The sequence below is a fragment of the Grampus griseus genome, assembly GCF_964374135.1.
Source record: "Grampus griseus genome assembly, chromosome: 9".
Classification (NCBI taxonomy): domain Eukaryota; kingdom Metazoa; phylum Chordata; class Mammalia; order Artiodactyla; family Delphinidae; genus Grampus; species Grampus griseus.
In genome coordinates, this window is record NC_139003.1 from 71,800,672 (window position 1) to 71,944,850 (window position 144,179).

Below are 144,179 nucleotides of genomic sequence, written 5' to 3' on the forward strand. Positions count from 1 at the left end.
CAACGGAGAACATAAAGGGACATGGGAGGCAGAGTTTGGGATCTGTCAGAGTCATCTGGAGAAATAGCTGCCTCCAGGGAAGTAGGTGGCTCTGGAGAGGCTGGTGGCTCCAGAGAAGCAGGGGAGGCTTGGTTTCCCTGCTGAGAGTTAGGGAAGGTTAAAAGGGGGTCATCTAAAATGTCAGGAGTGTTTTCTGATTCCCCAGGCTTTTGATTACAGGAGCTGCACAGAGCAGGATTTTGGTAAAGGACTGTGAAGGCTTGAATATAGGGAACCGCAGTCCCTTTTCCCATCCTGCGACTGTAAAGATCCAATTGCAAGAGGGTATTTAATTTAGAGACCCATTTTCAGGCCATCTTTCTCCATTCCCCAACTTATATATAAAGGCCAGGCGGTGTTACAGTAGAGTTTAAGTTTTTCCCTTTTCAGCCCCTCAATTTAAAAATTTTTCCAATATTTAAGGGTACACTCCAGAAGTGTTTCTTTTGGCTTAGAAGGGGATCCTCCCATGTTGAGTAACCTGCAACGGAGAAAGCACTCCTAGAAATGAAGTTCGGCCTTCCGGAGACATTTACCAGGAGGCTTTTGTCGGAAGGGGGTCGGAGTGTCCTCCGTATTCCCTTCTTACCTAATGGGATTTTGAGCATCCTCTACTTTCCCATCACCTAACCAGATGACTGTGATCGGACCAGTCCTTTGTGCAAGGGGTCCCCAGGTGGGACCCCTTTATGCCAGTGCGTTGGCAGGACTCTCCTTGAGGGGGATCTGTTGTCTATAAAGCTTATGTCCTATAATAAGTTTCCCTGTACTGGGGTGTATTCCTCAAGATTGAGCATCTTTAAAGCCTAGGATATGGGCTGCTTGGAAGTAACCAGCCCAATAGGTAGTCTGGAACAATATATAAGCTGCCAAGGCCTGGAGTGAAGGGGGTCCTAGAAGCGCAAAAAGGAACTCCTGGAGGAATTGGTGTTGGGCACAAAGGAAAATGCCACGGGTTCAGGACCTGAGGGCCTAGAGGTGGGAGTATTTCCATGGGGGATTTTTGGACATAGAGTGAGGTGAGAGACTAGACAGTAGAAGAACCCAAAACCCTTTCCCCCCATCTGTTTAGCGGCTATGATAAAACTGAGGAGAGCCTAATGATTCCATCTGACACAGGCAACAGCAAGTCTGAACATTTCCCATGTAACTTAACATGCCCAGTGAACCCAATTAGTTTAGGATCTCTCTTCGGGATGCTCCAGGGGCCCTCTGAAGCATCGCAAAGTTAGCTGGAGGTCAAAAGAATTTTAATCAGAATTTGATATTTGGGAAGTCTGTCAGAAATTTCAGAAAGTTTTAAAACACCTGATCAGATAGGATAATAGGTTGCTGTGAAACCATACTTATTCCTCAAGCTAAAGTGAAAAAAAGATTTCAAAAGTAAATACAGGTCACTTAAAGGCACAGAAACTCACACAATCTGTTATCAAAAGCAGCATGCCAGGAAAACTTTGTTTTCTCTTATGAGAGAGAGAAATCAAATCCAGTCTTTCATCAGCCTACTATTGATAAAATCCACTTACCTAATTAAATTTAATCTGACCTTAGAAAGTCCTGACCACATACAAAACTCTTTTCCCAGTGTTCCTTTTCCACAGACCTTCTGCAACTTTCTGTAGCCATATTATTTTGCCCCAGATTCTTTTCACATTCATAAACAACCAGCTTTAGGGCAAAATTTCCCTTTTTTCTTTAACAAAATATATTTCCATTTCTCATACCTTCTTTTCTGAAAACACACATCCTACTTTCCTTATGCAGCCATGAACTATCTTCTACATTAGTATTCTCTGATTGGAATATACTGTAACCTCTAGAAACATGTGCCTTCCCAAAGCACAATCTGTTTCATTAATGTGGAGCAAGTCATGTGTCTAATAAACCCAAACATCTTTAGTTTCCCTCTCCTAAGAAGACAAAAGTAAGTACACTTAGTCCTGTTTAGCAAGTAATGTTCCAATATTTTATTTGAAATGGCCTAGATACTCAATGGATTCCGCTCATTTGACTTAATTTAGTTTCAAGTCACCAAAATCTGGAGAGAGTATTTTAGATGGCCATTTCCAAAACATAATTATTCCTATAGTGTTTACCAAAAAGCTTTTATCTCAGTTATATTTACTTAAAAATTTAAACATATCAGGTGTTTTTCCCTGTTGACAGATTTTATAACAGAAACAATATGCATTTATTGACTTCCAGTAACCCTAGGTATAATAAAAGTATTATACTTAATGTTGATGACTGTAAAGACAGGTCTGTATTGGTTAAACCCACAAGCTCAAGTTAGCTCTAATACCAGATATTAATTAAATATTGAGTATTTCCCAGATCACATGAACCTGAAATGTATTCTGCCAAATTTCCTTTTATATTTCTGAGAATGTATATAAGTGCTCAGTTTCCTTTAAGCAAATTAAAGACAGCTCATTTACAAGTTAATTTTTACTTAAAGACAGAACTAGAGATCTCATAGTTTTCCCACTTGAATTTAACAAGGCCTCTTTTGGGGCTTCCCTGATGGCGCAGTGGTTGAGAGTCCGCCTGCTGATGCAGGGGACGTGGGTTTGTGCCCCGGTCCGGGAAGATCCCACATGCCACGGAGTGGCTGGGCCCGTGAGCCGTGGCCACTGAGCCTGCACATCCGGAGCCTGTGCTCCACAACGGGAGAGGCCACAACAGTGAGAGGCCCGCGTACCGCAAAAAAAAAAAAAAAAAAAAAAAGGTCCTCTTTTTTTTCCTCAGTCTGGAGAACTACAGATGGATCATGTAGTTTCTGAGAGCACAGGCAGAATAGTTACATTGCAAAGGCGGACGAGGGCATTGTAAGCCCTATGTTGGGTGCCATAAATCTATTACCAACCAGGGTTCTTGGCCTTCCTTAATCAATAGAAATTGATAAGAGGCCAGACAAGAAGTTCAGGCAAGGCTTTACTGGGGCCCCTGCTGCAGCGGGGGTGGGCATGAAAATAAGCAATAGGTTCCCTTGCTGGCTCCCTGGGGGGTGGGGGAGGGCGCAAGCTGGTTCCGTATATGGGGTGAGGCTAGGGGTGTGTCCAGGGGTTGGGCTGGAGGGGTGACTTAGGTGGTCTGCCCACCCCTTTGATGGTGTTGTGTGTAGAGGACATGTGCAGTACCCTGCTTTTGCTCCCAACACCCTGTTTTTGCTCTTGGCTCTTCAGAAGTGGCAGTGGGTTTTTTGGGGGTTTTTTGGTCTTTTTTTATCTTGTCCATAATTTGCCACAGCTGCACATACACGTAGCTGTTTTTAGTCCCTTATAGTTTCTTTGTATTTTGTTGCTTGATGAGACTTTTGTCCAGGTGCGAGCACTGTAGCAAAGGGTCCCAGGTCCCAGCCTGTCTCACTATCATACTTAATATTTTAAAGGCCTGGTTAAACAATGCAACACGCTTACTTAATTAACTTAAATTCAGTCCTTACAATAAGCAGACCCTAACAATAGTAAAGGCTCTTTGGTTGCAGGAAACAGAACCCCCTCAAAAGAGTTCAGATTAAAAGGATGTTTATCATAAAGAGAATATTCTCATGGAAAGCCAACAGCAGTAAATATAGCCAGGCCTTACCTGAAGTAGAAATTTGGCTGGCAGCCAGTCTCTTAAACGCTATCCTTTTGGGGACATACTATCTTCTTCTCACAGAAACCCAGCTCTCTTTGCAAGGTCCTAATTTTTGCTTGTCAGTAATTTTAGCTTGCACCAGAATCTAGCTGGTTATTTTCCTGACCTTATCCTCTACTCTCCATGAATTTACAACTCCAATCTCCATATAATATGTTGATTCAGTCTCTGTTTCTCTATCCAAAGTTCTTTAGAAAGAGAACATGATTATTTCAGCTTGGATCACTGTTCATCCATTGTTGATGAAATTAACAAGGCTAGAAAACTAGCTGTATGATACAAAGGCTGCCCTTATTGGGGTTAAAGAGGGTGTACATGGAAAGAGAGGAACTTCATTTCCAGTTATACCTGGAAGTGTATTTCTCGCAACACTTACTTGTGATAACAGTATTAAATTACATACTCACTTCTTTAGGCTATTAAGTCATATGGGTACATTGCAATACTCTCTATCAGACTAGGTATTTTTACATATTTTTAGGTATTATATATGTCCAAACATATGAAGAAAGCATACCTGAATCAATAATCTAAACTTAGTGAAAGATAAAATAGCCAAAATTTGACATCTGGAAGCTACTGCATCATTTGTTACACAGGAGTAATGCTATTTGATCTAATTAAGATAAACAAATTGAAAACCCATGAATATATTTTTTTTAATTTGAAATCAAAACATATAAGGTATATTTCATGTAACAAGTTAAAATATTTTTTTCCAATTTCAGGTTTTTAGTTATCTTTGATATAATGGATATTAGACTAATTATTAAGCAAACACTATTAATTCCTTCAAAGTAGTTTCTTTAAATTATTGGCCAAGGTAAAATGATGTCATAAATACAAAGACTTAAAATGAAAAATTATCTTTCTCTGAACTCATCACATCTCATTCTCTGCCTTGTTCACTTTGTGATAGCCACACAGGCATCCTCGATTTGGAAATCTTTCAGAAATCTGAAACTCAAGACACTTATCCCATCTTTGGGCCTCTTCACTGACTATGCCCTAACTCTGAAATTCTCTACCTCCAGAATCCATCTCCATCAGTATTTGCTCTAATTTCACCTTCTAATGAGGCCTGTATTCACTATGCTATTTAAAATTGTCATTGTAATCCTCACCACACTGACATGTCTTTCTGCCTTATTTTTCTCCATAGTATTTATCATTATCTGAAATAACTACCTATTTACCTGTCAATGGAGGACAACTAAAATATGCCCTCCAATGACAGGTGATTTTGTCTGTTTTGTTCTCTGATATAATTCCAGTGCCTAAATCAGAGTCTATCACATAGTAGGCATACACTAAATATTGGTTGCATGGACGAATGGCTCAGAGGAAAATAACAAAAAAGCAAAAATGATCAGAATATAACAAAGCAAATGGCCTTTTCAGGTGAGAATATATTCACATTCACCCTCATCAAATAACTTGGGGCCCCCAGAGACTACGAAGTCTAGGCCTTGAGGTGCAACATCATGTGGTAAATAGGATATGCAGACTGAAATTAACAAAATAAAAATTATTTTAAATAATATATATTTACATGATAAGTTAAATGTAAAACTCTTCAGTTTTATTGGGATTATAAATATAATTCTAAGAAAAATTGACAGAAACTCCTCTGTTGTGGTTTGTAGAACCATACTGATCTCTATTGGAGATTAGAGCTGTCACTTTTATGATTTGAACTTTTTTGGTCTATAAACTCTATTTGGAAAAAACTTGAAGTCTACTTTAGAATGTAGGTGGAGGAGTCTTACTTATTACTCCAGTCTTCTTTCTTCTCTTTAAATCATAAGTGATGTTCTTATAGCCAGTGGAATAGATTGAGAAAGAAATATATGCATAGAAAATACATTTAAAAAATTTGTCTTGCTACATTAAAAAAAAAAAAAAGGAGTCCAAAAATAAAGTTGGTCGTAGTCTTTCTTTCTTGTCTTTTCTCTTTTTTTTTTTTGAGCTTTAGTCATATCTAGTCCACGTCTGCCTCTGAAGTGTTCTTTGGACATTTTGGCGAGCAAGGAGAAGTTTTCATCATTTGCTTTTTAAATGTGTTGGCAGTACAGGTTTTCCACATTTTGAAATAAATCAAACTTGTAGAGACAGTTAACAAAGGAACACAGATCTAGGCTGTTGTGCACATATTATTTCTCTCTCCCTGTCACATGTGGATTCGTAAAATATACAGTCTCCAACATTTGGCTGGATGAAAACAATACCTCTCTTGGCTTTTCTTTAATCTGCTGATACACACACAAAGGCACTTTGGCAGCCCTCTTTATGTTTTCATTTTTTTTCCTTGCACAGAGCAATAAAAAGTGTGCCAGCATCGCAAACCACAGCCTCCAGGGCAATGAAGGCAGATTCAAACAGTTGAATGGGAGGATGAACAAACTGTTCTGCCCCAGAACTGGCTCTAACTAATGAGTGATTTTAAAAATAAATAGCTTCGGGGCTTCCCTGGTGGCGCAGTGGTTGACAGTCCGCCTGCCGATGCAGGGGATGCAGGTTTGTGCCCCGGTCTGGGAAGATCCCACATGCCGCGGAGCGGCTGGGCCCGTGAGCCATGGCCGTTGAGCCTGCGCGTCCGGAGCCTGTGCTCCGCAACGGGAGAGGCCACAACAGTAAGAGGCCCAAGTACCGCAAAAACAAAACAAACAAAAAATAATAAATAGCTTCTTTCCCATTTTAAAAGTTTTATTATTTTTGAAAGGAAATGGATGAGCCGTGTATTTTATATAATAAAATACAAACTTCCAGTACTATAGCTTAATAGATTTATAAATGCCTCTCTCAATCCTCCCACCACTATGACCCCTTGTGATGACACAGGCATATTACCTCTGGGTTATAAAAACAGAGCATACCTCTTCTCATAGCTGTATGTTCCCAACTTGACTGATTCAGTTAGCAAGAGCCTGAGCCTGCAATTTTCTGGTAGACTCAGATGCTAATAACATATGGATTAGAATGATTCTCCATGACTCTATAATGTTGCTACTTCTATCTCATGTCTTTTTCACTGAGAAGAAGATGCAGTTCTGTTAAGAACTTCATGGGGAAAGAAAAAGAAAAAAAATTTCACCATTTCAAAATGCTTATTAAGATGAAAATGTTTATTGGATACCATGTGGGGAAGTCACCCTTTGGAGTATCTGCCAGATAATAATGATCCCCCTTTTGGGAGGGCTTGTTCTTAAAAGCCCTCATAAATCCCTACAAATTCTCACAAGTCTGGGAGCCAGGCAACCATGTTAGTACTACCAGGAGTAGTAGGACATCATCCCTAAAGTGGGCCAGATTCCTTCTTTTAGGAATTTGCCATTGGGACTGACAGCCAAGGAATCACTCTCCATATGGTTGGGACTGCAAAATGTAGGGATTGCCTATGAAAGATCAAGAGAAACTCTTGGTACTTTCCAGTAACTTCATCTAATCTTTCTTGAAGTCTTGTGGCATTCTTATCCTGGAATTTCAGTGGCACCCCTGAATTATTATAGCAGCTCTCGTTCATTCCCACTTTTCTTGAAGCTTATGTAAATTCTAGTAGTTTTCATTTGCTCGGGAAAAAAAATAATTATAAATTATAATATAGGATTATGAGGAGAGCAGTCAACATATTGTTTGTGAAATTCTTGTTTGCTCCAACAGAGCCTGTCAAGGTGGACAATGCTAATTTAATGGGACAAGACAGTGTGGCTCTAAAAAACAAAGCACAACAAAAAAGTTGTTATTATGGGCATGTAGCTCTAGAGAGTAAAGCCTGGAATATATGATATTAAAGTAGACTTTATAAGTGCTCTTCTTTCCTGAGGGTGGATTACTCAGACCCTTTTCTGCATTCAAAGTAGAATAGAACAAAGATTCTGCTCAGTGGATCTCCTGAACTAAAGTACACTTGGTTCCATGGCTGTCCACTGTATTTCCATAATAATCCAGCCTTAAAGTGGCTAGAGATTACAAAGAGAGAAATTAGAGTGTAATTTTTTCATTCATTCAACAAATATGTATTGGATTCCTACCAGGTGACCAGCAAAATACTAGTACTCAGAATTCAGAGGCAGTCTGAGACAACCATGTTTTTGCTCTCTTGGAGGGAAACAGGTAACGTTCCTGCTCTCATGGAAAAGGAGAGAGAAAGGAGAGGGAGGGGACTTCCTGGTTTATAGACTACATAAATCCAAGAAGACAGTTATGGCTTCAGATTGACTCGTTGTAGGAACTGAAAGAACATTATCACTTCTCTCCATCTCTCTGGCTCTGTGTTTTCCTGATTCTCAATAGGCTTATTCCACGTGACAGTCAAAATAGTCACCATCACCTTTAGATCCTACTAACAGCTAGTGATCTAGTTAGGTCTTCCAAGAAAAAGACACCTAAATATAATTGAATATGCAAGGATTTTGTTAGGAAAAATGCCTGTGAGAGAAAATGAGGAGGGAACTGGGGAAGACAGGGTAAGCTGTCAGGCCACAGTGTAACTCTGAGCCAAAAGGAAAGAGAGAGGGACGGATGGTTAGGCAGAAGGGTTCTAGGTTGCTGTGTAATCTAAAGAGGGTTCAGGGAAGGGCCACCGGGTTGTTTTCAAGTCAAAGTTGGTTGTAGGAGAAGTCAGTGTCTCCAGGGAATGAGCCTGCCTTCATATGCACGTCACAAGCTACCTTTGGCTGAGAGCAGCAGTAGAGAGCACAGCCTTGATGCATGTGTGATGGATTTGGATTTCACAGTGAAGCAGTAAGGGCACATAGCTAATTAAGCTTCCTGTTCAGGAGGTCTGTAAGGTATATTTCCATGGAGGTTGAATGATCCCGGAGATAAGAACACAACCTTCTCTCCTACAGGATCAAAATTAGTACTCCCAAATCTCCCCTGCTGTTTGCATAATCACATCATTATTTCAGAGCCCATGATTCATGGGATGGGGTCAGATGGGGCCCCAGTACTGGGTCCCATGATTTCACAACCCTCTGTGAATCCATGTAGAGGTGAGGTGGTTTCTAAAAAGGTGGAAAATGCTAATTTAATGGGACTGCTAGAAAAATTGGCATATATCCACTAGTATGTGTGAGTGCATATATGTATATAAGTGTGTGTAATGCACCAAGATGTTAGCATTTTGACATGCATTAGTTTTAAAGTAAGACAAAAATACATTAAGAGTAAGCACTTTGTTTTCGAAAGATAAATCCATTAAATAAAAAGAATCAGTGATTAGTTTCATATTAAAGTTGAAACCGTGGATTCTATTATTGAGTATATAATATATATTTGCATAAATTGTATCAATCTGTAATGATATATAGTATACATTAAATTAGAAGATAATAATTGACCTTATCTTTTGGGATGAGCTGGTAGCAGAAGACAGTTTTCCACAAGTCTCTTGCATTTCTGCACATCTTCTGAACAAGTGGCACTCACAGCTTTTGCTCCAGACTAGCTTTTCAAGGATGTTTAAATAGCTAAAGCCTTAGAAAATAAAAAGTGTCTCCCTCAACAGCAAAGGCCAGGTTTGTTTATCGTCCAGTGTAATAAAGATAACGTCTCCCACTGCAGCAAAAGTTGGGCAGGTTTGCTTGCAACCCTTATAAATGACTAGTCACTAAGCATAGCATTTCTTAGCTGTGACACAAGCTTTCTTCACATACAGCATCCAAATAGGGCCCTCAGCACTGTCCCCAGGGGACTTGCTGGGCAAGGGGAACTGACACGAACAAGAAGCTCATGCAGCTTTTTAAAAAAATTTTATTCTTGTTATTGAAGTATAGTTGATTTACAATGTTGTGTCAATTTCTGCTGTACAGCAAAGTGATTCAGTTACACATATATGCATATTTCTTTTTTATATATCCTTTTCTATTATGGTGTATCATAGGATACTGAATATAGTTCTCTGTGCTGTACAGTAGGACCTTGTCATTTATCCATTCCATTTATAATATTATGCTTCTTGATGTGCCATGAGTAATAAAATCCCTGTGTCTCTGACGTCTTATGTCAGCATCCATGAGACTGTGGCAGACTAACTTGTTAGCTTGCAAATAGGTTAAAATCTCAGACTCTTTATAGTTCTTAATAGATGCAAGTAAGTAGATGAGATTTCAAGTACATAAACTATTTACAAAGACAGCATTATCAGTGTCATTCAGGACGTTATAACTGAAAGGAACCTATAGATCATCTAGCTCCCAATTCAGTGTTCCTATTTTACAGGTAAAGGACCACACCCTAGGGAAGTAAGTGAAATTGTTCAAAGTAACAAATAGATAAGAATCAGGAACTGATTCAGGTTCAAGTTTGCTTTACTCAACCCTCATGAGGTTAAAACACTGTCATTTAATATGCAAAGGTTATTTAAAAGCAATGAATAAAAAGTGGGTATAAATATCTTAGAACATGAGGTATTGAAATATTTTTATATAATCATTCATTTTGGAGGATTAGTATTCTTTCAGGCTTCCTTGCACATATGCATGAATACTCACACAAAATATGTTTTTTGATATAAGAATCTTCCTTAATTGGTGATCTGGGCTACAGACAACCAAATCTGAAAGACATTAGACTGTAACATAATATGGTGGGACGAAGGATTAGCAGGGACTTCTTTCATGTATTAGACACATGGTATTTAAATTTCTTTCCTTTCCTGATCATAATCTCATAAATTTGTAGATCATTATATTTACTAATATTCTAATTTTAAATTCTAAATTATGGTCCTTTTTAATGGATGTATTACCTTGTATCTCTCTTTACTAAGGCAAGCATTGGCATTTCATTTGTCCTGGTTTCTCCTTGAGTCAACAAGTACCAGAGCATTTTCTAATTATGTCCAATAAATGTGGAACTAATTACTTAAAACTGCTGAGACTGCAGCTTATTTGCTATTGAAATCCTGGTTGCACATATATATATTTGCTGATTTTGCTTCTATTCTTAATTACTGCATTTTGTAATTTACTAAATTTTTGCCTTACAGAAACTTGCAAATAAGTTCAGGGCAAGTTACCAAATTAACATAAGTAGGAACAAGTTTATCAGTCTAATGTCTGAGGAAAGGCAACTGGGCTTTAAGATGATCCAGTGTACTAAGTATTTATTTGAAAGAAGTAGACAAAACAATACCAAGAAGTTATTTACTGTTGCCAAGGCAAAGGTCTGAGAGATAAAACAGTTTAGACCAAATATCTGAGCTTTTTTTTTTTTTAGTGTTTATTTTATTTAAAAACATTTTAGAGATGAAATTCACATAACTAAATTCATCACTTAAAAAATAAGTTTTTTTGTATGTTCAGATTTTGTGTAACCATGACCTGGTCTAAAACATTTCTATCACCCCAAAAAAGAAATTTTGCACCCATTAGCTATCAGTTCCAATTCCTTCCTCTTCCCACTCCCTGGCAACCACTAAGTTGCTTTTCTGTCTCTATGGATTTGCCTATTGGGAACATTTTGTGTAAATGGAACCATACAACATGTAGTCTTTTGTGTCTGGCTTCTTTCTCTTAGCATGTTTTTAAGGTTCATCCATGTTGTAGCATGAATCAGTACATCATTCCTTTCCATGGCTGAGTAATATTTCATTGTATGCATACACAACTCATCAGTCCATAGACGTTTGGGTGGTCTCCACTTTTTGGCTATTGTGAACATTGCTATTAGCATTCACGTACATTTTTTGTATGGACATATGTTTTCACTTTTCTTGGGTATGTATTCAATATCTAAGAGTGGAATTGCTGGGACTTATGGTAACTATGTTTAACTTTTTGAGGAGCTCTGGCTATACCATTTTACATTCCCATCGGTAAAATTTCTCCACATTCTCACCAACACTTACTTTTGCTAAAAAAAATTTTAACTGAAGTATAGTAGATTTACAGTGTTGGGTTAGCTTCTGGTGTACAGCAAAGTGATTCAGATATATATATATATATATATATATATATATATATATATATATATGTATTCAGATAGATATATTCTTTTACATATTCTTTCCCATTATAGTTTAAGATATTGAATGTAGTTCCCTGTGCTATACAGTAGGACCTTGTTTATTTAATATAGTAGTTTGTATCTGCTAATCCCAAACTCCTAATTTATCCCTCCCCTCCTTCCCCTTTGGTAACCATGTTTGTTTTCTATGTCTATAAGTCTGTTTCTGCTTTGTAAATAATTTCATTTGTATTGTATTTTAGATTCCACATATAAGTGATATCTTATATGTGTTTTCCTCTGTCTGACTTACTTCACTTATGATAATCTCTAAGTCCTTCCATGTTGATGCAAATGGCATTATTGCATTCTTTTTATTGCTGAGTAGTATCCCATTATGTATATGTACCACATCCTCTTTATCCATTCATCTATCGATGGATACTTAGGTTGCTTCCATGCCTTGGCTATTGTAAATAGTGCTGCAGTGAACACTGGGGTGCATGTATCTTTTTGAATTATGGTTTTCTCCAGATATATGCCCAAGAATGGGATTGCTGGATCATATGGCAGTTCTAGTTTTAGTTTTTTATGGAACCTCCATACTGTTCTCCATAGTGGCTGTATCAATTTACATTCCCACCAACAGTGTAGGAGGGTTCCCTTCTCTCCACACCCTCTCCAGCATTTATTATTTGTAGACTTTTTAACGATGGCCATTCTGACTTTTGTGAGGTGATAGTTCACTGTGGTTTTCATTTGCATTTCTCTAATAGTGATGTTGAGCATCTTTTCATGGGCCTGTTGGTCATCTGTATGTCTTCTTTGGAGAAATGTCTTTTAGGTCTTCTGCCCCATTTTTTGATTGCGTTGTTTGTTTTAGTGATTAAATTTATTTATTTATTTACAGCTGCATTGGGTCTTTGTTGCTGCTCACTGGCTTTCTCTAGTTACGGCAGCTGCATTGGGTCTTTGTTGCTGCTCCCGGGCTTTCTCTAGTTACGGCCTGTGGGCTTCTCATTGCAGTGGTTTCTCTTGTTGCAGAGCACAGGCTCTAGGCACTAGAGCTTCGGTAGGCTTCAGGCTTTGGTAGTTGCAGCACATGGGCTCAGCAGTTATGGACCCTAGAGCATGTGGGCTTCAGTAGTTGCGGCATGTGTGCTCAGTAGTTGTGGTGCGTGGGCTTCAGTAGTTGTGGCGCACGGGCTTAGCTGCTCCGCGGCATGTAGGATCTTCCTGGACCAGGATCGAACCTGTGTCCCCTGCATTGGCAGGCAGATTCTTAACCATTGTGCCACCAGGGAAGTCCCTGTTTGGGTTTTTTTTATGTTGGGCTGTATGAGCTCTTTGTATAGATTGGAAATTAGTCCCTTGTCAGTCACATCATTTGCAAATATTTCCTCCCAGTCTGTCAGTTGTCTTTTCATTTTCTTTATGTTTTCCTTTGCTGTGCAAAAAGCTTATAGGTTTGATTAGGTCCCATTTGTTTATTTTTGCTTTTATTTCTATTGCCTTCAGATACTGACCTAAGAAAACATTGCTACAATTTATGTCAGAGAATGTTTTGCCAATGTTGTCATCTAGTGTCAAGTCTTATATTTGAGTCTTTAAACCATTTTGACTTTATTTTTGTGTAGGAGTGAGGGAGTATTTTAACTTCATTGATTGACATACAGCTGTCCAGCTTTCCCAAACACTGATTGCTGAAGAGACAATCTTCTCCATTATATATTCTTGCCCACTTTGTCTTAGATTAGGTGACCATAGGTGTGTGATTTTATTTCTGGGCTCTCTAATCTTTCCATTGATCCATATGTCTGTTTCTGTGCCAATATCATGCTCTTTTGATTACTGTAGCTTTGTAGTATGTCTGAAGTTTGGAGGGTTATGCATCCAGCTTTGTTCTTTTTCCTCAGGATTGCTTTGGCAATCCTGAGTCTTTTATGGGTCCATACAAATTTTAGGGTTATTCCAGTTTTGTGAAAAATGTCATGGGTAATTTGATAAGGATCACATTAAGTTTGTAGATTGCTTTGGGTAGCGTGGCTGTTTTAACAACATTAATTCTTCCAATCCAAGAGCATGAGATATTCTTGCCATTTCTTTAAATGACCTAAAATTTTCTTTATCAGTGTTTTATAGTTCTGAGCATATATAATATGTCTTTCACCTCCTTGGTCAGGTTTGTTCTAAAGTTTTTTATTTTCTTGATGCAATTTTAAGAGACATTTAAAAAAAAATTTTCCCTTTCTGACATTTCATCATTAGTGTAAAAAAAAAAGGCAACAGATTTCTGTATGTTATTCTTGTATCCTGCTACTTTGCTGAATTTATCAGTTCTAGTAGTTTTTGTGTGGAGTGTAGAATTTTCTACATAGTGTATCATTTCATCTGCATATAATGACAATTTTACCTCTTCCCTTCCTATTTGGATACCTTTCATTTCTTTTCCTTGTCTGATTGCTATAGCTAGGACTTCCAATACTATGCTGAAAAGTGGTGAGACTGGGCATCCTTGTCTTGTTCCAGATTTTAGTGGGATGGCTTTCAGCTTTTCACTGTGTGTATTACGCTGGCTGTGGGTTTGTCATAAATAGGTTTTATGATGTTGAGATATGTTCCCTCTCTACCCACTTTGATAAGCTTTTAACACGAATGGATGTTGAATTTTATCGAACGCTTTTCTTACATCTATTGATATCATCACATGGTTTTTATCTTTTCTTTTGTTGATGTTTTCTTTTGTATCACATTGACTTGTGTATGTTGAACCATTCCTTATGACCCTGGGATGAATCCAACTTGACTGTCGTTTATGATTTTTTTTTTTTTTTTTTTTGCGGTACGCAAGCCTCTCACCGTTGTGGCCTCTCCCTTTGCGGAGCACAGGCTCTGGATGCGCAGGCCCAGCGGCCACGACTCATGTGCCCAGCCGCTCCGTGGCATGTGGGATCTTCCCGTATCAGGGCATGAACCCATATCCCCTGCATTGGCAGGTGGACACTCAACCACTGCACCACCAGGGAAGCCCTCTAGTGTCCTTTCTTTATCTTTCTTTGTAGCCTTTGTTTTAAAGTCTATTTTGTCTGATATGATTGTTGCTACCACTGCTTTCATTTCCATTTGCATGAAGTATCTTTTTCCATCCCCTCTCTTTCAGTTTGTGTGTGTCCTTTGCCCTAATGTGGGTCTCTTGTAGGCAGCATATTGTATGCTCTTCTTTTATCATCTAATCTGCCACTCTGTCTTTTGCTTGGAGCATTTACTCTATTGACATTTAAGGTAGTTATTTATAGACATGAATTTATTGCCATTTTAAACCTAGTTTTCCAGTTCATTTTGTATTTCTTCTTTCTTCCTTTTTGTTTTTCCTTTTGTGGTTTGATGGCTTTTTTTAATATTATGCCTGAGTTCTCTCCTTTTTGGTTTTTGTGAATCTACTGTATGTTTTTGATCTGTGGTTACCCAGCTTTTCTTGTATGCTAACCCATTAATGTATCTACTTGCTTTAGACTTGTAATCATATAGGATCAAACATATTCTAAAAAATACCCCCAAAAACTACATTGTCTTACTCCCCTTCCCCATATTTTACGATTTTTCTGTCCTCTTTACATTTTTGTTTATCCTTTTGCTATACATTGTATTTTCACTTTCACAAATTTTGATTTTTAAAAAAATCTATGTACTGTCTTAAGTAATTTACAATTGTGATTTCTTTCCTGTAGATTTTTGCTTCTTTTCTATTTAGAGAAGACCTTTCAATGTTTCTTTCAGGATAAGTTTAGTATTGCTTTATTTTTTAAAATTTGCTTGTCTGAGAAATTCTTTATCTCTATTTTAAATTATAATCTTGCTGAGTAGAGTATCCTAGATGGCAGGTTTTTCCTTTTCAGGACTTTGAATGTATCTTGAGACTCCCTTCTGACTTGCAATGTTTCTGTAGAGAAACTAGCTGATAGCCTTAAGGTGGTTCCCTTTTAACTAGCTCTTTTTCTCTTGCTGCCTTTAGAATCTTAACTTTTGCCATTTTAATTATATGTCTTGGTGTAGGTCTGTTTGGGTTCATCTTGTTTGAGACCCTCTGTGCTTCCTGTACCTGGGTATCTCTTTAACTGTGAGAAGTTTTCAGCTAATTTCTTCAAATACATTTTCCTTTCCCGTTTCTCTTCCTTCTCCTTCTGGCATGCCAATTATGTGTAGATTGGCCGACTTTATATTATCCCATAGACCTCATATATTGCTTTCATTTTTTTTTATTTGTCTGCTGTTCTGATTGATTTCCATTATTATATCTTTTAGATCACGTATTAATTCTTCTGCATTATTTAGTTTGCTATTAATTGCCTTTAGCTCAGCTTTCATCTTGGCAAATGAGTTTTCTAATTTTAATGGGCTCCTCTTTACAGTTTCTAGTTCTAGTGCATTTCTATTGATAGCCTTTAATTTCTTCAGTATTTTTATTACCTCCTTTTTAAATTCACGATCTGGTAGACTGGAGAGGTCTGTTTCATTATTATTTCTTTCAGGGGCTTTCTCTTGTTCTTTTATTGGGACTGGCTCCTCTGCTTCTTCATTTTACTTATATTTCTCTGTGAATTTAGGAGAAACTTACCTACTGTGAAGGGTTGTTTTTATGTGGGAGCATCCCTGTGTAGCCTGTATGAGTCTAATATTTTTGGAGGGCTGTTTTCAGTATGGATGCCTGCCACATTTTTCCTCAGTATGTGCTGGCCGTTATCCCCTTGATTGATAGAGGGTGTGATTGGTGGTGTGGTGACCAGAGCCCTGAAAACGTTTCAAACTTCTGTTTATTCCCAGTGATTAATGATTAATAGGAACTGAAGAGAGGATAAGGGGTCTAGTCTAGGCTAGAGGATTTTAATGAGCAAATTCCAAGATAAAAAGGAAAAACCTAGATTAATGTAGCATGTGAGAAGTGTTTTGAAGTATATATGGAAGATACCATCATCAGAGGTTTCTGTATCAGATAAAAGCAACTGTCATTGTCACTTTATTCTAGGCAAGGCAAATGACCAGCTCTGCCTTTTCAAAGCTACTGACATTGTGAAAAACCATGAATAAATCTAGTTTCAAGTTCAGCATACGCTTTTCTTCAAAGATGCAAATTATTTTAAAATACAACATTGATTAACAGAAGCAGCAACTGAAGCAAAATACAATAAATATGTGGGAATTTATTTTGCTAAGCCACAAAGTATTTTTCCATGAATAGCATCAATTTAACAGCTTCCTTAGTATTTACCAGAAGGGATTTAGAATTGTTTCACTAAACATTAATTTTTCACATTAAGTCAGACATTATAATTATGTATTTAAATTTAAAGGAAGTATTTATACGACATTTTCTGGGTATGGTACTACATTAAACTCTCGAGAATATGGTATAGCTTGTTTTAAACCTTTTTCAAATCATCCTTCCTTTAAACCAGTGCTGTCCAAAACAAAGATAATGTGGGCCCCTCAGATGCAATTTTTAATCTTTAAAAAAAAAAAATGAAAAAAGCTGATTTAATTGTAACATTTTATTTACCCCACTGTACCAAAATATTATAATCTACCAATATACAAAATTGAGATATTTTACATGTTCTGTACATCTTCAACATCTGATGTGTATTTTATACTGATACCTCATCTCTATTTGGACTAGCTACATTTTGAGGGCTAAATACCCACGTGAACCTAATGATAAGGAAAGATACTGGCCTGCACATTTCCACTGTCTGGCACATGTGCTTGTAGACAAACATTGTGAATGACTGCCACTCTCCAAATTCTATATTCTATCATTACAGATTGCATCTACTACTTTGGGAACCCATACATTAACAAACATTAAACAATGTAAGACCAGTACTACTATGTCTGATACTAGATAAATGGCAATGAAAATGGCTGCCATGATCACAACTAACAGTGAGTAGACAATCTTCTTTTTCTCTGCAGCACTTACCACAATTAGTAATTTTCTGCATTTCTTACTTATATTGTGTATGTGCATCTGTTTTTCCTACGACATTCCATGAGGGAAGGAATTATTTCTACCTTGTTTGCCATTATACCCCTGGACCTCAGTAGAATGTGTTTTACACACAGATCATCAAATACCTGTTACCTGAACGAACACAACCTTGCACTGATTATCAGGCTCAACCAGCTTGTCATTTCATTCTTCACTGTTTGTTTTCCAATAGTTAAGACATATTCCACATTTTCTCAGTGAAAGCAGTGAATAGCTGTTTTCTCTTCATAATAATTTCTAGTAGCTTAACTCAAATATTAAAAGTAGGGAAGTTCCCCACTAGTCAGAATCACATTTTTCCTGTCTTCAGCACACTCTCCTCCTCTCCAACACACAACAAAAGCAGAATGGTTGAGGCACAAATGAACAAGTGTCAGAAAACAGCCTCTCCATCAACCTCTTAGACTGAGAGAGAAAGGAAAACAACATGCATGCACCTAGAAGAAAAGAATAGTGAATATTGTTTCCTACCACACAGTCAGTAGTGGCAAGGTTCTTAAGAGCTCTGGAAACTTCAGAAACTCCTTTGGCAAACCATTCTAAGTTAAACAGTAGAAATACTGTAGTAGCCATGATAAAAGAAATCCTAAAACTGGTAATTTAAACAAAGCAAAATAGCATGTCATGTAATATCATGACTAAATGTGAAACCTGTAACAACAAAAAAAATTCTAAAGCCCAAGCTCAAATCTCATTCTGTATGATATGAAATAACAGTATTTTAAAAGTCCTTTTGCAGACTGTAGAAATCATTTTATTTAGAATGTATACACTGGAAGAATGAAGGAGTTGAGATTGAGGGCAGCTCTTACCTTTCTATTCTGTCTATAGTAAAATAGCACTTTAATAACACTGGCATTTCCCAAATTTATCTGTTTTGTAATTTTAGCACCAAAAACTCAACTCCTCATCAAATGTTCCCTGTTTTGCAAAGTACTGGAATACAAAACATTTCATAGTTCAAACTTTAGTCATCTGTTTTGTGTAAATCAATTTTTAAAAAACCAAATCATATTTAAAATGCACTAAAGAAAATTACTTTTCCCTTTTCTTTTTTGGTGCATGTTCCAAAAGTGGTGCAAATTCAGCCTCCTCACTGTGCTTGCTTTTCTTTTTTTTCTTTTTATGGTCACTTTGGTAACCACTGGAGTCACTGCCTTGGAAAACAGGGTCCTGGTGCTTTTTCTTCTTCTTTGGCTCTTCCTTCCAGAGGCCATTCACATTGTTATTAATCTGCAGATCTGCCTCTTCCTTCATGGTAACATCTGCAAAATCTGCTAGCTCTGTGATACCACTTTCCACTTCATATGGCTCTGGGTCTTTCTTCTTTTTCTTTTTCTTCTTTTGAGGTTTTTCAGTAGCTTCCTCAGTGCCAGTTTCTGTTACTTCTTCAGAAACTGCAGAGCACTTGGTTTGTAAACTATAAATTAGTTTAAAAAAATTATAGAACATTAAGCAAAAATGAAAGAACAAAATAAGATCAAGAATATTCCCCACATGCTAAGATTTTTCTAAATAATGACAGTAGTACAAGATACCATACCTAGGACACAAATTTCAAATATTCTATCCTGTTATCTCCCAGCACAGTGACATGTCTTGGAAATGTTAAATTTTTTGTTTCCCAAGTACTTTTCCTAGACTGTTTCATATATAAAAATGACAAACTTTTGTCAAAAACATGCCTTCTAAATTTTAGCTTGGTTCAGAAAACCAAACTGAACACTAAACATCACCATACCCAGCCTTACCAGCCAAACCAGTGACATTTGATAGGAAAAAAAAAAAAAAAAAAAGAAAAAAACTTCTCCTATCTATCAAAGTATTGGAGTTCCCCATCTACTACCTCAATCCTTGTTTCAAGTAATAGTTCATTGTTCTTCTTAACCTATGCTGAAGCAGTATGACTTCAAAGTTGTGAATATTTTATAAAAACAAGGATCAATGAAGTAGCCCTCTCTCTATAGAACTGCTGTCCCATAGAGTAGCACTAGCCACCTATTTAAATTTAAGAAATTTCAATAAGATAACTTAAAAAATTCACTTCCTCAGTCACACTAGTCACATTTCAGATGCTCAAGAGTGAGGCTTGAGCAACAAGCTATATTGCACAAATATAGCACATTTCTATCATCACAGAAAGTTCTTTTGGACAGCTGCTCTAGAACTTTAACCCATACTCTTGTTACTTATCAAGGCCTTATCAAGGCCGAATCTAGAAAAAGTTGCTAACACAGGATGCGAAGAGCTCCCCCCCCACCCCATTAAACTTGGCTCCCATGAACCCAGGCTCAGGATCAAAGTAATTCTTACAAGAATTCCAAACAAGAAAAATACAGAAATTAAATGATCTACCTGGTATAATGACAATAATAAAAGCATTATTTTTGTTTCAACTGTGTAAAAACAAAAGGGTAATAGTTATGCAATATGATTAAGCTTCTAGTAGTCTCAAGTTCAGGGATCAACTTTTAAAAAGATTACCAACAAACTAGACAATAAAAAATTGAATTAATAAAATACAGACCAGTTAGATGCAGAGCTTCAGAATATTCAGTGCACTGTCAGAGCACTTATGATTCATATTTACATTGACTTTATGGTTTGAAAGTACAAATATTCCAGTAAAAAAAATTAACTTTTTAAAAGCAGGATTTATGTTTCCTAAATTCAGAATTTAATAGAAACGATTAAGTATCAAAATGATAATAATGTGATTAGGAACTGACCTAGTGATATTCAGTTTTCCCCGAATGCAGAATACTCCAGCAGCATCTGAGTCTAAACGAAATACTTCAAATTCTAGTTCATCACCCATGTTTATCTCCAGAGTCTGCCACTGCTCGGCTGGCATCTGCTCAGGTTTAGGAATGGAGGCATTGAAGCACCCATGTACTAAACAGCCAATGTGGCTGGAAGACACTTTATTAACTGTACCCTGGGAAGAAGGAAAAAATATTACATCAAGAAGAGAGCCAAAGAGTTAAAGGTGAAACAAACTTTACAGTCTTCAAAGTGATCTTCAAATAGAAAATGTCAAAATAATGGTATAATTCAATATCGAAAAAGTCGATCCTCATTTAAAACTTACCACATATTACACTAAAATACCACTTTAGGAACACTGTAGAGTTTTTAGAAAGCTCACCTTGAGCATGGCTATTTTAACTAAACCATAACATTACTAGAAGCTTTAAAACTAAATAATAATAAAATAACAATACTATATGATTTTAAGGTTAAAATGAAAATTTCCAAGAAACTTAGTTTTCTGTTCCCCTAGTTATGAACATATATAAAGTATATGAATGAAAACCCGAAGCATTTTTTTAAAAATCACATATTTTGAATGATAAAACTGTAAGAAATATTAACACATATACAGTGTTGTTTAATGGCAGTACCTCCTTCCACATGTGACAGAATAAAACTTACTTGTCTCCTTATAAGGAGTCTGGAGTCCAGAATGGTACCTTCTGGATGGTCTGAAGGATCTGTGCTACATCTATACATTAGAATATTATTCAGCAATAAAAAGAAGCTACCAAGCCAAGAAAAAGACATGGAGGAACCTTAAACACATTTGTATGTGAAAGAAGCCAATCTGAAAAGGTTACATACTCTGTGATTCCACTATATGACATTCCGGAAAAGGCAAAACTATGGAGACAGTGTAAAAAAAAAAAAAAAGTAGTTGCCATGGTTTCCGAGGGAGGGAGCAATGAATAGGTAGAGCACAGAGGATTTTTAGAGTGACCAGTTATTCCATAGGATACTGTAATGTTCGATACGTGTCATTATACCTTTGTCAAAACTCAAAGAATGTACAAAACAAAGAGTGAACTCTACTGTAAACTACAGACTTAATAATGTATCAATATTGGCTCAACAATTGTAACAAATGTACCACATCTGTATGTATGTCAATAATGACTGAAATTGTATGTTTATGTGAGGTTTTTTGGGGGGGAGGGGTGTGGAAGGAGGTATGTGAGGTATATGAGAATGCTATACTTTACATTCTATTTTTCTAAAACTGTTACAAAGTTTTCAATTAAAAAATACTCAATGAGCAAAGAAAAGTTTTCAATGTACGGGTTGAGAACACTGAATATGGGCAAGAGAATGGAGCTCAAGGACCTATGAAGTCCTACACACAAGAAAACAAGATTGATCACAGACCTACACAGAAAAGCTAAAACTACAAAAATTCTAGAATCTTATAGAAGAATATCCTTGCAACTGAGGGGTAGCCAAGTTTCTTAGATAGGCTTTAGAAAGTATAATATGATAAATTAGACTGCATCAAAATTAAAAGCTTCTGCTTGTCAAATGGTACCATTAAAAGTTAATAAATAAGACACAGACTGGGAAAGAATACTCACAATACAGTTACCTGAAAAGGATGTGTACCAAAACTATGAAAAGAATACAAAACCCCAGTTAAAAAGGGATAAAGTACTTGAACAGGCCCTTCTTACCGAAACATATGAAAAAGAGCTCATGAGGGAAATACAAATTAAAACCGTAAGGAAAAACTACCATATGCCCACCAGTAAAATCAAAAGACAACACCAATTGTCGGCAAGAATGCAGAGCAACTGGAAGTACTGAAGGGGATATGAGTTCTCCATAAAGTTAAACACACGTTTACCCTGACCTAGCAATACTGCTTCAAGTTTCTACTTAGGAGAAATGAAAATACATGTTTACAATAGCTCTGTTCATAACAGGTCCAGACTGGAAACAACTCAAATGTCCATCAATGAGGATGGATAATCAAATTGATAATCAAAGTACATATATACTCATATAACTGAATACCATGAACGATTAGAAGACAAAATCCACCAATATACCCGACAGCATGGACATTACTCAAAAACATGACCAAAAGAGGCCAGACTGTGAGTGTATAACGAAAAATTCCGCTAATAAGGAATTACAGAACAAGTGAAACTGATTTATGATAATGAAATCAGAATAGTGTTTGTATCTAGGATAAAGGGGATTGACCAGGACAGGGCATGAGAGTCACTTCTAAGGAGAGAAAATGGTATATGCACTTGTCAGAATTCACTGAGCTGCACAGGATGATCTATTGCATTTTACTGTATGTAAATTAAACCCGACACATTATATTGTATGTAAACTATATCTCATATTATTAAATGGGAAAAAAATGGTCACATGTATTTGAGGACTGGATCTTATTGTAGGGGACAGAGTAAAAGGGATAATTTAACTTCATTTCACTTTCTGTACAATTAGAATGTTATTTCCATGCACATATTTACATTTATGATAATTTACAAAAAGCAGATGACAGTTTAATTTGGGAATTTTAAAGTACAAATCTACCACCAACTTTAATAGTATGGAGGTTATAGGATCCCAGTTTGGAGGGCAAGGGTACTATTTCTAGCAGTTCAAATGACATTGAAAAACATTTTTAAATTAGAAAGGCCTTGTAATTTTGTTATAGTGAAATCTGACCTACATTTTAATTAACAGTATCAAGGGCTAGTTAAGAGTTCTCATGGACTAAACAATTCCTATAGACATTTAGTTAAAGGAAAAAATACATATATAAGTACATATGAACACAGAGAACTGCTGGTGGGAAAGGAGCAAGTGATGTGGATAAATGTACACATTTTAGTAGATTTCACATCAACTTCTGCATTTTCACCTTCTCTTAAAAAACAAAAAACTGAAAGACCTTCCCCACAGGGCCTTCATTTCCACAGCACAGTATGGATGCCCTGACCCCTATCATTCATTTGCATTACCTGCCTGGTCCCACAGCTATTTGGATTTGCAACTCCAGTTCTAATTTTAACCCTTTAAAATCATTCTGATGGTATACAGAGAATAAATTGGATGGGGCATATACTCTGTACATGCACGTCAGTTTTAGTATCATGGAGTTTAAAAACTTGCCTAGACTGCCACTGAACAGAAAAAAGAATGAAAATAAATGACATTGTTTAAGACACCTCTAGGACAATATCAAGTGCAGTAAGATTCACATGATAGGGGACACAGAAGGTTAAGAGAGAAAGGGCCTGAGAAAATATCTGAAGAGATAATAGCTGAAAACTTCCCTAACCTGGGAAAGGAAAGAGGCACTCAAGTCCAGGAAATGCAGAGTCCCACACAGGATGAACTCAAAGAACATGCCAAGACACACTGAAAAGCAATAGATAACCTACAAGGTAACTCCCATAAGGTTACCTGCTAATATTTCAGCAGAAATTCCATAAGCCAGAAGAGAGTAGCAAGATTATTTAAAGTGATGAAAGGGAAAAATCTACAACCAAGAATAAATACCCAGCAAGGGTCTCATAAGATTTGATGGAGAAATTAAAACCTTCACAGAAAAGCAACAGCTAAAAGAATCAAGCACCACAACACGAGATTTACACAATAAATGTTAAAGGAACTTCTCTAGGCAAAAAAGAAAATGCCACAACTAGAAACAAGGAAATTACAAAATGCAAAAACTCACCAGTAAAAGCAAATATAGTAAAGGTAGGAAATCACCCACATGCAAAGCTAGTAGGAAGGGGAAAACATTAAAGTGGTAAAAATCACCTACATCCACAATAAGCAATTAAGGGAAACAAAACAATTAGATGTAAAATATGGTATCAAAAATAGTAATCATGAGGGGAGAAGAGTACAAATGTAGAGCACTTAAAATGCATTTGAAATTAAGAGGTTAACACCTTAAAAACAATCACATATATATACATATGTGTTTTATATCTATATATGTATGTTATATACATATATGTGTTTTTTATATATATATATAGAGAGAGAGAGAGACTGCTCTACAAAAACCTCATGGTAACCACAAACCAAAAATCTATAATAGATATACACAAACAAAAGACAAAAGGAATCCAAACATAACACTAAAGCTAATCACCCACTCACAGGAGAATAAAATTAAAAAAGGGGAAAAAAAGAAAGACCTACAAAAACAAGTCTAAAACAATTTTTAAAAACGGCTGTAACAACATACATATTGGTAATTACCTTAAATGTAAATGGACTAAATGCTCCAACCAAAGGTCACAGACTGGCTGGAGGAGATCAAGATGGCAGAGGAGTATGATATGCAGCTCACCTTCTCCCACAAAAATATTAAAAATACATCTACTAGTGGAACGATTCACAGAGAACATCTACTAAATGCCAAGAAGACCTCAGACTTCCGATCACAAGAAAACCTCCCCACAGCCACGCAGGATAAAAGGAAAATGAAAAAGAAGGAATCGCAATGGGTCCTGCACCCCAAAGAAGGAGCTGTGAAGGAGGAAAGGTTCCCACACCCTGGGAAGTCTCTTCACCAACAAGGAGATCAGAATGTATGGAGGGATAGCTTCATAGCCCAAGAGGAGAGAGCAGCAACTGGTGTGTGGAAGGCAAAATGGAGAATAACATGCACAGAAGACCGGCACTGCCACACTGCATTCCCCAGCCTGAGACACTCCTCTGTTGGTGTGGGAGGGGGCTGGGTGCTGAAGCTCAGGCTTCAGAGGTCAGACCCAGGGAAAGGACTAGGCCCACCACGAGTTTCTTTCCCCTGTGAGTGCTCTCAGACAACAGGACACCGCTATAGGAGCTCCAGGGGTGTGCTGAGTCACTGCCACCACAGCAGGCTCCTGAGGCTGGCATGGACTGCTGCTAAAAGACCCACAAGCAGGCGCCAGGCCCTGCCCTGTCCCAGTCCAGGAGTGCATGGAGAGCAGCACCCATACGAGACCCTTCAAGCGGGCGTGAAGCTCTACCCCTGCTGTCCCGGGAGTGCACAGATAGCACCAGCCCATACGAGACTCATGAACAGGCATCAAGTACAGCCCCCAGTGTCCCAGGAGGGTGTGGAGAGTAGTCGCCCATAGAACACCCATGAGCAGGTGCTAGGCCCTGCCCCTGCTGTCCCAGGAGGGCATGACAACAGCCATCCATACGAGACCCACGACCAGGCAACACGCCCTGCCCCCGGTGTCCCAGGAGTGGAGCGCGGGCACCCACACAAGACCTTTCACCAGGCGCCATGTGCTGCCCCTACTGTCCAGGGAGCATGTAAGGAAGGCTGTACCTACACACCCCATATCAAGGGGATAATGGCAAGCACACACTGAGGAAAGAGACAGCAAGCATCCAAACTAAAAGCAGCCTCTCAATTCCAGAAAACATGGCAGAGTAGAAGGACTTGAGCTAACCTCCTCTTGCAGAAACACCAAAATCACAACTGCTGAACAATCATTGATAAAGAAGACTGGAACCCACCGAGAGATATTTTTACATTCAAAGACAAAAAAGAAAGTGAGACGGCAGGAGGGGCATTTTCGCAACATAATCAAATCCCATACCCACCAGATGGGCAACCCACAAACTGGAAAATTAATTATATTGCAGAGGTTCTCCCACAAGAGTGAGCCCCATGTCAGGCTCCCCAGCCAGAGGGTCTGGCATCAGGAGAAGGAATCCCTAAAAGCACTTGGAAGCACTTGGCTTTCAAAGCCAGCGGGGCTTGAGTGTAGGAGCTCCACAGGACTGGGGGAAACACAGACTCCACTCATGGAGGGTGCACACAAGGCTTCACATACACTGGGACCCAGCATAATGCAGTAACTCCATAGGAGCCGGGGCCGGACTACCTATGGGTCTTGGAGGATTTCTGGGGGGGGAGGTGGGGGTCAGCTGTGGCTCATGGCAGGGGCAAGAACACTGGTGGGCAGAGGCCCCAGAGAATACTGATCAGTGTGAGCTCCCCTAAAGGTTGCCATTTTGACATCAAGACCTGGCCCTACCCAACAGCCTGCAGGCTCCAGTGATGAAAAGCCTCAGGCCAAACAACCAGCAGGATAGGAAAACAGCCCCACCCATCAGCAGACAAGGTACTTAAAGCCACACTGAGCTCACAGCCACCTATAAACACACCCCTTGACATGGCCCTGCCCACCAGAGGGACAAGACCCAGCTCCACCCACCAGGGGGCAAGCACCGGTACCTTCCACCAAGAAGCCCGCACAAGCCTCAGGACCAGCGTCACCAACAAGAGGGCAGACACCTGAAGCAAGAGGAGCTACGATCCTCCAGCCAGCAGAAAGGAGACCACAAACGCAGAAAGTTAGACAAAATGAGATGGCAAAGAAATATGTTCCAGATGAAGGAACAAGATAAAAACCTACAAAAACTAAATGAAGTGGAGATAGGCAACTTACCTGAAAAATAATTTAAAGTAATGAGAATAAAGATAATCTAAGATCTTGGGGGAAAAATTGGCAGCACAGACCAAGAAGTTGCATGAGGTGTTTTTAAAGAACAAACAGATGAACAATACAATAACTGGAATGAAAAATACAGTAAAAGAATTAATAGCAGAATAACTGAGGCAGAAGAACAAATAAGTTAGCTCAAAGACAGAATGGTGGAAATCACTGCCATGGAACAGACTAAAGAAAAAAGAATGAAAAGAAACGAGGACAGTCTCAGAGACCTCTGAGGCAACATTAAATGCACCACCATTCGCATTATATGGGTCCCAGAAGGAGAAGAGAGAGAAAGGGCCTGAGAAAATATCTGAAGAGATTATAGCTGAAAACTTCTCTAACGTGAGGAAGGAAACACTCACTCAAGTCCAGGAAGCACAGAGTCCCATACAAGATAAACCCAAGGAGGAACACACCAAAACCAGACTGACAAAAATTAAAGAAAAAATATTAAAACAAGGGAAAAGTAACAAATAACATATAAGGGAACCCCCATAAGTTTATCAGCTGATTTTTCAACAGAAACTCTGCAGACCAGAAGGGAGAGGCACAATACATTTAAACTAACGAAAAGGAAAAGTTTAAAACAAGGAATACTCTACCCAGCAAGGCTCTTGTTCACATTTGACAGAGAAATCAAGTACTATAGACAAGCAAAAACTAAGAGATTTCAGTACCACCAAACCAGCGTTACAACAAATCCTGAAGGAACTTCTCTAGGTGGAAAAGAAAAGGCCACAACTAGAATCAAGAAAATTACGAATGGGGAAGCTCACCAGTAAAGGCAAACATAAAGTAAAGGCAGGAAATCGTCCACACACAAATCAGCAATCGTGAGAAGAGGAAAGTACAAATGCAGGATATTGGAACTGCTTTTGAAATTAAAAGATCAGCAACTTCAAACAATCTTGTACATATACAGACTTCTATATCAAAACCTCCTGGGAACCACAAACCAATAATCTATAATAGATACATAAAAAAGGCAATCCAAACACGTCATTAAAGATAGACATCAAATCACCAGAGTAGAGAACAAAAGAGGAAGGGAAGAAAAAAGACCTTAAAAAACAAATCCAAAACAATTAACAAAATGGCAATAAAAACATTCATATCGATAATTCCCTTAAATGTAAATAAACACTCCCGACAAAAGACACAGATTTGCTCAATGGATACAAAAACAAGACCCGTATATATGCTGTCTACAAGAGATCCACTTCACATCTAGGGACACATACAGACTGAATGTGAGGGGATGGAGAAAGGTATTCCACGCAAATGGAAATCAAAATAAAGCTGGAGTAGCAATACTTATATCAAACAAAATAGACTTTAAAATAAAGAATGTTACAAGAGACAAAGAAACTACATAATGATCAAGGGAACAATCAAAGAAGATATAACAATTGTAAATATATATGCACTCAACATAGGAGCACCTCAATATATAAGGCAGGGCTTCCCTGGTGGCGCAGTGGTTGAGAGTCCACCTGCGATGCAAGGGACACGGGTTCGTGCCCCGGTCCAGGAAGATCCCACATGCCGTGGAGCGGCTAGGCTCATGAGCCATGGCCGCTGGGCCTGCGCGTCCACAGCCTGTGCTTCGCAACGGGAGGGGCTGCAACAGTGAGGGGCCCAGGTACCGGAAAAAACAACAACAAAAAATATATACGGCAAAATGCTAACAGACATAAAAGGAGAAACCAGCATTAACACAATAACAGTGGGGGACTTTATCATCCATTTTCATCAATGGGCAGATGATTCAGACAGAAAATCAATATGGAAACACAGGCCTTAAATGACACAAAGATGGACTTAATTGATATTTTTAGAACATTCCATCTGAAAGCACCAAAATACACTTTCTTCTCAAGTGCACATGGAACATTCTCCAGGATAGATCACATCTGGGGCCACAATAAACGCCTTGGTCAATTTCAGAAAACTGAAATCATATCAAGCATCTTTTCTGACCACAACGCTATGTGATTAAAAATCAACCACAGGAAATAAACTGTAAAAAACACAGACACATGGATGCTAAACAATATATTACTAAACCAATGGAACACTGAGGAAATCTAAGAGGAAATCAAAAAACAACTAAAGACAAATGACAACAAGAACACGATGGTCCAAAACCTTTGGGACGCAGCAAAAGCAGTTCTAAGAGGGAAGTTTACAGCATACAATCTTACCTCAGGAAACAAGAACAATCCCAAATAAACAACTTAACCTTACACCTAAAACAATGAAAGAAAGAATAACAAACAAAACCCAAAGTTAGTAGAAGGAAAGAAATCAAAAGATCAGAGCAGAAATAAATGAAATAAACAAAAACAAACAATTGAAAAGATCAATGAAACTAAAAGTTATTTCTTTGAAAAGATAAAGAAAATTGATAAAAGTTTAGACAGATTCATCAAGAAAAAAAGCAGAGTACTCAAATCAGTAAAGTTAGAAATGAAAGAGAAGTTGCAACTGACACCACAGAAATACAAAGGATAATAAGAGACTACAACAAAACAACTATATACCAATAAAATGGACAACCTAGAAGAAATGGAGAAATTCTTAGAAAGATACAACTGAACCAGGAAGAAAAGAAAATATGAACAGACTAATCAGAAGTACTGAAATTGAAACAGTGATTTAAAAACTTCCCCCAAACAAAAGTCCAGGACCAGATGGCTTCACAGGTGAATTCTATCAAACGTTTAAAGAACAGTTAACACCTATCCTTCTGAAACTATTCTAAAAAATTGCAGAGGAAGTAACACTCCCAAGCTCATTCTATAAGGCCACCATCACCCTGATACCAAAGCCAGACAAAGATACCAAAAAAGAAAAATTACAGGCCAGTATCACTGATGAACATAGATGCAAAAATACTCAACAAAATACTAGCAAACAAAATCCAAAAATACATTAAAATGATCATACACCATGATCAAGTGGGATTTATCCCAGGGACGCAAGGATTCTTCAAAATACGAAATCAATCAATGTGATACAACACATTAACAAAGTGAAGAGTAAAAACCATATGATCATCTCAATAGAAAAAGATTTTGATAAAATTTAACATCTATTTACAATAAAAACGCTCCAGAAAGTGGGCACAGAGGAAGCATACGTTAACACAGTAAAGGCCATATATGACAAACCGACAGCTAATATCAAGCTCAGTGGTGAAAACCTGAAAGTATTCTAAGTTCAGGAACAAGGCAAAGATGAGCACTTTCAGCACTTTTGTTCAACACAGTTTTGGAAGTCTTAGCACAGCAATTATAAAAGAAAAAGAAATAAACGGAATCCAAATTGGAAAGGAAGAAGTAAAACTGTCACTGTTTGCGGATCATGATACTATACATAGAAAATCCTAAAGACGCCACCAAAAACCAAGTAGAGATCAATGAATTTGGTAAAGTTGCAGGATTCAAAATTAATAGTTAGTTCCCTACATATGAATGAGTTCCATTCTGAGAGCACATTATAAGTCCAATTTGTTTGTAAGTCCAACAAAGTTAGCCTAGGTACCCAACTAACATAATTGGCTGTACAGTACTGTACTGTAATAGGTATATAATACTTTTCACACAAATAATACATAAAAAACACAAAAAGATAAAACATTGTTAATCTTACAGTACAATACCTTAAAAAGTACAGTAGTACAGTACAACAGCTGGCATACCAGGGCTGACATCAAGTGAAGAGGCAAGAAGAGTTACTGACTTGAGGATGGAGAGGAGGTGGGAGATGGCAGAGCTGAAGGATAGTCAGCAATAGGAGACAGAAGGCAAGCTGTGATTTCACTCACACCTGCCGTTGATGGAAGGCACTTTCCATCTTAGAAAGTTTGCAACTTGAAGGTTCATGTGTAGGGGACTTACTGTATATAGAAATCAGTTGTATTTCTACACGCTAAAAACAAACTATCAGAAAGAGAAATTAAGGAAACAATCCCATTAACCATCATGTCAAAAATAATTGTCAAAAATAATTAAACACCTGCAAATAAACCTACCAAAGGGGGCAAAAGACCTGCACTCCAAAAACTGAAAAGAAATTGAAGACAACATAAACAGATGGAAAGATATACCGTGTTCCTGGATTGGAAAAATCAGTATTGTTAAGATAACCATACTACCCAAGGCAATCTACAGATTCAATGCAATCACTATCAAATTACCAATGGCAGTTTCAGAGAACTAAAACAAATAATTTTAAAATTTGTATGGAAACACAAAAACCCCCAAATGGCAAAAACAATCTTCAGCAAGAATACGGGAGCTGGAGCAATTAAGCTCCCTGACTTCGGACTATACTACAAAGCTACAGTCATCAAAACAGCATGGTACTGGCACAAAAATGGACACATAGATGAGTGGAACAGGATAGAAAGCCCAGAAATAAACCCATGCACTTAATGGTCAATTAATCTACGACAAAGGAGGCAAGAATATTCAATGGAGAAAAGACAATCTCTTCAATAAGCAGTGCTGGGAAAACTGGACAGCTACATGTAAAAGAATGAAATTAGCACATTTTCTAATGCCACATACAAAAATAAACTAAAAATGGATTAAAAACCTAAATGTAAGACCAGATACTCAAACTCCTGGAGTAAAACATAGGCAGAACACTCTTTGACATAAATCACAGCAATATTTTTGTGAATCCCTCTCCTAGAGTAATGGAAATAAAAGCAAAAATAAAAAAATGGGATCTAATTAAATTTAAAATATTTTGCACAGCAAAGGAAACCGTAAACAAAATGAAAAGACCACCTATGGACCGGGAGAAAATATTTGCAAACAATGTGACTGACAAGGGATTAATTTCCAATATATACAAAGAACTCATAGAACTCAGCATCAAAAAAAACAAACAACCCAATCAAAAAATGGGCAGAAGACCTAAACAGACATTTTTCCAAAGAAGACATACAGATGAAAAGATACTCAACATCACTAATTACCAGAGAAATGCACATCAGAACCACAATGAGGTATCACCTCACCTTTCAGAACAGCCATCATCAAAAAGTCTACAAACAATAAATACTGGAGAGGGTGTGGAGAAAATGGAACCCTCCTACACTGTTGGTGGGAATGTAAACTGATGCAGCCACTATGGAGAACAGTATGGAGGTTCCTTAAAAAATTAAAAATAGGGCTTCCCTGGTGGCTCAGTGGTTGAGAGTCCACCTGCCGATGCAGGGGACACGGGTTCGTGCCCCGGTCTGGGAAGATCCCACATGCAGCGGAGCGGCTAGGCCCGTGAGCCATGGCCGCTAAGGCTGCACGTCCGGAGTCTGTGCTCTGCAATGGGAGAGGCCACAACAGTGAGAGGCCCGCGTACGGCAAAAAAAAAAAAAAAAAAATTTTAAATAGAGTCACCATATGATCCAGCAATTGCACTCCTGGGCATATATCCAGAAAAGACAAAAACTAATTCTAAAAGATACATGCTTCCAATGTTCACAGGTGCACTATTTACAATAGCCAAGACATGGAAGGAACCTAAGTGTCCATGGACAGAAGAATGGATAAAGAAGATGTGGTACACATACATACACACACACACACACACACACACACACACACACACACACACACACACACTCATGATGGAATATTACTCAGCCATAAAAAGGATGAAATAATGCCACTTGCAGCAACATGGATGGACCTAGAGATTATCATACTAAGTGAAGTAAGTCAGAGAAGAACAAGTATCATATGATACCAATTATACGTGGAATTTTAAAAAATGATACAAATAAACTTATTTACAGAACAGAAGTAGATTCACAAACATAAAGGACAAACTTATGGTTACCAAAGGGGAAGGGGAAGGAGGATAAATTAGGAGGTTGGGTTAACAGATACACACTATTATATATAAAATAGATAAACAACAAGAACCTACTGTATAGCACAGGGAACTCTATTCAATGTCTTGTAATAATCTATAATGGAAAAGAGTCTGAAAAAGAATATATATATATGTATATATGAATATATATCACTTGAATCACTTTGCTGTACACTTGAAACTAACAGAACATTGTAAATCAACTATACTTCAATAAAAATTAAAAAAACTTACCTAGATTAAACTGATGGAAAATAATTTTTATTGTTTCCTTAAAAATGATTTTGTTACCTACAAAAGCAATCCTTGTGAATTCCAAGGTGTACAGTCTCTTAAAATTTTCCTAATTACATAATTAAATAACTATATAAAGAAAGATAGAAAAAAAAAGATACATACCATAAGTTTTTGCCCTGGTTCAGGGCAGAAAATAACAAAATCTGCTTCAATGTTAAGATGGATGTGTCCCTGATCATCATAAATATCTCCTAATTCACCCACTACTTTGATGTTATCATAAGCAATGGGTACACCTAAAAGGCTGTAAAAAAAAAAAAAAAAAAGATAGAAAAGAAAAATGATATTTATCCCCTTTTAATTGATTAGATATTCTGAGTCCAGAGTATACATCTCTTAATATAATCACCCATGACAAAAGCACAATAGTATATGATTAGTCTGCAAGAACTTTAGAAGTTCAATTTCGTCAAAGCGTTCCAAAATAATGGCTAAGTTAAAAATAATTATTCAAGATAGGTAGCCAGAAACAAAATGTCCAAGTATGCAAGAGCAATAAGTTGACACTTCTTCCCTATTTCCTATTCATCTGAATTCTAGTCATGCTAGAATGAGAGAAAAAATGGGACTTAGCAAGAAAAATGTCTATTTCTGTGAATATTACTGAATCGAGGCAATTTTGGTATTATCCACCATTACCGAATTTCTGTACTAGATGGCATATATAGCAAGAGAAGTATTGGGGTCAAAGCTGAAGCCCCTGAATATTAAAGCCAATGACTTAATGGAGAAAAATCCCCAAACTGCAACTGTTGCTAGTATAACAAAATGATAACAAATACAACTATTTCATTTTTTGAGAACTGATTCTGACACTTTAATCTGTATGTTCGGGGCTTCCCTGGTGGCACAGTGATTGAGAATCTGCCTGCCAATGCAGGGGACACGGTGAACCCTGGTCTGGGAAGATGCCACATGCCGCGGAGCAACTAGGCCCGTGAGCCACAACTGCTGAGCCTGTGCGTCTGGAGCCTGTGCTCCGCAACGAGACCGCGACAGTGAGAGGCCCGCACACCGCGATGAAGAGTGGCCCCCGCTCACTGCAACTAGAGAAAGCCCACGCACAGAAACGAAGACCCAACACAGCCTAAATAAATAAATAAATAAACTGTATGTTGATTAAACATACAGGATTAGGGGACAACTACTATTTCCAAATGTCATTTCCAAGTTCTTAAAAAATTACAGCTACTGGGGATTCCCTGGTGGCGCAGTGGTTGAGAGTCCGCCTGCTGATGTAGGGGACACGGGTTCGTGCCCTGGTCCGGGAAGATCTCACATGCCACGAAGCGGCTGGACCCGTGAGCCATGGCCGCTGAGCCTGCACGTCTGGAGCCTGTGCTCCGCAACGGGAGAGACCACAGCAGTGAGAGGCAAAAAAAAAAAAAACATTACAGCTACTAAGGAGTCTGAGCTGGTGACTTCACTGCCACAGCCACTACCTACATGTTTCCGAAAACTTTCCTGACTACCCCAGGCAAGGCTTAAATCATGCTGCCTCTACTCCTATAGGACTCTGAGCACTGTTCTTATTTACCTAATCTCTTTGTTTACATGTTTGGATTCCAGACAGGAGTCTAAGGCCTTTGAGAGCAGAGAATATTTTTGGTGAACTCAAACTTCTAGAATGGTTCACAGAGAATAAAAGTAAGAATTTATACCTAGTAGCAGTTGTTTAAAACAGCCAGGAGTCACTGGAACAGAACTTAATTAAATACCAAATTAGGAAATCCATAAACTCAGAGACTTACTCCAGAAAGCACCCTTTTGAATTACTAATTTCTGCATGTGGCTTTCCTAAGCAGGAACTATACCATCACAAAGAGAATATTAGGGGCCCAGAAAACAGAGAGAAAGGAGGGTTTTAAAAAAAAAGTAACCGCCACATGAGAAAGAAAACAAAATTAACACTTTGTTTCCCCTAATCAACAATTAAAGAGTTTCAAGTGGGGGAAAACTGTTGTCCCCTAAGGGGCATTTGGGAGTTTGTGGTACTAATCATAGTTGTCACACTGCAAAGGCCAGGGATGGGAAACATTCTGCCACGTACAAAACAGTCCTACACAATGAAAATTGTCCCTAGCTCTACATGAGTTAAATGAGTGGACAAACCTCATTTTATAAACATTTATAAACAGTCGGTCATAATACCTAAAAATATATGCATATATGCGTGTGTGTGTGTATGAACATAAAATCTTTGCATGGTTTCAATGTAAGTTAAAATTTCCAGGAATATAACTAATATATAAATTCAAGAGTAGCTTGTTTTGCATGGAACTTTACTGAGAATGTACACATTATTTCAGGATAGCATTCTACCACTATAGACACTGTATGTTATGTGAGCTGTCAACCCAAGATCCCTGCACCAATCTACATTTGCAACTGATACATTCACAATGATTCAAGGTTAAGGAGGCTTTATTCTGTCCAGGTAGTCATGCTTGAGCATCATCACGCTGAAGTACATTTTACTATATTGTATTAGAGCACTATATGAATGTTTTTTCAATTCTGTAGGTAGATTATACTATCTTTAAGTTTCATTTCAGTACACTAAAGTGTGTTTCCAATGACAGTAAAGGTAGTACTGCAAAATATTTCTTATAAGAGGGCGTACTGAGCTCTGCAGGTTTCAGAACTGCTGACTAGGGAATGTGACCATAGAGCCTAAACCCAAAAGAATTTGTGTAAATCCAGCAAACCTTTTCAGAAGCAACTTACTGCATAATATTTACTAGAAATCATCAGACACAGACAGACACCTCAACATTATACCTTTCCCTCTTTTACCTTTGCTTTTCTGAAACCATCCTAAGTAGGTTTCAGGGCCGAGTGATAGCCTCACTTGAGATACTTAGAAAACAATTAAATCAAGTTTAAGGGATGATTAGACTGCACGCACACTTAAGACTTTTCTGGAACTACTGGGAGGTAACATTTGCCACCTTCAAATAACTCAAGAGCTGTCATATACAAAAGGGATAAGAAAATGACCTCTCAAAGATATAACTTAGAAATTATAATGTGGTTTTGGAAACCTACTCATTTTCTCTAAGCAGACTTTTCAAAACTGAAATGGTATTATCTTTAAAAAATTCTGTCACTGGGGAAAAAAAGGTGGACAGTGTGTCATGTAGAGGATGCTGTTGAGATAACTAACATGAGAGCCATTCTCAATTCTCCCCTTTTCCTTACTTCTTAAACAAAGAGCAGCATGTCCTCCTGATTGTATAGGATGGCCCCAAAGTCTGGAAACATAAACTATATATGATAAATGGTGGATCAGTATTACAATTCTTGATATATTCAATGTTTTGTCCCTCATTATTAATGCACAGTTTAATGTATGGTGCCCCTTTTGCACAGAATAAACTGGAGTTTTTAGCACACCCCAAAAATAATGGGGGGTAGGGTGGGGAGTTCAGATCTGTTCAGAGTGCAACTTAGGCCACGTGGTCACACTGTCCAATTCAGTTACAGAAATTATCATTATCCAGTCAGTTCCTCATCTCTCTGGTGTAATGGTTCCTATTCTTCTAGCCTGTCAAAGTGTAGGCATTAATTAGTTACAGATCAAACATCTATGTTTCCAGATTTTATGACCACCTTACATATCCTTAAATCTCCCAAATGCATCCTCTCTAATCAATTTTCTCTTGGACAAGTATAACAAGCTCTTAATTTTTCTTCATATTTACTGTCTCATCCTCCTTAAACCATCACATAATGCTATCAAGTGGTTTCTTAAACTGCAAATCGGCTTATGTCCCAGACATCACAGGTACCACTGTCTCAAAAGTGTGCCAAGTTTCAGAGTTGGAGGTTATTGAGAGGACAAAGTGGTAACCCTGCTTCCTGCTTAAGCAAACAGAACAAACAAACAAAAAACACCTGGCAAAGGCAGGTGGGGAAGAGCAAAATGGCCATCCTTTCTGAATTATCCTCCACCCCATCTTTGAGCCACTGCCCTCCTCCCCAGCTGTACCCAATGTCTTTCCCCTGATATAAACTTTACTTCAGTTATAAAGTACTTCAATTATCTGGGCAAAATGTTCTACTTCACAACTACTATCCATTTGTTTATGCCACTCTTTTGGCCCAGAATGCTGATATCTCAAAAGTACCCTCCTCCTACCAAGTTGTTCTCAAAGGTCCTAAGATCCAATTCACCACTTCTTCTTAACTTAATTTAGATTTCTGTCAAATTTTAACATTTCATTGATTTATCTGGCTTACATCTGTATCTTTACTAGTGCTTAAAGCTTCTTGAAACAGGGATCTTGTTTTTTTTTTTATATCCCAAGTCTCTAGTATACAAAATAGACACACAAGTGTGTGCTGGTGCTTGAAGGAAGCTGCAAATTCTAGATGCTTAACCTGTGCAGTGTTCAGGATCCCTTGAGAAAGCAGTGAAAACCTTGGATGCTTTACCCAAGAAAACTGACATAGGAAAACTGCAATTTCCATGGGTTCATTAAATTCCTGAAGGGCAATAACGAATCCCCAGGGAATCCACTCACTCTAGTTTTATAACCCTTACTTTCCAGCCAAGTGGTCTAGAGGAATAGTAAGGTATATCTGCCCCCTCCCCCTGACCCTCCACCCTTGTAATTCTAAGCGTTTTCAAGTTATTTTCGAATATCTTATTTTAAATGCAGCAAAAGGGTTTTGTTCACCTTCAAGAGCAATAGGCTTTCCTTTTCCCACTCTTAAAAAGGAAACAAAGTAATAGTATTTCTCTCATCCCTGATCAGATCCAAGAGAAGAGAAACCAGGGAGAGTACCAGGGCCAAAACAATAAAAACCGCCCTTCGTGGTTTATAAATAAACGATTGAACGAAGTATTAATGCTTCATGTATAATTTTCTATAAAGTGAGAGAGAATCTTTTGAAGTACTGCATTCCAAACTTTCATTATCAAATGAGAAAACATACAAAACTAACCGGTCTCCAAACCCCTGGTCTATTCTTACCTCTTCCTCTCGTGGAGCGAGCTTCTTCACCCCTTCCGCCGACACAATTCATGTCACCTTAACGTTTTCTTTCTTGCCTATGAAAGGGACTCTGTACAGATCTTGACCAGGGAGGCACTAGCCTCTCGAGGTGGACTGCCACTCCAGAATGCCTCGGGGTAAGCTCGCTGAGGCCGGTGAGACCTCCCATTCGCCCCTTTTCTGCTGCGCCATTAAGACGTCCACCCGCTGCCCCCTCCCGTGCCCCAAAGAAGGAGCAGTAAGCAACGTTATGATGTTTTCCGCTCTGGGAAAGAGAAGTGTAAGAGACTGGTACCTCTCGGAATAGCGCAGGAGCTCGGCATCGAGCTGTTCTCGGATACCGGTGCGTTTCCTGTTAAGGTAGCGCGGCGACAGTGCGATGTGTCTTCGGTGCGGCCCCGCCACCAGGCAGGAGTAGCGGCTATTCACGAGCGCACAGGCGGCCGCGTAGGTAGGCAATTCTAGGCAAGGCAAGACGCCGGCCGGTCCCACCACCGGCCCTTCTGAGGCCGCCTTCGGCCGCGGAGACGCTGAGCAACCCGCAGCCATGCGGCTGGTCAGGTTTCCCACGGCGCGCACTTGCTTACGCAGTCAATAACCGCCTCTCTCTGGACGCCGAGTTTCTACGTCATCCACCAGCTACCACGCCCCTAGGAAATTTCCTCTCCTGGCGCTGAAGTACTCAATTCTGACCAGCAGGGGGCAACCGCTTTTTCGCACTTGGACGCCTGTGGAGCTAGGAGCCTGTGGTTAAGCACTGAGCATGCTCAAAGGCCAACCATTAACCCGTCGCTCAAGAGACCGCAAACCCGTATTTTCGCTACGTCCTCATCGGATTTAGAATGTAGATTTATTCGGGGTTCACACTTTGATCATATCCAGTAGTACGGTGGTTTGGTAGGTTTACAAGCTTGGACGGTACAACAAATAAATTTTAAAATATTTATGGAATATATTTTGTGCAGAGAACCCAATCCTAAAAAACAGCCCAGATGCCTCAGACGCCAACACTTCTGAAAACGAAACCATCATCCCTCTCCAGCCCGGCTTCTCTTCTCATTCTGTATCACTAATTCAGGAAATCATACCACCACTTTCCAAATGGCTCGGTCTGTCATCCCAAGGGCCTCTCTTGTACCCCCAAACGTCACACCAGCCCCAAGGCCTGTGGGACACAAAGCCGAAACATCACTCTGTTCGTACATTTCTTTCCGGCCTTGCATCCGAAACTTCAGTATTGCCTGTGGAAGCTTAGTTTTATGGTGAAGATACTCTGGAGCAGCCATGTCTCCATGAACTTGCCCTGTTTAAAGCCTCACACAGGCACCCCATTTCCCTCAGGACGACACAGACTCCTTAATCCGGCTCTTAAATTACCAAACCATTTTAAAATTTGCGCCCAGTATTTTCATTTACCACTCCTCACTTTACACTAGCTACTAGCCCCAGCAGGCTCAGTGAGCCACTCAGCCCACCTTCTGCCCCTCCCCACTCCCTCTCCCCTCCCCTCCCTTCCCCCCACCCCCCAAATCTTCCTCTCCCTTTCTCTTCAGTCTTATGCTATTCCTTCTATCTGGGAATAGGGCAGCTTCTCTCACATGGGAAAATTCTACTCCTGTGTCAGATTTTAGCTCAGATATATACCCTTTTCCTCTGAGTAGTTTACTACCACCCTACTTCTCTTCCCCACCTAATGATAAGGTAGTTCCCCCATCTTTGTAAATTACCACCATCAAACACTGGTTTTATATTAATTTTATGTTAATTGCCTGTTTGTCTCCCCTCCCCCCCTTCCTTACCTAAACTCCAAGGTCACTAAGGCTGGGACCATGATATCAGTCTAGTTCACCACTGCAACCCCCATATGACTCAAAAATAAAATAAAGATGAAATAAAATTCACATTTTATGGCAAGACAAGAAAAATTTAAATGTAAGAATTTTCTCTGCTGATTTGGGCCTCCTCCCTCCCCGTTACTGTGTATTGTGCATCTGCAGACCTCCTTAGGAGATAACCTTCCTTCTTCATCCTGTAAGGGGTCAAGATGATCACTACTCACTTTGTTAAGTGCCTATCTGGATTGTATAATCTGCTGATGCCTCATGTGATGTATGTATAACGCTTTGTCTCAAAAACGTGTATAAGTGTGCTTTGCCATCTAACGGGCAGAACAGTTCTCAAAACTTTCTGAAAAGCCATCTCCCAGGTTATAAACCTCAGGTTGGCTCGAATAAAATTTTCCATTTCTTGCTTAGATCAACAATTGATTAAATTTTTTGTCAAAACAATGCATCTTAAATGAATGAATAAAATAACAGGTGATAAAGAGCTTTGAGTCTAAGTTAGGAAGTAGTATCTAGACATAAATATGTAACATGTATTAGACTGCATAAGTGCCAAGAGAAATGTATATCAATTAGTGGTATGAGTACTAACACCCTCCCACGTCCCCTAGGTACTGTGAAAAAACTCTCTCTATACCTGTTTTCCACTTGTAAAATAGGGATAATAATACTTGCCCTGCCTACTACAGAGATGATAAAAGGTTCAAATAAGTAAAAAGCATCTTCTTTAGTATTCTTTAATTGACTTCAAATTTAGCAAGAGATGAGAATTGGAAGAAACCGCTCCCAAAGCCCAATGGTGAACCTGTTAAGTCCATAAATGGGAAATGTAACAGACTTTACCTGGATTTTGTTGCAAAGCCCTGCAGCAGTCCTGTGCTGGACCCCTTTGTTCAGTGTTCTCAAACTTGGCTGAACATCAAAATCCCCTGAGGAGCTTTAACTTCTCCTGATGCCTAGAGGGCACTCCAGACCAATTAAATCAAAACCTCTCCTTGGAGTCAAGATGCATCTAGGCTGTCTGCAGATGATAAAACATGAATGAAAACAATTTGTCCCAACACAATTTAGTAAAAAACAAGCTGGACATCAGGACAATTCAGTCAAAACAAAACTTACCTGAAATCAATTACTCCAGTAATGATTATACACAAATTTAAAATATGAAGTAGTTTTGTAACGTAACTCTTTGGATGTTCAAAGGCAATTTGCTTGTTTGATTTTGAGAATTGTTTTCTACTTTTTAATCTTTTAAATCTGGTTTGATTGTTAGCCACTATTCACTCTGCATGATTTCAAAGAGTGAAAGGGTGATTCAGCCTGCGTGTAAATGTTCAACATTATGGAGTGACTTTCCCAAATTAACCTATTCCACCTACCACTCCAGGGAAGAAGAAAACAGAAGTACAATGAGATCCCTCCTACCTATCTCCCATCCCACACACATACACAAAGTTTATTTCATTGTGACCTATATTCAGTCTGCACCATTTCCTTTTTCTCTAAAATTTGATCAAAGTGTAATAGGAAGTCAGGCAACGATGGTCCCTGTCTCATGAAAAGCCCTGTCAAGCCAAAGGCAAGTCTGTGCTAGGAAAATCCCCTTTTTTTCAAGAAGAGAAGAGGTTAGAAATGACTTTGACCTCATGTCCACTGACCCCAAAGAAAGAGAGAAAAGTGTTCCTTTAACTTGCTATACTTTTTTTTTAACCACTGATCCTTCCCTCCCCAACATGCACACACATACACTGTATTATGTTAGTCTGTTTCTATTTCTTTCAATCAAAGAATCCCTGGAGCAATATAAATACGCGATAATTGGTGGTTTGGCCAAAATAAATTACAAAGTAATTTGAGTTGTATGCTTTGATTTTTCCAGGAAATATGCACACTTATGTGATTAGAAAAGAATATGGATATATAAATACCGTGTATTAATATTAGTTATCTCTTGAGGGTGGGTTGGTTTGTGGCTTTTTTCCCTTTGAGCGAATTTTCATATTATATTGAGTGTGCATTGTTTTATACTAAAAATAAAAAATCAGAAAATCAGCAAAAGGATTCCCGTTATTGAAGATTTTACAATTTCCTACTGACAAATTTGCAATTTCATTTGTCAGTAGGAAAAATTAAAATAGCTTCAATACAAACTAGCTGTTTGAAATAAATGTGTTCAGTTTGGGAAAGAGTTGTATCTTAGTTGTTCAATAAATTGTGAAATACAGTGCTTTTGGGGAAAATACATGTATAAAATTTACCTAATGGGTTTTGGAAATGAAGAAACAAAACACAAAAATCTGAACACAATATATACCAACCATGCAGACTACTTGTAATTCACAAATGTGTCAGCAGATGGCAAACATGAGCTTTAAATTTATAAAGTTTTGCTTTAGCACAAAGTACCGTAGGAATGGCAAAAACCAAGGCAACTATTTATTGACAGCTGTTTTTTTGGTTTTTTTTTTTTTTACCTATAATCCTTCAATAAAGGACATAGGATCAAATTTTGACTCTGAAAGCCCTTCCTACTGGCTTCTTAGATTGTTGAACTAACAGATGTACACCGTGCTTGCACTGAAGAAAAAGAAATAATAAAGCACACTGCATTACATTTTATTGGATGTAATAGACTTTATATTTTGCAAGCTATGGCTATTGCTGAAAATACATAGAAATGAAATTATTCAAATGTATCTGTCTATAAGTTAAGACCTGACTGCTTTAATGAGGTTATATTTTATTGGTGGTCCTCAAAGTCAGGTCCCTGGACCAGCAACAGCTGCATCACCTGGGAAGTAGTTAGAAGTGCAGATTCTTAGGCCCCACCCAGGCTTACTAAATCACACCTCTGGGATGGAGCCCAGCAATACATTTTACCAAGTGCTCTAAGTGATTATAACACCCGCTGAATTTTGAGAACCAGGGGCTGTCAAGAGGCTTGAAATACAGAAGAGAGGCTCTGAATTTATTATTTCTGTTCAGGTATAACTGATGTAAATAGTGATAATCAACAATGTAGTTAATTACTTCTTTCATATGGTTTAGTGTTCAAACACAATAAAGTCTTTAAAATAAGGAACATAAAATAGTACCCAATTTACATTGACTCAGAAGGGTAGAAGCCATTACCTAATTTCCATGCATTTCTTATACTGAAAGAAGAACTTCAGTTTACGTTCCCCTTTGCATTATACTGAAAGGGATAACATTATGGTAAATTTTGCATTACAACCTATCTATTGAAACAAAATCAAACTAAGTCAAAATAGGATTATTTCCAAGGAGTAGAGAACAATCTTCATGAAAGAAAACAGTCCTCTACAAAATATGTGTTATTCTTATTGTATTAACACACGTATATGTTCTGTTTTCTCTAAGGCATAGTCAAATCCTCCTGCAATTCTTCTGTCACTGAAATAAGAGGCACAGCCATTTTAAATTAACAACAAATACACCCGGACACACTTCCATTTGTAAAAAAGAGAAAGTGTACAAAAATTGTTTATCTAATGTGATAATTTTATCTTAAACACTACTATGTTTCAGTTATCATACTATTTTAATATTTTTATTAATTCAAAATTTCTCAAAGGATACATAAATTGACAGTTCCCATGAAGAGTCAGTGTTTACTCAACTTCTTCAGTATAGAGGCAACCTTTTTTCTCATCTTTAATATATAAATACAGTTTTCACACAGTTTTAATAAATAGACTATTGGTAAATCACATTAGGTGCTTATGAGGGTAATAACAAGGGCAAAAATCTTAAGTATTCATTGTATTTTAACTCCCTAGATAGGTAATTATTTGTGTCTGACTTCCGTGGTAACCAGATATAATAGTGTTGAAACATCCTGATCTTTATGCTTAGATTTTATCTCATGGCCATAGTTCAGATGTTCTGACTACTACCTAGGAATGTGTGCGTTAGAGTTCTCTCTCTTTCTCCCTCTACATGTATATATACGTGTGTGTGTGTGTATTTGTTTAAACCTGAACTTTAAAATATGGACTTAGGTAAAATCATAAAATCATATCCATGGTTTAGCTTCACCCACCTGAGGTTGCAAGTATCTACCTAGGTATCTATCAGTCATTACCAGGAAGGCAACTGCACAGCCCTTTTGGATGAAAGATTCTAGGTGAAAAGGATTGGCTTAAATAATAAATTTCATTTGGGGTATGTGTTTGTGTATGTGGGTGTACACGTGTAGCTGTATGCATTGGTGATGGTTGGAAAGAGGTTAAGAAGGTATCAGAAGGGTTGGGTTACTTTCTGAGGATTTGGTGCCATCTTTATATAACTCCCTGTCCTTTGATGAAAACTAGGGCCAGTATTTTTCCTAAGGCCCTATATTCTTCTCAAGTAGATATCTCTGCAACAGAGTTTCAACACCCCTCTTTCAAGGTTTTCAAATCCGAGGAATCTGGCCAATAAAATTAAACATGGTGCTTGCAGGGGTGTCTATGGAAATTCTCATCTACTTCCATCTGTCTTTAGCTCACTGCAGAACAAAAAGAGAACACTGTTTCCTTTTCTGTTTTTTGAATATTACTTTAAAGCTGTAGTTTAATAAACCACTTGCTGGCTGCAGAGTTCGTGTAGGTGTGAACTCGCAGATCTTTGACATTAAATATATTCCAAAGAACGTGGTATGGAAAGTTTGAGAGTGGAAAGCAGATAAACATGGAGTTTAGACATGGTGCATTTTGACCTAGAATTTACTCTCAAGTAATTACACAGAATGCATACTAATGGATCATATTCTCCACTTCCTCTTATGGCTACAAGATGCTCTTAATACTTTTATGCTTCGGAAATGATTGCAATAATGAATTTATCTTTATCCAGTGGCAAAATGGACTTTCTCACTTGTGAAAGAATGCAACAGTGTGCAGAATTTACAAGGGAAGACACTACATAAAAGGCACATTGGTCAGTCAAATAAAACTCTGGAACTCTGAAATTCACACTGAAATGGGTATTTCTGGGTGAGGAGGACCAATGACTAAACGAAAGCAACTCTATCCCCTTGTGTCTCACTTTCCCATGACATTTCTTAGTGTGATTCCTGCTGTCATGCACCGTACCGGCTTTAGAATGATACTTACTGACAGTGTTATCTCTGCTTGAATAAAACCTCTTCATGTGATGTTTTTTGGTGCAGGTGAGTAGGCTAAACTAGAGATTTAAAAGAAGAAAAAGACAGATACTACAAGAAATGAACAGATCTAACGTATAAAAGCAGAATTTTGTTCATTAAAAAATTAGTTTTCTTTATAGCTTACTGGTCCAATCCCCTTATGAAGCCCAAAGACACATGTACCCCAATGTTCACGGAAGCACCATTTACAATAGCCAGGACATGGAAGCAACCTAAATGTCCATCGACAGATGAATGGATAGAGAAGATGTGGTACATATGTACAGTGGAATATTACTCAGCCATAAAAAGAATGAAATTGGGTCATTTGTAGAGACGTGGATGGACCTAGAATCTGTCATACAGAGTGAGGTCAGAAAGAGAAAAATAAATATTCTATATTAACGCATATATGTGGAATCTAGAAAAATAGTACAGATGAACCTATTTGCAGGGCAGGAATAGAGACACAGATGCAGAGAACGGACATGTGGACACGGGGGTGGAGGTGGACGGGGGATAGGATGAATTGGGAGATTGGGACTGACATATGTGCACCGCCATGTGTAAAACAGATAGCTGGTGGGAACTTACTGTATAGCGCAGGGAGCTCAGCTTGGTGCTCTGTGGTGACCTCGATGGATGGGATGGGGGTGGGGGGGGAGGGAGGTCCAAGAGGGAGGGGATATACATATAACTCTGCTGTACAGTAGAAACTAACACGACATTGTAAAGCAATTATACCCCAATTTAAAAAAAGAAAGAAAAAAAGGAAAAATGATCTTGCCTTGGTTTCTGGCTTACAGCTCCCTGGCTGTCTCCAATGACCACCTAGATTTTTCAGCCTTTTTACATTCAAGGTATGGAGAGCTCAAGCTTTCCCTTTAGTCACCTGAGATCCTTCCTTTGAATTCCTGTTTTCAATTTGAGCACATGCCTGTTTGCCAGGCAACTAATGCTGCTGAAGTCCTGTTTGCTTAGAGTGAAGCACATGGCTGTGGCAGTCAAAGACGGACAACCAGAGAGATGAAGTCTCAGGTTCAAGTTCGGGGCCAGAAACCAAAATCAAGGTAGCACCACAGAGCAGATTTTGGATCTGAAATCAGAAGAAGCAGAACAAATCAAGGGGAGTGCTTCATATGCAGTGGAGTTGTGGTTTAGACCTAATTGTATATAAGTTGCATGATTTGGTTGAATGACTTTAAGAGTCACGGTTACAGCCAGAAATGACCTCACCTTTCGGGTGAAATACTGATGTCTTGCCACCTTTTCTTTATTTCAAATAAAATAAATGCTATTAATGTGACAGAGGAATAGTCACATTTATAGACAATGTACATTATAATAGCACTTAATAAATGGTTGTCTTTTACCTGCTACACCACCATAGGTTTTGCTGACAGATGGCAATAGGCTGATATTGCCTCTCTATCATGACTTGAAAACTTGATATTCTTTCCTGCAATTCGTTCTATTATAAAGGACACAGAGCCTTTATTGTATTTTGCTTAGATATTGATGTAAAAGTATTAATACACTTAGAAGACAGAAAAGACAGATATGTCCAAATCTTGAAAGACTCTGGGGATAGTAATGGGGCAGTGGACATCTAGCAGCATAGGGCCCTTCAAGTCCGTTTATGTGAATAAGGTTGAGTGTTACCTCTTTCCTTGCTGATTCACAGTAAGGGACAGAGTGAAGGACAGTGTTGGCTTGTATAGCCACCCGCAAAGGGCTGTGGCTTTCTTGCCTGGGCAGTAAGCTTGGAGGGCCCAAGGGATTTCTTCTAGCCTCAGCCCCAGAGGTTGTGGAATGACGTTTGAGGTCCCCTGCCTTAGTGAGTAGGTGGGGACCAATATCCTGATTGATTAATAACAAGGAGCGATCCCTGTAGTCAATAAAAGACAATGCAAATTTGACAAGATTTTAGGTTTTTCTGTGAAGCTCCTAGAGTCTCTCTAGCAATTTTCAGTAACAGTACATTTTGGCTTTGGGGGTAAGGCTTGCGATGCCTTGTGTGGCTAAAGAAGCACAGCCTTTGGATGTTAAGGCAGGAGAAGCTTTGAAATCAGTAGACTTTAGCTAATGTGAAGGAAAGTGAAGATGCTCCTAGATCTGCCTATAGTTTATTGATGTAGGTAATACTGAACTGTTAAAATAGTGAAATAAATTTTTTTAGATCTAGAATTTGACTTTTCACAATATATTTCTCGGGAAATACATTCCTAGTAAAAGATTTTGTATTCAGTAGATAATTTTCCTGACAAAAAGAGTTTTAAAAAATCCTTTTGTATAACTTTACTAGGCATCCACATTCCAGCAATTTCTGAATTGGTTTCCTCTGCTGTGAGTAACTGATGACGTGTGATTTATGGACTTGGAATAATTGCACTTTTTGGCTGTCATATACTTTGAGTAAGAAATATTACATATGTTTCCAGAAAAATGATTTAAGGGAGAAAAGAGTGAAGTGATGCCAAGTTCTGAAACTTTACTTGGAAACGGTGTTCTAACCAAATGGTACTTAAGATGCTCTCTCTGTGTTTCTGAAATGTATTTGCTAAATAATTTTTGAAAATGTAGTTCTAAACATGCCACTTTCAAGCTAAGTCAATGAAAAAAGTAGAGGGCAGCATACTGTTCTCACCTTCTCAAGCGCAAGAAATGCAGAATTTTCCATTGACACATGGTGATAAGCTGAATAAATTTCTTCGAAAATAGGAGTTATACATCTCACTTTATCTGTCAAACATAAAATATTTAATAATTTAGTGGAATCTCTGCATGAACAGATTTTGTTTTTAAACATGAAATCTCTAATGCAACTTAATTTTACTACGTGTCTGACCTACACTGTATTTTTGCTAGTTTCGTTCAGTCCTTGGATTTAACTGGTTCATCAACTTCAAATTCCATGGAGTGTTTACCAACTCTTTTCACACATTCTGTTCTAATGATAATTGGCTGACTGTGGAAGAAGTTTTATAAGTACTGAGGGTGACGAACCATTCTCTTCGATGTGCTTTTGACTAACTAGCATTGTCCAATAGGACTTTCTGAGATGATGAAAAATATTCTATACCTGTTGCCCACATGTGGCTGTTCAGCACTTGGACCGTGACTAGCTCAACTGAGAAACTGAATATTTGATTTTGTTTTAATTAATTTCTGTTTAAATTTAAATAATCACATGTGGATAGGATTGTGACGACTGTATCAGATAATATAGTTAGACCTTAGAACAGTGAACTTATGACCCTGAGCAATTCACATTTACACTTGTGGGCAGCCCTAACATTGGTTGCTCTGGATCATGTTCAAGGGTTTTCCTCAGTGGTTCTAAATTCGGGGGCAAAACTTCCCTACCAAAGATATAGGTGCAAATTTGTTGGATAGTTTTTTATTGTCACAACTGAAATGTCCTCCTGGCATTTAGTGGGTGGGGGCCAGAGATGCTTAATGGCCTGAAATGCATAGTACAGTCTGCACAATGAATTACTGTCCACCCTAAATGCCAGTAGCAACCAATCTGACAAATCCAAATAGGTCAGCAGAGTTCTCTAAATATTTCAAGTAAAGATTTCATTTGTGAGATCTCCTATCTCTAGTTAATTCTGTCTCCTATGATCTCTAACCTATTTCCTCCTGCCTCTTTAGGGATCTCACCTTCTTTTATCATGCTCATTTTATCCTGTATCTTCAACCACTTCCTGTCTACATTAGAGCGTACTTTAATTTTTCCCATTTGCTCAAACAGGAAAGAGTAAATGCCCTTTCTTAATCCCATGTCCTCTCCTCATTCACAGCATCCTGTCCCCTGCCAATCTCAGAACTGCACATCTATTCATCAAGTTATTGGGGAAATTATTTTTTGTATCGTGATGGAAAGAAAGCTCACACCATATGTAGTTTCAAAACACACCATTTATTATATAGACATATCAATAGAGTCATCATACTATGTCCCACTTCTAAGCAGTTCATATTATATATATGTATGTGTAGAGACACACACACATATGAAATTTTTCAGGCAGAGTCCACTTTTATTGTTTTATGCTTATAGTTACTGCACCTTCCTGTAGCTAGTCTCTACAGCACACCACCACATTAGTTTCACATATTTTTTTCTAATTTAGTATCACATTACTTTTTCCCAAGTGTGGACTCATGCTAAAACTGTAATGTGGTCACTTAAAATATTCTAGTTCATAGTTCAATGTTTTATGAAAATTAAATTTTTAAGTACTTGAACAATGTCTTCCTAACTTCCCCTGCTTATCTCAAAAAGAATCACTACATATCCCAAATAAATCACTCTAAATAACTGAGTCCTGAAACTACTGAGTTAAAATAATTACATTAAAGATACATCTATACTTGGTTAAATACACTGTAGACTACTGGAATAACTGTGATGATGGCATCTCTTCTTAACTCTATGTCTAAGCAGTGATATGCCTACTTTTGTCCTTTAATGGGTGATTTTATATATCATTTCAAAAGAAATTAAAACATCTTACCGATGTATTATAACTCTGTATTGTACAAACATGTCTACAAAGAAATGCCACCTAAAATTAGAGTCAGTGGTTATTCTTTCAGTACAAAACTACATCCTTGCATAAAATCAGGAGAACCATATACACACAAAATACCTGCATTATATAGTATAGATTTTCAGTGACAAAGATCATGCCTATTTATGGCATCAAATAAACAGAAGTGAAGTTGATTTATTATTTGAGGCTGCATTTGTGGGCCACTTCTGTAAATCTGCTGGCTAGTGAAGTTATTCATACGAGTTGGGAGACTTAAAAAACACTACCAGACAACCACAGTCCCGTCATTTCTTTTGAACATATACAACCAGATTTTTTATAAGCTGATTTAAATAGGGTAGGTGATGATCAAGTTGTTATAAAAGACCTTCAGATTTCCATTAACTGGCATTATTTTTATTTTGTTAGCACAACTAAAACCTATATTTTGCTTCTAAATTATAACATGTTCTCATACTGGATATTAAAGGTGCTAATTTACCTATCGTTCAGTAAGTAACTCATAAAAAATGACCTGAAAACTGATTAGCTTTGCGGAATAATAAAAGTGTACAATACAATGAGTTACATATTTTAAAATATATACTTTCTTTATCTGTTGCCACAAGTTATATTCTCACAAATATTTTCAAAGACCAAGCTATTTTCTCGCCTGTATGTAGTGTCATAGATTACTATTTTAACATTCCGTTATGGAAGAGAGGGTTGAATTTAGCTGTGTAAATATAAGCCTATCTTTTAATTTCCTTCTACAGAGAACTCTTTCAGGTTCTTTGGATATAGGCATTCTTAAAAAATGGTCTGTATTTTTCCATGTGAATTGTAAAACAAAACCAAAAAACCTAAATTAAATTCTAACAAAGCTAATTGTACCTGCATCTTTTGGGAATACATCATCTGTCCTTTTATATAATTTAATTGAGCTGTAAAGTGTTTGAAATATAAATAACATGAATAATTGCAAGTCATTCTGTCTATATTTATAAATGTGAAAGTATTTGAATTAAAGTTGTTATGCTTATAAATCAATATTAATAATTGTTCTTACATAAATATCATAATAATAGTAAAATGGCCAAATAATTAAGCAATCTATCTTGATACTCCACTATTCAGATCACTTAACTCCGTAATATCAGCCACAATGATATTTACATACAGCAGACATAATAAAGAAATAAAATTGAAAAAATTTAGTAGAAATTAAATGTGACTTTGTGGGCATAGAAAAGCCTTGAACAATTGCTCTCCCATTTCTGTGGGAATAGAATCTTGACAATATCCCCACAACACCACAATTTCCTTTCTACTACTTATTTACATTCATGAATGCTATAAATATGTCCTATATATATTTTCTATATTTACAGTATATATACACACACATACACACACACATACTTTATTTTATTCTTAGGCTCATTCATGAACATGCCCATCAATTTACACAGTATAATCAAAACATATTCATTTATAACTTTTCACTCTGTGGAAAAATGCAAAAATATCATACAGATTAATATTGTCTCTCTTAAAAAACCTCTTTTTTATGTTTTAGGGTGTTTTTTTTTTGTAATTTACAAATAAATTATGAAATATAGTTCATTCACAAATTGAAAATAATTACAATGATTTTATAACAAGGCATTGCTGAGGTTTTAAATTGTGGCATTCTTTGAAGCCATCGTCTTTCAGAACAAAGACATCAATAAATTATTATTTCTTGATATTTGCACTTTTTAATTACTTATATGAAATATGTCATTACAAATCTAACACTCATGCTAGTCAAATAGTGTTTGTGTAGAATATGAATCTTTCTATTCTATCTATTCCTTTTTTTTTTCTTCCTGAAAAGTCTTTTTTAGAACAATCTGGAAAGTTGGTTGAAATTACTGTACTAGAACATTTCTGGAAAGTTTTTCACCAGTAAAAAAAAGCTGAAGAAGTAAAGTGAGGCAAAACTGAGGAAGAATAGTTTTAGTAAGTACTCAGGAGAGATAACAGCAAATGCAAGAACTGTTTTAACTTATCTCCTAGTCCTTTGGTATTTCTTTGCCTCGTGAAAATCTTAAAAAGTGTTCAGTTCTTTAAAATATTGATTATACTCTTCCATTAAATATCAGCTGTGGTCCTCCATTGCTCATGTTGTCTGTCATTTCCTGTTAGGAAAATAACATGAATTAATTAAAATTCACTTTCAGAGTAAGGCATTAATTTGATTAATGGGTTTACAAAACAGAAATTTCAAGTCATTGAAAAACTTGCTGACTTTTGGGGAAGGACAAGGATTAGTGCTGTTGCTGAATTTGAGGAAATGAAATTTCATGGAATCTTGGAACCCATGAAACACTGAAGTGACAGTCTGTTAGACCAAAGTCTTCTACCCACAGCAACAGTTCAATCTCTCCCCAGCCCCCTTAGTCTCCCCTCTCGGCCCTCAACTCTGTTTTGGAAAGACCTGACCTAGAAAGAAGATGGTTAAATACTTAACTTTTTCAATGTATAGGTTCCTCTGTTGAGCATGTCAACAAAATGCCAACAGATTCTAGGGGTTACCTTTGCTCTATAGAAAAATGTGTGGGCTTTTCGTGAAGAACTGAAAAATGTCCACCAGGGGATTGCCTATCTGTAACTGAAGATCACTAATAATTCATAGTAGGACAGATTGCTTTTCACGACACTTCACTCATACAGTAAAAAACAAACTGTAAAAGCTGAAACTAACACACCATTGTAAAGCAATTATACTCCAATAAAGATGTTAAAAAAAAACCACACACAAAATAAATTTAAAAAATAAAAATTAGGAAAAAAGCTCTTAACATGTTTTTTAAGAGATCAATTACTAAGTAGTTAATAAGGAAAACTACATGGGAAGGCAACAGAAATTTCGATATCAAGAATGAACTTACATAAAAAGTTTCACTTGCAATTTTAGAAAATATGTTAATTTAAGAAAAATTCAGATGCTTTGAATTCATATGTTTTGTTAAACGTTAAACTCTTCCCTACACAATAAAAGGTAATGAGGACATGTGAGGCCCATTCACATTTATAATGGTTAGTGCACCATATTATAAATAATATTTAGGCAAAACTATCTAAAAATAGATGAAAACATCTTTCCCCACTTGAACAAGCCTATTTGCAAAAAAGCTGTAAAGAGGACTCCAATTGAAATAAATTATTTTCTCAATGATCTTAAGCCTATCAGGTATATCTACTTTCTGTTTGGGTGAATTAAAAGTAATGTGTTTGCTTCTGTAAACTTTAGAAATTCTTCCAAATCTTTATTTCAGAAATGAAAAGATATCACATGCCTCATTTTTAGTATCTTCTCTTTGAAAACTCAATATAGGAGATGGAGTAAAATACAGATGCTTACTTCTTGGATTTGGTGGTTTTGAAAGTTGCTTAGGAGAATCAGTGAGGGACTGGAAGGTAGGAATTGGTCTGATTTTGGAACTTTGCTTTTGAAAACTTTGGTGTCTTTTAGAACACGGGGTAGAGCTACCGTCAAGAAAATGCTGAGGAAGAAGACAATATGCAAAGAAGACTCTTCCTCTTCTCACATCAAGACCCATCTCTCCATGCAAAGTGCCTTGCCCCTTCCACGCCATAAGGGTAGTGTTGTATGTGGGTATCCACTATACCTACCCTAATAAGGTGCTGAGGAATTACCTAAGGCCTAAAATCTCATACCAGTTTAGGGTAAAAGCTCTGACAAAAAGTGGAGAAGTTCTTTGGGCGCCAATAGCCAGCCTCTACGGTCTGGCAATGGTTCACTATAACTGAGAGGCTGTCTCTGCTAGATATATACTGTGAAATTAGGTCCGATAATACATTGGGGTTATTCGGCTGAGGGTAAGTTTATTGATAAGATACCTGATTTGAGGTTCATTTAAAAACTCACTACTGGTGGCAAGAAAAATAGAAATGATCTCTCCAAAATGATCTTTAATAAAATTTACTCATCCATCTATTTCTATTCCTTCTAGTAGGACAAAAACAATTTTCTAAGGAATTTATAGAAGATTCATAGATGCCTTTACTTCTCCTAAAATAACTCTGCATTCAAAAAGTAGCTTAAAAATAATCATAAAAAATTAAGGTATAAACTTTTATTGTGGGATTAAGAAAAAAATCCAGTTTTTAAAAACCTTACCAAAAGAAAGAATTTTCTTAACTAAAGTCACCCTAATATGGACACAGAAAAATCACTGGTAGGAAAAAACAGTGAAAATTAGTTTTTAAGTGGTCAAGTATCTTCAGTTTATTTGCAGATAGGCATGTCCAATTTAGCAAAAGATTATACTTTAAATTTGGGCAGGACCAACTGTGACTGTTTGCAAGTGGATATACTTTCTGCAATTGGGCCATAATATCTGTGTGACTCCCTGTATTTCTTATTATATTTTTTAACCAAAGCAAGAATGGTGACTATTTATTTTCAGAAGTATAAAATATGGGAAATAAATTTGAAATGTATCATATCAGATAGGTTTATAAGAAGAAAGCTTTTATACAGAATTTTTACTGTATTAGTGTCAAACTTAAGTTATCTACTCATGCAGCTTTAGCATGAGAGCAATACAAAGTTTGCCTTTATCAGACACATGTATTATTAAAAACAAAACTCTGGTCTGTGAATGATGATATCGAGTCAGAATCATGATGTAGCAGAGAATAAAGGAGTCACAAATCATCCAAGCAGAAATGTGTTTGGATGCTCACAGGCAGGCTGAATATTTTAAATACTCAACCAACTTTCAAGCTGCAAGACTTTGCCATGTTGGTTTATATCAGGTCCTCAAAGTAGTTCTCACAAAAGCAATACTTTGAGGAACAATATCACAGCATCAGTCCAGACTGATCTGCTGACATCATGGCTTCCTAGAAGAGGCAGTGCTTCCTGCAGTGACATTACAACATGGTAACTCCCTAGAAATCAGCGTACCTTGTAGGTAACTCTGGTGTCGGGTGCACCACCGGGCAGCTGGGCAAGTCGGTTATTTCAATAGCCCTCAATCTCTAATATAAATATAACAATCATACAATAAATATTGCACAAGCATAGACACAGAAACCTAAATCACACTAATATAAAAATAGAGCACAAAAGAGCCATTATCCAAATATATAATGATAACCTATTTTTAACAATCCATTTCTTTAAATTACCAGTCCTGCTATTTGGACTATTAATTCTTTTTTGAAGGATACATGTAGATCTGTTTAAAATTGCTTTCTGGGAACAATTTAAGAGCATCTACTCTCCTTATTTGAGTGTATAAATTGTATATGAAAGGGAAACACATAAACTACAGAATATTTTTTCTCAAAATCACATTATAAAGAAGTATGCAATTGTAACTCGTGCTATTCTTTCTTCTATTCTGTTGTTATGCAATTTTATTTCCATGATATCAAGTAAAATGTGATGTGGCCATTATCTTAGTGAGTTTATTTTACAAATGCTTTATCTTTTCCTTAACGGATCCAGTAGCAGGAGCTGAATTAAGAAATATGGGCAAAATGTAGAAGAAACACAGACAGCTCACTATATCATTTGTCCTTTGATGCAATAAATGTAACTTCTTGTTTGAATGGGTATCATGAAACAATTATGCAAGGAACATTATTTAAAATACAGGCAAAGCTACCCAAATATGCATGAAGCTTAGATGAGAATTAAATGAAGCTTTATGTGTATTGTAATATCTGCACTGATAGGCAGGGCTTTTTGTTGCCTTATTAAAAGGCCCCTTTATGCGTGAAAATCTAATTTACATAATCAAATGCATCTACTTACAAGCACAAGGGGTGAGTTAGAAAGGAGAAGCCATCGGATTTCTAAAACTGATATTATTGAGTTGAGAGTGTTTTTAGTTTATGTTTTTCCTCAGTACAATACGTTAAAAATCCATATTTATAAGACATTCAATATTTTATTAGTTCTATTTTAGGAGCTGTGTTTTTATATAGATAAAGAAAATTATGTCAAAAATAGGTGTGCCCAGAATTACAGGGAAAAAATAATTTAAAATTCCTATTCTTAGTCCAATAGGGCCAAATTTTTATAAAATCCAAATCCTTAAATTCTCATCTAAAGCTGCAAGTTGATTCACCTAGATTTGACTGCAGTCTTCATGTGATAGCAATGAGAGGCAGAGGTACAAAACTCACTTTCTCAGCCATTTCATGAGAGTGATGCAGAGAATGCTCCCTCTCTGAGAACATCCTCCTCTGTTCATAGCTGGCTAGTCGACAAGTGAGCCACGAAGAGAGGGTGCAGCCCCCGATCCCAATGCACGCAAGAGACATGGACGCGAGATGCAGGGGATAGAGGGAAGAGGTCTTCTTTGTCACTGCCCGAAGGAACTGAAAATTCAAGATGCCCCCAATGAGTCCACAGATGCAGCAGGCAGAAAAGAGGATCATCTGATACGAAAAAGAGAGGGGGAGTTAAAGCTGACTGGAACACACTGCACCGACCTGCTGCACGTCAAGGATGGCTGAGTTACAATAAAGAGAAGGTGCTTTTGGTGCTTCTTAGAGGACAGGGGCTCTCTTTTCACCAAGATTCCCTGCACTCTGACTCAATGGAGAGGGAGTAGACCACAGTGTTTCAGGAATTAATAGTTGACTATATAAAGGCCAGGGATACATCTTATGAAAACTCTGAAGTAAGCAAAATTTATCTTCTAGGTAGATTCAGATTTAAATAATATTTAATATCTATTGCATGCTACTATGCATTTCAATTAACCCACCAAGCTATCCTCTGAGAGGTGATATACATTTGGAAAATGAATGATGAGCAGTTAACACTCAAATTTAAGAATTGAATCCAGATTTTTTGACTCAAATTACGGTTTCTCTGTTAATTCCCACCCCCGCCCCCCAATATTTAAATGTCTTCTCCCTGAAATGTCATTAGTTCCAATGAGCTTCAAACCTCCCCGTACTTCTCTAGCTGTGTGAGCTTAGGGAATTTAGTTAACTCCTTTTTTTTTTTCATTTATAAGAATTTTATTGTTTTAGTATCTATTTTCCCAAGAGATAGTTTAGGGACCCTCTATGAACTGGTGCTTTATGTTACAAATCTTTTGTTACTCTGTGACACCACACAATAGATAGTCCAAATCCACTGTTTGGTTGACTGCTATGGAGAAACGCAGGATGTAGCTTTGCTTTTGATCCTACTCTTCCCTTGATCTGAGTCTCTGTTAATAGAGCTAGGGTTTTTTTTTTTTTTTTTTTTTTGAGCTAGGGGTTTTTATTCAACCTAAATATCATAGGATCTCTGGCAGAACCAAGCACAACACAATGCCTTTTGTGCAGTAAATGTTTAATACATTTAATTTAATATTCCAATAGCTTTAATAATTTTATTCTGTATTTGTATCTAGTCTAAATTCTCCCATGAGCTTTGATGATACTTTATAGTGTGATACTAATTTAATTATTCAACCCTATTTCCATTTTTCTCTGGAACACTGTCTCCACTCTATTCACCTCCCTTGTCCCTCAGTATAGCTTGTTCATTCCCATTTCAATAATATTTTCATTTCCTGGAAATTATTTTGCTTCTTTCTTGGTTCCCTAGATGGAAGACTGACACAAATCTAGTCCTAACTTCCTCAGAAAGCATTCCTGGACTTGACTGATCTCCTTTGGCATAAGTCCACAGGGCAAAACAGCTATATAACTTACTTTAGCATTTAATTTTACTTTATTAGGTATTATTTTCTGTTGACAGTTAGTTGACTTTAGCAAACACTTAATGAGCACCTAGCATCTGTTAGGCCATGAGTGAGGCAGCAGTTGTCATTACAAAAAAAAGAACAGCTCATAGTTATTCCCCTTGAGAACACTGCAGCCTTGTGTGAGAGAAGATCCAACGTTCCAACATATTATGGCAAATATTAAGAAAGACGGATGAAAGGTAGCCCTTGGAGTACGGAGCAGGGGAATGTAGCCCAACCAGGGGTTTCAGATAAGGCCTCCTTGACAACAGTTCATCTAGGCTAAGTGCATGTAGTTCCCAGCAAAGGGTAAGGCCATGGATGTATGAAATAGAACAATGGGCAGAATGGACTACAGGTAGTTTGTTTTCTTTCTCTAACTTAATTCAGCATTCCTGATTGTGTCTGTCTTTCTGTACTTATCACCAAAACTGAAAACCCAGTGATGGATGAGTATAATCTTCTAATGGTTGATGAAATATAGCATTGAATGTCAATTACCAAATCAACGAATCACCCCAAGTGGGAAATTGCAGCTCCCAATGTCAAATAGAATCAATCAGTTATATTTCCTTCTAAAGTATATTCAAATGACATGCTGTTTCTTGGAAATATATTTTGGTGTTTACTCATTCCCAGAAAATATGGAAAGATATTACATTCTAGCCTTCAAATAATGAATTACTGTTAATTAATAAAATAAATAACAAATTTAATAGACTATTACAGGAAAACACTATCTCTCCTGATGTTATTGCCATTAATTCCTTAAAGGCATGACACTTCATTAACATGTGCAGACAGAACATTCTCACTCAGGAATTAAAACGTTAAAATCTGTACCAAGTTTATAACCATATACTATTGTTAAATCTTACCAGACTAGAGATTCTAGACTTTAGAGTTATTTGGAGTGGAGAAATTTTCACATAATTTTATTAAAGGGTAGAGAATCTTAGACAGTTAATGTCATCTATGGGAACCTCAGATGGTACAGGAGGATAAAGTGGATGGTAGTTTCTAAAAAGCTTAGATCTTATAATTTTTTTTTTATAACTTATAAGAGAATTAGGAAAACAGAAAAGACGCTAGTGGCCTTTAAAAAAATCCCTTCCCTTCCCTTCTTCTATGAACTGAATGTTTGTGTCCCTCCAAAATTCATATTTGAAGCCTAATCCCCAATATTATAGTATCTGGAGGCAGAACCTTTGGGAGATAATTAGGTCATGAGAATGGAGCCCTCATGAACGGGGTCCCTGTTTTTATAAGGGATTCTAGAGAGCCCGCTTCCCTCTTTCGCCACGTGAGAACACAGCCAGAAATTTGCAACCCAGAAGAGAGTCTTATTAGAATCCAACTATGCTGGCACCCTGATCTGGGACTTCCAGCCTCCAGAACTGTGAGAAATAAATTTCTGTTGTTTGTAAGCCACCCAGTCTATGGTACCTTGTTACAGCAGCCCAGACTGACTTAGATGTCTCCCCTCCCCGGCCCACCCCTCGCCCTTCCTCCTTTCTCCCTCTCCTCTCCCTCCCTTTTCATTACTTCCCCTCCCTCCCTCCCCCTTTCTTTCCTTCTTTCCTTCTTTTGTTCCTTCTCTCTTTTATTCCTTTCCTTTTCTTTCATCCATTTTCCAAGAAATTGTTACTATATAGCCATGAAGAGTTTTGCTAGAGGAAAAGCGTAGAAAGAAAGCAAACCATGGTAAAGAGTGATGGGAGAATCACAAATGCAAATTACAAGCCTCCAAAAAAATTTTTATCCAAAGGTTTCCCTTAATGTAATTTTTTAAAATTACATCTCACATATCTAAAGCAATGGCGGCTTCACCCTTTTTGTCGCAATAGGTATTCTCACAAAGAAAACTGTGATTAGAAAAAGGAGTTGAACAAATGACTGCAATACTTCCCCTTCCCTGGTATCCTGGTCCCCTTCTCCTTTTTTCAGTCTCAAAGACCACTTTCTAGGGTCCATGTACAATATATTTTGCCAACTTATAAAGGTCTGTGATATTTCCTATTGTCCTCAAAAAAATAAACATGCTTTTTCCTACTTTCTAACTCTCAAAAAATGTCATGAAAGACAGTAGGGAATCCACACTGCAGCACACAGAAATCCTCCTCCAGCCAATATCAGAGTGAACTGGGAGTGTATTCCACAACCCCCAAAACCCACAGCAGTACCATAAAACTTCTGAGAACGCTTACATTTGCATTCACAGTCATAAAATAAAATAAAATAAAAAAACTTTGGGAATTAACTACAACTATAACAACACAGCTGTTTTGCTGCTTTGCAAAATTAACTTCACAGTCAAGGCTAGTAATCTTTAGGCCCAGTTCCATATCTAAACAGTTAAATTTCCCATGAACTCAAGCTCTGTCTTTTTCAGCTCAGTGAAGGATTCTTGTGAGTGTCTGGGAATCTATAAACGAAAAGTGGAGACTGCCATCACAGCGGTCATTAAGGGTTGCAGATTCATGCATTTAAAGAGTATATCAAAGCTTCTCCTTTCTTTTGTCATAGTCTATAATAATCTTGATGGTTTTCTTTGAAAAGAAAAAAGCCAGGATTTATTTGTCAGTCTTCTTTTTATCCTAAATGAGTAACATTCAGGATATGAAAGTTGGCTAGTCATCATTTCCCTTTTTGAATTCTTACATTTCAAACACTTCAATGCACAATACAAACAAGGCAAAAACTTACGACAAGTCCAGATTTTTTTTTGGCGCACAATATTCCACATATGCCACAAAGAAGAAACTGAAAAGGAAAAGAATAACAATTATTTCATATCCAAAGATAAGAGAACTCCTAGTTTTTAGTTTACAGTTCACTCATGACACTTTCTCCAGGGAAACTTGAAAATTTTACATTCCCATCAAAAGCTGAAAAGGAAAATACCTGATTTTAGAATAGTAAGGGATAAAAATGCAAACTCTAATGAAAGTTTTGTGCAAAGTTGATATAGGTGATTGTGGAATTTAAGCACAACTTGAACCTGTTTTACCGCCAGGCAAAAGGATGAAGTAGATGAATTTAGAGCTTTGTTCCTCCTGTCTACTTTCACTGTCTTCTTATCCCTTCCTATTTTCTCGGGAGAAAACCGGTATGATACATTCTTTAGTATGGCTGTATGGTACATTCCTTCATACTAAGTAATTAGAAATCAGTGGGCTCTGCTAGAGAAAGAGAAGGCATCAGACAGGGAGGTGTTTTTTGTGTAGAGATATTCTTTGTACCTCTCAAACTGTGTCAGGTAAAATAGCTGCCTCCTCATTCTACCAGAAATGTCAGAAGAACACAACAGGATGAAGCTATCAGTGGTATGTAATTGCTTGTAAATAAGTACATTGGTGACATAATTGCTTTGCAAAAGCAGCTGCATGAAATCGTCTACCAGTTCCACACTATTACACATTTTGGTTATCAGAAAGGGGTAAATTGTTTAATTTGGAGAGAAACGTTTAGGGCCATTTGTGCATATTTTTGCTGGAAGTAAACCATATAAGTAAAATAATAAACTCATTAATAAGGGCTTTCAGATTAGCAAAGAAAACTGAATATGGTTAAGCTTGTTTTCATTTGATTTTTCTTTTAAACGTTGCTATCTCAAGTCAGAACTAATAATATAAGTGGTTTTAACTGAGTATTTTACACATGAATAGATTTTAAAATATACACATCAAAATACTCTAAGGATTATCTGAAATAAGTAATATGCTTGTGGGAAGCACCAACAAAATTTGATTAAAAATAATAGGTAATAAAAATTTACCTTCACAGGGAACTTTCCATACAGGGGAACAAAATGATTATAAAGCAAGCAATGATGCAGCAAGACAGATAAGGGACCACAAAGATATATAAGAATTTGGTATATAACATAGATGACCTTTCAAATTTATGGGGAAAAGATCAGAACTATTTATTTAATAAACGTAATTGGGACAATTTGTTAATCTTCATCATCTAACATCATACACCAAATGCCTACAAAGCAGTTTGAACATTTAAATGTATAAAAAAAAATGTGGTAGGAGATGATAAAGTAAAAGATTTATATGATTTTAGAGAAGTGGGAAGGATTTTCTAAACATAGCAGCAAAGTCACAGACCAAAACGGAAAATACTTACAAATACTAACACATACAATTATAATTTTGTTAGTAAAAAATACCATAACTCTCAAAGGCAAAAAATAAAATTGGGATTATATTCAGAAAGTATATAACAGACAAAAGTGTTGACATACTATATAAATAGATCTAACAGAATAATTTTCATACCATAAAACCATGAGCAGATAGAAACTCAGAACTTTATAAAATGTAAATACATGCAGAATTTTCAGAAGCCTTAAAAAGCAACTTCTGAGTGACTACTTCTCACCCCTCTCTGTGTTCTAAGTCTAGATGATCTTGTCCTCATATGGACTCTTTCTTACTGATCCCATCTCAGACCTTTCAAAGTTATGCTCAAGTCATTCCAGTTTGGACCAGTTCCGTGCCTCTCAGTGCTTCCAAGCTCCAAATCAAAGATTCAGCATGTCTTACTCCTGCTTCCCTGACTAACCCATTATTCACCCTGAAAGTCCATTCACCCAGAACTCATTCTTGAAATAATTTGAAAGCAGTGCAGTTTTGTGTTCCTTGGGTCTTTTTGAAATCTATAAACATTGCCATTATTTATTCACAACAAAGCCCAAGGGGACCTCAGGACCATAAGCAGAGCTCTCCAAGCTAACTGTCCATTCACTTGGTTGGAAAAACTAAGTGCAATAAAATTGCTTCTTCCTATTGTACCTCTAAGAAATTTGGGGAGGGGGAAGGTAGAGTAGGAAGGGAATCCAACAATGTTTTTCCACTCTCAAGCAGGCCTGCAGTGTAAATACTTCTGCTGGGTATCCAAAATCCACACTCCTTAGAGAAAACTAACATGAGAAAAAACAGACCCATGTAATGGGAAGTATACAAAATTATGCAATTCTGAGGAGGCTTTAAGGGATCCCGGCTTGAGTTTAGTCATCACAGTTTACAGAAAAGAGTAAAAGAAGCACAAAAAAGCAGTAAATAATCTCTTATTTTATTGGCTAACTTTACCCCAAGTCATAGCACCACAAAGGATCTTAAAAGATGGGAAACGAGCGGTCCAGACAGGTTTAGTGACTTACTCAAGGTCACACATCAAGGTCACAGATCATACATAAAATCTCAGGCTTAAGTGTCTAAGTTAATTTATTTCTAATAATGTAATGGGAATGCTTTTCAAAAGGATTTTTCAGTGTTAGTGCAGACTGCATTATGCTAGCAGATCCGGCCATAAGCATTCAATGACACTTCATCATCTACAATTGCACTCTTTACCCTTGCCATTTGTTAATTTTTGTTGTAATAAAAGTAATTATAAGATTAGTTGATTGCATCACAGTCTAAAATTAAGTGTACCTTACTATATAAGGAGTCTGTTATAGTATTTCAAGATACTATTTTTGTTCAACATAACTTTATCCAGGATGCAGAACGATGACCCACATTACAGAAATTATGAAACAAGTGAAAAACAAATTAGTTAAAAAAAAAAAAGTAAAACTGATAGCTGGATATCTATATCTCTGTCTCTATCCTGAATTAGGTATACAATTTTACATGAGAAAATATAATTTTATATTATACCTGAGAAGGTGGGGAGAATTATTTGCTTAATTTTAATTTTAATCCAGGGAGAATTATTTGCTTTGCTCTTACTAGGAAGTTATATAAATGAAGCGATCTAATGATAGGGCATCAAGGGCAACCATGCAATAAAACTAGTTAAGTCCTCCAAGTGGAATTTGTTTGATTTCAATTTAGATTAAATTCAATAGATAACTAAGGCTGTGCCTCATTGTAGAATGAAACGGAGCTGTTATGGACATAGCATTCTAGGCTGTGCCTCATTGTAGAATGAAATGGAGCTGTTATGGACATAGCATTCTAAATTTTGAGTGGATTTTCTTAATGAAAGGTCTATGGAGCCTTCTGCTGTTGCTTAGGACGTAGAAAGGCTAAAGCAATACCACCTTAACAGTAAGAAAAAGTGAATAAACTACAGACTGATAACTTTTCTAGAAGTGAGCAGGGACAACGGAAAGCTGAGGGTGAGGCACTGACACTGAAAAAGTTCAGGTAACCACAGCCCTCCATTAATGGAATTTGAAGACTTGATGCACCAAAGATAATCACTGTTAACAGTAAAATCAATTCCTCAACAGGATGACTCCACCTTTCACACTAACAGCCTAAAAGAAGATATTAAGATAAAATACAAGATTTTGAAAGAAAAACTTGAATTTGTGCTGTACATACAGCCAATCTCTCATTTACACAAGAGATTACAAAGAGATGTGCTCATTTGGGCAAAAGAACTGTGGTAGGCTGAATAATGGCTCCCAATATACACACATCCTAATCCCCAGAATCCATGAATGTTACCTTATATGGCAAAAAAGCCTTGGGCAGTTGTGATTAAATTAAGAAGCTCAAGATGAGGAGATCATTGTGCTAAATGTAGGATCAGGTAGGTGCTGAATGTAATCATAGGTCCCTTAAGAGGAACACAAGAAGGTCAAAAGAAAGTTATATGAAGACACAGAGACAAAGATATTTGAAGAGGCTACACTGCTGGCTTTGAAGATGGGGGGAGAGAGCCATGAGGCAAAGGATGTAGGTGGCCTCTGTAAACTGGAAAGGTAAGGAAATGGGATTCTCCCCTGGAGCCTCCAGAAAGAATGCAGCCCTGCAGACCCATTTTAGACTTCTGCCTCCCAGCACTGTGACAGAATAAATTTCTGTTATTTTAAGCCACTAAGTTTATGGTAATTTGTTCTAGCAGCAATAGGAAACTAATACAGGCTTCAAAACATTATTTCACATGACAGTGTCTAAAAGAATTAGAAGCTCTTAAAAGAACTAGAAGTTGTTCTTCAGGAAAACAAACAGGGGAAGACATGAGTTAAGAAAGAAATATAGTAAGTAGCAAGAGCACAAAATAAAGCAAAACAGGAAATATTTTAAATAGAAATGTATTGATTAGAAAAAATAATATCAGTTTAGAATGAATATCCCAGGTGATGTTGGCATGAGAGATGGTGGGTTAGAGTTAAAGAGCATGTAAGTAAAATGTTCTAAGATTCTTGTATCATTTGGCAGAGTACTGGAGGCACTAATGTGCCAGATATCGATAGAGAAGTAGAAGTTTAAATTTGTGCATTAAAATATCAAAGACCAGAAAAATAAAAGGAGAAAAAAATACAACAACGACAATAAAGATTGAACCAACAGATGTCAGGAAAGCTTGAAAAATGAATGGAAATAAAGTGAAACTATAAAATAAGTAGGTGTAAATAATTTCAGTAATGTAAAGCAATCAGAACATAGGTGAATGTATTCAATTTCTCTAATAATAGGGAGAATAGAGAGAGGGAGAGACACTCTGCTAGGTAAAGAGGAAAAGATTTGTTAAAACTTTCCTAAAATGAATGAAAACCTCTTTCCTTACTGGTTTTCCCTTTCTCTCTCTCTCACTGGTTTTCCCTTTCTCTCAATGTCTCTCTCTCTCTCTCTCTTTCTCCTTCAGCCCTGACCTAGATGCTAGTTAATGACTTCCTTATTACTATTTCTTTCTGTCCAAGAAGCTTATTTTGCGAAAGGACTAAGAGAAAAAGGGCTATTGTAGAATTTCTATTTAAATTATGTAATGGAAAATTTGGGAATCATGGTTGTAATGGAAGCAGATAAAAGCAATGGTTCTATCAGCTGGCTAGGAGAACAAGAAAGTGCTGGGCAGATGGGATTATGAAAGACAGTGGGCCAATCTTATTTTGAGACAGCTTATTAAAATTTTTCTCACGTAACATTTAACCACCTCAGGGGAATTAATTTTCACTGAAATTCACTAGCCAATTACAGAAGATATACACATTTGAAAATAGAAATGGTACTTTTTTCCCCTTCAAGATAATGAGATGAACCACAAATTCAACTTAATGCTTTGGTAACATTTACTGATTTATACAGTTTCATCAAAATTAATCAGTTTCTTTAAAACATATAGAAAAACTATTAGGAAAACACACAAAAAATAATAAGTGTTGAGAAATTGATTCAAAAGAAATCTCTCTGATTAAAATGGTATATTTCTCCTTGTACCTGGATTAAAAGTTTGATGATTTGTTTTGTTACCACCAGTTCTTGAATATTTTTACTCTACTTCAATCACCTATTAAAGAATAATAACTGAAGTCTAACAGGATTATTTTGTAGTTTAGCTCACAAAATGCTAGTATGCCAAAGTAGTTCATAGTCTTCCTGATACTGTGCTGATATGATTTTGACTTTCTTACATGACACCTGGCTAGACTCCTAAGGATGTCCTCTCTGTCATGGGCTTCTTTTCTTTTGGGATCCCATTTCTCTAGCGACTCCAGTATCAGTATCAATTATATGTGTAAAATGAGGAAAGTTTATCAAGTTTATCAATTTTATATGTGTAAAATGAGGAAAGTTTATCAAGTTTATCAAGATGGACGAGGGCAGTGACTCTCAAACCTGGCTGCTTATTAGCTTTTAAAATTCCTGATTCCGTGGCCAATTAAGAATCAGGATCTCCAGGCTGGGACTCAGGCATCAATATTTTAATCTTCGCAGGTGACTCCAATGTGCTCTCATGGTCTGGAATTGCACTCAATATGTTCACCTGTGCTTTGCCAGCAGGCCTACTCATTTTAGAGCTCTTCATTGAAGCAGTGATATTCCCCTTAATTACTCTCAGTGAGATACCAACAAATATGAAGCCAAATAAAGTGCTCTTCAAGGGAGAAACACAAAGTCCTTGTTCGTAACATAAGTTCAAAGTGTCAGGGCTGTTTGGTCTCTAATGGTTCACAGAAACAGAGAGCACTCTTTCATAATTTTTAAGCTTATTCTACCCAGTGTCTTTCGTCATTGCTGATAGATTTTTCTCTTAATAGAAATCCTAATCTTCCCTAAATTTTCTGTGTTTTGTTTTAGTTAACTAGATCTAGAATTGAGCATGATACACTATTATCCGGAAGAATCTGACTAATTTTGTGTTGGGAATTAAGAAAATAGGCATAATAAAGAAACTGATGCAAATAATCATCATTGGAAAAATACTGCAAGGGAATAGGTTGAAATAAAAACATGATCAACAATAAAAACCAAAAAACTGAATTAACACTTGGGGAAAAGATCTTAACAGACATCTGTCCAAAGAAGATCTAAGGATGGTACATATGGAAAGATATTCGCCATCATTTATTGTTAAAAACTCATGAATTTAAACAACAATGAAATACCACTACACAGCTATTAGAATAACTAAAATTTAAAATAAACTGGAAATATCAGTTGCTGGTAGTGTGGAACAATGGAAATTTTCATTCATTCCTTATAGGAGTGGAAAATGGTACAGCTACTTTGGAAGACCGCATGGCAGTCCTTACAAAGCTAAACATAGTCTTTCCATATGATCTAACAATTGTGCCTTCAGGTATTTACCCATCTAATTTGCCACGTTATAGCAGTTTTGTTCATCACTGACAAAAACTGGAAGCAACCAAGGTGTCCTTCAATAGGTGAACGGATAAACCAGGTATATCCATACAATGAAATACTATTCAGTAATAAAAAATAAATGAGGTATCAAGATACTCAAAGACATGTATGAAATTTAAATGTATACTGCTACATGAAAAAAGCCAGTCTAAAAAGTCTGCATACCATATGATTCCAATTATATGCCATCCTGAAAAAAGTAAACAAAAGAGACAGTGAAAAGCTCAGTAGTTTCCAGCGTTTGGGGCAAGGTAGAGGAAATTGAATAGGTGACTAGGGGATATTTTTAAGGCAGTGAAACTCTTCTGTATTACATTGTAATTACGGTTACATGACACTACACATTTGTCAAAACTCACAGAACTTCACGGCACAAAGAATAAACCTTAATGCACGCAAATTTAAAAAATCATTTTGAGGGTCATGGAATCACAGGATGGAATGCAGAATGTGACAAAGCAATCTACCGTATAACAATGAATGTATGAAATGGTTTCCCTGAAGAAGGTGAGGGAAAAGATACTGACCTGAGTAAGTAAAGGCAAAAGAAACTGTACATAAGCACCATACTCTGTCGGACAAAGTTGTTTCCTACAGGGTTACTGATTAACAATTCTGATCCTACTATATATGTATACTAAAATTGAACAATTACATTAAATGGATGATGGACTGTGGGAGACAGGTTTCTTAGTATTGGAGTGTGAGTTTATAGATAAGCATGGGGAACAGCCTAGAATGATCTATATGGTAACAGATTAGCATTGTAGATAGCAGTGTGAAGTAATTTTTAACTTAATATTTATAAATATAGCTACATATAGAACTATTTATAGGTCTGTGAATATACACATTAGTATACACACATTTTCTTGCTGTCAGCTGAGAGGGCCTAGATGTAATGATACTAGTAGCAAAGAACACACCTATCACTTGGCTCTTGGTTTCTAAAACTGTCCTCCAGTAAAACGAATCACAAATCCTTAAAGAAATGTGTGTTCCTTGGAATGCAGCAGAAAATATATGATATGGGCTAGGAGCATACTATAGTGTCAGAAAGTATGGAGATGCTCAAAAAACAAACAAAAAACCCACACTGATTGAGGTTTGTCAGAGGGATACAGAGGCCAATTGAAAGAGCTCCCAATGATTAAAGCTGGAACAATTTGAGCAACAAAATAAATAAAATAGTATTAGATTGTGACCAATGAGTACAATAAATATTCATGGGGCCATACTGATATAAATAAATGATTGGATAAATAAATACATAAATAACTATGGAGAAGAGACAAATCTATGCAGAAAAATTCCAAATATTTTATGTAGATACCTCACTCTCAGAGAGGTGTGGTCCACTCCCTAAGTGTGGTCCACACATAAAGACTTCCTTCCAAAGAGTATCATATGAAAAGGGGGGAAAAAAGAGTAAGTTAGAGGAGAGATCTAACAAACACTACCTCAGCCAGGTGACCATGGTCAACACCAGCAGCAATAAGTCATGTACATAATCAGTATGCCCAGTATCACTACTTTTGTTGAATACTGGAATGGAGCTACTACACAACTAGACAATGCAATCGGATAGTAGAACGAAATTAAAGGTATTAAAATTGGAAAAGAGGAGTTAAAACTATCATTGTTTGCAGACAGTATGATTAACTCATGAAATTTCCAAGAGAATCAACTCTAACATTCACTACAAAAAATAAGATGATTTAGTAAGGTAGCAAGGCACAAATTAATATACGGAAACTAATAAATTAAGGTAGACAAACATCCTACTGGAGGCTGTAAGGGAAGAAATCCCATTTTCAATAAGAAATAATAAAATTCTTAAAAATACATTTATAATACAAGTTTTAATGAATAAAATAAACCCTAAAAGCATTAATAAATAAGGTAATAGAATATTTTTACAAATGGAAAAATACATGATCTTGGATAAAAAGCTTTAACGTAAAAAATATGCTACTTTCTAATCTAATTTGTTAATTTAACATAATTCAATAAAAACAACAAAAGGATCAATTTTTTAACTGGAAACATGATCCAAAAGTTAATATAAAAGAATACCTAAACTTTGTCAGTAAAACTCTGGCAAAGATGAGCAATGAGGGTGAATGTTAGCATCAGATATCAAAACATATTACAAACCCTCAATAATTAAAACAGAATGACATTGACACATGAACAGAAAAACTGAACAGAAGAATAGAATTATAAAACCTAGAAATAGACAGAATGTATATGAAATTTAGTATATAATAAAATGTCATCTCTAAACATTTATGAAAAAACAGACTATTTTGTTAGTGGTGTTTGGACATCTGTGTAACCATCTGGAAAAAGAAATGAAACTAGATATATACACTTTATACTATATGACAGGGTAATAGCCTAATGTACTAATGATTTAAATTTAAAACTAAATCATAAAAATACTAGAAGAGGAATTATTTTATTACTTTGAAGTTACAAAATCCATGAAATAAAAGACTGATTTGTTCAAAAATTAAAACAAAAAAATAAGCAAAAAATTGCTACATGGCAGAAAATTATGAACAAGTTTAAAGTGACAAACTGGGAAAAATAACCAGATTGTCATACATTGCTTGTGGAAAGATAAATTGAAACAGACTCTACTGAGAAGAACTTGTCAACAATTATCAAAATTTTATATATATATATGCATATATATTATACACACACATATACATATACAAGCATATCTGTATATCTCATTTGCCTCAGTAATCCTGCATTTGAGAATTTATCAGATATAGCTGCAAGTGTGCAAAACAATCTATGTGTCAAATTATTTATTTTAGCATTGTTAGCAACAATACAAGAGGAGCAATCTCAATTGTCAGTAGAGAGTTGATTAAATTCAATGGACTTCTCTGCATCTATTAAAAACATGTGAGAATGTTCTCTATACACTGATATGGAAAGTTCTCTACCATATATAGTTAAACGAAAAAAGCAAGATGCAATATGGTGTATGTAATAAACTTTTTGTATAAAAAGACAAGAAATATTAATAATCTATGTACATATTTGCCCTTACACACATAAGGTAATTCTGGAAAAACATGTAAGAAACATAGAGTAGCTGTGATTATGTGGGTTGGAGAACTGATGCCAGCTGGATAAAGGAGACCAGACTTTTCCTTGAATACTTTTGGTTATTTATTTTTAAGCCATGTACAGGTGTTACCTATTCAAAAAGTTAAATGAGTAGCCCCCTATTTGCTCAAGGCCAAATTATTAGTGAGGTATTAGGAAAGAATAGCCCATGAAGATTCATCCTTACTAGAGAATGACTTCCGTCTTGTGACTAAGCATCCAAGATAAATAGATATATAGATTGGTGAATGACTCAAAGTTCCATGCCTCTTGTGAGTATTAAAAAAAAAAAAAAAAAACTAGCAAAAACTCCCCAATCTATATGTTTTCAGAATGCATATTTGGAAAGGAGGATGGCAGCCCATATTCTGGAGCCAAGGAGCTGTGCTAGTCTCTCTTCAATCACAGCACTAAGGCCATCATTTGCTTGCTTTTACGCAAGGCTGGTTTTGCCTGGTGAACTGAGTTTGGAACCTGCTACGGTCAGAGCTTTCAGGCACAAATCCAAAAGTGCCACAGAATAATTTACAAGAATTGGGTTCAGTCCTTTAGAAATTAATGGAGCCAATCATGGATAATTGTGATTGAAGGCTGAATGTGGTTTTATTCTCAGTTAAGTATAACGAATCATAAACCACTACATATTAAAGTAGATGCAGCTTCACCTTCAACGACCATCATATTTCATCTTTATTTAGAAAAGGTTTTGCAGTTCTACACATTCATAATAGTAGCGGAAATAAACCTTTTATTTTGCAAAGCATTTTGATATTCTCTCAACCCTCCAGAAGAAAAATGGATTGAAAAAAGGGAATTTTGGGCTTCCCTGGTGGCGCAGTGGTTGAGAATTCGCCTGCCGATGCAGGGGACGCGGGTTCGTGCCCCAGTCTGGGAAGATCCCACATGCCGCGGAGCGGCTGGGCCCGTGAGCCATGGCCGCTGAGCCTGCGCGTTTGGAGCCTGTGCTCTGCAACGGGAGAGGTCACAACAGGGAGAGGCCCGCGTACCGCAAAAAAAAAAAAAAAAAAATACAAAAGGGAATTTTGCTCCATGTTGGACAAGTAAATGAAGAAAAGAGATAATGGAGCAAAAGAACAGTTTTGAACCTCATATTACTACAAAAATGGAATGTGTTATTTCATTTGCCATTACTGGTACTCTTAGGGTGAGAGATCATCTATTTTTATATCCAACTTTGCCATATCTCCTCAGACAAAGCTGTGCTGTTGAAATAAAGTTTCTAGATGACATAATGGAATTTCGAACTGAATAAATGAATTAGTAGATGGATGCATTAATGTATTTACAGTATGCATGGGGAAGGGCAGAAATTAATGAAATTTAGCCAATTCCAAGACATAACTGGGTGCAACTGGATAAAATCGAATTAATTTTTGTTTTTATGAAACACTCATGATTGATCAGATTAGGTTAATTCTCTTATCAATGGTAGCATTTGAAAATAATTTGGATGTGTTCACCTTTTAAGTGTCACAACTGTAGCTTTGTGGGTTTCAAAAATTTCCTTCTCAAACCTCAGATGCTCTTGAGATGTCAGCATAAGTAGACATTTCAACAACAAAACAAAACAAACAAACAAAAACACTGAAAAAGATAGTACCTTGGCACTGAGTGATAACTGCCAGAAGTTTCTTTTTAAAGATGAGAAGTAAAAAAAAAAAAAAAAAAAATGAGAAGTAGCTTCCCAAACTAGAAAACGTTGTGTTCTTTTTTAAAAAAATGTTTAACTTTTTTTACTGTTGTATAATTGACATATAACATTACATGAGTTTGTGTTCTTAGTTCTGTGAGAGAGAAAATGATCTGGGAAAGTAACCAATGAGTATATACCCCAGGTGTTGATTCATTTTCTCTCAGAACCCCAAGCTTGGCTTCAGAATAGACCCAGAATAGTTTTTTCCCCTTTGGTGAAATTAGAAGTTGGGCAGTGTCTTAGTACTCTCATGTGAATGCTATTACCTACTATCCGCTGGTCTGATCTATAGTAAACTGTTCTGAGTGATAATAATGTAATTTCCCCTTTAATCACCCTTCAACCTTGATGCACACTATTCCAATCCCATTCAGAAATTTGCTCCTGGAAGAAATCCAGACGCTTTTCATTCAGTCAAGATCAAATAATGTAAACACAATCAAAGGACATCACAAAAAGCTTCAGGACATCAAATTATGAGAATACAATTTTTTTTAAAAAACAGAGGTCAATTGTTTTGTTAACTCTGTGGTTCTTTTAAGTCTTCTTGTACTACACCTGGCAAGCCGAGCACGTCTGAAAGCAGACATTCTAAAGCAAGGAGAGTACCTCATTTTCTGATTATAAGCAGTGAGATGTGCTGAAATGGCTATGACTAAATGGAGGTAATTACTATCTTCATGTGTTCCTTCTGGGGAAAAAGAGAATACTATGGCAGGCAGAGTAGCATCCATAAAAACAGCTCCATCAAACCTTAGGGCTTATGCCACAATTAAAATAATCCTGACTTTATGTCCTCTACTTAAAATTCTTTGTTAAGATCTCTCTCAAAATAAAGGGAGCTCTCCCCATCTGAGGACATATGTTTCACATAATAGTCCCATCTGAATATGTATCCAGCCAGTTTCAAGTAACAAGATTTCCCCCAACACTCTTCCGATTTAGGCAGTGTGTAAAAGCTGCTCACGCTACCTCCCTTTTTCTTCTCCAAGAACAGTCTCTGAGAATACGCTTTTGGTGGTCTTAACAACTGGACCCCCTTTAGCCGAAATGACTGAGTTACAAAGCACTGACCAGAATTTTTCCAAGAATAACAACCACAAGCCGTTTTTATCATAATGACATGGAGATAATTGTTATAAGTGCAGTCATGAGCCCCTCTTGAATCAAATGTTGGTGGTGTAGGGTTCAAGAATCTGCATCTTGGATAAATTCCAAGGTAACTGTTAATGCTTCCTATAATTTGAGAACCTTAGCTGTAGAATCAAAGGAATGATTTAACTCTCTAGTTTGGCTTAGATGAGCTGGCCCTACCAGGAACTGGCCACCTATGGAGCCTAGCATAGGAGTAGTAGTCCCGAAGGGAGCAGGAATGGATGTCTAATATAAGACTCTGAAGACTCCCTAGGCTTATATGGTCAACCAATCTCCTCTTTCCTGAAGGGTTTAAACTCTCATAGAAAACATGTCTGTTTCCATTCCCAGGTGTTAAGTCAGCTATCAGAAGAACTCTAGCAGAAGTAAGAGTGTTTTATTCATACGTATCAGCAGCCACAGAGGAAAAGAAGCTGATGTTCCTTTCTCTGGATCCTATTGGAGATACTTTATGCCTTTGCTTATCTTTGGCAGACTCACTTCTCGCATCAAGAAATGGTGGTGGGCTTCCCTGGTGGCGCAGTGGTAGAGAGTCCGCCTGCCGATGCAGGGGACGTGGGTTCGTGCTCCGGTCCGGGAAGATCCCACATGCCGCGGAGCAGCTGGGCCTGTGAGCCATGGCCGCTAGGCCTGTGCTCCGCAACAGGAGAGGCCACAGCAGTGAGAAGCCCGCGTACCACAAAAAAAAGAAAGAAAGAAAGAAATGGTGGTATATTGGGGCTTTTAAGGTCTTTTAAGCTTTTTTTTTTTTCTCTGTTTCCCATGATGATTCATTTCTGGTGATCAGAACACCTAGACTGAAGCAAAGGTGGGGCTATCAGTATTCCACATAGAGCCGCGAGAACTGCTTTTTTACAGGGCATTAACAAAAGGGAAGTTTTCTTGCCCAACTTTCTCTGTCTCCCTGTCTCTTTTAATAGAGTCTGGAGCAGTTGATTAGTCTTGTGAAATAAACACAGAAAATTTTATTTTCACTCTGTGGTTCAGTATTATAATTTATATTACTCAGCCAGGCTTTCTCTGTTTGCTCCAGTTCTTATAATGAATATTTTGGATCAGGAAGGAAATTACAGTTTTCTTCCTGAATATATTTATGCCAGAGCTTGTCAGTATACATAATAGGACTGTGAAAATCAAAAGATTGGAAAGGGTGAACTAGAATAAGGTGTTTCTATAAACCATGGGTAACCAATGAGTTGCAGAGCACTATTTATAACTCGCCTGACATTTATAAGGGTGAAGTGTCCCTTCTCTCCACATACCTATGTAATTAACTTTACTCGTTTTAAATGTCGGCAACCATCTTTCCTGTACCTGGTTCAATCTGATTCGCAGAGAGCCCTAAAACGTTGACAAGGTAAATAGGGAGATTTGTACATCAATTCTCAAAAGAGGTCATTAGAAAACATAAAATTGAAAATCAATTATAAATTTCTCATTGCTTAAAAAATCTTAAGTACGATCTTACAAGAACATGAATCAGGCTATTAAAACTAGTAGATTCTAGGAAATGAATCTGGAGAGTGAGGTTTTTGAAGACCAAATTTTGGAAGGAATCATTGTAATTGAAGTGCAATAGTGGTGAAGAAGATTTATAAACTTAAGCTAATAAAAAGCCCAGGGAAGATGCTGCATTTCTGAATTGTTTCAGAAGAGCTCTGAATGATGGTTTCTGAGCTTCATTGATTTATGCTATAAATGGGATGGCTTTCGGCTTTCTCTGGATAAGGAAGACCATCATAAAATAATTTTGAACCCTTATTCCAGCCTTCCATTGATTCATTTCTTTATTACTCAGAAACTTTATTATGCCAGTAGTGGCACAGACACTTACACGTCTTTGTAGTATTATAAGATGATACGACTGTGAATAAAAAATAACTTAAACTCTCAACACAGCCAGACAATAAGTGTTGGCTCTTAAAGAAGCAGAAAAATTAAGCCTGACAGATTTTCTATTTCCTGGAGTTAAGGTGTGCTTTTACTGAAAACCCCACAAAGATTACAGGAAGAAATAATAATGTGGCAAAAAGAAATAATTGTGGAACATAAAAAAAAACACTTGGGTTATAGGCTTTGGAGAAAATATTAAATGCTGCACTCTCCATCAATATTCTTCAGCTCAAAGACTATTTGCCTTACTGGAAGGAAGTTTATAAGATGTCTTAGCAGATGAACCTTTATCCTCATCATCCAGTCTCTTTATTTTGATTCCTGTTAAAGAACCCCGAATGGAAACAGTTTCTCAAGTATTCTGTTGGTATAAATTCTCAAATTTCCATAGTTTACTTTTTCAGAAGTTCGCAACACTTACTATTTGGGCTCTCTCTCCCAGTATTTCTGGGAAGGCTGAAAAAACTCCTTAATATTTCCATTTTGTGGATGGAGGAATTAAGATGTCAAAAAAAAATCACATAGCAAGTCAGTGGCAGAAGCTCAATGAAAACTGAAAACTGGGGTTCCCATATCATTGGTTTTTGTGCTCTCCACCCTACTTCATATTAGCTCTAAGTATATTAGAAGCACCTTGTCAAAAAGATTCTAATAGACAAGGCATAAAATGTCCCCAGTGGAAAGCTTTTTTAGGAAAATCTCCCTGGTAGGAAGGACAGCTATATAAGTATGACTATCACCCTAGCTTTAACCTTCCCCTGGAAGTTTTTTATCTTTTTCCTCAATGCCACTATCATACTTAGCTTGAGGTTCCCAGCTACATCTGCAGCTCAGTTGTAAATAAAACCTAGCATAAAATAAATTCCTTTCTATTATCCCCTCAACACAACTAAAATAAGCTGATGTTTTCAAAAGAACTTGATAAAAAAACAAAGGGATACAAAAGCAAAATTAACAAAGCAATGTAAGATGCATGGAAATGGTCCCCTTCCTGGTGCATTAGTCATTTAATATGCAGGCTGTGTTCCATCCCACATCCTGTTTGAAGGACCCCATACTGATGATTCCAAAAGGATATCAAGTCTTAGGAGACAAGGGGCCAGAGGCCACTTCTGTGGTCATCTGCTCCCAACTGAAATCATTCTTTGGAGAATTATGTGAATTGATTTAATAAAAATGGTGACTCTTTTGCATTTCATTCCGATTTCTATTCAGATTTTTAAAAATCAAATAACTCAGAGGATCTTTATTTTTATTTCTTTTAAAGTGCTGAGACCACTAAAATATCTGTCCATGACATTGCATGATTGCTGAAAAATAAACTATTTTTTTTAGCTTATTTGAACTTAAATGAACAGGTACATTTTGTGCTGCAGTATACACATATTCATAGGGTGAAGCTAGTATTGTCCAAAATTCTGGTCTTTAGCCTATCTGGGAAATGGGCATAGCATAAAATGTTGCCTATTATTTTTAGATTTAAATTCTAGAACCAAGAATAATGGATAGGAGTTACATGAATGAAGATTTCCACTCATTACCAGAGAAATTTTTCCAATGAACAGACCTGTCCACAAAGTAGCTTAGGCTTCCTCATAAAATTAATGTGGTCCCTTTGGAAATGTTTGGGAGTGACTGAATGACCACCTCTTGGGATGCAGAGGACCGGTTGGCACAGTTTTGACAAGGGGTTGAAGTAGGATCCTATGAAATATACTGACATTTTAGTTGAGAGTAATATACCACATGGCTAGATGATCAATTTTCAAAGAATTGGAGTTCAGTGACAAACACGTGGCACCATGCTATCTCTCTCTGATGAAAGAGAAGACATTTTAGGGTCCTCAGGGTCCTGAGCTATTTATTGTCATGACCATTGATTACCTCAGCAGGAAAGAAGGACTGCCAGATCTAGATTTAGAATTTAGAGGGTTTCTTCATTCCTGTGTTCCCAGCCTAGTTCTCTTTGGAGCTAGACAAATCATAGAACGTCCCTATCATGCATGGTTGGCAAAGTTTGTTGTTGTAGAGATTTTACCTTCTTAGCTTGAACCTCTTTAGGGTTGGGTTGAATGATATTAGTACTAATTGCTAGGACAATAAATATTTATTTAGGATTAGGGAAGGGAAATGTAGTATAATAGTCATAGTAATAAAAGAACATGCTAACATTTATGGAGCACTTGCTGGATACCAGCCTCTGGGCTAACATTTTACATATATCATCTAATTGAGTCTTCACGGTCACCTAAGAAAACTGATCCTATGACCAACATTTTTTCTCCCACATCACACAGCTGGTATGTGGCAGAACTCAAACACCTATCTTTCTAACTCTAGAGACTGAACTACATTAGGATTTTCCAATCATGATTTTACCCCAACGCTGTCAGCATTCATTGCAGTTATATTTCTTTTTTCTTTCTGTATTGGAGAAAGCCCTTGGGACAGCCATCAAAATAAGCCTTAAGTTTTCTCTTTGGACAGGAAGATATTTTGGAAGTGTGGTAATAGAAATCAAAGACAGCTGGGCATTTAATGAAGATCAGATTTTGGGTGGTTATGATGCAATAGGAAGGGATGAAATAAATTCAGGTCCACGGGGAATTACTAAATTGTGATAACGGAGCTTTCCCCCCTAAAGGCTATTGGATTCTTGTCTCTGAAGAAATATTTTTCTACCACTTGATGGCAGTAGCTACCAATTAATTTACAGGGTTGTTTTTCAATTTACAACAGAAATACTAGTCTTTAGCTGGGAGTGATTTCTTAAAAATTTTTCCCTTCAAGTAATTAACCTTTTTATGTAATGCATTTACTTCTACCAGTTCTTCTCCCATGTAGCTTTATGATAGTGATGATGATGTCTTGGATGTTATTTGGATGCCATCCTGCCTCTCCTAAGTTAAAGCCCTTTGATTCCCTTTAGAATAAAGACTATACGTAAATACTATAGAGAAGTTTCGTCCATTCAGCCTTATGGTTTTCAAGGTATTTATCGTGTAGCTGGCCAAAACAGGGTGATGACAGAGCTGGGTAAGAATGCATAGGAGGGCTTATCAAAACATAAGTGGAAGGAGACTTATAATCATTGACTTATTGAGTATTAACTTATCCACATTTAAAATAATCAAGAAACTTCAAGCATGTTGTTTCGATCCACCAAACCAGTCCATTTTACAGAAGAAGAAACTGAGGTTGAGAAAAATATAAGTGATCTTGTCCAAGATATGCTTGGATGGTATATAAAGTTAATGAATGGCAGCATCAGGATTCAGATTCAGAACTGGCTGCCTCTGCAGGATGCATACTCTCCACTGTCTCATGCTGACTCTGATAATGGTATTATCATGTCTAAGGAAAGAAGCAGTTATGAAAGACTTCTAATTTTCAAGCTCAAAAGGGAATATCAAAATTCTAAGGACGCTCAACTCTCTGATGTAGAGATAAGAAGAAATCAGTTTATAGGATAAAGAAGACAATTTGAAGTCAGGTAGAAAGTTGGAGCGGTCTACTAAAGGCAAATCTATTTTATGAGGTGTAGATAATATTAATCTTTAGTAACTGTATGGAACTATCTAAAAGCAGAGGACTGGACCAAAGAGCTAAAATTTAGTCTTTAAAATTGTGTTTACTTTGAATATGTTAGGTCATGATGAAATGCTTATAACACTGTTTTAACAAAACAGTGGAATGCAAAACTTTATGCACACTGTTTATATTGCAAAAATTATGATTTTCATACAAAGTTAAGGCAATATACCACAATATAGACACTGACTATCTCTGAGTGGTGGAATCATTGGTGATTTCAACGGCATTTTTGTTCTTTTGTATTTTCCCAATTCTCTACAGTAAACTTATGCAAAATGATAGGATATTTCACTTAGTATTTCCAGAACTTTGTTCTGATCACACCACATAAGGCTTAGCCTATGGTTCAGCATTTAGAGGAGTTAATGAATATGAAAAAGATGGAAAGTAAGACAGCAGAGGCAACCCTTCTTTAAAACAGAGAAGGATCTACTTATAAAGTACAATATGTAAAGAGCTAATCAAAATACTTCCCTCCTTGGCTTTAAGTTCCTACCATGTGAATGACATATTTGAATTGTTACAAAATCCCAAAGGGCATCCATTTAAATTCTAACTTACAACTTGAGTGGGTTTTACATGCAAAAATTAGTATCCATATGGGGAAAACACCATTTTCGTGTTTTATGTATATGTCAGAACCCTTGATAATAATCCAGAGCAGTGTCATTCACATGGTGGGAACTTGAAGCCAAGGAGAGAAATATTTTGATTAGCTCTTTCCATATTATACTTTACAAGTAGAAACTTCTCTGTTTTTAAGAGAAGGACTTAACCCCATTTTCTTGTTTTATGTGTATGTCAGACCCTTGGTAATAAAACAGAGAGTTCTGCTTTTGGTGAAAGGGAAGGTCACGGCTTTTTGTGAGTTAGCCTTGTGTTCCTTAACAACTCCTCCAAATTCTTCTTTCATTTATCCTCCTGCTTCCAAGTAAACAACACCTACAAACAATTCCTCCAACTTACTGGGGCTAAGCTCAGTTTGTTGCACTGAAAATTAGGATGTTAGTGAATCATATAGTCATAATGTGCCCAACCAATATCACTCTATTACTTGCTTTCCTTGCTTGACAAGAGTGTTTACAGTTTTGGATCAATCTCCTCCATCAAAAGAGTCAGCCTTCTTCATCTTTAAGTAACTCTGACTGTCGGAGAGTTCTTTCTTTCATTAAGCCTGAAGCCTTAATCCTGTGGTATCTGCCCACCATCCACAATTTAGGACAAGGACACTGTTAACCCTGTGTTTTCCCTAGGGCAAACACGCCCTGGTTTCTCAGCCATCTTCATGATCACTCTCTCCTGAACGCTGTGGTGTCCTCTGTCAGCAATGGAACTGCCTGAAAAGCAAATCAATAAATTGGCAGACCTTCTTTTATCCAGGAGAAGATTTCTTTCTAGCAGGTTTCCAGATCATTGATGTCTCTAATCATCATTATGTCTGGTCCACGCTCCCTACAGATATTTCTGTCTCAGAAGAATGAACACATATCAGTCTTAAACTGGTGGAAATTTGCTGTTGGGTGATAGATACTTTCAAACAGTGCCCCTCTGGTGTTCTTTGTCTATTCCAGGCCATTCTCTACTTTCAAACAGGACAAGAGAGACTAAAATATATGGGGTCTACAATGTTTAGAAGTCTACAAACAAACACGATCCATTATCCAGTTCTTTTCCTTTACGGATAGTTCTATACTTTACAGAACTCAATACAAGTAACATCATTCCCTCAGACATAAAGTGAGGCCTGCACAATTTATAACCAAAATACAGTTTCAGAATCTCTGAAGGAGAAGAAATTGTGCATTATGCTTTTTAAATATTTGTTATAGAGGTTATAATTTCCCAATGCTCATTTCCTTGAACAGTGTTTTGTTTCCAAAGGTGTCTGTGAGAAGTAACTGTAATACTTGGGACAAATTGAGGGGGATGGTGAAAAATGGAATGCAATTTTAAGTTTGACCCTGATTTCTGGAGGAAAAAATAACAAGAGCATCTAATTACAGGAAAAGGATATCGTGGTTATTTTGTTTAAGTACAGAACTAGGAAGAAGCAGGTTGGCGTCGTTTTTCTGTTAATCGACATGAAGAAGAAACACAAATATTGGAAGAGAAAATAACCTCTTTCCCCTGACAAGAGAGACCGCGTGATGGCTGTGCATCAGCTAGAAGAATGGAATTACAAGTGGGAGAAAGGTATCTGCAATTTCTTGTCACACTGGGCTGCTGGGTACTCTGAAGAATCAGAGAAGCCGTATTTATACTCTAGAACATTTCTCACTCTGGGAAAAGATGAATCAATGGGCACTGCTGACTAAGGTCTGGGTTATAGACCCAGTGCTACTCTTTACAGCCAGGGCTTGAAAAAATGGATGGAGTACAGCGTAATGGTTAAGAGTACAGACTTTGGAGTCAGGAAAACCTGGGCTTTAAATGTGGCTATGCCACATAGTAGCAGGACTTACAGCAGCTGCTTAAACTCTCTGAATCTCAATTTCCTTATCTGTGAAATGGATACACTACTACAGGTATCCTAACACTTATCTTACAGTGCTATTAAAATGATTAATGAGCTAATGCTTATGATGTGCTCTGTATAATTTCTAATACCCAATGAACCATAAGCAAATGGAGCTATTCATAATAATTTTTAAAACTATATAATATTTTTGAGTATCTGATGAGTATAGACCAGTGTCTGAATTCATGACAGGAATTATAAAAATATTTTGTGCATGCATTCTTTGTTGTTTTGTTCTCATTCACAAAATCTTGTCTTATACCAAAACTGTATACATATTTGCTCCTTCATGGATGTGGGTTGTCCCACATCAAAACAATATGTACTCAGGGATTTGGGCACTATTATTCTCTCAAACTTCTAGCCCTGATATGCTGAGCTGCAATGAACAACACTTCAAGGTTTATAAGTGGACTACCTTCTAGAAAGTAACTATCAAATGTATTAATTTCTATTTGATGCAAGGGAAGTCTTCTAAATGTTGCCAATAATATTTGCTTCTGAACGTGATGCTTCGAAGCAAAATGTTATGTCTAAAGTGGGCCCGTGTTCCAAGGGACCAGAGAATAACAAAGGATGTTGGTCATCACGAAAGCTTCATCTATTTTTAACTGAGCCTACAATCATTCTGCAATTCAGTGTGCTCACAGCCAGATGCATGGAAGTCAAAGAAAGAGGCCCACTAGGGACACTCACAAAATGAGGCTCGGATCTACTTTCACTCATAACTTTACTATTTCTATCACTTTTTACTACTGTTCTTTCAAAACTCAGAGGCAGTTTAGATTTTTCCCCCTTCCCATATCATTTTCATCAAATCGATGACTACGTGCTGTTAATTCTACATCCACAGTGAACCTCTTATTTCGTTCAGGCTCTCACCAGTCCTCCCCTGGATTATCTAAGAGCTTTCTAGAGCATCTCTCTGCCTTCCGTTTCTCCAGTGTCATCCTAAGTTCTTTCTAAGCATGATTTTTTGTGCCTCATACAATTTTTTTCCCAATGGCTCAGCAAACTTCTTGGCTTGTCATCAGCGCCCAGACGGGTCGTTCCAACCTAATTTGTGAACTGGTCTCTTGCTGATTTCCTACAGCCAAAGTGGACTTAATAATCCCTGTACACGCTCAGTTTATCATCTTTGCCTATATTCACTTCTCTGCTTACAAAATATTATTCTTTTTCTTACTTATTCTCCAGGCTCCATCTCAAATCACACCAGGTGTGATCCCATCTTTTTTTCTGAATTCTCGTAGTATCTTAGGTGCCTGTTTTTATGGTCCTTATTATATTTCCCTTGTATTACAGTTATTCATGTGTTTATTATCTATATCATTAGACAGTAAGCTCTTTAGAAAGAGATGCTTTTTTACTCTAGTTTTTATCCCCACCCAGAAAACTCAGCATGATGCCTGGTTTACAGGGCACACTTACTAAATTTTTGGAATGGAAGAGTAAGGTTCTTGGTCACAGGACTTCACAGTCAGTAAGTTCTCAGTCATTATTTGTTGAGTAAATACAGTGATACATACAGTTTTTACTCCCACACTTCACTAAAATTGCCCGTTCAAAGATTATCAGTGACACTGTACTGGCCATTCCTTTATTTCTGAAATAGTCTCCTCACTGGATTCCACGGCACTGAACTCCCCCAGCTGCCCTCCTACTTTTCTGCCCAGGCCTCCTCGGTCTCCGTTGCTGGATTCTTTTTCCATCTTATGCTATGGTTTCAGTTCTCCTCTCACTCTGTGTTCTTGGTAGAAAAACTATTATTCTCTGCCAACAACTTCCACATCTTGTACAGCAAGTACTGACCGTTATCTAAACTCTGAAACGGAATGCCAACTGTCTTTTTCACAACGATGTCCTCCCCAAATTTCAAACTATACATTTTTCTCTTTCTTTTATTCACGTCTATGGCATCACTGATTATGTGTGGTGGTAGAAAGCTGTTTTTTGCTCTTCCGAATGTATTTATCTGGCAATTTGCACCTCATTTTTCTGCTAGAAAACCACCCATCCCTCACTCTCAGGCATGTGCTTCTCATCCCCTACAGACCTGTGAGCCAGGTATAATAAATTAGGATGTTCTGTCCCCTGTCACAGTGATGGCTTCAGATGTGACCACAAGATACAGTTAAGCTCAAGCTAGGGAAAGAGAATATATTTTAGAAATTTTGTTTCATCAGCCAGGAAGCAGACTATCTTTTCTACTGGCCTTGGTCCAGTGACGATATGATCTGAGAACTGCTGGGGACCACAGTGTGAAAACTAAGAATGAAGCCAGCTAGAGGAACCAGGCACTGAGGTGCCTCACAAAAATACTTCACACTCAGAATGTCCTCATCTTCTACCCCTGAAAATATTGTGAGCATATTCGCCCGAAAATACTGTCATCCTCCCCCTGAAAATATTTTGCTCCTCCAGTATTTCTCACTTCCAGAAATAGCACAGTCATGGACCCAGTTCTCATTCTTGACATCCGGAAGGGCTTACTGACACCTCCTTCCTACCCTCATCTACCACAGTCAGTGAACCACACAGCGTTCTTCTTTTTGTCTCCAGAACATAGCTGAAATTTACCTGCTTCTGTTCACTTCCATTGTTTCCACTCTCTTCCAAACCGCTAACATCTCTCATCAGCATTACAGCAAAAGCTTTCAAATTGTTCTTACCACCCTTGCCTTCATCAAATCCACTCGTCTGAACTTGTTACTTCCACATTTTACAACTTTTAATATTATCCCATTGTCTTTAAGAAAAAAATCCAAAATCTTTTCATGGTTTATAAACTGTTTCATGATCTGCCTTCTTCTACAACCTCAACATTCACTCACCTCTCTCTTAACTTCTTGGAATTCATCCCACTCAAGGAAAAGACTTGGAATATGCTGTTTCCTTAGCCTGAAATAGTCCTATTCTTCTTTGACTGGCTAAGTACTATCCCTGATCTAAACAGGACCTAAAAATGACTGCCTAAATATTACTTCTTCATGGAAGAATTCCTTAACTTTCTGGATTGAGCTCCCATTTTAAGCTCTGATGGCATCCTGACTTTTTCCTTTGTAGCACTGTAATTAAATACTTATCTCTACACTTATCTGTTTAATGTTTGCCTCCCTACCATAGACTGTAGCTGTCTTGAGGTCGGGACCTCATCGTCTTGTTCTTTATTGCATTCCCAGTATACAACACAAAGCCTGTTATAAATTGACATGTGAATATTTTGTGAATAAATGACTTAACGAAGCACAACTTGTCTAAACTTAATTTGTTTTCTTGCCGTCCACACATGCCTCCATTTTTGTTTTCCTGATCTCAGTGAAACTGTCTCATTCTCTTTAACCCAGGCAGAAAGGCAGCCTTAATTTCCAATCTCTTCCACCCTCATTTTTCATAACCTGCTTCCCACCAAGTCTTGTTGAATCTATCTCCATAAAGTTGCTCACATATGCCTTTTTTTTTTTTTTTTTTTTGCGGTACGTGGGCCTCTCACTGTTGTGGCCTCTCCCGTTGCAGAGCACAGGCTCCGGACGCACAGGCTCAGTGGCCATGGCTCATGGGCCCAGCCACTCCGAGACACATATGCCCTTTTAATGTCCATTCCTACGGGAGTTACCTTCATTCTGATTCTAAATTTTAATATGAAAGATATTCATAGTGCCCCTAGCTCTAATTCTTCACACTGCTTCCTAGGTGATTATTCCTAAAATACACTGACTCTTGTTACTTATATCCTCAAAACCTTTAAAACGTTTTTAGTACCTGTCCATTTCTTAAAAAGTGTAAGTTCAAATCCCATAGTATAGTACTCAAGTTTCTAACAGTTAGCTCAACCCTACCTCTTCAGATTCTCTTCTTTCTTCATATTCTGTGCTCTGAAACCAATATCCTCTACCATTCTCAAGCTCTCCACGGAGCATGTCTCCACCAACCTGAAAGGTCTTTCTTTCCTCACCTCCCATCAAGCCCTCCCTACTTCAATTTTTCCAGACTTGCCACTAAAACACATCCTCCATGAAGTCATCTGTCTCCCTCTTCACTTTCCTTTGCGCCATCTGTCTCCCTCTTCACTTTCCTTTCGCAGGATTTTCATACACTGCATTCTGTATTTAACTCTACTTATTTGGATTAGTAGGAGTCAATATATCAATAGTTTAGTGATTAAGAATGACTGCTCTAGAATCGAATTGGCTGAGTTTGAATCATGGCTCCATCATTTTCCAGCTGTGTGACTTTGAGAAAGTTACTTAAATAATTTGCTACAGTTTTCCCTTTAATTAAATACATAAGAGAACATACTTCATAGAATTGCTATAAATATTAGACAAAATAATAGGTGTAAAGCACTTAGAGGAATTCATGTTCAATATCTGTTATTGTTTACATGTATTTCCCCCACCAACTATAAAACCCTTAAATCCAGAGTCCAGATAATTATCTATCTTCAAATTCTCAGCAAAGCAACTTCATTTAAAGACCAGTAATTATCTGTCAAATTGATTTATTGGGAAGCTCTAGGGTCCTGTGTATATCCTGAAGCTTTAGATCACCATAGCTATCTCAACAAGATGGGTCTTGTTAAAGGAACACATATTTAGGAAAGCAAGGAAAGAGGAGGGAAAATCATCAGAATTTCAAAACAGGAGAAATTATGTGAAAAATTAGCAATAATATTGTAATTCCAACTCTAAATAGTAGAATACAGAAAGGAATCTTGTACAAATAAGCTGAAAGCTTGCAGTAAATGATGAGCAGTAAATAATGTGTTGTTATCAAAGTGCAGCTTGTGATAGAATTACTTTCTGTAGTCATGGGCTTAACAAGTTTTTGGCCATGCACTACTGAGAAAAAAGCAAAAAGGCTCTCATTCAGTCTTCCTTTGTCATTTAATTATATTAGGTGAGTCAATTGAATTCTCTGGGCTTCATCTTTAAAAGGAGGGATTTGAACTGGATGGGATTTGTGACGTTCTCCCTGCTCTGACATTCTCTGATCTGTAAACCAAGCAACCCTATTTTTTCTCCACTCAATTTCAGCAGACACTTCTCCAGTACTGACCATATGTACCCAATATTTCTCCAGTATCTACCATGACATATATCATAGCTCTCTGACACATTCTATCATTTATAATAAAATGATATTCTCCATTCCTTTTATAAGAATGAGGAGACTAATACTAATATCACCTGATTATGGAATTAAAAGAAACAACCCATGTGATAGTGCTTAGCCTTGACTGTGGGACATCGCAGGTGCCAATAAATGTTTATTTTCTCCCTCTATTTGGAAAATTATTTTTTAAATATCAAGATCCATTATTTGTGAAGTCTTTTCAACCTCTCTATGTACTCCTAGTCAGAACCTAACAAAATATATTCATGTCTATTATAACACTGATGCACTGACCATTTTTTATGGTAATTATTCACTATATAGCTGTCATTCTAAAAGTTCTTGAACTCCTTCTTGTCAGGTGTTATGTATTTTAATCTTTAAAACTTTAGCACTAACAGAGGACCTCACACATACAAAAAGTTCAATGAATATATGTTGATGAATGGATAAATGAATGAATTAATTTCAGGTTAGTAAAAGAAGTGGGAAAAAGCTTCTCCTCTCCCAAAACACTCTTTTTTTTTTTTTGCAGTATGCAGGTCTCTCACTGTTGTGGCATCTCCTGTTGCGGAGCACAGGTTCCGGACGCGCAGGCTCAGCGGCCATGGCTCACGGGCCCAGCCGCTCCGCGGCATGTGGGATGCTCCCGGACCGGGGCACGAACCCGTGGTCCCCTGCATCGGCAGTCGGACTCTCAACCACTGCGCCACCAGGGAAGCCCCCAAAACACTTTTGATACTTGCCAAATAATATTTGAAATCCCTTTAACAAAAAGTCACACAGAGTCTTTGATTTCACCATTTAAAAAACAGAGGTTGAAAGACTTGTGTCATGGGAGCAGACTCCTGAGGTATCCATTCTGGAAAATGCTGTACTGTAACACTTAGCTGCTTCTAGTGTTTCTACCAGCTGACTAAGCCAACACAGCCTTCCCAGTTCACAAAAAACTCAAATTGTCTAAGAGGCATTCCTCATCTATAGTTCACGTCTTAGGTAAACAAAGCTTGACAATTTTCTTGACCAGCTGACTACTTGTTTTTGATGAGAAAAAAGTATCTAGATGAGAGCTGTCTAACAGAAATTTAACCTAAGCCACAGATGTGAGCCACATGTATAACTCTGCATTTTCTGGTAGTCACATTAAAAAGAAAAAGGTGAAGATTTTAACAATATATTTTATTTAACTCAATATATTCACACTATCATCATTTTTCCATGAAATCAACATTAAAAAACTTGAGGTACTATACGTCGTTTTTTCCTACTCAGTCCTTGAAATCTAGTGTGCATTTTATCCTTATATCTTAACTCAGACTAGCCACGTTTAAACTGCTCGGGAGCCACATGTGGCTAGTGGCTAATCTATTTGTGTAAATCTAGAGAATACCTAATCCTAGTTACGGTCACAAGTCAAAGAAAAACAAGTGCCCCCCTCAACCACCAAATATCACCCAAGAGATACAATGATTTCCTAAATTAGTTAGTTTCAGTTGTGTGTGAGCTCTAGAGACAACTTGTTCTCTATACGCCTAAGTTTCCTGATAACCCATTGCATGATGTCTGCCAAACTTGCATCTTTTAACGCAGTAAATACTTTCAACTCGATATTTTATTAACTCCCCAAGTATCCCTCTAAGAGACTATTCTGAACGTCTGAGAGCCAAAGATGTTTGACGATACCCCTTGGCTAGAGCTGAAAAGACATTAGCAAAAATTACAAGTTAAAGTTACACCTCTTTCGCCAAATGAACAGTTCCTTTGAGAAAATCCTTTCCTTCAACTACAAGTAATTGGGGTACAAAGGTGGTGAGAATTGCTAACCTTTCATAATGGTATTTTAATTTCATAATGTCACACTACAAAACTCAGCTCATCCCATCACTAGTAAGTACACTCTGCTATATTCATGGCCAAAGATACATTTATGGAAAAGAGCACCTTTTTTTTAGTGTGGCCCTTTAAAGAAATTTATCATTATAAAATATTTTGACAATTTTTACAACAGTGTTGGATAAAGGCATTTTACATACATACATATATATAATATATATGTAAACATACGCATATTTGTTTCTAGCCACTTTAGGCAAACTGTACTAAATCTGACTTAATTTTGATTTCTAGATGTTTGACTTAAAAAGAATAGCCTCAGAGAGAAAATATTCATAACTACAGGACTTTGACATTCCCTGTTCAAGCTCTACAAATGCATAAAGCTTGATAAATGAGCTTTGGAATTTGTTTTTAAAGCCTTCTTGAAGGCAATCTGCTTACTTACCTAAATTGATCACTAGCTTTTGTGGGTTTGGAAACATTAGTAACTTTTAAAAATTAGCTTGGGGACTTCCCTGGTGGCGCAGTGGTTAAGAATCTGCTGGCCAATGCAGGGGACGCAGGTTCAATCCCTGGTCCAGGAAGATCTCACATGCCGTGGAGCAACTAAGCCCGTGAGCCACAACTACTGAGCCTGCCCTCTAGAGCCTGCCAGCCACAACTACTGAGCCCGTGCACTGCAACTACTGAAGCCCACGTGCCTAGAGCCAGTGCTTCTCAACAAGAGAAGCCACCGCAATGAGAAGCCCACGCACCGCAACAAAGAGTAGCCCCCGCTCGCCGCAACTAGAGAAAGCCCACATGCAGCAACGAAGACCCAATGTGGGAAAAAAAAAAAAAAATTAGCTTCTCTCAGTCAGTTTGGAAAAGCACCATGGAGAACACGTCACAATTTCTTTGGAAAGCTGTTTCCTTGAAACTCCCAACTGGGAGGAAACCCCTGAAATTTGTTAAAATAATTACTACATATCCATGATAGTTAGCAGTGCCAATAATTTGAGATCATTCCTGTTCAGTTTGGGGCATAGCCACATAATTTCATTATCCTTTTGGTTGAACACTTATTTTAAGGATATTTAATGTTTTGAGGCATCTGTGCAAATAGTGTTAGACCAAGAATTAGATGACTTGGACTCTTGTCCTGGTTCTGTAGTTAGCCACCAGTGCTAATTCTCTGGGTTTCAGTTTAGTTATCTGTCAAATGATGAATTTGGAATAAATTATTTTTATGTCTCTATCCTGTTCATATTGTGTGACTTAATTATAATTCTCAATCAAGAGGGAGAGAAGACATTTTAATCATGTTCTCAGAGTCAAACCAGACATGTTTCTTCTCTACCCTTAGCTATTGACAGATATCAAATTAGACAGAAAACACAAAAGCCATCAGAGAATCCTCTCTCTATTCGCCATTAGGTGTGACAAGCTCTGCATCTTAACTCATATTATCTTGCTTTATTACATGAAACAAAGATAAAACTTATCAACACAAAACCTCCATTTTAGCTCTAAATTCAATCACCCTTCACTTACTCAAAGACTTTCTTTCTCCCCCTTTATAACTCTCCCATTCTACTCCATTATTCACATCAGCATGCCGAAGTGTTCCAAAATCTCCCTTAAAAGTGAAAGCCTTCCTTGACTCCAAATCTTTTTCTACTGATGGTTCTTTCTCTCTACTCCATCTTCCCTTTACTGCCAAGCTTCTACACTTACTATTTCTGCATTTTTACTTCCCGTTCTCTCTCAGACTTCAGACTGCCTTCTACACCCTGTTTTATTTCATCTTCTCTTGCTAAAGTAAGTAATGACTTCCACATTTCACTCCACATCTTACAAGGAACTTCTCTCCTTTGGGCTTCTGGGATACCACACTCTCCTGGTCTTTAGCATATTTTTCTGGTCACAACTTCTCAGTCTCTTTTTTCTACTTCTGAGTATTATAGTAAATTCTGAATGTCCAGCTTCTGAATATAACAGTAACTGAAGGCATTGTTTTGGGTGGTTTCTACAAGTCACGTGGCTTTAAATACCTTTAAATGTATTTAATGTATTTACAGTTTTTAGATTTCCAGCCCTGAAATCTAGACCCATCTAATAGCCCACAGCATCTCTCCATCTGGATGTCTCACAGGCACCTCCAACTTAACAGATCACAAATAAATCCTTGATCTCTTCCCACCATACACAATTATCCCCTACACACACACACACACACACACACACACACACACACACACACACACACACACACACACACACACACACACACACACAGTTTTTCCTTCTCTAATCCCCTAATCTCAAGAGTAAATAGGACCCTATCAGTTGCTCAGTCCTGAAATCTGAGGCTCATTCTTAATACTTTACAATGGCATCTAATGAAACACAAAGTCTTGTCAACTGTGTATCTCAAATATCTGTTCTTCTTCTATTTTTATTTTATTCTTTAACTCTCATCCATGTAACTATTGCTTCATACACCCTAGCAGCCTCCTAACTAGACTTGTGACTTAATTTGTGACAAGTTAAGAACTTGTCTGACTCCAAAAAATTTTTTTTTAAATACAGCCCCAAATGAGCTTCTTTAAAATGCAGGTATAATCCTGTTACTTTCCTGCTTAAAATCTTTTGGTGGCTCCTAATTAGGAGAAAATAAAAACATTGTACCGTATGTATAAAGCCTGAAGTGATTTTCATCCCCACGTGTGTCTCTTCCCCTCACCCAGTGCCTTATATCTCCTCCTACTCACTAGTCATGCTCCAGTTACCCTGGCCTTCTTTCAGTTTCTCAAACACATGGATCTTTTTCTATCTCAGAGTCTTTACACACGGTATTCCCTCTGGTTGGAACAATGCTTTTTCCCTCTTTATCTGGGTAATGCCTCATCATCTTTCAGAAAATATTGCTTCCTTAGAGATGCATTTTCTTATTCTCCGATTATTGACAACTGTTATAGGCTTCATAAGCCTGTACTTCTCCTATTTAACAGGTACAACCTTTAATTGTTAATTTGTGCATTATTTGTTCATCGTCTATATTCCTTTTTATTTTTATTTATTTATTTATTTATTTATTTATTTATTTTGTGGTACGCGGGCCTCTCACTGCTGTGGCCTCTCCCATTGTGGAGCCCAGGCTCCGGACGCGCAGGCTCAGCGGCCATGGCTCACGGGCCCAGCCGCTCCGCGGCACGTGTGATCTTCCTGGACCGGGGCACGAACCCGGGTCCCCTGCATCGGCAGGCGGACTCTCAACCACTGCACCACCAGGGAATTCCTTTTAAATTAAGCTTCAGCAGACCAGGGATCATGATAATTTTATTCACTGCTAAATCCTCAGAACCTAACTCGGAGCATAGAACGTCATAGCTGTGGAATCAATACTTGTTAACGAAATCTTATAAGAAAGTGAATTGAGAAGAATAGCATATGGCTGATGAGAATGGGAACAGGAACTTGACTCTCTTCATTTTCCATAGCTCTTCCTCCATACCATGCTGTCATTCCTCTTCTTGACTCATCCCAACCCAGTGTACACCATGTAGCTCAGGCTGATCAAGTGTCTTTGTCACTGACTTCAACGTTGATTTGGCCCCATTTTCATAAGCCTAATCCCTGGGGGGTTCCCAGGCCCTGACCATGCTATCTAACAACTCAGTTTCCTGGGCTTTTTCCGCCTTTATTACATTTATAGATATCCTCAATGGCCTCTGCTTTCCCCTCTCCCAATTATTCTGCATTTTTAGCAAAGCGTTCATTTTTAAAATGTCACTTTTCTACTTTCCTATTTATAGTCCTTTCTTTTCTTAGTCTATGGAAGATCCTGCTAATACGCAGTGTTCTTTTTTTCCCTTAAGCTAGATCTAATTTCTTGTTTTCCATCCCAAAACAGAACACTGAAATAAAGTAAGGCATTTATATACATTGATCCATATACTATGTTTCTTCCACTCCAGGAAATTTTGAAACTTAAAAAAATTTAAAAGTTCAACTGCGAAAGGGTAAATGTACACTTTTTATCAATAGAGCCATTACCTCTCACAAATATAATCACCTTCACAGGAAAATAAAATACCAAGAGGATAAAGTGTGCAAGAGCTATGCTGATGTGATAAGCAAGCAGTCTCCATTAGCACCAGGCCATCTTGGTAGCCTAGCAGACAGCATGGGGTAAGAGGCAACCAGAGCAAATAAAGAAATTAAACCAAGCACTCAAGGGAGAAATGGAAAGAAAAACCCCGCAGAAGTAAATGGGGATGCACAGCAAGTAGTGAAAGAAACCTTTGCAGAGACTGTAAAGTAACTGAATGAAACTATCAACACGCAAGAATGAATTTCAGAAGAAAGCACCAAACATAGATAGTATGAGGCTGATCGGCAGGCCAAGCTCTTCTAAACGAACCCAAGTCCAAAAATCTCAGAAACTTCTTACTGGGACCCAAATCCTCAGTGTGGAATTCTTTCTTTCTTCAAAAGAATCAGCCTTGATGCTCAGAATGCCATTCATTCCTTCACACCCCCACTCAGGGTTCAGGTAATGCAATCTTTCTTGTATTTAATGAATTATGCATTGTATTTTGTTACAACTACTCTTTGTGATAGTTTTTCTTTTTAAAAAATAATCTGCTCAATATTTTGAGTATGCTAAGTGAATAAGGCTTTTTGATGTTCGAGCTATTTCTGCTCCAGAAGTAGCAAGGAAAATTTTAACTAAACTTGTAAATTTTCAGCAAGAGGGACTTTGAATCTGCAGTATATTTAAGTGGCAATTGTCCAAGTAAATCTTAGGTATAGTCATTATTCATGTTAGTTATTAAAACAAAACAAAATAAAACTATTTCATAGATAGCAGGAAAAAATCAGAAGAGTTTATCTCCTGAGTCCAAAGTTTTGTTATTTTAGCCAAATATAACATATAAATGAATTTTAAAATTCAAACTTACTTAAAATTTTAAAAAATGATTAGTTCCGGAGGGAAGTAAAGGAAGATGCAATCAATATTCAACATCCAGATATAGATAATGCTGTCCATGACATTCTATTTATTAAAGTAGCATAAACTTCTTATATACATTTTACAGGAGCTCTATATATATCATAATAACAACTTAATAAGTATTTTTATGTAAATTAAGGTAGTTTTACATTAATGTGGGCTATCCCAATTTGCAATTATTTCACTTGTATTTTTATGTTTAGGATTCCTTCGTGTCATATAAATAATATTAACTTAAATACTGTATTTGGGCAACATTCAAATATCAAGCTCACAACTTGATACATGTGGAAGACCTAATAAAGTTAAAAATGTAGAAGATGGCTTTGGTGAAGAGGAAAGGTAAAAAGATACTTCCTTGGGTACATGCCAGCTTTGAGTCTATGATTTGTGGCCTGTCCTCTCAGAGTTGAAAATACCCAGGGGCTACAGGGGACTGGAGGGTAGAAGTTATACTCTTCCTAAGAATTGTCAATACCACGAATGAATGTCCATCCAACATGCCTGGCAGTTTCTGAAAGCGTGCCAGTTATGGAGATAAGAGGCAGCTGACGTTGTGAACTTGCCCCCAAATCAGGGCACTAGCAGCCTAAATGCAGCTTATACTGCGTATCAGTGATAGTTATCGACTTCCTCCTAGGAATTACTTGTCTCTCGATCTCCACTGTACCTGTATGAGCACCTGCATGGGCACATGCATACACACACTGACACACACATACATATACATTCTTTCTTCAGGTGATTTAGGTTTCTACCCTACACCTGTTGCTTTTCGATCTTAAATCACTGAATCCTAAATCCTTTAGGTTCTCATCCCCTAAGTGAAGAAACTCACCTGCTAAGTGGTATAACAAAAGTAGGTGGAATTCTTAGGCAATGTAGTATATTATAAACATAAGCTGCCATTGCTGTTATTATTTATGTCATTATTATTATCATTAATTATTATTTAAATTCTTCAGAGTAATCCATGTAGGAGATTAATTGGCAGAAAACAAGTACAGAAAGAACTAAAAATTCCAACAGCCCAGCAAAATTAATGAGAAAATCAAGAACACATCTGTATTTGATAGAACAAACAAAAATTATACTTCTTTACCTCAATACTGACCTAGAAAATATTCCTGGGACCCTGGGACAAGCACACTAAATCACTACTACTACTAATGCCAAAAATCAGTTATGACTAGTACATATTTTCTAAGAGAGGATATATGACCTAAATGTTACTAAGTCTTGAGTCCAAGGTCAATTTCATCAACGGTCTTACAATAAGCTCCCCTTCAGAAATGTATAGAAATAAAATGTCTATAATGCACAATAGAAACCACACACAGAAAATGGATTTTTCCAGAGATATGGCAAAAGCGTGCAGTCATTGTTGTGGGCCAGTCACAGTTACTGAATACCTAAAATTTATCAAGCCCTTTATGGAAGTCCTACTTTTAATTTTTAGAAAACTCCATGAGATAAGTAGTAGGATTGCTATTTTACCAATGAGTTAGCTGACTGCTCAGTGAGATAATTCAAATCATTCAAACTTAAACAACTAGAAAATACTAGAGCTAGAATGTGAACCCAAGTCTTAATACCTCCAAAACCTGTTTCCATCTCTGTGTGTCATGCCAATACTTCCAGTTACACAAATGAACTCTTACTTTTGTATGACAGGCAGCCGTAAGAATAATTGAACAAAAGGAACTGATGAACTTACAAATCCACCGTCAATAATAGGAAAGCCATTTGAAGCTGGAGTTAGGTTTGTGATGAAAGATTTTCACTTCCCTCAAGTCTCAAGATTTCCTTCAAGTCTTTCTCTTGATCCTGCATACACATCTTGGAACCAAGGGCTGGTGTTTTGCCTTGAAATTGAGCAGCAATGCCTGGCCCCACGGCCTTGGCCTCATGACCGCCAAGTTCTACCGAGTAGAACTCACCAAGCTTAATTGGGAATCAAGAGCAGACTAGTCTTACCATTCTTTCAGGACCCTTTTGAAGCTGGACCCATCCTATTCAGATGAGGTAGATCTTCACTTACCAGTTTTTCTGTGAACATGTCTTTGCTCTAACAAGTTCAGTCTCCTCAATCCTCCATAAACTCTCCAATTTATTATCCCTTCCATGATTTTACACATACTAATAACTGCTTAGCACATCATCTTCTTTCCTCTGCCCAATGGAAATCTGACCGATCTCCAAGGCCTGGGTACAGTTCTCCCACCATGAGGAAGAATACCCTTGGTCCTTCATTGATACCTCTCATTCTGAACATATTTAAACAAATATGTTATTTTGTGTCTTCCTGATTTGGCCTCATAATATTTAATGATTATTTGAGATGCATAATTTAGCTTTATTTTTCAAGGCTAAAGCTTAAGCTTTATGGATAGGAACAATTTAATGTATTATCTCACACTCTTTTGAGAACATCGGGGTTGTGTTGTTCATCAGTTGACTATATCAGTCTCTTCCAGAAAATAGATACGAGCAGTGATCGGGACCTGGCTTTTATGCCATCCTGCCTGCCTCGTAGATTCAGGGATGGGAGCAAATAATGAGGTCAGGCCTCAGTGAATGACCTTCTCATGAAAATATCCCATGTTCCACACAATGCAGTCAAAGAAGTACAGATTTTGAAATAAGACTGCTCTGGCTTTAAATACTAACTCAGCTGATTAAATAATGGTGGACCCTAGGTAAGTTCTTTTTCCTACATAAATTTTATAAAACACTACATTGTTCACAAAGATGTTAAAATTAGAAATAAAATGTATAAGAAAGTATATGGACCATAGTTAACCATGAATAAATCATGTCTAGTATTATTTCTATAGGATAAATAGCTCAAGGCACCCTGTCCGCCAAGGTGATATACTTAACCACTAATATTTTATTTTTGCCTTAATTTTTTCCAATATTTAATAGCAGATCATGAACTAATGGAACTTTCAATTGCTTCTTGAGTTGCAATATTGGCACTAAAAATCATGATCACTAATTAACATTATAAGAGTCATTGTTGAAATTTAGATATTTCATTGATGAATCTGTTAATAGTACAACATGAAATCAACATTGCTTCAAAAGCTATTTGGGTTGTTAGGGCAAAACCATACGAATTTCCAAGATATTGAGTATCTTTGTCAGAAGTATTAATTTGTACTTTTATTTTGACTTTATGACAGTAACATATGGTTTTATATGTGTTTCGAGGACTTTGTTTTATGGTATAAAAAGTAGTTACCATACCTCCCCTGTTTGACTTGCCTAACTTAGATAATTGTCTAACTTATCTGATTTTCAAATATTTTTATCACAGGGTTTCTACCCTTTCCACCTCCAACAGAAAAACAAAGAGAGAGGTGTCTTACAGCAGCAGCTGTTTCCCCATTCGGTTTTAAGCTGAATATTTACATGACTTCTCTAATGTAGATATTTCGGTACATTTTTTTAGCTGTTAATGTATATACCTGGATTAAATCAAAAGCTAACTAGATACTATACATGAAAAGAAAAAACAAAAACAAAAATGATGAGTCAAACTAGAGTTGATTAAGGGTGTTGGAGAAATGTTGAGAACCAGTGCACCACTAGTGGGTTAATGGTCTCAGGCAGTCATGGAGCCAAACAGGGCTAATGCTCACTGAGCGCTTACTTTGTGCCAGGCTCGTTACTGACAGCTTTATAAGCATTGTCTTAGCTTCACAGTAACTTCACAGCAACCTGTAAAATAGGTACTCCTTGACTCAGTGAAGACACATAGTTATCCAGAGCTACAGTAATATTGAGTGAGATGTATGAATCCCATCTGTCATTCAATATAAGTAAAGTATATATAGATTAGATCTGCATTCATGACAAGGATTGCATGGCTTTATACATCACAGAGGAAAGTAGTCACATAGTGTTTTTTCTTTCTCTCTTTTTCTCCTAGAATGATACTCAGTGAGAGTCTTTATATACTATCATCTAATTAATCTGCCATTGTCCATGTATTTCAACATGGACACCTATATGCAGAGTAACCACCTTGTAATTTGACTAAATTATTAGGACAATAAAGTTAAATATTTTGAACAACTCTGGGCTTAGTTATTTAGGTATAGAAATGCCATTTGAATGAATAGAATTATGTATCAATATATATATAATGCAGTAGTAGGATGAAGTTTTGTTCAGTTCATAAGTGAATGAGCCAACATCATTTGAACAGAAAACAGAAAATTGTTGGGGTTTTTCCCCTTTGGTGAGTGTGTAAACACACACACCCCAAAATCTATTCTAATTTTTACTGAATTTTCAAGATAGGTTTGGATGAATTTTGGATGGCTGGGTTATACCTCCCATCTACTAATAAAATTAAGTATCTGAGGGCTAAGTGAATATACAGGAAAGTTAAATTGCTTAGCCATATTCAAAGCACATATTGGATGATCTGGCTAATAATTAAGTCAATATGGAGAGCCAGCTTGAACATTTTAAGCAAAAACATCCAAATGAAAAGATGTGACTTTGTCTAGATCATGTTGTATGGAGCAAACTGTCAACAAATAGGTGAGTGATGCTATCATTATCACTTATCCCCTCACGTTTCTATGGCAAATTCTTCAAGACCAGTTATACCCTTGAATGAGGGCCAAAATCCTGAAGCAGAATTTTCCATGGCCTCTGCACAGAAATTTCAACACATGTCACTTACATGTGGGTGAAATACAGACTAAAACAAAAAAAATATCATCGGATAATGGCAAAACTCACCATTTTCCTTCCATCTTACCATTATCAATCAACACCAGAAATTGGCATTTTATTTTTTTTGACACAGTATGATTCCTTGAATAATAACTACATTTTCCAACTGTTTAGCTTGTCTAACTTATCTAACTGCCAGTTATCTAATTGCCCTGACTTGAGTAGATAACAAGTAGCACTTGAGTATAAGAGTGTGACTCAGATAAGGAAGATATTCTTTACCTGGCTCTAGAGAGTCCATGAAGGGGCTTTATTATATCCAGAAACTTGATATTAAAATTAGTCTATATGTTCAAACAATACTATTTATGCATAAAGAAATATCTTGAGATTACACACTAAATTTATAATGGTGGCTAATCTTGATGAGGTGGTAGGGAAGAGAACTTCAGTTTTGATCTTTTTTTAACCCTTTGAAACAATATTTGTGAATTACTTATATAATTCAAATTAATTTAAAAATTGGATATAAATGTTCATTTGTAATTTTTTCTGAGGATAGGGGCAGTGTTTTCATCTCATGACAAATTATATGCATCCTTTATATTATATATTTTAACTTTGGAGAAAAATGATGTATTATCTGGCCAGAGACACACTAGCTTCAAATTTTGTACAATTGAAGTAACTATTTGAGGGGTTTCTTTCACTTTATTTTGTTTTTCCTTAAATTAACTGAACAGACTTAAATATTAGAAATAACATTTTTGAGCAACTATCATTTATACATAGCATCTCATTTGTGGTGCTATGGTATGGGTCAGATTGTACAGTAGGTGAATTTCAATACAACCTTACCACTGGCTGAGTCGTTGCCATGGTGAATCAGGAGTCTACGTACTAAGTATGTGACTTGATTATGCTATAAATTTCACTCACCTAAAGTAGAGGATTTTTTAAGCAGATGAACTTATGATGTACAAATCAAGTATGCTTCAGAAAAATAAGCAATAAAAAGCACTCAAACTTTATATGATTTTGACCAGAAAAACTTTGAATATTTTAAAAAACTATTTTACATGTGGGGTAAGGAGCCTAAGAAAAGTTATTTTAATATATTTAATTTATAGAATGAATATCAGATATAGATGGATGGAATTCAGCATGGTATGTATCAAATAAAACTCAGTATCAGATGCTTCTCTGGACACCACCATTTGAATCTTTAGATTTTTCAAGTACCAACTTAGAGCAACAAAATAAAATTCTCCTAGATCTGTGTACCACTAAATATAATCCACTTCCATTATACATGATTCACTGGAGACTGAGAAAAATGACTATCCCACAGCAGCTTGGAAACATAGCCCTGTCTATTTAACTCCCTGTCAATATACCTTACACATCAATTATATTTCACCATGCCTATGTCTTTTCCAAAGCAGTTTACTCAATGGTTCATTTATTGTTATCTAGTAATAATGTATTCTTTCATGCTCTCAAGGAGGTGTCTATATAAACTGTAACAAAGAATCAGGAGGCGGCCAAAATCCTATAAGGCATTTATAGCTTTCTTTCACTATGAAATTACAGTTAAGTAACTGTTCCTTCTAATTGCCCACATCTTTTAGACTGGTCGCAGGACGTACCCTTTGCCTGATTGTGAAATAGTGACTGGAGATAGTCTGTATAAGCATCCACCTTGTGGATTTTAAGCCCTTTTTCTTTTTCTAAGCCACTTAAAAAGTGTTGGCAAGAATGTGGATGAATTGGAACATTAGCACACTGTTGGTGAGAATGATAAATGGTGTAGCCACTATGACAACGGTATGGAGGTTCCTCAAAAAACTTAAAATGGAACTACCATTTGATCCAACAATCCTTTTTCTGGGTATTTAGCCAAAAGAATGAAATCAGGATCTCAAAGATATATTAGCATTTCATGTTCATTGCAGCACTATTCACAATAGCCAAGATGTGGAAACAACCTAAATGTCCATCAACAGATGAATATGTAAAGAAAATATGGTATATACATTCAATGGAATACGATTCAGCCTTAATTCTAAAGGAACGTCAGAAGGAAATTATGTCATGTGTGAAAACATGGATGAACCTGAGCACACTATACTAAATGAAATAAGCCAATCTCATACAAACAAATACTGCATGATTCATCTTATATAAGGAATGTAAAATAGTGAAGTTTACATAATCAAAGAGTGGAATGGTGACTTCCAGGGGGTAGTGGGGAGAAGGAAATGGGAGTTATGGATCAAGGAGCATAAAATTTCATTTAATCAGATGAATAAGCTCTAGAGATCTGATGCACAGCATTGTACCTATAGTCCACAATAACATATTGTACATTTAAAAGTTTGCTAAGATCTCTTAAGTGTTCTTATCACAATAAAATACAATAAAAAAATTTTGGTCCAATAATTTTTCCAATAATCCAAAAATATCCAATAATAATTTAAGTCCAAATAATCAAATAGTTGCCTGAACTCTTAGTGCATTTGACCTAGAAAAAAGCTTATGATGTTGAGGTCCATTATAATAAGTAATCCCTTCGTAGTGCAGTTTTTATTTCCATTGGCTTCTAAAATTTAATTCAAAATCTGGCAATAATGATATTTGTGTTGAAAAAACTTCATGGCACCAATCAAAACACACTCTGATTATACACTATGACCTGAAAGGTTAATTAACATAAAATCCCATCCAGTGTTTATAAATAACACAGATTTTAAATTCACCAAATACCAAAGAGATTAGTAGTTTTCAATCTAGTTTTCTGCTGCATATTCCTGCAGTCTCTTTGGGAACTAACATTTGGTGTTATTATTATTATTATATTAAAACTGTGAGGAAATAAATCTATTGCCTTAGACTGGCACGCAGCCTCCCATGGTCTGGTCCCTTCCACTCTTTCCATCCTTATCTCTCCCTCACGCACGTAAGCCCCAGAAAAATAGAAGAGCCTATTCTACCTGAAACACAACCCATCCTGTCCCAGATTTTTGTCTTCATCCTTGCTGCCTAAAAGTTTCTCTTTCTCATGCCCTTTACTGTTAGTCTATGCACCCAGTACTAGCTGTTTGCATTTATTCAGTGCTTACTACATACCATGCATTTTACTAAGAGCATTATTTCATTTGCGACTTCTAGCAACCCTATTTTACAGAGTATGAGGAAACTTTGGCTAGTCATCCAGACAGTAAATGGCTAATGGCTGAGCTGCGATTTGTACCCAGGCAAACTCCAGATTTCATACTGTGATACATTACTTAACACTGTGATACATTAATTCCAAGTTTCAATAAACTTTAAAGATCAAGAGAAAAATAATAGTTCTCCCATGGGTATTTCCTCTCTCCCCTTTATCTACTCCTGTAACTCCCTGAAGTCAAACTAATTTCTCACTACTGATAAAAGTTTGTGACATACCCATCTTGTTTCCTCTGCTAGGCATTCTGATTCACCTTAATAGGCTTTGTGTTAAATAGTAAAACACCTTGCATATGGTAAGCCCTCTATAAATACTGGTTATATGAATTCATCATCGCCAGAATTAAGAGAGAATTCAGTCTGTATCACAAATGACCTCTGAAAAATTACTTTAAAAATCAATTTAGCATGCCTATAATGTGATAAACAAAGATCAAATTTGGATATTTATATCTTCACAAATTTGATTTTTTATGTAGAGTTAATAAAAGTGACCAAATCTATGGACACTCCAGTTTTAAATCCATTCATTCAATCATATGGATTTTTTTTTTTTAACTGAATCAGACAATAGAATTTGAAACTATTATTTGAGAATCCTAGGTGAATTTTGGTTACTCTAAGGAAACAAAGTGTTAAAACTGGAAATAATTCTTTATGATAATGACTGTATTATTATTTTATTTGCTTTTACTGAGCTGCTTCAGAATTTTCATTTTCTGTACATGCACATATGTCGACTCACCTAGATAATGGTAAATAGTTGGGAAAGAAAGGAAAAAATCATTTAATTATTTTTCTTACTTGACACTAAGCAAATGTAACCACTTTTTTTTATTCTTGAAGGTAAACTGGATACTTTAATGCTATTTAGATACAACCTACATTTATTCACTCAGTTTCTTGAATTTCAGAGGGGAATTGATTTGAAGAGTATTTGAGGCTTCTTCCTCATAAGCCACCAGAAGATCACATTTTCTTCCCGTGATTTAAATGTTGACATTACAGTTAATTTTGACAATTGTCTGATAGAAGTTTTAAAGTCTAACAATTTCTATTTAAATAATAATAATAATAAAGTAATAATACTACAAATCTCAAAATAATCACTACTACATATAAGATGGAAAATTACTAGGTTGAAGATTTGCCTTTTAGTCTTTCATACTTAAATTTAAAATATACATTGATAAAATTACATAATAAAGAAAAAGGTAATTATTTGAGGTTGGTGGTAACTTATTGAATTCAGAACAAGGATTCCTAGAAAAATTCCATGTTAGAGATGAACACCATTTTTCTTTCTTCTTATAACTTCTGCAATTTAAAAACACTTCACTCTGAAAAGTTAAAATATAAAAACTAATTTTCTAAAGCACAAGTATGCCAGTTTTAAGAATGCTAGAACTTCTCTCAAAAGTAAATTGCTTCAGAATTATTCTTTAACTCATAAATAATTTTTTCCTCGGTGACCTAGAGCATGACTAAGCCATGACTGTTAATTATACTCACTGATTATCTGTGACAGAATAACATCCTATTAAACTATCTGAGAAAACAGAATCAAGCCAGAGACCCAGAAGGATGTGGATATAGCAGATATATAACTTAAAGCAGAAGAAAAGCTAATTTTCACAATTAGGCTCACACTAGGAATAGTGCTGAGTTATTTTATTGATCCTTGGTGGAAGGAATGGGTCTCCAAAGCTTTCCTGGAGATTCACCCAAAGTAAATAAACAAGAAGCTCACTGGGTCTGCCCTCTGACCTAGAGAAAATTATGACATTTTCTCTGAGCATTAGGTACTCTTTAAGCTGAGTTATTCTTCAATTAGAATGTTACATATCATAATCTGTTGTTTACCTTATTGCCTAGAACTTACAAAAGAGTTCTATAGACGCTAACAAGGGAAAATTAAGAGCAGTGTTTTCTGGGATAAAATGCTCCTTTCACACTCACACCCCATTTCTCCTTTTGTGATATCGGTGTTGCCTTTAGTGTACTTTGGGCACTGTTATCCAGAAATAAACGCACAATTCTACCCTTGCTTGTTCCTGGTATAAGAAAATGATATGACACTTTCATTTTGATTTTCCTTGTAAAAGAAATTAAGTGAGTCTGCCCTTGACAGGTGTGATGCCCCAATCAGCACCATTCCGCAGGCTTTTGCAGACTCAGCCAGTGGAAACTGCCCTCCCCCCAACTTTAAACAAAGCCATTTAATGTGGTATCAAGTCAAGGTAAGAAAAAAGGAAACACACTAATAAATAAAGGACAACATAAAGTATAGCCTGCCAACATGAACCTACATGCAAGCCGGAGGAGATTTATAATTTTCTTCCCCAGGGAGGGAGTGACTAACGCACACACACTGACCATCACCGTAAAGAGGTAAAGAGAGAGTGAAATGGCTCAACGTACACACACCCCGCTCCATACCGGGGACGAGTCTCCAAGCTGCGGCTTGTGCTCTCGGAGGGCCAGGCTGAAGCTGACCGCTCCTACGGCCACGCTGGACACCCCCAGCCCTATCTCCAGCACAGAGAGAACCAAGAGGCTCCCAATAATCTGGCCGCTGGTGCACATCCTTCCTCGGTCATCATTCCTTCCAGATCAGAGAGAGAAGCCAACCATCCACCTTCTTTCTTCCACTATCCTCCTTACCCCTTCTGCCCCCTACCAGACCCCAAAACTTTTCTTTCTTCACCGGCGAAGCATTATCCACAAGGACTGGATTTCCAGAACTGGAGACCCTCTTCCCTGACCGGGTCAGAGGCAGAGTCGCTCCATCCCCTGGCACGTTCGGACAGTGATCGTAGAAGGATTTTCCCGGTTCGGTTCGGTGGTCGGAGTCCAGGAGAGGAGAGCACACCGGTAGAAAGGGCTTTCAACAAGGAGCTGGAACCCTGGAGGAGCCACGGAGCTCCGGAGCCCCGAGCCTGGAATCCGGCTCGGGAGGCGCTGTCCAGAGTTCTGCCGCGTCCCAACTCTCCGCAGGGAAATCCCGCTCCCTCCTCAGCCTCCCAAACCCTTTCAGGCTCCCCTTTCTTTCCTTGCCAAGTAGATGAGCTTTGCTTCCCCAGATCCAAGGCGGAACTGCTCAGAGCTTCTCTCTCCCTCTCGTCTCCTTTCCTTTGTTTTCGTGGTAACACAAAGTGCTTCTACGAGTCCCTTGGTCCCCAGGCTGAGCGGGCAGATGAGATTCAGCACCACACTCCGCACAGTTTCTGTGTCGCCAGAAAAAGCGACCTTGTCTGATGGCCTTTTTCCGTCTGGGTTTCTTCTCCCTCGTCGTCGTCCTCTTCCTCCCCTTGTCTCTTGATCTGATTCTCTCTCATTGCAATGACCTCATTGGGATTTAAGAGGGTGACGGAGGAGGGAAAAGCTTGATCTGTTTGTGGGTCCAGAACCAATACTCTAGTCTGGCCCTTGATCGGCCCCGCCTCGGGACGCTTACCACAGGGATCCAAGCGATCCCTACCTTCGCATTCCCCCAACCCCCCTCTCGCTGCCTTCTGGGCTTCTGTCCAGATGGGAGGGGAGGGGATGCCTACGTCAACACGGGCTCATTCTGTATAAAACTTTCTTCTGCGTGTACACAGGGTGACGTGGGAGCACAGTGTGTAAAGAAAGGCAGAGAGAACACAGGGGAGGGAGAAAATACAGACTCCTAAATTCACTAGGACTCCAAAGAACACTCACCAAGGAACTCCTCTCTCAAGAAGAGTTACACTCAAGCCTGCTTTAAGGAGTTGGCCACTCCCTGCTGTCACAACCTGTCACCTTCCATGTCTGAAGGTTGGGAAGATGCAGTTGGCTGGGGCCTCACCCCTGCGGGGGAGGTGCCCGCGGTTCCTCCCCAGCTCTCCCCTAGCAGCGCAGCTTTGCGCGTTCTAGGTAGCATCACCAGACCACATGCCTGGGACTGCGTGTTCTCACTCATATTCAAGAGATGTGTATATTTCAGTACTACATTGGAAAGGGCATTATTAAAAACAAAAATCTGGCTCACTGCACAACTGTTTATGACAGTTTGACCTCATCAGAATCCTTAGAACAAGGGCCAACTATGGCTCAGGTATTTTTGTGTTGTAGTCTGATGCACGTGGGACTCTAGAAGTCTGGGTATCACTGAGTCTGGGGCCAGTTTCATGTCCCTGATTTTACTTCATGAAAAATCCCAAGGTATTCCATCAGGAAGATCTCGGGAGTGGGGAGGATGAGAAGATGTTTATGGGTCATCTTTCTCAAAAACTGGTTTCTGGGGAACTTGGAGATGGATTGAAGGAAAACAGAAGAAAGGAGGATTGAGTTAGAACACATTGCACAAGACCAAGGCATCTTGACCTCTCAATGCATGCTGACTAGAGCAGGGCAGTTTCCTCTGATTAGAAGCTTCTTTTTTTTTTCTTAAGGCCCCAGTGCTGAGAACACTAAAGTGGAATGATATACAATCTATATCATGTGCCCGTTTTAGTTTTCTTAAGTTTCAGAGCTTCTTTCAGAGTTTAAATTCAAATGTACAGTATAATTTATTTTCCTTTTGATGTATTTATATTCCACATTTTAGAAAATTGAGTCTTCTTCCCTTAAAAAAAAGCAAGGAAGAATTATGAATTATTAGAGTCTTAATAAGTCTTAAAGAGTCTTCAGCTACTGTGATGTTTGAAGAAAACCTCAAACGTTTATTTTCAATAATTAGAGAATTCACCTTCCACTTCTTGAAAACTCAGTCTACCAAAGAGCCAATCACTAGAATCCTTCATATAGTTTTTGGCTTTACTGAAGGATAGTTTATTTTATTTAAATCTTGTAAAAGTCATTTAAATGATCCAATTTATATGTAGAAATAATGGAGTAACTATGTGGCCTAACTTTTTGTTTGCCTTTAGTCACTGCTTTCCTTTTTTTTTTTTTTATATTCTTCCCCATTGGAAGAGAAAGTTATAGTAAGTGTTAAAATAGATTGGTTAATGCAGCCATATAAAAAGGAGTGTAACTTACAGGATGGAAAATTAATTTTTAGAGGTAGTGTTAACAATGGATGAATTTCCCAGAGAGAAAGAAATGAGTAAATTATTATGATTGAATTTTCATCTCTGAATGCAATGGCTAGAAATGTGTTTTCTTATAAACCCAAAGCCTAATCATATGCTTGACTATAACCAATCTTCATTTTTTGAAAAACAAATATACATGTATGATATCACATATGTGGAATCTAAAAAAAGGGTACAAATGAACTTATCTCCAAAACAGAATAGATTTACAGATGTAGAAAACAAACTTATGGTTACCAGGGGTGGGGAGAGGGAGGGATAAATTGGAAGATTGGGATTGACATATACACACTACTATATATAAAACAGATAACTAATAAGGACCTAATGTATAGCACAGGGAACTCTACTCAATACTAAAAGAATCTAAAAAAGAGTGAATATAAATATATGTATAACTGATTCACTTTGCTGTACACCTGAAACTGACAAAATTTTGTAAATCAACTATATTCCACTAAAAATTTAAAATAATAAGAAATTAAATCCATCATCACTTATAAATGACTACCAATGAGTCACACCAAAACAGAAATATTTATAGGAATAAAATAAAAACAATCGTTACCATGAACAAGTTACTGTTTGTATTTAACAACATGAAGATCAATGTTGTTAGGACTTTCAAAAATATCTAACATTACTTGTTCTGGGAGAAAAAGTATATTTTCCATGCCCTTTTAAATGATGGAAAGATCCCCACTCCCAATTAAATACAGCAACACTAAATTTCACTCTTAATCGTGGAAATCATGGCAAAAAAAAAGGGGGGGCTCAATTGGTATCCTCTACCTCTCAAAATTATTTGTTAGAGAAAGAATTACAGGATAAAACAATAAATCAAGAGAAACACAAATAAAGTATTGATACATTGGTATCTAAACACCAGTGGCTCTACAATTAGAGGGTTTAATTTTTCTTATGTTATAGTACAATAAAAAAGCTATTCATGAGATCCGTTGATAGATATATGGTTCAATACTTGTACTTCCTCAATAGGAGCAATAGTATAAAAAATCTCAAGTTTGCCACCTGCTGGCTTATGTAGGATACAGTGAATATGAATGTATAGGTAATCTCAAAATAATTTTTATTAAACTTACCAGCTAATCAGAAGAAAACCCTCTGTAATTGCTTTCTTTACGGACCTAAGTTCTGCCAATAAGTATCTAAGAGTTCTGAGATCTTCATATATCCATTTACCCAAATAAGATTTATAGAATTTTTTTATTAAAGTATAGTCAACATACAATATTATATTTGTTTCAGGTATACAACATAGTGATTTGACATTTATCTACATTATGAATTGATCACCACAATAAGTCTAGTAATCACCTTTCACCATACAAAGTTATTAAAATATTATTGACTATATTCCCTATGCCATACATAGAAATTTCAATACATGGAAAAAGGAAAATCCAGGAACTGGTAAACAAATACCACCTGTCTTAATACAGTCAAGTAAGTTAGTGAAATAATCAATTCAGTCACTAATATAAGGTTAGTAAATGAAAAGGTCAAAATTTTAAACTGATTAATTTTGAGAATTGATTTAAACTGTTCAAGCTATTATAAACTAAATTTGTATGGTGATTTTAGGAACTGCACTGAATGACCAGTGTAGTACAGAAGATGAAGAAAAATAAAAATCACAAAATTATTACAAATCATATAGCTGTTTTTAAGTGCTACAAGTCTATTTAGTATTTCAATACTCTTGTCAGTGTGGCTAGAAATGATGATACCTAAGACTTAGCTAGGACTTTATAAAGTAATTCTGCTAAAAAAAGAAAAAAGGAAATAACATTGTGAGGACCTTTTTTTCCTTATTTAAAGCTTAAGAAGAAGAGATAATTAATCCTGAATTTATCTTTTGCCTTTTTTGTCTTCTAGTGATAATATAGCTTAGAAGTCATTATCTAATAGTAACATCAGTGCTTATGAAAATTAATTAGAATAAGTATAGTACTCAGTATTGTATTTATCACAATTTTCCATTTATGTCTGAAATATCTTTTGATTATTAATGACTAAAGCATGTAAAAAACCCAAATTATGTATTTTATTCTGATATCTACTTTTTTAATAAAGAGTGTGATTATTTACACTCCTAGCCTTTATGGAGTAATTGGGACTGGATTTACTCTCCTACTATATACAATATATTCAAATAAACAGTGTTAGGACACCATACGACAGGCAGAGCAGAATTTTGATCCCTGCAAGGAAACTTGGATCTACACAAAGAAATTCTGAGCATCATAATGGTACATAGATGGGTAACTGTGAACAATAGATTTTTTTGGTTTTCATCTCAAACAGACTAAAAATATGCATAGAAACCAGAGCTGCTGTGCAAGAAACAGAGTTTACAGTTCCAGCACAGCCAAAAAAATTAACAGCTGAAACAAAGTATATTTTCCATGCCCTTTTAAACGATGGAAAGATCCTCACTCCCAATTAAATACAGCAACACTAATTTTACTCTTAATCGTGGAAATCATGGCAAAAAAAAAAGGGGGGGCTCAATTGGCATCCTCTACCTCTCAAAATTATTTGTTAGAGAAAGAATTACAGGATAAAACAATAAATCAAGAGAAACACAAATAAAGTATTGATACATTGGTATCTAAACCCCAGTGGCTCTAAAATTATAGGGTTATGAATTGATCACCACAATAAGTCTAGTAATCATCTTTCACCATACAAAGTTATTAAAATATTATTGACTATATTCCCTATGCCATATATAGAAATTTTAATACATGGAAAAAGGAAAATCCGGGAGCTGGCAAACAAATACCACCTGTCTTAATATAGTCAAGTAAGTTGGTGAAATAATCAATTCAGTCACTAATATAAGGTTAGTAAATTAAAAGGTCAAAAGGTCAAGCAATGTTTTCTCTCCTGGTCTTTTGACTATAGGCATCTAACAAGCTGTGTTACAAGAAGAGGGGTACCAAGCAGAGCACAGTAGTCTTACAGAATTCAGGGACAAACTGAAGAATTCTTGGAGGCTGAGGTACCCAGTATTTTCAGGACAGAGTACTAGAGAGGAGGGTGTTTAATAGAGAAAGAGATCCATAAATCTCCATAGGGCTCCCTTGAGTCTCTTGTTAAATCTAAGCCGCAACATCAGGGGGTGCAACTACACAAGGCTAGAAATGGAATGACCAGAGAACTAAAATCTGAAGCTTACAAGATGTCTGGGAAATTTTTCAGGTTCACAATAGCCAGTGAGAGTTCTTGTTGAATACTCAGCCTTTGGTGGAGAAAACAGGTAGAGCACATATAAGCAGTGGGGCTAAACTATGCATAAAGGCAACCCTATATCTGACATTAAAATGTTTTAAAACAGGCTTCTAAAGTATCAATCTGTTTGGTAAGTAACTTAACAAAGTCTAGCACGTCTTAAATAAAATGACAAAAACTATCATTCAACAATGTAACACTCACAATCTGTACTAATCAGTACCTGAAATATGAAGAACCAGGAAAATGTGATCCATAACCGGGATTTCAGAGATGATGGAATTTGTTAACACTTGAAGACTTATTAGAAATACATTCAAAGATGAAGAGAAAAAACATTAATGTAATAAAGACATAAACTGAATTTGTAGCAAAAAACAAAATATAATTCCTATAGATGAAAAATTATATATCTGAAATGAAAAATAGTACACTGATTTATTAGATTAGACACTGAAGAAAAAATTAGTGAACATTGACACAATAGAAATTAAGTTACACAGAGAAAAATCTCAATACAAATTAAATCACAGAGAAAAAAAAAGACTGAAAAAAAAAATGAACAGAGACTCAATTACCTGTAGAACAATTAAGAAATGATGTATGGACATAATATAAATTCTAGAAGAATAGGTATGTGAAAATACTTTAAGTAAAAATGACCAATTATTTCCCAGGTTTGGTGAAAATTACAAACCCACACATCCAAGAGGTTCAGTAAAATACAAATAGAATAAACACAACAAGGCATACCACAATCAAATTGCTGGAAAACAGTGATAAGGATTAAAAATTAAAAGCAGCCAGAGGAAAAAGGATGCATTATGTATAGAGGAAAAGAGGAAAGAATTACAGATTCTCGTCTAAAGTTATTCAATCCAGAGGACAAGTGAATGACAATTTAAATTACTGAAACTTAAAAAGAATCAGAAAAATCTATTAATCTAGAATTATATTCCCAGCAAAAATACCTTGAAAAATGTAAAGGAAACAGATCTGTCAGACCAACAAAAGCTGAGACAATTTACTTAGTAAATTTACTCAGTGAAGACATGAGATCTTAACTTTAAGAAATATTAAAAGAAATATTCTTCAAACAGAATTAAAATATATCAGAAGGAAACGGATCTAGACAAAGAAATTCTGAGCATCATAATGGTACATAGATGGGTAACTGTGAACAATAGTTTTTTTTGGTTTCCGCCTCAAACAGACTAAAAATATGCACAGAAACCAGAGCTGCTGTGCAAGAAACGGAGTTTACAGTTCCAGCACAGCCAAAAAAATTAACAGCTGAAACAAAGGATACAATGCTTAGTAAAGAAAAATAGCAGAATCCAGAATCTTTACAACTTAATATTTCTAATATCCTAGATGTAATAAAAAATTATCCAACATATGAAGAACCAAAAAATAAAATACATTTTCTCTCACAAAAGAGAAAAAATCAAGCGTGACCAGAAAATACATCAGATGTTGGAACTAACAGATTAGGATTTTAAGACAGTACTTACAATTATCCCCAATGATCTAAAAGAGAACATTTTTTTCAACCAATGAATATTTTAGTAGAGAAATGGGAAATTATAACAAAGATAAAATCAGTTTAAAATCGAAATTCTAGAAGTAAAAAATACAATTTTAAAATAAATAAAATTGGAAGGACTTAGCTCAATGAACACGACAGCATAGGTTAATTTAAATATAGATAAATAATAATTATAGTAAACAATATAAATGTTTTTAAAATGAGTTGCAGGAACATCTTAAATGATATGAAATGGTCAAAGATAGGTACAACTGGAATAGAAGAAGAAGGGGAAAGAGGACTGGACAGAAAAATATTTCAGAATATAATGGCTAAAATTTCACAAATCTATGAAAGGGAGAAATTCACATATTTGAGTTTCTAAATCAACACCAAGCAGAGAAAATATAAAGAAGCTAACAACAAAGCACAAGGCCAAGTCAAATTGTTGAAATCTAAAGATAAAGAGCATCTCTTAAAAGCAAAAAGAGAAAAGTGGCATATGTGTCATATCAATAACTTCTCATCAGAAACCATGGAAACCAGAAGACAGTGGAATAACTTATTTTATATGATTAAATAAGAAAAAAAGCACAAAATTCTATATACAGCTAAAATGTCCTTTAAAAATAAAGGCAAAATAAAAATATTTTCAGATAAAAGAAGACTAAAAATCCATGTCTTCAGCCCTGAAATGTAAGAAATCACAAGTTCTTCAAAGTGAGGAAAATGATACTCAGATCCTAAGAAAGGAATAAAGAACATCAGAAATAGTTAATATCTGGTTTAATAAAAAGGTTACTTTTTTCTTTTTGACTTTTTCCTCTTTATATCTTTACAAACCATTTAACTGTTTAAAGCAAAATTATAACATTGTCTTGTGGGGTTTAAAATGTATGTAGATTGTTATATATAATAAATTATAATGAAAAGGGTGGGAACTATGATTCTTTATGTTTACAAGATTTTCATATTTAAATGAAGTAGTACATAATTGACTCTGAGTGTATTATGACAAGTTAAGAATGTATTGTAATTCCTGATGTAACCAAAAGGAAATGCAAAATATATAACTAAGCACAGAAATATAGCCAAGAAGTAAAATAGGAAACTTAAATTCAATTCTAAAAAATATTTTAGAATCCAAATAAAAGGCAGGAAAGGAGAAACACAGGAACAAACACAGAGGAGACAAGTAGCAATCAAAAAATAAAATGGCACAACAGTATTCAATGATATTAAAAAAACTGTATTAAACATTAATGAAATAAAAATTAAAACTAAAAGGCAGAGATTATCAGAAACAATAGAAGGAAAACAAAACAATCATATGTTGTACACAAGATATACACTTTAAAGAAAAAAAAGATAGAAAGTGAATGGAAGGAAAAAGATATTCCATGCAAACAGTGGCTATATTAATAAAAGATAAAATATACTTCAAAACAAAATTATTACCAGAGATTGGAATGGACATAATAAAAGGATAAAAATTTAAGTTAAAGAATTGATTGTGGTAGTTATCTTCTGACAACATCTCACAATGATTTCTGCCTACTGGTACTCAAATATCCCTCCCCTTGAATGTGGACAAGACCTAGTGACTTACTTCTAACAGAATTTGATAAAAGTGATGGATGTCGCCTCTGTAGCTAGGTTACAAAAGACCCTGACTATCACTACCATCTTATGGTCATCTCTATTGCCTTCTCTGATGGTAATATGCTAATATGTTAGGAGGCCCACAGACAAGGAATTGAGGGCAGCCTCAGAGCAATGGTCAATAAAGAATTAACACTCTTGGTCCAACAACAGGAGGAGGGACTGAATCCTGCCAATAACATGAGTGAGTTTGGAAGCAGATACTTGACCATGGAAGCCTTGAGATGACTGCATACCTAGCCAACACCATGACTGCAAGACAGGACCCACCTAAGATGCACCCAGATTTCCAATTTCCAGAACTGTGAGATAATAAATGTTGTTTCAAGCCACTAAATTCTGACATAATTTTTTTAAAGAGCAATAAACTAACTAATACAAAGTCATAACAATCATAAATGTAAAAAATCCCAAAAAGAAAATGTCAAAACATATGAGGCAAATTGATAGAATTTAAAAGAGAAATGGAAAATTCCACTGTATTTGGAGATTTTAAATACCCATCTGCTAGAACAACTAGAGAAAAAAAATCAGCAAGTATGTAGAAGAAATAAACAAAACTATCCATCAACTGTCCTAATCAATAAACCACGGATAATAATTTATGCTGAGACTTGCTTTTTACCATAAAAAGAACCAGCTGCTTGACTATTGAGGTTCAGTGAAATGCAGTGTTCTGCTCAAATTTTTGCTGCCAGAAAGAGACAGTTTTCACACCTATTTCTGATACTCTCTTAAACACTTTAAAAAATGAGTGCTAAGATATTTAATCATTTTGTTATGCATTTATTAACTGAGCAACTATTTATATAATTATTTCAGAAACAGATTAACTGATGAGAAAAAGCTATTAGGTTACATTAACAAATATGAAAAGTAGGTTAGCATAGAATGGTAGAGTTGATAGGGTCATGAAAATCCCTCTTGTTAGATTTCATCCTATATTTAAATCCTTTCTACCATATTCCTGACCTCTTCTTCAACTCTTGCAGTGACTAGGAACATAATGCCTTAAAAAAAGTCTGAATATTAGACCAACATCTAGATTTTTTGTGAATTCCATCCACTGCACTCAGTTCTATCTTCTGGAGCAACAGAGAACAAGTAAAAACTATTTTTGTTATCACAGTTGTTCAAATAGTTTACAATTTTCGTGCCTTGTGTCATGTTCAACATTTACTGGAGAAATTTCTGAGTCTCTTAAAGATCATTCAAAATGGTCCAGGTCATTGATAGTAGTGAGTCTTAACTTGCTCCTGTTTCTCTAAAGTAAAAACATTTATAGCTGTGTAAAGTGTAACAGGTGTGTTCTGATACGGGCCAAGTACTGCAGCATAATTATCTCTGTAATTCTGTGTTTTTTGTAAATGTGCTCTATAATGATTGTGGCCATTTTTGGCTGCACGCTGAAAGACAAATTCATATTGAGTTTTCAATCAATGAAAAACCCAGAGTATTTTTCCTGTAGACCGTCCTGTTTCCCCAATCTTGCACTTGTTCAGTTGATTTTTTTTTTTAACATAAGGACAGGTTGATTTATTTATCACTTATCTAATTTCATCTTGTTAGCTTTGGCCCTTCATGCTTTCCTGTAGAGATCTTTTTGAATCTTCTTTTTGTCATCCCATGCTTTAGCTGTTCCTTCCAGAATTATTATGTCATATTCCCCCCAAGCAGTGGGCCTATTCTGGCCTCATTCTTCTTGTTCTGAACATTCCTAAAAATGTCATTTTTACTGTCTTTGGCATTTTTAACAAGCCTCTGCTCATTTATGCCTCTTGCTTTTCTGCCTCTATATTTCCAGATTCCTGTCACTCAAAGGTTTATCATCATGTATGTGCTCCCCCTGTTAGCTTTCCATATTTCTCTCAAAATACATGGCTGAGTAGTTCCTGGGCAGGCACAAGACTTAATAGTTTTTATCTTTTTATTTTCCCCCAAATGAGGAATTTGTAGTTATAATCACAATTTTGGTTTTAAGAGAATCCTGTCAAGTTCAGCTATCTTACAACTAGCGTGTCTGGTCAGTGCCTCATCTTATGTATTCTAGAGATTTGGGTGTATATTTTACTATGTCAGCGCGTGTTTCCTGCTTTTTGAGTTGACACTAACTTGTAAACTTACTGAACAAATACTTAATAAATACCTGTTTAACAAATATGTGAAAAATTAAAGAATTGATGAAAAACTGAGAGATAACGATGTTATTTTTCCAAGACTATCCACTTCAACTTCTTCAGCTAGTTATATTTAATTACAAAAAATCAGATCAGCATGGTGACTGCCTCTCCTTGCTTCCTTCACTGATTCATTTTGATAAAATTAAAACAAATACTTGGAAAAAATGTGAAACATTTATGATAAAGTTTTAGTCTTCACATATAAATAACTATTTCAAACAAAAAGAAAACAACCTGATTTAAAAGGTCACAGTGTTTGAATAGGCAATTTTCACACCCAAACAAAATATTACAAATAGCTAGTTAACACGTTAAAAAATGTTCAGACTCAGGAGCAAACAAAATGTGCAGCTGGTCGTTAATTCTCCTATTGGACTGGCAAAAAAATATTTTAAAATAATAATTATTGTTACTGGGGTAAAGTTAAATGGTCATTCTCATAAATACTGTGGAAATATTAATGGGTACGATATTTTAAAAAGATATTTAGCAATACATATTGAGTATTGAAAATGCTTATATACTTTCACTCAGTAATAACCTTTGCATTTTACTCTAATAAAATACTCATTGATGATCAAAAGGATTTACATATAAGAATGTTAACAACAGTATTATTGTAGGAAAAAAGTTAAAATCAGCCCAATTTTCCACATAAAGTCTAACAGTGAAATAAAGAATTGTAAAGTTATAAGATAGAATAATTCATAGTATTAAAATTATATTAAAATCATATGTTTTCTAGCTATAAATACGATTTGAAACTATACTTTAAAAATCATATAAGTAAACAAAACAATCCTAGTTTTCTTTAAAAGTATGAATATAAAGAACACTGTAAGGAATTACACAATCATTTTATTAGTACTCTAATGTTTATTAGATGTTTATTATTTTCTCCTTTATGCTTTTTGTACTTTTCAATTTGGGAACAAAAACTTGTATTAATTTTTAATCAGAAAAAGTCATACAATAAGAAACAGGAACTAAAAAGCACAGCAGTCTGGGTGCTTTTCCATGGGTGGAAAAATGCATATAAATCTCAAAACCTCCAGAGAACATCATTTTATGATACTTTAATTTAGAAATTAAAGTTAATAATGATAATGTTTGGAAACTGAAGTTAAGTTAAATATTGCCAGCTTAAGAAGCCAGGGGAATAAATTACAAGTTTTATACAGGTCTTTTTTACAAAATCAGAAATCTTTAAGCTGTAAAAAAGCATATTCCGGGCTTCCCTGGTGGCGCAGTGGTTGAGAGTCCGCTTGCCAATGCAGCGGACACGGGTTCGTGCCCCAGTCCGGGAAGATCCCACATGCCGCGGAGCTGCTGGGCCCGTGAGCCATGGCCGCTGAGCCTGCGCATCCGGAGCCTGTGCTCCGCAACGGGAGAGGCCACAACAGTGAGAGGCCCGCGTACCGAAAAAAAAAAAAAAAAAGCATATTCCTCTGCCCTTAAGGAATGATAAGGGAATATGAAAAATCCAATAATATGATAGGGTTGATAGGCCATAACTGTAGTAGATCATTATGCCACAGGTGCTGAATAAGCATAACGTTTCTGCGATTTCAAAGGAAACCCTTTCTTCTCAGTCAACACTATATTCTCTTAGCAAATATGCCAATTATTGGGAATAAACAAGAAAGATTGAAAGTTCTGTTCAATTTTCAGGCCACTTAGACACCAATAAAATTACTATTTAATTTCACTTCCTGTTATCTTCAATAAGAAAAATCTTGAGTAATAAAAGTAGCTTTTACATTTCCTTGATAACTTACGAATGGTTCTTAGTTCAGAACTCTGTACATACCCAACAGTAACTAAAAATTATAGGTTTACTGATTAGCTGGACAGTCACAATGGCATTGTCTATAACAGAAGAAGATTTAAAGTAGATCAAACTTTATTATGAGGGCCTTGAGTTAGGAAGAGAGATATTACATAATATTTTTTAAAGTTTGATTAAATTAATTTTCATTCTGAATTATTCTAATTAGTTTAATCTCACCCTCACACCAGATCTTGACTTGGGGCTCTAGGTATGGACTCAGACTCTGGAAACATTTTCTGGGCAAAAGGACAAAGTAATATTGATTCATGAGATAATATTGACGATGAATAATGGCTAATATTTATGGAGTGCTTACTATATACCAGACACTAGTTTAGCTACTGAAGATATCCCATAAATAAGACAGAATATCTGCCCTAAAACAGCTTACATTCTGTGGAGGATTCAAACAACAAACAAGTTAACAAATAATTATATGACATAATTTCAAATAGTGAAGTCAATTAAGTCAAGTTATGGGAATGATGTGATAAAAGGGTAGTTTAGATAGTGTCCAGTACGTGACACACGATCAGAGATACCTGAATAAAGCGAGCATGTAAACTCAAAGAAGAACTGGAGAAAAAGCATAGCAGACAAAGGGAAGAAGTGAGTATTAAGTGTTTTTAGAATGGCTAACACCTAGTGAGTTAGGGGGAAAGTGGTTGGAAATGAAGTTGAAGAGGTAGCCAGGGACTAGATTATTTAAGCCTGCTTGACCGTGGTAATATTTTGTATTTAATTCTAAGTGGATAAACTGAGGGTTTTTGAGAAAAGAAGTGACATGATTTACATTTTCATAAAATCAATTTCCTAATCTGCTGACTCCAGATACAATCCACTGAGGGATGGGTAGGGATGGAAGCAGTTGGAGTCTGTCTATTGCAATTGTAAATAAAAGCTTGAACTAGAAAGGTAGTGTTAGAGGTGGTGAGATGTACATTTTGACAATATCATACAAGGGAGAAATCTGAATTTCTTTAAAAAGTAGAACATTCAACCGCAATCTTATTTTATAGTGCTGGACTGAGAAATTGAAACCAGGCCAAGGAATCAAAGAGGAGACAATCAGGAAGAGTGAATCCTGTAAAATTGCTGGTCAGAGGTTGGTACTGGTATTTCACCACTTGGCAGCATGGTAAAATGTATTACATATGGCCAAGAAATATCTGTCTTCTCAGGCTTCAGAGTGCTTGCTAGGGTAGGGAGTGGGGTGGATGGAACCGTTCCTTCTTACCCTTATCACTCCCCATACCCAATGCTGGATACTTCTCAGTGCTGGGTGAATCTGCAATCGTTGCAGGCAGTAGACTATTCCGTACCATCTAGTACTTGCTGGTATGGTATGTGATAGTGAACATTGCCAAGGAGGTGCTCTATCTTTGGGACATCTACTTAATTAGCCAGGTGCAAACATACTCCCTGGATAAAGTGGCTCATGGAGGAACCCTACTCCAGGTACCTAAGGATCAGTGGAGTAGTACAAGGTGATAGAGTCAGTGAAAAGGAATGGTGGCCAAGTGGAAGCTTCTGAAGGGTGCAGCTTTAGGTAGTAGTGTCTTCATGTTTATTGGAAAATTCCTTTTGTGGCTCTTGTGTCCTTTTAGTTCTATGTAAGCCAGGTGCAAACAGTTTTACAATTACAGATGTTTATTAGGAAACACTTGATATAAAAATATCTACTCGAATTTGAAGAGCATTCACGTTACCATAAAAAAATTCAAAAGTACATTTGTAAATTACAGAAAAAAATTGCTGCTAGAATTTTTACATTTCAAATGTTATCATTTATGATGATTTATAGTAATGATTAAAAATTATTATCTGCTTTATTTTATATCTAGTAGCTTGTACCTCTTAATTCCCTTCCCCTACTTTTTCTCTCCTGCCACCCTCTCCCCTCCGGTAACTGCTAGTATGTTCTCTGTATCTGTGAGTGTTTCTGTTTTGTTATATTCATTTGTTTTATTTTTTGGATTTCACACATAAGTGAAAACAAACAGTATTTGTCTTTGACTATCTGACGTATTTCAATAAGCATAATACCCTCTAGTTCCATCCATGCCTTTGCAAATGGCAAAATTTCATTCTTTTTTTTATGGCTAATATTGCATTGTATATATATACCACATCTTCTTTAACCATTCACCTACTGATGAACACTTAGGTTGCTTCCATATCTTGGCTACTGTAAATAATGCTGCTATAAACATTGGGGTGCATATATCTTTTCAATATATAAGATACAGGGATGTAATGTATAGCACAGGGAATATAGCCAATATTTTATGATAACTTTATACGGAGTATAATCTGTAAAACTAGCAAATCACCAGGTTGTACACCTGAAACTAATATAATATTGTAAGTCAACTATACTTCAATAAAAAATGTATTAGAAGTACATAAAAAATAAAAACAAAATAAAAAAATTATTACCAACTACTGATCCAAATAAAGTTTCTTGTCAAGAATTTGAATTTTAGCAAAATTTTGATCAGGGATTATGTATCCATTTCATGGAAAAAAACCTTGATATAATATTATTTTCCATAAAATTTTTGTTAGAGTATATCTAGAAATTTCACACAAATTCAAAATGTAATATTTTCCCTAATACTTTAAATGGTTTTTAATCAAAATTATGCTGTATAAAGGAAATGAAATGATTTTTAAAAAATAAAATCCCATAGAGATGTCCCCAAATTCTCTCCACCTTTCTCCAATGGGCCATACATCTCCCATGATTTCCTCTACGTGCATGACCTGAAGAAGGTTGTGAAGCTTAAGAAATACTGCACCTCAGGAAGGAACAGTTAAGAGCATGAAGCCAGTTCAGATATTCATGTCTAAACAGACTAACTGAGAAATTATCTTGCTCTATTGCTCCTTAGGCTCTTCATGAAAGAATAAGAGGTAATTTCTATTTCCTCTTTCAAAAGAGCAAGTTGATCTTAGGACTTCCTTTGATCCAATAGAGAGACAGGAGGCTTTGTTTTGATAGGGGGAAGAATTGGAGAACTCTTGGAAGGGTTGAAGAGAGGCTGGGAAAGACTGGATTTATGAGGACTAAGAATAGTGAAGAAGGTAATTTCTCTCTGGGTTATGAAATCTGGTCCTCAGGCTCATTAAGGGGCCTGGGAGGTGGAAAGAGATCTGATGGAACTGGTACACGTGATCGCTGGTACAGGGGCCTTGGAAATGTTAAAAAGTCCCAGTGGCTGAGAGGAGATGAATGCATGTTGTAAGTAGTCAATGAATAGGCTTAAAACGGATCACATGGATTCAGACCACCCTTTCCCAACCAAGGTTTTAAAAGAAAGTTAACCGAAAATGAATTATTTCCTTAACAGGAAATGAACATTTTGTCAGTTCTCCCAGAGATGAATTATAGGTAGTCCCATTCTTGGAGTAAAGGAAAAAAGTTAATCGTTATATACAATGAAATATTTAGGGCTTTGGACTTAACTTTTATGGAACTGTTGGTTGGGGAGGGGTTGATTTGGATAATGACCTTCTCAGGGGGGACCACGATAAATCAAGGACAAAATCATTTTTCAACTTTCTGAATTGTTTATTATCTCTTGAACTCTTATACAACAATTCTTGGGCAAAACAAAAATGTCTCCCTGGGCCTCCATCATAATGACTTTTATTAGAAACTCTGGAAATGGTGATTTAAGTCAAAGTATGTAAATTAAAACACAGTGTGATATTTCTCATATATAAGTTTTGAGGAGAATGATTATATGTATCTTATGAATAGACAATTTGTAAACCAGAAGACAGAAAAAGGGTGAACTAATGCTTCTTTTATGAGAATATAATTGTCCCATAAGGTATTAATTGGTATTAGAGTCTTACCATGATACTTTGCATGCTATGTATGACATCTGTTTACAGAAGGAGATTTAGAAAAAACCTGGCAAAACATGTTTCCTCCGTGAGGTATCCCAGAAAAATAGTAACTTGTCCATTTCACCTAGTATGGTTTTGTTTATTTTTCTATATAAACAATGATATTTAAAAAAAGGTTTGGTAAGTAGAGCTTAGTAGAATAAGAAATTCTTATTATACTTTTACTTCTACATAGGAAATCTAATATTGTACTACCTTTTGAACTTCAAAGAGATTTAAGGAATAAGAAAAGATTAAATAATTGATTTCCAAATATATAAGAATTGAACTTATTCCATGGCACTTAAATACCCAAACAGAATCTAGGATTCAATATGGTGCTGAAAATTGGATTTGGCAAGGCCTAATAATTTGTCCATTTTCTATTTAAATACTGAGCCTAATTTAGGTATGTGTATTTTCCACTATGTTCAATCTTTCATCATTTAGCCAAAAAATACTTAATACCTGCCTATAAGACACTGTTTTATGAGCTTAGAACAGAAAGACCTGCATTTTTTGTTTTGTTCAAAATATCATTAGTTTTAATGACACAACAGAGGTACATTAACACATTCCATAATACCGATCTTTTATCTTTCTTATCGACTCAGAGACAAACAATAGGTAACAAGACAAATTAAAGGCAAAAATAAATATATGCAAACTTAGGCATCTCTTAGTGTGTATATATATATATATGTGTGTGTGTATATATATTTTAACATCTTTATTGGAGCATAATTGCTTTACAATGTTGTGTTAGTTTCTGCTGTATAACAAAGTAAATCAGCAATACCTATACATATATCCCCATATTCCCTCCCTCTTGTGTATCCCTCCCATCCTCCCTATCCCACCCCTCTAGGTGGTCACAAAGGACGGAGCTGATCTCCCTGTATTATGCGGCTGCTTTCCACTAGCTATCTGTTTTACATTTCGAAGTGTATATGTGTCAATGCCACTCTCTCACTTCATCCCAGCTTGCTCTTCCCCACTCTCCATGTCCTTAAGTCCATTCTCTACTTCTGCATCTTTATTTCTGTCCTGCCCCAAGGTTCTTCAGAACCATTTTTTTTTAGATTCCATATATGTGTTAGCATATGGTATTTGTTTTTCTCTTTCTGACTTACTCTGTGTGATAGACTCTAGGTCCATCCACCTCATTACAAATAACTCAATATTGTATATATGTGCCACATCTTCTTTATCCATTCATCTGTCGATGGACATTTAGGTTGCTTCCATGTCCTGGCTATTGTAAATCGTGCTGCAATGAACACTGTGGTACATGACTCTTTTTGAATTATGGTTTTCTCAGGGTATATGTCCAATAGTGGGATTGCTGAGTCATATGGTAATTCTATTTTCAGTTTTTTTTTTTTTTTTTTTTTTTTTTTTTTTTTTGCGGTACACGGGCCTCTCACTGTTGTGGCCTCTCCCGTTGCGGAGCACAGGCTCTGGACGGGCAGGCTCAGCGGCCATAGCTCACGGGCCTAGACGCTCTGCGGCACGTGGGATCTTCCCGGACCGGGGCACGAACCCGTGTCCCCTGCATCGGCAGGCAGACTCTCAACCACTGCGCCACCATGGAAGCCCTACTTTTAGTTTATTAAGGACCCTCCATACTGTTCTCCATAGTGGCTGTATCAATTCACATTCCCACCAACAGTGCAAGAGGGTTCCCTTTTCTCCACACCCTCTCCAGCATTTATTGTTTGTAGATTTTTTGATGATGGCCATTCTGACTGGTGTGAAGTGATACCTCATTGTAGCTTTGATTTGCGTTTCTCTAATGATTAGTGATGTTGAGCATCTTTTCATGTGTTTGTTGGCAATCTGTATATCTTCTTTGGAGGAATGTCTATTTAGGACTTCTGCCCATTTTTGGAATGGGCTGTTTGTGTTTTTGATATTGGGCTGCATGAGCTGCTTGTATATTTTGGAGATTAAGCCTTTGTCCATTGCTGCATTTGCAAATATTTTCTCCCATTCTGAGGGTTGTCCTTTCGTCTTGTTTATGGTTTCCTTTGCTGTGCAAAAGCCTGTAAGTTTCATTAGGTTCCATTTGTTTATTTCTGTTTTTATTTCCATTTCTCTAGGAGGTGGGTCAAAAAGGATCTTGCTGTGATTTATGTCATAGAGTGATCTGCCTATGTTTTCCTCTAAGAGTTTTAGAGTGTTTGGGTTTACATTTAGGTCTTTAATCCATTTTGAATTTATTTGTGTGTATGGTGTTAGGAAGTGTTCTAATTTCACTCATTTACATGTAGCTGTACAGTTTTCCCAGCACCACTTATTGAAGAGGGTATCCTTTCTCCATTGTATATTCTTGCCTCCTTTATCAAATACAAGGTGACCATATGAGCGTGGGATTATCTCTGGGCTTTCTATCCTGTTCCACTGATCTATATTTCTGTTTTTGTGCCAGTACCATACTGTCTTGATTACTGTAGCTTTGTAGTATAGTCTGAAGTCAAGGAGCCTGATTCCTCCAGCTCTGTTTTTCTTTCTCAAGACTGCTTTGGCTATTCGGGGTCTTTTGTGTTTCCATACAAATTCTGAAATTTTTTGTCTAGTTCTCTGAAAAATGCCACTGGTAATTTACTAAGGATTGCATTGAATCTGTAGACTGTTTTGAGTTTTAGAGTCATTTTCACAATGTTGATTCTTCCAATCCAAAAACATGGTATATCTCTCCATCTGTGTGTATCACCTTTAATTATTTTCATCAGCGTCTATAGTTTCCTGCATACAGGTCTTTTGTCTCCTTTGATAGGTTTATTCCTAGGTATTTTATTCTTTTTGTTGCAGTGGTAAATGGGAGTGTTTTCTTGATTTCTCTTTCAAATTTTTCATCATTACTATATAGGAATGCAAGAGATTTCTGTGCATTAATTTTGTATCCTGCTACTTTACCAAATTCATTGATTAGCTCTAGTAGTTTTCTGGCAGCATCTTTAGGATTCTCTATGTATAGTATCATGGCATCTGCAAACAGTGACAGCTTTCCTTCTTCTTTTCTGACTTGGATTCACTTTATTTCTTTTTATTCTCTGATTGATGTGGCTAAAACTTCAAAAACTATGTTGAATAAAGTGGTGAGAGTGGGCACCCTTGTCTTGTTCCTGATCTTAGTGGAAATCATTTCAGTTTTTCACCACTGAGAACGATGATGGCTGTGGGTTTGTCATATATGGCCTATATTATGTTGAGGTAAGTTCCCTCCATGACTACTTTTAGGAGGGTTTTTATCATAAATGGGTGTTAAATTTTGTCATAAGCTTTTTCTGCATCTATTGAGATGATCATATGGTTTTTATCCTTCAGTTCGTTAATATGGTGTATCACATTGATTATTTGTGTATATTGAAGAATCCTTGTATTCCTGGGATAAACTCCACTTGATCATGGTGTATGATCCTTTTAATGTGCTGTTGGATTCTGTTTGCTAGTATTTTGCTGAGGAGTTTTGCATCTATGTTCATCAGTGATATGGGCCTGTAGTTTTCTTTTTTCATGACATCTTTGGTTTTGGTATCAGGGTGATGGTGTCCTTGTAGAATGAGTTTGGGAGTGTTCCTCCTTTTGCTATATTTTGGAAGAGTTTGAGAAGGATGAGTGTTAGCTTTCTCTGTTTGATAAAATTCGCCTGTGAAGCCATCTGGTCCTGGGCTTTTGTTGGAAGATTTCTAATCACAGTTTCAATTTCAGTGCTTGTGATTGGTCTGTTTATATTTTCCATTTCTTCCTGGTTTAGTCTCAGAAGGTTGTGCTTTTCTAAGAATTTGTCCATTTCTTCCAGGTTGTCCATTTTACTGGCATATAGTTGTAATAATCTCTTATGATCTTTTGCATTTCTGCAGTGTCAGTTGTTACTTCTCCTTTTACATTTCTATTTCTGTTGATTTGAGTCTTTTCCCTTTTTTTCTTCATGAGCCCTGCTAATGGTTTATCAATTTTGTTTATCTTCTCAAAGAAATAGCTTTTAGTTTTATTGATCTTTGCTATTGTTTTCTTCATTTCTTTTTCATTTATTTCTGATCTGATTTTCATGATTTCTTTCCTTCTGCTAACTTGGGGTTTATTTTTTGTGTTCTTCTTCTTTCTCTAATTGCTTTAGGTGCAAGGTTAGGTTGTTTATTTGAGATGTTTCATGTTTCTTGAGGTAGGATTGTATTGCTATACACTTCCCTCTTATAACTGCTTCTGCTGCATCCCATAGGTTCTGGTCGTCATGTTTCCACTGTCATCTGTTTCTAGGTATTTTTTGGTTTCCTCTTTGATTTCTTCAGTGATCTCTTGGTTATTTAGTAGCATATTGTTCAGCCTCCATGTGTTTGTATTTTTTACAGTTTTTTCCCTATAATTGATATCTAGTCTCATAGCATTGTGTTCAGAAAAGATACTTGATACGATTTCAATTTTTTTTTAATTTACCAAGGCCTGATTTGTGACCCAAGATATGATCTATCCTGGAGAATGTTCCAAAGCACTTGAAAAGAAACTGTATTCTGTTGTTTTCGGACGGAATGTCCTATAAATATCAATTAAGTCCATCTTGTTAATGTGTCATTCAAAGATTGTGTTTCCTTATTTATTTTCATTTTGGATCATCTGTCCATTGGTGAAAGTGGGGTGCTAAAGTCCCCTACTATGATTGTATTACCGTTGATTTCCCCTTTTATCGCTGTTAGCATTTGCCTTATGTATTGAGGTACTCCTATGTTGGGTGCATAAATATTTACAATTGTTATATCTTCTTCTTGGATTGATCCCTTGATCATTATGTAGCGTCCTTCTTTGTCTCTTGTAATAGTCTTTATCTTACAGTCTATTTTATTTGATACGAGTATTGCTACTCCAGCTTTCTTTTGATTTCCATTTTCATGGAATAACTTTTTCCATCCCCTCACTTTCAGTCTGTATGTGTCCCTAGGTCTGAAGAGGGTCTCTTGTAGACAGCACATATACTGGTCTTGTTTTTGTATCCATTCAGCTAGTCTACGTCTTTTGGTGGGAGCTTTAAATCTATTTACATTTAATTACCATTTTCTTAGTTCCTTTGGGTTTGTTATTGTAGGTCTTTTCGTTCTCTTGTGTTTCCTGCCTAGAGAAGTTCCTTTAGCATTTGTTGTAAAGCTGGTTTGGTGGTGCTGAATTCTTTTAGCTTTTGCTTGTCTGTAAAGGTTTTAATTTCTCTGTCGAAGCTGAATGAGATCTTTGCTGGCTAGAATAATCTTGGTTGTAGGTTTTTCCCTTTCATCACCTAAATATGTCCTGACACTCCCTTTTGGCTTTCAGAGTTTCTGCTGAAAGGTAAGCTGTTAACCTTATGGGGATTCCCTTGTATGTTATTTGTTGCTTTTCCCTTGCTGCTTTTAATATTTTTTATTTGTTTTTAATTTTTGATAGTTTCATTATTATATGTCTTGGTGTTTCTCCTTGGATTTATCCTGTATGGGACTCTCTGTGCTTCCTGGACTTGATTGACTATTTCCTTTCCTATGTTAGGGAAGTTTTCAACTGTAATCTCTTCAAATATTTTCTCAGTCCCTTTCTTTTTCTCTTCTTCTTTTGGGACCCCAAAAATTCGAATGTTTGAGCATTTAATGTTGTCCCAGAAGTCTCTTAGATTGTCCTCCATTCTTGTCACTCTTTTTTCTTTATTCTGCTCTGCAGTAGTTATTTCCACTATTTTATCTTCCAGGTCACTTATCCATTCTTCTACCTCAGTTATTCTGTTATTGATTCCTTCTAGAGAATTTTTAATTTCATTTATTGTGTTGTTCATCATTGTTTGTTTGGTCTTTAATTCTTCTAGGTCTTGTTAAATGTTTCTTGAATTTTCTCCATTCTATTTCCAAGATTTTGGATCATCTTTACTATCATTACTCTGAATTCTTTTTCAGGTAGACTGCCTATTTCCTCTTCATTTGTTTGGTCTGGTGGGTTTTTACTTTGCTCCTTCATCTGCTGCGTATTTCTCTGTCTTCTCATTTTGCTGAACTTACTGTGTTTGGGGTCTCCTTTTCGCAGGCTCCCGGTTTGTAGTTCCCGTTGTTTTTGGTGTCTGCCCCCCAGTGGGTATGGTTGGTTCAGTGGGTTGCGTAGGCCTCCTGGTGGAGGGGACTGGTGCCTGTGTTCTGGTGGATGAGGCTGCATCTTGTCTTTCTGGTGGGTAGGACTGTATCTGGTGGTATGTTTCAGGATGTCTGTGAACTTATTATTATTTTAGGCAGCCTCTCTGCTAATGGGTGGGGTTGTGTTCCTGTCTTGCTAGTTGTTTGGCATGGGGTTTCCAGCACTGGAGCTTGCTGGTCATTGAGTAGAGCTGGGTCTTAGCATTGAGACAGAGATCTCTGGGAGAGCTTTCACCATTTGATATTATGTGGGGGCGGGAGGTCTCTGGTGGTCCAATGTCCTGAACTCAGCTCTTCCACCTCAGAGGCTCAGGCCTTACAGCTGGCTGGAGCAACAAGACCCTGTCAGCCACACAGCCAGGCACGTGGGGAGTTTCTTCCCTTTTGGGAAGTCTGAGGTCTTCTTCATGAGACCAATTTCAGTATTTAACATGCTAGACCCAAAATTATGATTACCAGAGGGTAAGGGGGGTGGGAGGGATAAATTGGGAGATTAAGATTGATATATACACACTACTGTATATAAAACAGATAACTAACAAAGACCTACTGTAGAGTACAGGGAACTGTTCTCAATACTCTGTAATGACCTATATAGGAAAAGGAATCTAAAAAAGAGTGGATAGGGGCTTCCCTGGTGGCACACTGGTTAAGAATCTGCCTGCCAATGCAGGGGACACGGGTTCGAGCCCTGGTCTGGGAACATCCCACATGCTGCGGAGTAACTAGGCCCATGAGCCACAACTACTGAGCCTGCGCGTCTTGAGCCTGTGCTCCACAATGGGAGAGGCCGCGACAGTGCGAGGCCCGCACACCGTGATGAAGAGTGGCCCCTGCTCGCTGCAACTGGAGAAAGCCCTTGCACAGAAACGAAGACCCAACACAGGCAAAAATAAATAAATAAATTTATATAAAAAAAAAGAGTGGATATATGTGTATGTATAACTGATTCACTTTGCTGTACACCTGAAACTAACACAACACTGTAAATCAACTATACTCCAATGAAATTTGTTAAAAAATTCAAAAGATCTAAGTTCCATAAATATTTTTTTCATTGGAGTATAGTTGCTTTACTCTGCTGTGTCAGTTTGTGCTGTACAGCAAAGTGAATCAGTTATACCTATATATATATCCCCTCTTTTTTGGATTTCCTTCCCATTTAGGTCACCACAGAGTACTGAGTAGAGTTCCTTGTGCTATACAGTAGGTTCTCATTAGTTATCTATTTTATACATAGTAGTGTATATATGTCAATCCCAATCTCCCAATTCATCCATAAATATTTTAATAATCTTTTGATAAGGGAGGAAAAACGATGCTAGACCAAACTAACCTCTCATCAGCAAAACATTACTCCCTGTAACTTATCGTCTGCCCGCTTAGCCTGCTTCTGTTTGCACTGTCTTGAGAAACAGGGCTGACATTGCCTCTCTTAAATTAATGTTCCATAGTTGAACTGTTGTTACTCTGAGGAGACTTTTCTTTCTGATGTTTAACCTAAATTGTTCTTTAAAAAGAATTATATCCTACCATTCATAGGTATACCTTCTTATACTTGACTATAATCATTTACCCTTATCTTATTTTAGAATTACACCTTTCCCATATTTATGAGCTATTATGTTCATTCTCACTGACAAAGCAAAACTATATGCATTTTAACCCATTGTCTTTCTTTCTTTTTTTTCTCTTTCTTACAGGCATGGAAAGTTCCTAAGCTTCCCACCACTTGCTCTACTGCTGGAGGCTCCTGAGGTACCAAAAGAAAAAAATAGTTTTCAGGTACAATCTTAATACAGTCATGTTGAAAGTGATAATAATCCGCTTACCATGACACACTTCCCAAAATAGCACTGGCATCCTTTGACACCGTGAGAAAGCAAATATTATTTTATCTTATTTCATTTTATGTCCACTTGGCAGTCACGCCATGTGACACAAGCTCATAAAAACAGAACTCCCTTGATGACTGAGTTTGAGATAATCATTCTCTGGATAAAGAATATGGAAAGTAATTGAAAATGAATAATATACCACTCATTTCACCACATCACTGACACTGACAATTCAGCAGTCTGAAACCTATTACGTAGGTAGGCATGGTCAATACTGATTGAGTTTTTTGTGATGCTTTCACATACTTTAATTTTATTTAATCTTCACAATGACCCTGTAGTATATTGTAAATGGATAAATTCTGTTTCAAAAGTAGCTCAGGCTCTTACAGCTAGTTACTGACAGCTTCCATAAATGCAATGACCTTTACATGACATCACAGTGTCCTCTATGTTTTTAACATTTTTGTAGTGTAATATACAAAGAGAAAAGTGCACTTAAGTGTATAGGCTGATGGGGTTTTGCAAATTGAACACACATGTAACCAGTACCCAGATCAAGAGCCTCAGAAGCTCCCCTATGCCCATTTGTAGTAACTATTCACCCTACCAAACTCCAAAAGTAACCAGAACCCTGACTTCTAACAACACACATTTTTGCCTACTATTGTAGTCTACATCAGGGGAATCATATATTATACTCTTTTACATTTGACTTCTCTAACTTAACATTATATTCATGATTCATCCATATTGTGGCATGCAGTTCTGTATCATTATTCTAATTGCCATATGCCACTCCATAAAATTTAAATATATCACAATTTATTTACCTACTCCACTGCTGATGGGTATTTGGGAATTTCTAGTTTTGTACTATTACAAATAGCACTATTATGAACATTCTGGTATATACCATTTGGTAAAATATGTACTAATTTCAGAGATACACCCATACACACACCTCCTAGGAATGGGATTGCTGAGGCATAGGTTGTACAAATATTCAGCTTTGATAGATACTGCCCAACAGGTTTCCAAAATGGTTCTACAGGGCGTATCTTCCATTGTTATTATTAAATAATTACTGTCACTGATTATTTGTTCAATTATGACTCCTACCATCACCACTATCATTCTCTGAGTAATGATTATGAGCCAGGCACTGTGCTAAGCATTATATATATTAAAAATTATAAATATATTACATATAAGTATATGATATTTATAACATATAGTTAATATATATGGTACATATAAATATATTATACAAAAGCACTATATCATACACATATGTACATACTATGTTAAAACAGAAATAATATATAAGCACTATATTATATATGTATATACATATATATACATACATATATATTTGTATTATACATAGCAACTATAATACAGTTATACTCCTTGAGGTTGAAACAGATACTCATCTTTGAGGGTGGAGTATCTACATAAATTCTTTGAAATTATTCTGCAGAAGAGATTTGTCTCTTCTCCCTATTTATTTATTCATTCAATCATTCATTTACATCAATATAAACTTATGGATATTTATACTTTGCATTATAATACATAACTATTTTGATGCTCAAATTGTTCTTGCTTTGGCTATTAGGATCTCCTTCAGTGGTTCCAGCCCTAGACCTAGAATCAGCTATTTATCCAAGGATTCTTGGTTCTTTCTTTGTAACTATGGTGTTAGAAACCAAGTTCTGGATGCTTGGTGCACTAGTTGCTAGTGGGGTATCATTGCTTGTAAGTCCTCTCAGCTGACAGAACAAATAACTATGTGGTGTGCACACCAACTAACCTGTGCATATGTACATCTATAAATATGTCTATAACTGACTTTCAATACCTATACTAATTTAAACATGAGTTAATAATGATATTTAACTCTAATCCATTTCCACACGGACCATTACAGCCTCCTCCCCATCTTGATCCATAAATTCCTACAACTGTGGAAAAACATGACTCCCACCAAGCTCCATCCATTTATTTAATTATTCACTTCTAGTATATACGTGTGTATAGCAGTATCAAAAATGTTAATCCAGTACTTTTGTGGGAGTGAACTTTATCAACTAAAGTACAGTACTTATGTACGGTTCCTTTTGCCTTTAGTCTTACAGAAAGAATCCACTCATTTTCAAAGTTATTTAGGTCAGCACCTTTCCCTCCACTTCATTTAGTGAGGTTGTTTCATACATTTGTAATAGTTACATTTTCTTGTGGCAATTTGCATTCTTTCCTGGGATCCCCAGCCACCTAAATGATTTTTTTAAAGCTTACAAATGTTGTTAGCTCTTTTTGCTGTATAATTCTATGGGTTGACACATGCGTGTATCTACCACTGGAATATCATACAGAATAGCTTTACTGCTCCCAACAAACTCCTCATGTTTCACCTGTTTTACCCTTCCCCCAAACCTGTAGCTACCACTGATCTATTTACTATCTCTATAGTTTTGCCTCTTTCAGAATGTCATATAATTATACAATTATACAGTCTTTCAGACTGGCTTCTTTCATTTAGCAACATGCATTCAAAATTCATCCATGTCTTGATAGCTCATTTCTCTTATCAATGATTATTCCATTTTATGGACGTACCGATTTTTTTATCCATTCACCTGTTAGTGTTGCATCTATCTTCAAGCAATCATAAAAAACACTGTTATACATTTACGTGCAGGCTTTTGTGTGTAAGGATTTTGAATCAGTTGAATCTTCAAATCAGTTGAATCTTTCAGCCCATGATCATGGAATACATTTTCACTTATTAGTATCTGTGATTTTTTCATCAGACTTGTACAGTTTTCTGCAGCTCTGGTCACAGGTAGATCTTGGAACTCAGCAATGACCTTGGGAAAAAGTCTCTTTTTCCATTTTTGAATTCTATGTTCTTTTGCACTGGCTCTTTTCTCAGATTGGCTCTCTCCAAGAATGACCTTGGAATATCCACTTATTTTCAAGAAGTTTAGCAACATCGGGAGAAAGAGATGCTTTTTCCAATCAGTGGAAGTTTAGGGTAGGACTCTTGAGCCCAAACTGTATCCTGTGCCCATTATGGACAAATCATAGTTACTCTGATCAGCCAATGAAGCTAGAGGATGAGGTCAGTCTCATTATGACCACATAGAATGAGAATGGAGAAGACTGGTTCTCCAAAGGAAAATTGAAGTTACCAGAAATGGGGTAGGGGATTATTGATGCTGGCCAGACAAGAGTCTACCAGAGTGGGGAAGTTCGACATCTAGTCAAAACCTAAACATGTATATTTGTTTTGTTTTGTTTCATTTTTTATAGTAAAGAGATTTGGATTATACCCATACAAAGAATAAATAAGTGGTTGAAAAGAGGGAAGATGTTACTGTGGTGGTTAATCTATAGGACAATAAACAAGTGGTTTGTCAGATTTCAATTCTTAATTGATCCAATTATCATTAAAAATATGATCTGAGATTTCTACCTGCATATGATTAATGTCTTATTCACAGCCCTGCCTTTTCTGACAATTTGCCTCTAGAAATTTTCCAAGAGAAATAAAAGCTTAACAAATGAGTATTAGCTAATGTGAAAAATCTGGAGCTCAGATGAAGGAAACAGAGCTAATTTATATAATGAGGCTCTAATTTATTCAACTTTAAAAGACTATACAAAATTTGGGCTCTTGAATTTTTAAAGTTATGGCTTAGACTTGGATTTGGTAGTAAATATCCATATTTACATTCATTATGTATAATTATTATTCCAGTAGAGTAGATGAGGTATGAGGGTTTTTTTAATTGATATATAACTGACATATAACATTATATTAGTTTTAGGTGCGTGACATACTGATTTTACATATATATATATATATATATATATATATATATATATATACTGCAAAATGATTACCACAATAAACTTAGTTAACATTATTCACTACACATTGTTACACATTATTTTTTCTTGTGATTAGAACTTTTAAGATCTACTCTCTTAGCAACTTTCAAATATACAATACAGTATTGTTAACTTCAGTCACCATGCTATACGTTACAACCCCAGGACTTATTTATCTTAAAAACTGTAGTTTTGTTACCTTTTGACCACTGTCACCCATTTTTCCTACCCCCTTTCCACAGCCTCTGTCTCTAGCAACCACCAATCTGTTTTCTCTATCTATGAGTTTGTGAGTTTGTTTAAGATTCCACATGTGAGATCATACAGTATTTGTCTTTCTATGTGTGACACATTTTGCTGTGCATGTTTTTTAAAACAAGTCTTACTTAAGCTATTCCTCTTTGGAGGAAGCACGATGAGCATATTCCCTCCTTAATAAGCAATCATAAGTAAAGTTTCTAACCGTAGTAGAGGAAAGAGTAGGCAACTAATATCTCATCACAGTAGTGTTACTACACAGGAGCAGATACAAATGAATTAGAAATACTCTATCAAATGAATAAGTTCATTTTCGAAATATGAGTACAAGTGTTTTCGGTGTGTGGCAGACTCCCTTGAACATAGACAAAGTCAATAGAGAAGGAGGCACATGTTTAAAAATAGCTCTCATAAAATGTGAATTAGTCAAGAGATGAAATATCACATTATTTGAGCTGAAATTTGCACGGTAAACATTTCATTACTCATTCTATCCCCTTCTCTCTCACTGAGCTACTCCAGTATCTTTAGGAGGGAGAACACACTGAACGTGTTATTTTTATGACAAACCAGAAAGCAATAAGGCTACAGAACAGTTTACACATCAGCAGTGATCTGAAATGGAACACACATATTATTTTTTCCCTTGGCGTTATTTCAACTCTTTGTCCATACTGATACCTCATGTTTAAAAAGACAATAATAATATATCCTGTCAGGTGCAAAGAATGGAGAAGTAATTCTTTTATCTCATTAGCTATTCTTCCCTGGAGCCAGATGTGAGCCTTATGCTTGGGCAAATAACAGTCCTACCCTGTTGTGACCACAAAGTAGTTTCTTTCCGTTGTCTGGGAAGCCACGTTTCTAGGAAGCTATTATTGTGGGATATACAGAGGTCATGGCCTTGCTCTCAGCTACTTGATGACTATGCTGCCTTTTAGGAATAAATCCAGGATACATCATAGGGGAGAGGGACCATTAAAAATAACCCAGTTAGGGAAGTGTAGGAATACAGAGAGGCAGTATTTCACTCTTTCCCAAACTAGGTGGGATTCAAGGCATATTTTAGCTCACTGTCCATGACTCTTCCTCAGTGAAACACTGTGTCATTCATTAAACCCTTGCTTTACTCCATTCATGAATACTTAAAAATACAGCAAGATGGATTATTAATAGCTTACAATTTACTTTTAGACACCTGAAGTGAAAAATCTGTGTATGTGTATCTCAAGGAAGATTATTTAGCATATCTGGTTATTTTTTCTTTAGCATTTGTTCCGTCTCACTTTTAATTCAATGAACATTTCTTAATCATGGACTAGGTCATGGACACTCTGACACATGGTTCCTTCATTTACAGTCCGGAGGGAAAAACCTAGACATACACAAAACAAACTACAACAAAAGGTAGAATAGAGTGCTGCACAATTTTTACATATTTGTCTAGTCTGAGCCTCACAAAAATCATTAAGCGAGAAAGAATAGCTAAAAACTGATCCTTTGGGAACGATCCTTTAAGGACTGGATATTACAAGAAAAGATCTTTCAAGAGAATTCCACTGCAAGTTTAGTTTTATAAGACAAAGGTTCCTGAGCCACTGCCTAAAGACATTTTGGCCCATTTTTTCCTCAAGGTTTTGGATATATAAGCATGATGAAAATCAGCCACAATTACAAAGTTTAGGCAAGAGCAAAAACCAGAATTTAGAATAAGGTGAATAAAAAAGAATTACAGAGAAAATATATTGTTCATCTGTTTATTTGGAAGCAGAGATGCTTTTTTCCCCTTTGAACCATGTCTTTAGATCAGTCCATTTAAGAGGTAGAGGCTGGAAAAACAATAAGAGGAGAACCAGTGCAGGGACTACAAGGAATAAAGAACAGCATCCAGGGCTTCCCTGGTGGCGCAGTGGTTGACAGTCCGCCTGCCGATGCAGGGGACACGGGTTTGTGCCCCGGTCCGGGAAGATCCCACATGCCACGGAGCGGCTGGGCCCGTGAGCCATGGCCACTGAGCCTGCGCGTTCGGAGCCTGTGCTCTGCAACGGGAGGGGCCGCGGTGGTGAGAGGCCCGCGTACCGCAAAAAAAAAAAAAAAAAAAAAAGAACAGCATCCAGGATTGTGCCTCTCTGTGTCAGCAGCTATGAGTCCCTAGACATACATTAATTTCATCCTTATAAACAACTGAAGAGTAGGTGTTGTGATCCGTGTTTCCACTGGTGAAAACGGACTATGACAGCTGAGGGATTACCCTTAAGACTTGTAACTCTAAGCAGGGAGCATGAAGTGTAGCTCTCTCCAAAGTCCCTCCACTACTCCCTGAATAAATCTTTCAAGAGTCAAAATTTGTTAAGACAATTCAATATAATTGCATACAATCAACTGGGAATTTGTTTGAATGGCAATGCTGTTTATCAATTCCAGTGGAATATTGCCAAGACATATATTTCAGCTGGTCTGTATCAGCGCTGCCATTCTATTAGTTTATGCCTGAGCCTACTTGGTTGGTGGTCTGCTCTGACTGGTTGCTGCCACGCCGTATCAGTAAGTACTTTGAACATTTCCTCTGGGAATCATGAATATCATGTAAGGTACTGAGTCTTAAGCAATCGATCTTGATAAAAGATCCATGTTATTTGTAGAGAAGAAAGAGATAAAGAGAAATTTTGTCTAAGATCTCTATTGTGGAAATGCAAGTGATGGAATTGATTGGAAGGTGCAATCCAGACTAATAAAATGTACAGGCTTTTTATGAAAGAAAAACCAGAGGTTGAATTTACTGCATTTTCAATCATTGTCATAGTGGATAGACTATGCTTATTTTGCAGTCAAAGTATACTGTGTTCAAATCTTATCTTTCTTAACATGTTAGTTTTAACACAGTGAAAGAGTGATTTTGTCTCTCAGATCCTCAGTTTCATTATGTGTAAAATTAGTACAATACTACCATACTTGTAGTAGACTTGTTACAAGAAATAAATGAAATGATATATTGTAATAGGCTAGTCATAGCATCTGAGATATTAGAATGAATCACACTTTTTATAATATTATTAATAGTTGAAATTATTTTTTTGAAAGGCAGAAATTTTGGCATGGGCATATAAACAAATTCCTCTTACAAGAGAAGAAATGTCAAATAATTGAAGGTGATACATTCTTCTTTTAGTAAACTAAGATAAATAGGAAATGAGGATAAAGGGTCATGCAAATATTCCATGCCCTTACTAAAGCTGGCTTGAGAAGCATTAATCTTTGGTGCTCCTCTGAAAAGAACTGCTACATATTTAAAAGAGAACTGGCCCTTATACTGATCTGAAGTAGTATATTCTCATCTACTCTTAAGGGTATCTCTCAATGAAATACATTATATGATTCATATTTTAGCCACTGTTCCTGAATTACAGAACTACACTTACAATGCTATTCAAGGTCCTCTAAAGACTGGACCCAGTATGTATTTCCAAACATTATCTACTATTGCATTTCAATCATTCTATGCTCTAAATCAACTGAAGCGTGTGCTCTTTTTTATCTACATCCCACACTTTCCCACTTTTATTCCTTTTCCTTTGCTAAAGTTGTTTCCATTCCTGCTTATGAGCCGTGATCCACAAAGACTTCCGGCAAGCAGAAGGAATCCTCCTGCTCTAAATTAACCTAATATTTTGCCTTTATCCCTCTGATGACATTTGCCACTTTATTAGATTATATTTAAGTATTTTTAGCTTCTCTGTGAGACATTAGCACCTTGAGGGGCAGAACTGTAGCTGATTCACTTTTGCACTCCTACAATGTTTAACATGGGGCCTGGATGCAATACGGTAAATAAATAAATTAAAAAGTGGAAGAAATAATTTATCTAGGTTTCATTGTATATGCTTTCTAGGACTTTGAGCTCACCTGTTTCCCTCAGGACATGTAATAAATGTGGACACGTTTTGGAGAGTTATTCAATTTCTATCTCATAGAATCTTAAAGAGGCATATTGCCTTTTAAACTATCACCTGAATTAAACTGATACTGAGGGATTTTCAAGTCCTTGATTACTTTGGCTGAAACTTGGTTTCTCTTTTGTAATATTGGGAGTAAGACCTTTCTCAGTATTATAAGAAATAACCTACAGTTTTGAAACTGCTAAGTTTTCTTTAAAAACTTTTCTTTCGGGCTTCCCTGGTGGCGCAGTGGTTGAGAGTCCGCCTGCTGATGCAGGGGACACGGGTTCGTGCCCCGGTCCGGGAAGACCCCACATGCCGCGGAGTGGCTGGGCCCGTGAGCCATGGCCGCTGAGCCTGCGCGTCCGGAGCCTGTGCTCCACAACGGGAGAGGCCACAACAGTGAGAGGCCCGCGTACTGCAAAAAACAAAACAAAACAAACAAAAAAAACTTTTCTTTCAAAACGTGTTAATATTTCCTATATTGCTTTTTCTTCTTCACACATTTCAGTATTTTTTGATAAAAAATCCTATGTTATAGATGTATTTAAAAAACAATCCTTATGTGTCTCAAGTGGACTGGTGGCTCACTATCCCTCTAATGCAATCAAATCACACTTTTACATTTGACATTTCAATCTGAAAATTTATGAGGAATATAAAAATATTCATACTAATATATGAATATTATCTTTATGTTGAAGAGCATGACATATTTTGACTTATTTAGTAATCTCAAGTCTTATTTCAGACAGAATTACATTTGTTGCTATTTCTACATTTAATGTATAACCCATGTATTATTATCAAATGAGAAGAGGCAGGTTTTATAAACTATAAACTGATTCTTAAAATGAACTATTCCACTACACACCTATTAGAATGGCCAAAACCAGAACACTGACATACCAAACGTTGGCTAGAATGTGGAGCAACAGGAAGTCTCATTTACTGCTGGTGGGAATGCAAAATGGTACAGCCACTTTGGAAGGCACTTTGGCCGCTGCTTATAAAATTATTTATAGTCTTGCCATACAAATGACCCAGCAATTGTGCTCCTTGATATTTACGCAAAGGAGATGGAAACTTAGGTCCACAGAAAAGCCTGCATATGAATGTTTATAGCAGCTTTATTCATAATTGCCAAAATTTGGAAGCCAGCCAAGATGTCCTCCAGTGAGTGAATGGATTCATAAACTGTAGTACATGCACACAATGGCATGTTATTCATCACTAAAAATAAATGATCAATCAAGCCACGGATGGACCTTGAAGGCATTTTTCTAAGAGAAATCAGTCAGACAGAGAAAGATAAATACTGTCTATTCTCATTCATGTATATGTGGAATCTTTAAAAAAAAAAAAAGCCAAACTCACAGAAACAGACAGTAGGGTGGTTACCAGGGACTAGGGATGGAGGAAATGGGGAGATGTTGATCAAATCGCACAAACTTCCAGTCACAGATGAATAGGTTCTGGGGATCTAGTGTACAGCATGGTGACTACAGTTAACAATAGTGTATTTATACACTTGGAAGTTTCTAAAAGAGTAGATCTTAAATATTCTCACCACACACATAAAATATGATTATGTGAGGTGATAGATGTGTTAACTAACCATATTGTGTAATAATTTTGCAATATATATATATATCAAATCATGTTATACACAAACTTACACAATGTTATATGTCAATTATATCTCAATAAATCTGGAAAATTTTTTAAATAAATAAAGAATGAACTAGGAAGTGATGATGCTCAAGGCCAGAGAATTAAGCAGAGGTGAGGTCATGGAGGTCCTCAGACCTCAGGACCTATGCAAAGGTGGTTAAAGTGGCTCAACAATGAGTGACAGGATGAGATTTCTATTTAGAGAGTTTTCTGGCAATGCAGTGTAATTCTGAGAGATTATATTAGATGCAGGGAGTTTATTTAGCAGGATACTATGGAAACCCTGTGGAGAAATACTGGCTTCCTAAGACTAGGAGAGTATCTTTGAGAATGGAAAGGGGGAATGGATTCCTATGTTTCGGTGTTAGAATCAAGGTATTTTGGAAATGGCTGATGTGTGAGGTGAAGGGAAGGAACGAATTAAATATAATGCCTATGTCAGTGCCTTGATCCCTGCAAACTAGAGTACAGGGTTGACTGGTTTGGGACATGTAGAGTTGGAGCTGCTATAGAACACTCAAGTAAGTTGACGGATGGACAGATGGGTAGTCAGACCTACATTTGGAGTAGGAATTTTGATTTGGGAGTCATATAGATAGGAGTTGAAGACTTAGAAATGGATAAAATGCCCAATGAGTGAAGAGGGCCCTGGACAGAAAGAACCCAGAGAATCACAGATATCTAATGAATTGGCAGAAGAAGCACTGACTACAATGAAGACTGAGTAGTAGTAACCGGAAATCCAAGGAAAGGAAAACCAGGACAACATGGGATTCTATAATACAAGTTAAAATACACTTCAGGAAGGATGGAGTGGGCATCAATTAATTATTGAGATGTTAAATAAAATATGATCTGTAAGATATGTTACATTTGGTATCTTATTTATTAAAATTTACCACCAGTAAAAACATAGGTGATTATAATAATGGTAATTATCATTATTTTATTATAAGTACCATTATGTTACTATTAAGTTCTGACTAGAGGTATCATTTTATTTTTAATTTTTATAATTTCAATTTTATAAACATTTTTATTCATTTAAACATTTTTGTCTCTTGAAGTAGAATGAACACTTTATAAATGAACTAAAATAATCGTATATACTTCAAAATCCAAATAATAATATTCAGTAATTATCTGATAATAATCTGAAGATTTCTCTGGTGACACTTAAATTTTAAAATATCAAATAGGTGTTATTCTAGAATTTATATTTAATTAGCTGACGTTCTTAGAATGTGTTATATTGTTTGTATAGTGATTTATTTTAAAATGCTGCACAATAAACAGTATGCTGTGTCTAATTTACTTTAATCTAAACCTGGGGAGTGGTGTTTAGAGTCTTAAATTCCTAATCAAGAGTCAATGCTCTAAAGGTGGCTCTATAACACTATAAAGATGATTATCAAAACTTATCACGAGTATGTTAATTAGCATCAAAGACGCTAGAAATAATTCAATGTGTTGTTAACTGTAAAACTCTATGAAATATAAAAGCTTTATTTTTAAATTAATGAAAAGAAGCTGATATTACCTTTTTTAATATACCAAAGTTGATATTCTAAAACACATCTAGAAATAAACTCATTCTCTGTGTAAACAAGATGCACAAATATTTTTAGAGGTAATTGACAATATTCTTTAGAGCGATGAATTAAAAATCAATTTCAGATTATGACTTTGTTGAATTCAGTGATGCTATAATTTAAATAAATTAAATTATGTGTGTCCCCAAAATGTACATTAAGCATAAACTTCTTCCAATTTGAAGGTAGCACTGTATATATTTTAGAGCGTGCACTACACCGTTTTTAATCTTGAATATCAATGGGATGTCTGAAAAATTTTGGCGTTAAGAAACCACATTCCTCATTTCTTCCTTCTCCCGGATCCTTAACTCTCACTCTAAGGAAACCAGAGTTATTTAGCCTTTATTGATAAGCAGGAGAAGTCCAGGTTAATGGAATCATTCTCAGTTGGTAAAAAGAAATAATAAGAAGAAAACATAACTCCCATAACTCTAACTTATACCTATGACTTCCAGTAGAATTTCATGTTAACCACCCTAGAGACTCCTGGAGAAAGCTATTACACATTCAGGATTTTATGATCCTTAGTGCCAAAAGTTTTTCTACATCTAAAGCAAGTGCTTAACTGACAAAAATCATTAGAGCTACTTCCTCTTTTTCTATCTCCAGGCAACATGCTATACTCAGGAAGATGTTGTGTACTTAGTGATTATCATCTAGTTGCTCCCCTGCTTATTATTCAGTGGACAGTGGTCATTGCTCATAGTAATCTGACTCTAATGCTAGCTTGGAAACTCCAAATAAGGGGTGGGGGGAGCTGGGGTGGAGGTAATCCATCATTCCTATGGAGCTGTGGAAGAAGGCCAGGCAGAGGGCAGGTAGCAAAAATCACAGAAGACAGTAGTTCATGTAGGGATGACAAGCTAGGTCCACAAGTTTTCTGGCAGAGAGAAAAGAGGCAACCAGCAGGCTAGCCAGAAATAGCATACCACAGACTATAAGTGACTACACTGTGGATTTCTTAGAAAAATAAACTTGTAACAATTCATAGATCCAGGCAAATTTCGCCTTTGAAGGTTGTTAACAAGGGAGACCATGCACTTGTTGGAATGGTGTCATTGCCCAAAACCACTTGGGAATTTTTTTGGAAAAGTCTTCAGAACCTTTGGCATGATCACCTAGCTTTCCTTAATGGAAGCAGATTTCCATCCATTAATGTAATATTTACCCCAATTCCCCATAAACTACCTCAGAATTATCTAAAATACCTAGATGAATAGGAATTTCTGAGGTCAGGGCACAGGGATTTGCATTTTGTAGGCTTTTCAAGTTCTTAGTAAACTACTACATTAAATACAAGATGATTTGGTAAACAGAATGTGGCAGGGACAAATCAATGGCTCTGCAAAGTTATACAAAAATGGGTAATAGGTATATATGGCTACAAAGGAATAAGATGGACTTTCCTGTCTTGTGTATAAGTTACATTAGACTTTTCCAGATGAAAATTTCCAACTGTTTTGAGCAACACTGTAATGGTAACATTTAGGTCATAGTCCTTTGGAAACTTTGAAGGTCCTTGAAAATATGTAAAATGAGATATGTCTATTTCAAAAAGAGTGTTATTTAAAGAGTCATACCTTGCAGTAAATTATTTTAAAACTTTTTAAGCCCTTGGCTGCATATTATTATTATAATATAAAAATATCATGTTTTTTCCCCCAGGAGATTTTGATGTATTCCCTTGTGTAGGGCCTAGGGCATGTTTTGTGGAGTATTACTATGTGTTCGCATTTAAAAGAGCAAGAGTTATTTTTTTCCAAATTTATAATAGTTTAATTTGAATGTAGCTTATTGAACAAGCTATACTTGCTTCCCTTCAAGATTCTGATACTTCCCCTGGAGGGAGTAATTTTCCTGATTGGAAACACTGTCATACAGACAATGTGGGAGGGAAACTGAAAAGTAAACACTAATTTATGTACATGACTTCTTTCTTACCCCTCCAGGCAAATGTTGTCAGTAAACTTAAAATACCCGTCAAGGACAATGTTCCTGCCCAACTCACTGGAGGTACTGTTTAACTAGAATTTTTCATGCCTACTGTGATCAAATTCATAAGATCATTATTTAATTTTCACTTTATTAAAGACTTCATTTATTAAAGACAATAGGAGAACGTACCTCCTCTTCCTGAATTAAAAGTGTTGTCACTTAAGCAGTGGCAACAGGCAGTGTTCTTTTTTCCTTATGTGAAAAGATAGTGGTATAAACTTAGAGAGCAAAATTTCCAAAATTTACTTTTTTAGCAGTGTTGTCCCAGATGCTTGCTCAATCTTGAGTGTCCAAGTTCAGCTCAGGTTCCATCTTGGCATGAACAACAATATGAAATTTAATGACATCCAGGTGTGGAGACGGTTGCTACTCTCCTGGGAGTTGGAGACCTGATTGGCAAGTCTGAAAACAGTTTCTGAATTCCATGTATTTGCATTCTCTTCTTTCTGTTCAGCACAAGGAAACTGTGCTAAGGAAACTTTGTTAACATCTAATTTAAGAAGAGCTGGTAAATGGCATTCACAGAATGGGCAAGATAAATTGAAATCTTAAAGATCCAAGACAAAAAGATTCCAACATTCTCCTTGGAATCTTTTTGCCAAAGATTCCAAGTTTGTTCCTTTGGACTTGGATGCTTGGGCTTGGACACTTGGGGAAAACTCACACCATGAGCATGCTGACTATGGAATCACGTGTGTCTCATCAAGATCTGGCTAGCTCAGCTGCATTTTGGGGCACATTAATGAGGGTTTTAGGAGGTCAGTTTAGTCTCTGGCATTCAAGTTGTTTATATTGCCTGATTTTCAATTTTCTTTAGACACACTTCATAATACTGTGTTCCTTGCAGCAGTTTCTAGTTAAGGTAATAATTCCTCATACATTAATTTTTGTTTGTCTTGGTGAGCTTAAGAATTAGATTATATATTATGATAGAAAGCATCTAAATAATGAAGGAAGTTATTTTTTTTTTTAGTTGTTTTAACAAAATAGAGAGCCTCCCCTCTACCCACCCTGCAAGAAAGAAAGGTAAGCCACAAATGAAGGTGTCATAGCTGTCCACGAGGCTTCATCTGTAAGTCAGAAAACCTGTTTCTAAATAATGGCAGTGGCTAGTGTCATGGATTTGGTTTGTATTTCATAGGGAAAAAGCAGGGAATAGGAAATGAATATGAGCTACCTATTTTCTAGCTGTACTGCAGATTCCTTTACATCCCTAACATCTTAGCAGCAAAGTTCTTATTTTCTCAGATGGGAAAATCTATCTTTTTTTTTTTTTTTTTTTTCCCGGTACACGGGCTTCTCACTGTTGTGGCCTCTCCCGTTGCGGAGCACAGGCTCCGGACGCGCAGGCTCAGTGGCCATGGCTCACGGGCCCAGCCGCTCTGTGGCATGTGGGATCCTCCCGGACCAGGGCACGAACCCGTGTCCCCCGCATCGGCAGGTGGACTCTCAACCACTGCGCCACCAGGGAAGCCCTACCTATCTTTTTAATGATAAAAGATACTAGAAAAATCCCTTCAAAATTCTGAATAAGTGTGATTCAATATTAGAATTCTATATACAGCTGAGTGATCCTTTAGTATGAATGTAGAATAAAAACACAATTGTAATGCAAAATTCAGAATAGGTACTCCCTGCTGTGTTCTAGGAAGATACATAAGAAGATGTGTTAGTCAAAATAAAGCAGGGTACAAAATACGACAGATCCAAATGTGGGAAAAGAGAGGAGGGAGGTCCTAGGATGTTTCTAGGAAAGAGGTCCTCGTAGTAAAACTGAGTCCACAAAGGAGCAGAAGGCAGAGGACTATGGGTGGTAATCAAGGAACAAAGTACCCAGTTGGACAGAGATCTGAAAAAAATGAATAAAGGATAAAGACAAGTAGAGTAGGAAAATAGGAAACGCAATTTTATTCTTCAGAGAAACCAAATACGTATAAAAGGAAGAAAATGATAAACTATGGTACTCAGTTATAAAATTAATAATAATGTATAGTCACAGTAACATCTGCACTGATTTGTGTTTTTTTTTTTTTTTTTTTTTTTAGTTTTCAAATTCAACCTGAAACCAAGCATTAAAGACTCAGTTATACTTATAGTAACTGATAGACATAGTGTGAAAGTAAAAATAAGTTGAGTCTTCTTAGTCAGTTTGTGCTGTTATAACAAAGTATCATAGACTGAGTAGCTTAGAAACAACAGAAAGTTAGTTCTCACAGTTCTGGAAGGTGGAAGTCTGAGATCAGGGTTCCAGCATGGTCAGGTTCTAGTAATGGCCCTCTTCTGGGCTGCAGACTGCCAACTTCTCATTGTACCCTTACAGTGAGGGTATGGAAATTATCACCTCTTGAGTTCTAGAGGATAAGTCTGAACAGATACTGAGCAAAGACACTTTGCATTCCATCTTGTTTCTGACAATTTAAATGTAAAATTTTAAGAGGATTGAGGAGGAAGAATGACTGCCTTTGTTTAG

At 36.6% G+C, this 144,179-nt stretch overlaps 2 protein-coding genes across 3 annotated transcripts; both read right to left on the reverse strand.

Moving 5' to 3' along the window:
• Nucleotides 1-16,827: 16,827 nt before the first annotated feature.
• Nucleotides 16,828-38,713, reverse strand: POLR1F (RNA polymerase I subunit F). Its single transcript, XM_082662269.1, has 4 exons — nt 38,449-38,713; nt 33,256-33,397; nt 20,407-20,615; nt 16,828-19,097 (listed from the first exon to the last, which is right to left on the reverse strand). Exons 1-4 carry the CDS (start codon nt 38,700-38,702, stop codon nt 18,713-18,715), a joined length of 990 nt encoding a protein of 329 aa, XP_082518395.1. The 5' UTR covers nt 38,703-38,713; the 3' UTR covers nt 16,828-18,712.
• A 13,097-nt stretch (nt 38,714-51,810) lies between these two features.
• Nucleotides 51,811-103,541, reverse strand: TMEM196 (transmembrane protein 196; the record flags this gene model as incomplete). Of its 2 annotated transcripts, none has more annotated exons than XM_082661455.1 (4): nt 51,811-51,870; nt 55,898-56,152; nt 60,166-60,222; nt 103,395-103,541. In XM_082661455.1, 4 exons carry the CDS (start codon nt 103,539-103,541, stop codon nt 51,811-51,813), a joined length of 519 nt encoding a protein of 172 aa, XP_082517581.1. The 2 variants fall into 2 exon arrangements, with proteins under 2 accessions (XP_082517581.1, XP_082517580.1); XM_082661454.1 differs by having other exon boundaries at nt 103,377-103,541.
• Nucleotides 103,542-144,179: the final 40,638 nt, after the last annotated feature.

What these genes read in the sequence shown, in the direction of transcription:
- POLR1F (XM_082662269.1), bottom strand. Translation starts at nt 38,702, where the DNA reads ATGGCTGCGGGTTGCTCAGCGTCTCCGCGGCCGAAGGCGGCCTCAGAA. An exon ending in CTCCTGCGCTATTCCGAGAG is followed by an intron (nt 33,398 to 38,448) that starts GTACCAGTCTCT and finishes TTTTTTTTACAG; the next exon opens with CCTTTTAGGTGTACCCATTG. An exon ending in AACCAGGGCAAAAACTTATG is followed by an intron (nt 20,616 to 33,255) that starts GTATGTATCTTT and finishes CCTTCTTCCCAG; the next exon opens with GGTACAGTTAATAAAGTGTC.